This window comes from Gadus chalcogrammus, chromosome 8, assembly GCF_026213295.1.
Source record: "Gadus chalcogrammus isolate NIFS_2021 chromosome 8, NIFS_Gcha_1.0, whole genome shotgun sequence".
Taxonomy (NCBI): domain Eukaryota; kingdom Metazoa; phylum Chordata; class Actinopteri; order Gadiformes; family Gadidae; genus Gadus; species Gadus chalcogrammus.
In genome coordinates this window covers 24,742,236-24,885,637 of record NC_079419.1, presented here as the reverse complement: position 1 = coordinate 24,885,637, position 143,402 = coordinate 24,742,236, and the positions used below count along the sequence as shown (strand labels likewise).

Sequence of the window (143,402 nt, the reverse complement as noted above, 5' to 3'; positions counted from 1 at the left end):
TTGTAGCCTTAAACAATGATTGTGAAATTGTTGTCCAAGATATCTTGTAACAAATATACTGATCCTGCTCCAAATTGTTTTTGAAATGCGTCGAGGGGAGGCCTATCTGAGGTTCTTACAGTGGTTACTTGGAATGAAGTTATGCAAAAAATGCATCTTAATATTTAGCCTACATTGTATAATCGACCTGTATCAACAAGAATCAATCACTGCTCATTTCATTCACAAAGTTGGAAAAATCGTAAGTTTAGTGTGTAATACCTTGATGCCCTGGGTGAAATGGATCTGTCATTAAGTATTCCGGTGTATTTTTATGATTTACATTCAAAATGTATTCCCTGTATATATCTGACACCAAAATTTCATACAGGAAGCAGTCTGGCTCCTCTTCCCCTATCAGAGCTGCCGTCAAGCTGTGGATATACCTTGAAAACGACACAAAGAGATTTGGTCTTGGTTGCACCTTATGATGGATGTTTCGTCTCTCTTGAGGTTTGATTTTCAAGCTTGGTGATGTCAATTTCACCAATTGTAGTTCCATAATTTTTTACTTCAATGGAATTACCATCTACCAACAGGAAGAGGGCTATGTTCTTTCACTACATTGGGGGGGTATACCCGTGAGAATGTCTTGCCCTGTCAGGAGACAGTCTCTGTATAATCCTCCCAGGGTAACCTGCAACACTGCAGGAATGGTTGTGAACACGGACTGGGCTTCTCCAGTCCAAAAAATCCAAGTTAATTGTATGTATTTCTCCATGGAATGTTTGGTTTAAAGGTGCAATGTGTTGGATTAAGTGATATCTAGTAGTAAGGCGGCAGATTGCAATCCCCTCTATCCCTTCTCTCTTTCCCTTGATTAGGATAAGATACATTGACCTGTAAATTGCCCTTTGGTACTTGTAAAGTGATGTCATTTTCTATCTCAGCATTGTGTAGCCAAGTGAGTTGGTTCCTTGATACCTTTTTAATAGGTTGTATTTAGTCTGTACATCTATAGGGCCTAGCTAAGATGGTGATTATGATTGTTAATTGAAAATGTGTCCTATCTAAAACAGTTTGTCCGTTCTGGGCTACTGTAGAAACATGAACTTTAAACATTGCGGGCTGGTTGGAAGTGGACCCGCTCCCCATGTGTATATAAAGGGCTCATTCTAAGCTAAAGAAATTTAACAATTACTGTCCTGGGATTCTAAACTAATTAAAACCTTTATGAATATTCAATTCTGCCATGTCTGTTCAACTAAAGGCCACTCAATCCTACACATTGCAACTTTCAAGTAGACCGACCTTTAGGTGACTTGATTTGTAAAAGCTCTAAGGATTTGGCTTTTTGTTTTCAGTGAATGGTCTGTGGAAACCCCTGATGGAGGTCTTGCCAAGATGTGGCTTTGGATTTGAATTTGCTTCTAATGCTGGAGGTGCAGCTATTTCTATTCGCTATGCCCCCTGTTTGGGAGTGAAGGTATAGTTCCACACCTTGTTCTTTTTATAGTTGGATGCCTCTTATTTCAACATTGGTGAACACGGCAATATTTGTGTTGCAGGATGGGATGTTCACTCTAGGCCTGGCTGGGGACGGTGCAGTTAAAGTTTCGTGTCCAAGCGTACACATTTTTGATGACCCAAGCAAAGGTGTTCTTCCAACTGTGGCTCCCTTGAAATACCCAAACAATACTGTGACTGGTACTCTAGTTGGCCAAGAGCAAAACTCCCTTCATCTACCACCAAAAGCCCAAATAACAGTGACAGTACCACCGAAAAACCCTGCATCCCCAGACAACAAACAACCCCAGGCTTATCCATCTTACTATTTCTGGCCACCACATCCGTCTGGTTCTCAAACTCCAGATCAATTTCCACCCCATCAGACTCCATTCTATCCATCTCTTCCAGTTGGTCCTTCACAGAAGCCTGCATCACCAACTTCAAAGGCTGAAGGACAAGAACCTGTGACTCCTCACAAGCCACCTAAAACCCATGGCAGTAAAGCGCCTGTAGGTCCAGAGGTACAAAACGCATGGCCTTATCCATTTCCGTACTATTTCTGGCCACCACAGCCTTCCCAAGGTCCTGATCTACCAACACCTGGTGTTCCACAGAAACCTGCTGTAACAACTTCAAAGACTGAAGGACAAGAACCGGTGACTCATCCCAAGCCACATAAAACCCAGATAAACAAACAACCTGTCGCTCCAGATAGACAAAACCCTGAATCTTATCAAGTTCCTTACTTTACCTGGCCATCACATCCATCTGCATCTCAAACTCCAGATCCATTTCCACCCCATCAGACTCCATTCTATCCTCCATCTCTTCCAGTTGGTCCTTCACAGAAGCCTGCATCACCAACTTCAAAGGCTGAAGGACAAGAACCTGTGACTCCTCACAAGCCACCTAAAACCCATGACAGTAAAGCGCCTGTAGGTCCAGAGGTACAAAACGCATGGCCTTATCCATTTCCGTACTATTTCTTGCCACCACAGCCTTCCCAAGGTCCTGATCTACCAACACCTGGTGTTCCACAGAAACCTGCATCAACAACCTCAAAGACTGAAGGACAAGAACCGGTGACTCATCCCAAGCCACCTAAAACCCAGATAAACAAACAACCTGTTGCTCCAGATAGACAAAACCCTGAACCTTATCAAGTTCCTTACTTTACCTGGCCATCACATCCATCTGCATCTCAAACTCCAGATCCATTTCCACCCCATCAGACTCCATTCTATTCTCCATCTCTTCCAGTTGGTCCTTCACAGAAGCCTGCATCACCAACTTCAAAGGCTGAAGGACAAGAACCTGTGACTCCTCACAAGCCACCTAAAACCCATGACAGTAAAACACCTGTAGGTCCAGAGGGACAAAACGAATGGCCTTATCCATTTCCGTACTATTTCTGGCCACCACAGCCCTCCCAAGGTCCAGATCTCCCAACACCTGGTGGTCCACAGAAACCTGCATCAACAACCTCAAAGACTGAAGGACAAGAACCGGTGACTCATCCCAAGCCACCAAAAACCCAGATAAACAAACAACCTGTCGCTCCAGATAGACAAAACCCTGAACCTCATCAAGTTCCTTACTTTACCTGGCCATCACATCCATCTGCATCTCAAACTCCAGATCCATTTCCACCCCATCAGACTCCATTCTATCCTCCATCTCTTCCAGTTGGTCCTTCACAGATGCCTGCATCACCAACCTCAAAGACTGAAGGACAAGAACCTGTGACCCATCCCAAGCCACATAAAACCCATGACAGGAAAACACCTGTAGTTCCAGAAGGGCACAACACGTGGCCTTATCAAGTTCCTTACTTTACCAAGCAACCACCATCTACTTCTCAAACTCCAGATCAATTTCCACCTTACTATCATACTCCATTCTATCCATCTCTTCCTGTTGGTCCTTCACAGAAACCTGCATCACCAACTTCAAAGACTGAAGGGCAAGAAACTCTGACTCACCCCAAGCAACCTAAAACCTGGGACACTACAAACCTTCAACCTAGCGATCCTCTAGCTACAGTGACCCAAACAAAACCTAGCGAATCTGAAAAAGGAACCCCATTTAATTCCCTTGTACATTGCCCTGAAAAATGCCTTTCTGGATTAAGTCAATGCTGCGTGTCCTTCAGTTACCACCATCATGATCACTTCATTTACCCTCTTAAAGATGACCGTAGAATTGCCCCATTCTCTACATTGGGACAATCTGTTCCAGAGGTAATGCAGGGCACACTAGACTCTGGGCTACCTAACACTATTGAAACATCCCATGATACAATTGTGAACCCTCCATTCGAAAATCAGGAGGATAAATTGCATAATTTTCTATCACAGGCGGTTAAATATGCAAGCAAAGGAAATCAAGAATTTGAATATTCTCCACCAGAGGGCATCCTTGACCAGGATTTACCAATAAGTTTTGAATCCTCTCAGTCAGAGTTGGGCCACCCTACCTTCATCCAACAATATGAACAATCAAAAATTCAACTGGAATCAACTGACGAGAGGCAAAGCCCATCTCAAACCCTTGTGACTCAAGGTCTGTTTACGATTTTGGAACCTGCAATGGGTCATTATGACATGGTTCAAGATGCTATGGCCTCAAGTGTTGATTCAACTGACTACTTTGAGGCTCTGCACCCTTTGAGTAACTCAAGGAAATTTGTAAAGCTGACCTCGGAACGTCCATTGTCCAATGGGCATCTATTGTTGGAACATGGTCCTCCAGGGAGCGAGCCAAGCTTCCCGAGGCTGGCAGCCAGGGGCCTGGGTCGTAGTCACACACACTTGGCGTTTGAGCCATCAAGACATTATCCACAAAGCAAGGAGACGTCTCATCCACCACAACATGGTAACCAAATGGATGCTATGTATAGAAGTAAAGATCAATCCAATAATATCCTTGGACAGACATTCAACAGACATTCTTCAGTTGATGGCTATCCAAATGGCAAGTAACGGCTCCCAAGGTTAGACTTCTTCTTTGTATTTAATTGTTTCTAATGCCTTAATGTATTTTATTTTTCTCTGCAGGAGACGTTAACCAACCGTTCCCAAGAAGAATGCACTGATCAGTTATGTTGTGAAAAAAAATAAAAGATTATTTCTTTCATTTCAAACTTCCTGAGTTAACGTGGTCGTCTGTGTTCTTTATGACCCTGTTTATATCAAGTGACATGCAGATGAATTCTAATGAGTAAACTTCCATCATCTCCTATCAATAACTTCCTTATGGGTTCCTTTTTAGAAGCACGATTTGTGGTACTGTTTGAACTGTCCAGACAAATTAAGCAAAAAGTACATTGACCTTTTAAAAGCTTTTCAACTTATTTACTTGAACTCCGGAACTGATGTTACTCAAGTATTGACCCGTCTATGCAAATAGTGTTTTGTTCATGTGTCTCTTCATTCAACCTTGTTTTTAGGTTGAATATCAACCAGTGAAAACTTAGTTAGGTCTTGCATACGCCCAACATTTATATGTTGGGAGTACCCTGTCAATTCCAAATCAGTTATCTACTTTTCTTTTAAATAGGCTTTTCATTTGGAAAAATACTGCCCTTCGGCTGACTTAATGACGTACACATTGGCTTAAGTTCAATTACCAAACCAATTTATGTTGTGCAGAGACATGTAGAAGATTCAAGAATTATATTTTATTAGGCCGCATTTGGCAAAAACTATTTGAATCTTATGGGGTCTTGTGGGTATGAAGCAAGTAAGTGTGAAGCTCAACAGCCATGGTCAAATCAAAATTCTAACTTGGGTTCAAATGTTTATTCTAAGAATTTTCTCCCCTGCCATTTAAATGAATAGTTACCAAGCATCATAGGAGAATATACAACCATAAGGATAGCTTTATTGATCGGTCAAGGTTGTCAGTGTTTATATTTGGCTGAATCTTCAGTTGCTTATGTTCTGCAGCTAGTTCCCCGTAGTATAAAGCCAGGTCTCAGCAGGACATGTTGGGGTATATCAGGACAGCCCTCGCTGCGATGCTGTGGAGTCTTTGCGCTGTGACGAGGAACCGCCAAACCCCTAATAGTGTCTGATCCTCCCGGGACATTGTGGAACAGGAAGGGTCAGTTCTGTGACATCAAGCATGACGGGCTTAACTGATTCTGCTGCCCTTTTTACTACCACAGCCTTTGTGCTGTCATCACCGGCTGGCAGACCCGCGGTCGGGATGGAGCCAACCGTTGGCACGACATCAGCTATGTCTTTGTCCTCCACTGTCAGGTTGACGGGTAGAGTTGGCAAGAGCTCCATGACCGGGTCGAGAACAGCGTTAACGGGGACGAGAGTAGACAGGGGAGGGTCAGCCGCCACGGAGGTTGGTGACCCAAGCACCACTTGAACCACCTCACCGGACTCAGTGGATTCGCCGGACTCGCCGGCGGATTCGGCAGACAGGAGTCCGCTGAGCCCGGGGTTATGGATGAGGGTGAGTTTGTGGTGTCTCAGACCTGGCTGGATCACTGGGAGGAGGGAAGGACTGGAGGCTGCAGTGCTGCTGTCGTTTATTGACTGAAAAACGTTAAATGGACCAGAATTAAAACTTGTTTTGAGGTTTATGAATTTACATTAGGGAATGTTGATTATTGAATGGTTTGATTTACCAGAACGCCAAACATAGTGCAGTCGACGGTGTAGTCAGAACCCAAACCTTCTGCCACGCAAAAGCCTTGTTCCTAAAGTAGGAAATAATTTCATGAATGACTCTTGGAGCATGTAGGATTATTGTAGTCACAATAGCTTGTATGTTGATACGATTTATATTTATTGTCCCTAAATAATTCTCAGAGAAGGATTGATTGATTTCTCGCTTTACTTACAGCATTATCCAAGGGCACACATTCACTGCTTGTACAATTGGCTCCTATTATGACATACTCAGCCGCAATGATGTCTCCAGCAGATATCGGCTGAAACCAAGATAGAAAAAACATCTTTGGTCTTACGGACTCAAATGCAGTCTTTATTTATTTCTTGTTGAATATCTGAAGGTGTGATCATGTCAGAATGTACCTTTTTGGACATCCTCCCAACCTCCATTAGGCTGAAGGTCTGATTGGTTCTGACGTTGAAGGTTCCTAGAGACGCCTGGACAAAGTCTAATCCAATGGTGTCATTCAGGGGGAGGAGGGTGGGGCAGTCGAGGCACATGTCTTCTCTTGACTCTGCAACAAGAAGAAAGGTTTAATTTTGGTGTGTGTGTGTGTGTGTGTGTGTGTGTGTGTGTGTGTGTGTGTGTGTGTGTGTGTGTGACATTAAGAACCATAATTACCTTCAGTTTTACATTTGAAGGCGGTGACGCTTAGAGCCCCGCCCACCTGCTTCAACACCACGTCGCAGTCTCCTTCAACTGCCTGAGTCACAAGCACATAATGTATATCATTTTATAATTTATATGTGTGTGTATAGATGTGTTTAAATATGAAAAAACGAACTGCCATCACCATCAACGTTACTCTCATCTGACTTTGTAATAAAGGGACACCTTTCATCTATCTTTGTGACCTACTCTATGAGTCTCACCGTCATCACTTTGGGCCTGACAGAGCAGTTGGTAAGAGGCTTGGGATCCAGCACATGGCAGCTTGTCTCCAATAGGTCCACCTCCATCAGGTATGTAGCTTCTCCACTGAGCTACAGAGAACATGAGGGACATGTTAAAATAAGACCAATTGAAGCCAACCATTTGTTCAAAATATCACATGGAAGTCAATGAATGTCGTATGATAGGCAAGTCGATTAAAGAACCGATCGGATCTTAATAACATTCTCACCTGTGAAACTAGAACAATAAATACATTTGCATATTGTATATAATCACACAAATAGCCTACACTCTTCTGTAGATTCTTTAAGAATTTTTTTCACTTATTTCCCTAGTAAATAAGGTGGTCTTCTTTAAACTGTATTTTGGAGATGTCAAAACCTAAACACTGGGGTGGCTGCAGCTTTAGGTATACGCGGGGTGTAACTTCAGTGTTTTGTGCCCCCGGCCCATCTGGCTTACCGTTGTGATGATCTTTACGTCCTCAATCCTGTTCAGGACGTACTTGTAGCCGTGAGTGTGTTGGCCATTTAGGTAATCCTGAGCCACCATGGCTACAGCTTCTATGTCAGGAGAATCGCATGGAGGCCGACTGAAAATGGGTAGCCCGACGGGGGGCAGTCCGCCGGGGGGCAGCCCTACAGTTGGCAGCCCTTGGGCCCCCAGTGCCACGAGAACCAGAGTCACGGCGATGCTCATGGAGCACATTTTCCGCAAGATGGGCTACAGGGCCAAAAGGTTTAAGATCTGCCGATAGCGATCGAGGCGAGTCAAGAGTACGATAGGGAGACCAGGCGACGTTCATCCTGGTATATGTATCCTAGCGTCTGTTTAACTTTCAAACTGACAAACTCAGCCAAGATAAACACTGCGGCTGCCCCCTTCGTTATTGCGTCACGTGAAATAGTGTGTAGTGCACCTCAGGGGGGTGGTTGGTGCCAAATGTAAACTTTCTAATTCTGGAGAGGGCTATAGATTAACTATAATGAGCGATGACCGTGGTGTTCTTATATAAGTGTCTGGGAAGCTTCACCTTCTCTCTGATTCTCCATTCTTATCACTGCATGCAGCTACACTGGGATTAATAATTGTTCATATAACTTGAGTGACAATTAAGGAGGTTTATGGAACTTCATAGATCATACTCATGCCCTGTAGTATGAGATGATTTAAAAGTCTCTCATCCATATTAAAGGGCACCTATTTTACCACCAGATCTGTTTGTGGTTAGCCATTACAAGCTATTCAAATCTGCCCTGCCCTGTATTGACATCGCACGTTGGAGTGGGGGCCCTTTCATATATTAATCATTATATTTTGTGCCTTAATACTGGATCAACTTTTTTGCGTCAAATAATTAAAATGTATGTAGATTTGCCTACAGTATATATTGTCTTCATATATTTAGAATTCAATTTCCAGTATAATCTAGTAGGGTATGGTTAGACTAAATTAATAAATTGCTAATTTAAGCCTATAACATGGCATTAGGTATTAATTTAGTGATTGGTTAAATTAAGGTTTTAGATTAGAAATGGTTACATCTAGGAATTAGGTTAGAGATTATTAAATGTAAGGCTATGTTAGAGATGGTTAAATTAAGGTAATGGATTAGAGATGGTTATGTTTATGTAAGGTTTTAAGGGGTTGAGTTTAAGAATAAGGTTAAAGAGATGGTTAGGTTGAGCGATAATTTTTAAGGTTTGAGGGTTTGGGTGCATCGGTCAGTTATATGGACCTATTAAAGAAAGTCAGTTAAAGCTCTCTTGGGGGTGATCAGAGTCTGGACAACTCGCAGATAGGCCCTTCTCATTGGATGGGCCAGATAGGCCCTTCTCATTGGTTAGACCAGATAGGCCCTTCTCATTGGTGGGGCCAGACCAATCGTGACGCGTTTCATAAGCGACAGCATGGCACTGCAGTGTTTTTATCGGACAGCTGCTGCGTGATGTTCTGTCAATGGTAAAAGTTTGATTACGTTATTACATTGTGCAAAACCATCTAATCTTTCATTGGATGGACTTATAAGGTTAATTGTGGATTTTGTTATGTCTATTTGTAGTAAACGTGTCAAGCGCATGCCTTATGCCAGTCAACTCTGCTTACTACAGACCTTTAAACAAACCAACATTTATACACGATTATTCAATTTACACGTGTTGGATGACCTGATACGATGGTATAACTTTGTATAATTTCCTTTGTATAATGCATGTTGGTGGCTAAACTGTGTGTTATGTGTTTCCGTGCTGGACGCACATTAAAGTTTGTAGTCTACTTACTTTAATGTCTTTTTATTTGCTGTTAAAAGCAACCCTCCCACTCTGAAATAAATCTATTTATCTATTACAGAATGTATACCCTCGAGGCAAAATATTCTCTATATTAAAACTAGAGGTAAAAGCAAACCTGAAACTGTATTAATAGACATGCTGTTACTTGTATCTTACAGGCAAAAGACGACAATAAAAAGCTGGAACATACCTTTTGAACTATAGGCCTATGTATGTAGGCTTCTACCTTGATCCCAAGGAGTCCCCCTACTCAACGTGATCACACTCTTAGATTGCACCAATGGGTAAACTTCGTCTGGAGATGCATGACCGAACAGGTGAAAGCAAGCGACCGCATGGTTCCACCAAGGGGCTGGCACACAACCTTGAGCTCAGCAAGAAACGCTGGTTCTCCATACGGAGGTTTTGGGTGTGGCGTCGGCGAGTAAGAGCAAAATCTTGTTTCTTTTTCACGCAGAGAAATGGCGTCAAACACAAAAGACGTCCGGTCCATTCCAGCTCCTTCTGCAACCGCCAAGGCGATGTCAAAATCTGTTTGGAAATACAAGGAGAAGTAGGCAGGGACAGAAACATTTCAGAAACCCCGCCAGAGAAAGAGAACGGGGAAACATCAGGTGTTTTGGACGGTGGGGAACTTAAAGGAAGTGGTGGAGAAGTGTGTCAACCTGCTTTAGCATCCACCTCGAACTCCACCGACCGCCCTCAGACCCCGGACAGCGGCGGCTCTACAAAGAGGCAGGGGAGTGGGGTAGGGTGCACTGACAAAAATATGGTTAACGGATTCAAGAGGATTGCTGTCCATCAGGAGCCTTGGAGGGATCCTGTCTGTCCGCAGGAAACCTGTACCCCTCTGGGTGCAGAGCTGGTGACGGAGGGAAAGACTAGCACCAGAACCAGCCCAAGCCCTGTCTGTCAGAGCCTGCCAGGGCTTGGGGTGTCGTCTGACAGCCATCTGCAACCTGTTGTCCCCCACAAGGCTTTGAGCTTGACCATTATGGGTAAGTACTGAGAGTCCAACTCTTCACATGGCTCTTTGTATATAATTTGGATCATCATGAGTATTTTGTCTTAATTTTTCTTTTCTTTTTTAGAGTTTCTCGACGGCTTTTCTAAAGTCTACGGGAGTTTGATCCCACTGCAATCGTGTGACATTGTCCGAAGCTTGAGGGCGCATGATTTGGATGACAGAAAAAGGTATGTGCGCTCACGTGGGTCTGTAAAGTACACACAAGGACCGTCACTGGGGTTCCCATTCCCCTGAGATCTTATCTTGAAGAGCTGGGAGCGCTTCAGGTTGGAGAAGTAGACGTTGAAAAATAGTATTTTGTACGAGAAAGAATAAACCAGAATAGCCTATCATTGCATGATTGGTATGCAGCCGGGATACCTAGGCTATAGCAAGCTACGTGTCATAATTCCCTGTAAATTGCTTTTGATTAAGGCGACTGCTACGTCAATGAAAATAATTGATCAAACTGGAACCAATTGAATGCTTGCGGCCTACAATTCATACACCGCCTTCAAGGATTCATATCAAGAATGGAATCCCCCCCCTTCCCCTCAATGGCGCTATTTATATATATAATCAAACACCTCCACCAACGTCTCCAAATAAGTCAAGTGGTTGAGCAATCTGCCAATTATGTGTCAATAATGTGCAACGTTCTACACCAACCAACCCTTGTTAGTTTTGAGGCTCTTCCAGTGTACTTTACCCAGCCTTTGTTGTGTCACAGCCACAACCAGTGAGGCTGCAGTAACCCTTTGCAACGCCAAACCACAGATGTTTTCCTGTGGACTCGTATTATAATATAACTATACTTTTGTTTAGCAACGTTATTATTGTTTTAAGGTACTCAAGGTTCAAAATTGAGGAAGTTGGAGTCGTTCTTCTATTTCTGGTTTTAATGTCAGCGACTATCAACATAAATATCACACAAATTGTAATTTAAATTGTTTTTTTAAAACAAATCTACCTGGAATCGGCTCACACACTCCTGGTTAGAAAGCACAGCTTCAGATGACACGTGTGTGTGTGTGTGTGTGTGTGTGTGTGTGTGTGTGTGTGTGTGTGTGTGTGTGTGTGTGTGTGTGTGTGTGTGTGTGTGTGTGTGTGTGTGTGTGTGTGTGTGTGTGTGTGTGTGTGTGTGTGTGTGTGTGTGTGTGTGTGTGTGTGTGTGTGTGTAACCATGTTTTATCCTGCTTTTATACCACAGCATTGTAGAATACTTCATCTTGATTAGTCAATATTTGAAGGCTGTGCTTTCATTTTCAATGCGCTACAAATCGAACATTAACAATTATCACATACACCAATTGACCAGATATTTCCTTAAACGCAAAAACAATATGCTCAGAGCAGATTGATAAAGTAGGAGCTGAAAGTAGCTCGTATCTAATCATTGTTGGTAACTAGTGTAAGTGGAACAAACCACTCTGTTGTGTTAAAGGAACGTAAGATGGTGGTAAGCAACATATATTCTCTCTCCAGGAATCTAGTCATCTCCCTGGTGAAAAAGTACAGCGCTACTGTAGTCAGAACAACGTCTCCCTGCTTCAGAGTGGTCTACAGAAAACACAGTCTGATGCTGGAGGACCTGGCGACGCTGGCCCACCAGAACTGGATCAACGACCAGGTAGTCTGCTCCACCTCCATCAAGTAGTCCGCTCCACCTCTACCAGGTATTCCGCTCCACATCCACCAGGTAGTCCGCTCCGCTCTTCACTAAGTAGTCCGCTCCGCTCTTCACCAGGTAGTCCGCTCCGCTCTTCACCAGGTAGTCCGCTCCGCAATTCACCAAGTAGTCCGCGCCGCTCTTCACCAGGTAGTCCGCTCCGCTCTTCACCAGGTAGTCCGCCCCGCTCTTCACCAGGTAGTCCGCCCCGCTCTTCACCAGGTAGTCCGCTCCGCTCTTCACCAGGTAGTCCGCTCCGCTCTTCACCAGGTAGTCCGCGCCGCTCTTCACCAGGTAGTCCGCTCCGCTCTTCACCAGGTAGTCCGCGCCGCTCTTTACCAGGTAGTCCGCTCCGCTATTCACCAGGTAGTCCGCTCCGCTCTTCACCAGGTTGTCCGCTCCGCTCTTCACCAGGTAGTCCGCTCCGCTCTTCACCAGGTAGTCCGCTCCGCCCTCCACCAGCACCACCCAGCCCTAGTCTGACCCGCTGTGGGCCTTAGGTGTAGCTCTCTGTCTGGTTGGAGTTGAACATGACTCATTCGGCATCTCTCCAATTTTTGTTCCTCTCCAGGTCATCAACATGTACGGGGAGCTGATTATGGAGTCTACGGATAACAAGGTTGTTTTATCACTTTCAACAACTTTTACTTGGTTTTCCTCCGACCATAATGGCATTGCATTAAGGCTGTCCCTCCCTCTATTAGGTCCATTTTCTGAACAGCTTCTTTCACCATCAACTAGAGATGAAAGGCTATGAGGGGGTGAGGCGATGGACAAAACAGGTCAGTTTTAAACCAGCACATCAGTTGGCTTCCACTGTATATATACACTCACCAACCAGCCATCTATCGGTCATGAAATGTCTCTATCACTGCTGTTCCCAAACATGTGATGCATTGTCCTGGGATATAAGTCCTCTACCACAACCCAACCACTGTGGGCTTCTCCTCTCTTGGGCCTTTCACACCGCCGCAAAATCTGAGCCGGTTCCGGGCCAGTTCGGAGCAAGGGCCAGTGTTTTGGTTTCACACCGCCAAAGAACCGGCTCCGGCCTCTAAAAACCGGTTCAACTCCAGCCCAACTTTTGAGCTGGGCTAGAACTAGAACCGCTTTTACGCCGGGGGCAGGGGGCGGGGTTATCCGTACCTTCATAAACAGGAAGACCAACAAAGACCAGCATTTTTAAAACACCGAAGTAAACAATGGACGTGAATCCGTGTATGCTTTGTTCTTTGAATATTCCGATTCAAAACAGTAGTTTTTTGTTTTTTTCTGATTTGGTTTTGAATCGGAAAAAGGGCAAAAGGAGTAAACAAATAATCTGCATTTTATTTGTGTTTGTGTGTTGGTTTTTTAAACCAGAAACAGAAAAACTAAAATAGATACATTTATAGTTATAGGCTACACCAGAAGGCAGAACGCAGCGAAGAAAAAAGAGCCAACCACCTAAACCAGCAATAGACTGTCTAATTATATTTAGCCTTAGTTATGGCCGCAATGAACCTTATGGTGATTTTATTCGTGAACTATTTGACACTGGAAAGACACACGACGCGATCAGTACCGCTCTAAAGCAATCTGGTGCCCCGAAGTGCTCCGTTATGACGGTGAGGAGGTTCTGTGTGGAGCACAGCCTTCGAAGAAGAAATCTAGTTTCCGATTTAGTTTCAGATCATTCTCTCGCAGACTAAGTCGCCGGCTCCCACGGAAAACAATAAAGCTGGCCATTGTAGAATGCGAGAGACTCGATGGTACGTTTGAAATGTCTTTATATGTATTTTCTTTAAATCCGCATGCCCTTTTCCCGGCATTCATTGCGGTTTTATCTAAATATCAAGCAAACAAAACAAGCAACTGGATTATTCAGTTTTCCCGTTTTGATTTAAAAAAACAGAAAAATACCGTTTATTTGTATATTCCTTTTGCCCTTTTTCGGCTTCAAAACCAAATCAGAAAAACCAAAAAACGACTCTGTTAATTGTTTTTTCTGATTTTGTTTTAAATCGGAATATTCAAAGAACGAACCATACATGGATTGAATCGAAGACGAAATTGTTGTTGTTGTGTTTGAAACTGGCGCGAGGGTTCTTCTTCTTATTGTACAGTTCCGTTAGGGCGGGAGGGTTGCTGGGAAAGCGGAGACGTTTGCAGTGACGTCATGACATTGCTCACACCGGCTCCATGGCTGGCTCTGGCCGGTGTGAAACCAACTGGTTCTTAACTGGGATAAGGCTGGAACCTGTTTGGAACTGGCCCTAGCACCAGCCCGGAACTGGCTCTTGGTTCTTTTTGGTGTGAAAGCCCCTCTGTGAGTCCCATTGGGTTGTGGAGAAACATGGTGATGTCGTGGTAGAGGTAGAGAGGAGGAAGGGACATACCCTTTTTAATATCCCAAGTGATGGATTGGATTATTATCTTTAGGAATTTATTTATAATCCTTTGATGAATTCAAATAATTTCCCACAAGAGATGGCTGTAGTTTTCAGCTCTAATACACTGTGGACATTTGACATATTGAGTGCAGACCTGCTGAACAACACAGTCTCCCCAACTTGGAGTTCTGCCCAAGGGACAAACTTCACCGGTGGACCCGGTGAATACAACCCGTTAACCTCCAGTTCTGCTCCCATTTCCGCTGTTGATGCCTTTTCTCTCTCCCCCCACCCCTGGCCCGTCACACCCACTCTGGCTCTCCGCAGGTCGACCTGTTCTCCAAGCAGCTGCTGCTGGTGCCGGTTCACCTGGAGGTACACTGGTCTCTGGTGGCGGTCGACCCGGAGCACCGGAGCATCCGGCTCTATGACTCGGAGTTCACCTCTCTCCCAGAGGTCACGCTGGTAAACTGTTCCCCTAACCCCTTACACACATCCTCCCCACTGGACCCAGAGGGGCTGTATGATGGAACGCAAATGTTCCAATCCGCCCCTTCAGAGATTACCCGGCCAGGCCCCTCACGTAAAGCCCAGAGAGCGGGAGAATTCCCAAGGAGCGGGTAGGCGTGTTGGCGACGTGTTAGTAACGTTTCATCGTGGGACTGCAACCAGGAGCGGTGCTTCTTACTTTTCTCTTCTTGTCTGTATTTTGCCTTCCAACTTCTATCTGCTTTCCACTCTTCTGTTGATATTGCGGATACATCTGAATAAATGCAGCATTGATACCGCCGCAAAAAGAGTCAGCATTACGGGGTTGGCAGCCTCACCTGCAACCTTCAACCTGATGTAAACAAAACACTGACTACCGCTGCATACTTACACGTCCTCCTCCTACGCGCTCTGCCCATGCGTCACCCCTTGCCTGAAGTATATTGAGGGTCTCCAGGATGTGTCTGATGCGGTTTATCTCCGGCTGTGTGCTGCATGAGTGAAAGGGCGAATCCGGATCATCATCAAACCAGATTCCCCAGAGATGATTCGGAGTTAATGTCTGAAAGGCCTGTTGGTCTGCACAAAACGCACCAGCAGCAAAACATCAGTGGGTTAACCCAATAAAAACATGATTCATTCATTCATGTGTATATATATATACATTTATTTTTACACCAGGGCATCCTGAAATACTTGATAAGCGAGGCAAAAGAGAAGAGCCAAGAGCTATTCCAAACTGGCTGGGTGGTGTCGGCCAACCAGGTAAAGTTGGCATACCTTGATGTTAACTTCAGAAATGTGTCACTTGATGAAAAATGTTGGCCCTATCTCCAGCGCTGTATTGCCCCCTGCTGGAAGTGAAGGTGTGGAGGGTGTGAGTTAAAGGTCCCATGGCATGCCACCAGGTGTGGTGTGATTAGGTACAAGCCGTTTTGGAAATCCGCCCCTTATGACATCATAGGTGGGCGTGGCCACCTAGATGTGTGCTGGATAGATCAGCCTACCCAGTGGACTTTAGCAAACGTTGCTCATCTATCCATCACACGTCTAGGTGGACGCGCCCACCTTTGACGTCATAAGGGGCATATTTCCAAAACGGCTTGTCAGACCACACCTGGTGGCATGCCATGGGACCTTTAATGGATGAGATGTTCAAATGTCACCCTCTACTTTCCATTTTAGGAGACGCCCCAGCAGAACAATGAGAATGACTGTGGAGTTTTTGTCTTGGAGGTACAATCTGGCCTCACGACTCACAATGTACATGCAAAAAGATAAGAAGTCAAAGGTTTTGTATTATGTGGTGCCTGATGGTTTGTGTATGTGTCTGTGGGTCTTGCTCCCTCCCAGTATTGTAAGCGGCTCGCCCTCAGGAAACCTCTCGACTTCTCCCAGAAGGAGATACCACACATCAGGAAGAGAATCTACAAGGAGCTTTGTGAACGAAAGCTTCATCTGTAACACACACGCAAACAGAGTCAAGGGGGGGTGTGACTGGTCTTTGAATGTCAAACCAGTAGACTGCGCTACAGTAGTGTCTGTCAAACACTGCTTGTGTTGTCATCCTCACATCAAACTCTTAACAAACGAGCAGTTGAAATGCAACGCTTGTCAGTAGCAGAAGGGTTTAAATGGTCTTGAATACAGTGTTTTATTTATCAGCATTTGACTTTCTTCCCCTCAGTCCAAAATGTGCCGCGGATCCCGATCTCTTACTGGTTTCGGTCCTGATTCTACATTCCTGCAATCTTTCTGATTCACAAAGTAGTAAAATACTGGGATCATCGGTTGGACTGGGAGTGGAACTGAATATTTTTTTTGTTGTTCCAAAACATAAGATGCAGAAATTGTATTATGATTGTTAACCTTATGTGTTTATAATAAATGACCACTTTTTCTATGTCGTCCTACATGTCAAGGACTTATGATGTTCATGTCGTACTTTTAAAGTTTAGGCTGAATGATTATTACTATCGGCAGAATACTTCAATGCCTTGGTCCCTTTACACTCGCATCAACAGCAGAATTGCTAGAGCTGAAAGGGTATTTGTAAGGCACATATACTATCCAGTATCTTTCCTACAAACCCAACAGTGATGCATTTTAGAAAGACTGGGGAATGGGAAATATCAATTTTCTCTTTTTGTTGACGCTTCAGTGTACCCCTTTGGGGTATGAGTTTAGAAGCTGTTTTCCTGACCTCCCCAGGGGAAGGTTGGACAGGCCAGGGTTCCAGCTGATCGGGCAGCACCACAACCCTCTTTGACATCCTGCAGAGCTTCAATCGATTACCATCTGGTTAACAATAGGATCGTTTTATTGGGGAACAGAGCGGCTCTCAGCATCCTGACAACAATATAAGATGTCCTGGCTTTAGGTTCAAGGAAACTTTATTTATCCCCAGGGGGTAATTAAGGGCAAATTCATCCAACATCAGCTAGCCGACCTCTTGGAGGGATGCAGGGTGATTTCCCATTTGGGGACTCCTCCTTGCGGCGCTCTTGGAGAGACGCAGGGGGAACTCCCATTTAGGCCTCAGATCATTGTATTGCTGTTTATATGATTTGTTATATGATTGTTGTATGGTTGTTGAATGATTGTTGTTGAATGATTATGTTATTGTAGCGTTATTACCCAAATATATGACCCTAGTTATTATAAGTTCGGATGACTCTTTATTCCACGCAGTTTGACCATTTCACTACAATAGTATAGAAGATTCTTCCATTGTTTCTAAAAAATCATCTTCCCGCTTCGATTGTGTTTGAGACGCGGCTTGTTGCTTCTGTAAGTCCTGTCCAAAGAAATCTGGATTTGGGACTCAAAAGTGTTTATGTGCTACCGAAATAGTGACATTATCTATCAAAAAGGTCCATAGTGGTTTCCAAGTGTGTTAGTAACCTGATGCTGCCACCTGACCATTATTGACCGTTGTCTATACATGATACGTCTGCATGGAAGAGCCACTTTAGGTGATCCTCCGATATAGTGACCTCTGGTGTTCTTTAGAACGTAAAGAAGAAGTGTCCTACATCAGTCTTAAGTATGCCAAACAATTAATTAATACGTGAGCAAGAATTACGAAGGAGGTATATTTGTATAGAAGATACATTTGTGGAAAGTGCAGGTAACCTATGACCTCTGTGGGCTACCCCGGCGCCGTAGGAACCCTCACCCGACCCATGACGGCTGTCAGTCTAGTTGTATGTATCTAAGCTGGTCCATTAGCCCATCCATTATTTAAGTTATTGCTGAACTTATGCTTGGAACCTTGTTTTCGAAAAGTCCTTAATGTATGCAGACTTTGATCATAAATCCGCTTGGATTGTGCACTGTCAAAGGGGGAAGGGGGCACCCTAATCCTCCACTTGGTTGGCCCACTCTATCTCTGGGACTTCATCCAGGTGCCACATTTGGTAAGACAAGAGCTGCAGGAAGTTCTGCCACAGAGCAAGGAAGAGGTAGAGGTGGAAGTCACTGGCATCCATCTGGCAGTGGAGGCCCCAGTAGTTCTGATCGCACACACACTCCCAGCCGGCCTGCTGGTCCAGGCACAGCCCCCCGTGCATGCAGGGGTCCGACGCACACTCGTCCACATCCGTCTCACACCTCGGAGAGCGAGAATGTGAAGAGAGAGAGATGCAATTGAAAACGTTTGCTGTGTCAGTATGTAGAAGTTATGACTACACACGTAGCATGGCATACCAGTGTCCTGTGAAGCCAGCAGCACAGTGACAGATCAGGGCCCCTCCTGAACACGAGCCCCCGTGGAAACAGCTGTAGTTCCACCCGCGCCCCTTGCACTCAACCACCGGCAGCTCAGGACGTCTACAAACACAACACAAGAGTTGTTTCTGCTATCACAATATTCTGTTATTTGTTATTTGTCCCCACTGATATCTTTGAATGAAGCAGACTTAAACAACAAGTAAGAGAGAAACACTTACGGTTTTATCTCCACGTACCACGGGATCACAGGGAGTTTCTCCCTGTGGAGAATGGGTTGTGATACGTTAGTGAACTGGTACCGCGGGCGGGTTCAGCCTGTTTCTTTGTTCGGCTGTGTGTCGCCCTCTCTCTGGACATGGACCAACAGAAGGGGGACTCACGAGCAGTACGGCCCGGTCATGTTGCGGGGGCACAGGCAGCCATAGCCCTCTACCCCCCTGAGGCAGGTGGCCCCGGGGCCGCAGCGGTGGTCCCAGCACGTGTCCGCCTCCACCTTCCACAGAAGGAACTGCTCCTTCTGGGGTCGGGGCAGACTCAGCTCCTCATCTTTGTGGAAGGGCAGGGGGATCCCCCCGATCTCCAGGGGGCCTAGGCACCCGTCCAGCCCTTCCCCAGAGTTTCCAGCGCCCAGCAGGATGTCCACTCCTTCCCGCAGGAAGTCCAAACTGCCCCCCACGGCATCTGACAGCCGCGCCTCCGCCCTCCGTCCATCGTCCTCCACCACCCACCGCGACCTCTCGGCGGCAGGCGTCTCCATGCGGAGCTCCACAGTGTGCCAGCGGCCGTCTGCCACAGGGCCGCCGCTCTGCACGGACACGGCGGCGACCTCCCCGTCTGCCTGCAGCTCCATGGCGAGGTGCGAGCCCCGCAGGGAGACGGTGAGTAGGGGGGTGGAGCCCCGGCGTGCCTGGAGCACGGTGGCGTCCGTCTGTCTTGTGCGCAGGCGGAGGAGCAGGCTTGTCAAGGGCCGCGTGATGTGCCCGTTGCCACGGTAACAGAGAACGTTGCCACCGAAAGCTCCATCTCGTAGCGTCACGTTGGACAGGCCTGCGGAAGGAACATAATCTTTAACTGGGGGGATTTGTCTTCAGTCATGTTAGGAGACATTTGTATCTGAGATGGCAGACAACAGCAACAAAGATTAACTACAAAGACAAAGCAATGGATAATTTAGCACAACTGAGATGCAGAGAGAGGTAGACAGAGCAGGTAACAAACAAATATAAATACTAAAAAGTGGGATGTCTTTGCACATGCACAAACACACACACACACACATACAAACGCACAGACGCACTGCCTTCACTCGAAAACACATCTAAACAGAACCAGCCCGAGGCATTTAGAGGCATTCAGGGTAAACTAAGGTATTCCAATATTTATATTGCTGAATTTCCCTACTGGGATGGATGTTCCTATTCCCCCTGAGACTTCGTTTACCACACCTCATCCCTTCTCACCACCCCTTCATCACCACCCTTGTGCTGTTGTTGCTTTGTCGTTGTTGTTTAGAGACGCTGAGGTAGAAACAGTGAGGAAGGGTTGGGGTCAGAGTGGGATGCAGACTCACACTGGAAGCCGTGTGGGAGCGACGCGCAGACGGCCGAGGAGGGGCAGGGGGACAACTCACACCATCTCACCTCTTCACAGTGCCTCCCTGCCGCGCCGGGCGGGCAGCTGCAGTCCTCCCCCCGGGGGTCACACACCCCCCCGTTCAGACAAGGTGCCCCCTTGGTCACATGGAGAGAATAGGAAACAACCAAGAACAGATGAACGAAGCATTGACCCACTGCTGGTTAGACACACATACACCGAGCTCCGCCGTGAAGGGGGGAGCGGCGCAGGGAGACGCTGGGTAGGTGAGCAGGTGAGCGGGGCCTGGAACACCTTGTCCGCTGTCTGCCTGTTCCGCAGACGCTGGTCAGGTTCTGCATGATTTGCCCGTTGCCACGGTCAGAGAGAACACTTATGGACCACCGCTTGTGATATATAAAAATACCACCAATTATACAGAAATGAATTTATAATATATAAATAAAACCCTGCTCCTTTGTTCTGAAACCTACTGCTACTCTTCGTTTTCCTAAGTTTGTCCCCCTGCTTGTTTCTGATGCTAGCTGGTGGGGAACCTCGTTCAGCTCCAAACCAACTAGCGGTTGGAACCAAGACGGGCGCTTGGTGAACAGGAAGTATCCCCCTCATGGACTCACGGCGCAGTCGCTGCCACAGCCCGGGATCACGTGGACGCTCTGCTCCAGGCGGTGGGACTCAGCAGGCACCGAGCCAGGGAGGGGAAACACCTGGAGCGGCCGGCCGTTGATCCTCAGGTCCTGGACGCAGCCCCTGAAGTAGCCCCCAAACACGGCTGCGGCCCGGGGGTCCGGCAGGCCCCCGATAAACACCTTGTCCCCAGGGCGAGGTTGGACCGGCCGGATGCTGACGGAGGCCTGGGTGTGGCCTGCCTGGGTCAGGACGGCCACGTGGTCCCAGACCTCGACGGTCAGCAGGCGGAAGCGGCCGTCTGCGGAAGCGGCCTCGCCCCTCACACTCTCATGGCCGTTTAGTTGAACTTTGACCCTGCCCTCCTCCAGCCACACCTGGAGGTACTGGCTGCTGCTGTTGGCCAGGACCAGCAGCAGGCCGCTGGGGAGCTCGGTGTGCACAAACATGGACACGACCAGGGTGGGGGGCTGCTGGTCTGATGCCAGGGTGGAGGGGGGGTCCACCAGAGAGAACACACTGTAACTCTCCAGGGAGCCCGCTCCAAACCGGGCCGGGACGTACTCTGTGCACAATCGGTTGATACACATTCACAATCGTTACATCAGTGTGTGTTTTTGCGTGTGTGTTGCGTGCGCATGCACATTGTTACGTTGTGCGCTTAAGACACTGATTAGCAGTAAAGGTATCCGTTAAATCGGTTACTATGACTGGGTAATCCCCCCGTCGGGCGGGGTGGATGAACCCCTCCTGCACACCTCCCTGGCTGAGCTGGCCATTCTATTTCCACCGGATCCTTAAGCCGCTCTGAACTCAGGGATCAATGAAGCTGTTTCTGACGTGTCTGACTGTGGACCTCAGAGTGGCCAAGGAGATCATTATACTGAGTCCAACCTCCAAAGATAGCTAGGATTAAACATGTCATTAAAACGATGACTACGGTATATCTGACGTCTGATGGATACTTTTACACATCGGACAAGCAATACTTTTTCAGCATGAGTGGCCCCTATTGGGAATCGAACCCCCTTTCTGGCAGTGTTATACTGCTGTACCGAGCTGGACAGGATCAGAGCCATTGACCTTCCTCACCTAGTGTCCATCTTCTGCATTTCCCCACCCAGCTAGCGTTAGCTTGAACAAAGATGGTCCATGGTGATTAAGGCCCCATGCTTCATATTTCACAGTCAACCAAATAAAAAGCATCAACTTAATGTATTTATTTACGCCTTACAAATATGTCTACCATGGCCTCGTACTCACCCCTTTGGCAGTCCGCCCCCTGGTAGGGTCTGTGGCACACACACCTGTAGTCCCTCCACCCCTCGGCCACACAGCGGCCCCGGCCCCCGCATGGGGCCCCCCCACACAGGTCCTCATCAGTGCATCCCATGGTGACGTTCACCTGGGTCACTTCAGCCTCCGGCCCCGGACCCCTGGGCAGCACCAGCTCTGAGTCCACCACCACGTCCCGGAAGCAGCCCCGGAACGCTGCCGGGGCCTCCTCCCCAACGCCCGGGGTCAGACCCGGGGCCCCCAGGAAGAGGATCTGGCACGCTGGGCCAAGACCACCAGGCAAACCAGGGCCTTGCCCCCGCAGCCGGTGGTCTGCAGCTCCCCCACCACCACTCCCACCCCCATCCAAACCACCTCCATCACCACCACCTCCAACTACGTCCCCACAATCACCACTTATAATATCACCACCACCACCACCACCATCACAACCTCCAACGACACCACCACCTACAGCATCACCATCCTCACCACCACCACCACCACCACCACCACCTCCACCACCACCACCACCACCACCTCCACCACCACCAGCACCACCACCACCATCCTCACCACCACCACCACCACCAACACCACCAGCACCACCATCTCCACCACCACCAGCACCTCCACCACCACCACTCTCATCAAAACCACCCTCACCATCACAACAACCCCCTGCACAGAGCAGTCGGATCCAGCTGCCCCCTGCGCTCAGAGAGGCCTCCACCGCGTGCCACTCGCCATCTGAAACGTTCCCCTGGAGCTCCTGGACCAGCGTGGTGTTTAACCCTTGACCTCTGCGGCCGCTGATGCGCAGCTGGCCACTGAGCAGCTCCACTGTGAGCAGCAGGTGGTCCACTCTGCGCTGCAGGAGGGTGCCGGCGAGCCCCCGTGTCCTGAAGCTGAAGGCCAGCCGCAGTGGGGCCCCTCGGACCGGGGTCTCTACTCGCAGGAAGCCTCCACTCCCCTGGAAGGAGAAGGCGGTAGGGGTCTGGCAGCGGGTCCCGGAGAAGCCCGCCAGGCAGCCACACCAGTATGTGTGCTGGTCCTGGACCAGCAGGGGCCAGCATATTCCTCCATTCTCGCAGCGGTGGTCGTCGCAGCCGGAGAGCGCGTCTGCGCAGGTCTCGCCGCCGTACAGCCGGCCGTTTTGGCTGCTCTGGGAGCAAAGGCATCTGAAGCCACTGCTTTGTCGCTGGCAGACGCCACCATTTTGGCATGGCTGCTGCTCACACACACCAACATCCTCCTCACAGAGAAGGCCTTACGAGGGGAGCACAAGGGTTTAAAGAAAATTAGTTATTAAAGAAACATTCAGAAATACATTCATTACGAGTTGCAAACATTTCATTATTTTCATTTGTTATGCTCATGGTAATGTGCAACTCAAATATTTTTTCGAAGAAAAAGTTATTCAACATCTAAACACAACCAATTAAATAATCAAAGAAGAGGAGGAAGATATTGATTCTTACTTTGCCTGCCCCTAACTCAAAACATAAATAAACAATATAAATATGTGGGCTATAAATTACAGATACTCAACCAATGTTTAGTGTAACATGAGAAAATAAGAATCAAGAGCCATACACAATAACTTACCATAAACTAATACAACTACAGGATTATAAGCACGGTTTTAATTTGGTTAAACGTCTAGCGTGCAACCAGCTTTCTTTATACTTTTTCTTGAAATGAAATATATTTATTCAACCCTTGAAATCATTGTGAGGAGAATGTCTGTAGATAATTACACAAAAATATTTATGAATTGTAAGATTGATAACTATGTTATCTCCAAATTAAACAGTAGTTATGCAATAGGGGGAATTGTATAATCTGAAAAGAAACGTCAGACTGATTTGCTTGCATTAGTTCATAATATTTTTTTGAGATATTTACCAATTGCAATGTTGTGGATTAATTCAAATACTTTTTGAAATAGCGACCTTGTAACATGTTACCTAGTAAAATTGTATTCATAGCCTACAACACACCAGAAAATTATGAGACTCAATCGACTATAAATAACGATTGGGCTCAATTGTAAGACACGTTAGAAAAAAAACATAAAAAATAACCAATTAGCTAATATATATTTTTGGATTTGTTCAAGGTAAAAGGCCTACCAGCGTAAATCAACCAAAACACGCCGACACCCGCACTGTATCTCATCGTGGTGGTCATGACTGGATCTGTTCAGCTACGCTCCATCTCTAACCCGGGACCGGGCTGCAGGTGGTGACTGCTGCTCGGACTTCACCGGACTGATGCCTCGGATTATGCTAAGACACTTAGCAAAGGAGGTCTTCCCGAGGCTTATTCGAGAAACTTTTCCCACGTTGTCTTACGTAACATCAATTTTCGACATGAGAAAATACAACGCTATGATTAAAGCCTTAAAGAAGAGCGAAGTTACATTTATCTACATGCCACAGTCTGACGTGACAAGGACAAAATAAAACTAGAAATTGCATTTCCTGAAGAAAATGCGGTCAGTGCTGTAGTGCAAAAGTGAGGTTGAAAATATTTTTTTTAATAAAGCCACAAAGATTAAGACATAACGAAACGTTAAATGGCTTAAATCAAGTGAAGGGATTTGAACAAAATTCAAAAGTCTTACGTAATGGAGTAACCAATGTAAACATGCACACCATTTAAGAAAATGTTAATGGTTGAACAAATAAACAAATAAAGTGACAGATGATTGAAAAATGCAAAGCGTTGCTAAAAAAATGCAGAAATGTAAAATTAATTGAACTGAATAATCTGAAAGGTGAAATGTATTGCCCTGCACTGCTGGTGTGTGTGTGTGTGTGTGTGTGTGTGTGTGTGTGTGTGTGTGTGTGTGTGTGTGTGTGTGTGTGTGTGTGTGTGTGTGTGTGTGTGTGTGTGTGTGTGTGTGTGTGTGTGTGTGTGTGCGTGCGTGCGTGCGTGCGTGCGTGTGTGTGTGCGTGTGTGTGTGTCTGTGTTCGCGCGTGTGCGTGTGCTAGAGAGAATAGCGAGCCGGTGCGTGATTAAAAGTAGCCCAATAGAGCGGGAAAAACAGCCCAATCTGGCGGGCAAACCTGCTCAATCTGGCAACAATACTGAACGTCCTCACGCTCCAGCGTCAACGTAAATCAGTGAGACCAACTGAAAACGAAAACTGTGATTCTGAAGAAATTTTAAATAAATCGAAATTCCGTTTAGATATTATTGAAGATACAAGTGTGTAGATTTGTTAAATGTGTGTAGATTTGTTAGATGGTAGGGACTAGGGAGTCAATAGCTGTGTTCGAAATCGTTCCCTATACACTCGTTCCCTATTCCCTAGTGTACATGATTTAGTGCACTATATAGGGAATAGGGAACGAGAATTCGGACACTACGCTGAACATATCTAAACGTCATTTGCGTCAGTAAATGCGCCGGGTATTTGTGTGACGCAGACAGATGCGCCCACATCATGTAAACATACCAGGCACTCACGAGGAAAGCTGGAGGTTGTATTGATGTTGAATGTTACATTTCCTTGTTCAAGTATTTTTTTTATTAATTTTGAATGTTAAATATTCTATGTTAAATCCCAAATAAATTGTTGACATTTCTAAACGAAAGCCGGAGACTCCATCATTAAATGTATTAGTTTTCGCGGTTATTCAGCTTCTTTTTCTCCTCCGGAAAAACACGACCGCATTGCATTGTGGTATACGGGAGTAACATGTAGGGAACATCGTATGTACCCTATTTTAAGTCCACTATATAGTGGACCACTGAGAATTCGAACACCCTACAAAATGGCGTGCACCCTATTTAGTGCACTACATCCATGATAGGGAACGATTTCAAACACAGCTATTGACTCCTATGTGAAAAAAATGATATTAGTTTTAATAGTAGAATATCTTAAAAAGCATAAAATATTTAAAAAATCTGAAAAGAAGCGCGCGATTCCAAGCTGTTGGATATTCAGTAGTCCCCAGGTGAAAATTTGAGGAAGGAGATAGGACCCAAAGTTTGTAGAGAATAAGAAAGAAAGAAAGAAAGAAAGAAAGAAAAATTTGCTTCACTTGTTCCTTAAATCGAAATCGAAATCTTATATCTAAATCTAAAATGTAATTGAATGCTTAATTTGTAGCTAAATCGTATGAATCGAAATCGCTATATATAAATATTAATCCTTAATCTAAATCTAGATCCTTAATCTAAATCCATATTTAATATCTAAATCTAAATGAACGTCCCTTTTTGATTTGTCACTGTTTCCTTTACAGTTTTCTTATCTTTCATTAGAGTTATTTATTGTTTGGGACTACATTACCCATGAAGACTACATTAACCATTGGGACTACATTACCCAGGCCATCAGGACTACATTCCATTGTACCCAGCAGCCACCATAGCGATTTGAATATTGGAGGTAGCACATTCGTCTGGCTCTTCTTAATCACCATTCTGCTATTTACGGATTTGCATTTCTCTGACCACATCTATACTCAAGTAAATAAGTGACTCCACAGTTACATTAAATATAGTATTCCTAGATTGTATTGTTTGAAACGAGTCGACGCTTAAAACAGCAGAAACAGCCAACAAGGAGAACGGCAGATGAAGCGCTGCTCGTCCGACATTTCTCTTGCACTTGAAGAATAGGAACAACAACCACCCAGGAAATACTATCTATATGCAAACTTTATCACCACCCTAAACCTTGAGGACGCGTCACGGATCCGCACGGTAAACAGTGAATAACGTGTCTGGTATTTTACAAAGGGGCGCATCTGTCGTTTGTCAGCATTCGCCTTTAAAGGGGGTGGGGTGGGGGGGGGGGGGGGGGGACGACGGTAAAACAGCCTAGGATAGGATAGGATCGGGGTCCTTAAGGTGATTAGGGGTCTTTAAGGTGGTGGTTAGGGGTCCTTAAGGTGATTAGGGGTCTTTAAGGTGGTGGATAGTGGTACTTAAGGTGGATAGGGCCCCTTAAGGTCCTTAAGGTGGTGGATAGGGGTCCTGAAGTTGCCGGATAGGGGTCCTTAAGGTCATTAAGGTGGTCGATAGGGGTCTTTTTCCGTGATAGTTTATTGTCAGACAACGAAATGAAGAGGAAGTCCAACCAACCCCAGCAGTCAAAATGTGCCGGCACCATCACAGACCGCCCAAAGACCACCGAGGCGGTCTCTGTGGCTGCTACAGAACCACACAGAGTCTCAGAACCAGCTGTGGCAAAACCAAGACACCTGTCTATGTCCCATCACAGCCTCAGCCTCCTCAGGTTCCTGAACGAAGACCGGAACAGGGAGCGGTTCTGTGACGTGTCTGTGGCTGTGGGCGGTAACATCTATAAAGCCCACAAAGTGGTGCTGGCCCAGGGCAGCAGCTACTTCCACGCAGAGCTGTCCAAGAACCCCTCCACGGGGCGGGTCACCCTGGACCACGTGGACGAGTCTGTGTTCAGACACCTCCTGGGCTTCCTCTACACCTCTGAGTGCGTGGTGGCCGAGGCGGAGGTCCCAGCTCTCATGGAGGCGGCTCGCTTCCTGGACATGATGGAGGTGCTAAAGCTGCTGTGTGTGGAGGTAGGGGACGTTTGCCGGTCCCAGACGGAGAGGGACAAGGAGGTGGGGACTACTGGGACCACCGGGCGTCCAGAGGGGATGGTCCGTGAGGATCCACCAACCAGCACTGCATGCTCCATGTGTGGCCGCAGGCTGTGCAGCATGAAGTCCCTGCAGAACCACATGGTCCGGAGTCACGGGCTCCAACGCCGCGGGGAGCCGGCCCAGGAGCGGCCTGGGCCCATCGCAGGGCCGGCTGAGACGGCTACCGGGGCCCGGAGGTCAGCTCGCAGCCGGAAGACCCCCGCCAAGTACAAGAGGGATTTGCTCACGGTGTACCCCCTGGCTAAGCCCAAAGAGAAGCCCACCACCTCGTCAGCAAAAGAGGAGGAGGACGAGGATGAGGAAGACGAGGAGGAGGAGGAGGAGGAGGAAGAAGAAAAAAGGGAAGGAGACACACTCATGAAAAAGCCTAACCCTAAATTGGACTTGAGCGAGACGTCGCAGTTTCAGACGGACAATGAGGAGGAGGGAGTGAGGATGAGGGAGGGGAGCGAGGCAGTGGTCGGAGGTGAAGGCTCGCTGAAGCGTGCAAAATGGCAGCAGAGTTCTTCAGAAGCTGACGCTAAGCTGGGCCTCTCCGGGCCCCCAGGGGCCCCGACCGTGAAGAATGTCCCCCAGGCTCCGGTGTACCCTGAGGGTCTGGCCCCCATCCTCATCCACCAGGCCAACAAGAAGATCCTCAAGTGCCCCAAATGTGACAAGACCTTTGACCGTGCAGGTGAGCTCAGCAGGGGGGTCTCATAGAAGACCGTCCTCTGGTCTCCCTTCATATTGGTGTTTCAGTGGAGGCTCCAAACCAGAGCAGACCCATTACCAGGGTTATGAGTGAGTGTCCTATGTTGGCAGCGCTGTGGAAAGGGTCTATGAAGTGATGGATTATTGATTGATCACTATTACTATTCCTTTCTTTCTTTCTTTCTTTCTTTCTTTCTTTCTTACCCGGGGATTCCACCGGACGCGTTAAGGTACGGCCACACCAACCGCGTTGCTCGCGTTAGGGGCGTTGAAAATTGGCATTTTTGCATAGGGAACCATTGGTCTAGGCGCGGTACACGCGTTGAAGGGTTGCGTTGGGGGCGTTAAGGCTGGTTTATGCTCGGTTACGTAAGCGTAAGCGTAAGCGTAAGCGCAAGCGCAAGAGGCCCTTGCGCCCCCCTTGCGCGACTTCTCACGTCTTGCGTGCGTCGGGCGATTTTTCTAGACTTGCGTCATTTTTTACGTAAGCTTTTACGCGAGCCGCCCAGCCTGCAAGGCTGTGATTGGTTTGCTGGTCTGGTTACTACTTCCTGTCTGGAGTATCACCCGGCAGGCTCATATACAAAAGCATTAACCTGAAGTGAAGTTAACTTTGCTGCCAACACATTATGTCGTTTTAAAATGTAGAGAGATATGCACATTTATACAACCCCAATGATCAACAACTTCATCACCCCTGTTCCTCTGTCTGTTGCCATCATTCACTGTGTATGGGGAGAACACGATCTGGCACATAAACAAACCAACGACTCCCACAGACAAAGACGCAGGCCCGGTTCCAGAACAGAATGCCTTGGGGTGCATCTGAGATTACAGGGGGTGCACCAGTAGGCTACTAGCCTATACTAAAACCAGCTACCCAGCTTCAGTTCAGACTTCGCTTTTTTACACACAGGCTTTTCCTACCATAGACAAGCACTTCTGCGTAGTTCTAATGACATGTTGGGACAACAAACAATTACTGTGCTTAAAAGATGGTATCATGTCTTGTGATGTGGAGAACATTTCAGCTGCAACATTAGCTTATTGATATCTTAGATAGCTTTGAATATGAGATAGGTTTTTGAGGTGTAAAAAAGAACAGAATTCTACACAAAAAACAAACAGGTGACTGCAATTCAAAAATAACGATTCTTTTTTTATAAATTGTGGCAGGATATTTGACATAACAAATAATTGTACATTGCCACTTATAAATAAAACAGATTTTAGCTGAACAAGGAAAGAACACTTTCAGACTTTGAACTTTGAACAAAAAGTAATCAGTATAATACTCTTAAAGTTAACACGATTGTAAATAAATGCAATAAAAAGAAATATGGGTTCTTATGAACATAATACATTTAATACATGTATTGGATATCCAACGGATATATAACTGTTGCTGCCGAAGAAGTTCAACGTCACTACCGTGCGCACCATAGATATACTATATGGGTGCGTGCATTTTGCACACGATGCCGGCAGGCGTTCAATCACAGCAGCGCTGATATAGAGCGACAACATTGCGACCTCGAGTGTGATATTGCTTTATCCAACAGTTATACTAGTAAAATGTACTGTTAATAATAATAATTGACAATAGATTTTGATTTGTTTGTTTATTTAATCATATAAACGAATGAAATTGCTTCCGGGAACAAAAATAGATCCCCACTGAGCGGACTGTTGCCAAGCAACATATAAACAAAACACCATACATAAATGCGGAGTGATTTTGTCAGTTTGGTGAACAGTCAGAGTGATGTTGGATGCTGATATCTCAACGGTATTTAATGGAAATTGTCACAGGTTTCATTACAATTTGTTTTGTGAGGAAGTATTTTATTATTTTTTATCATATTTATAAAAAAAAAAATCTTTTTAATTTTTTTCAATTGAGGGTGCAAACAATTTTTTTGGGGGTGCAATGCATGCTTATGCACCCCCGTAGAACCGGGCCTGCAAAGACGTCATTCTCGAGGTCGTCTTCAACGAAAAACTTTCCTCCACATATTACTCCACCTACTGTTCTGGCGGTAAATTGCTTGGCAACACGCGCAACCTAAAAGGGAGCATGAATTGCTTTGAGTAAATTTTGCGCAACAACGTAACACCAACGCTGAAGCATGCAGCCGCCTTTAGGCGCGGCAGTTGCACGTAATTACGCACGTAAACGCAGTAACGCGCCCAACGCACCAACGCCCGGAGTTCAGAAAATTTAACTTTCAACGCTCCAACGCGTGACGCTTAGCCGCGGTAGCCAATCAGCGGGAATTGACCCGACGTCACTGGCAGAGAGTAGTGAGCTTGCACAGAAGCATACGCCGACATCTTTCTTTATTCTGGGTGGAAATAGTAACATAGTTACGCCATTAAATGCGTTTATGGAAACATTTCTAGCGAGAAATGTGCATTTTAATTTCATAATGTTCGCTCGGTGAATGTGAAGGATGTTTGGTTTGATAGTTATGACGAAGAGGGAACGCTCCGTTCACTTGCATGGACAGAGTCTCTGGTTGCTAAGCAACCTCAACGTCTTGGCGGACTATATATCTGCTGATCAACACTACGAATGCTGGAAACACACCAGACACACCATGTGAAGTTATTTAACCCGATTATTGTTATTTATATCCGAGATTATTTAATCTAACCCGATCTAAACTCAATCATGCACCCAAACACTCGATCTGCTCTGTTGAAATTGACGCGGTTCAGCAACGGCTTGCGGCAAAAATAGAAATGCTACGGAATGATAGCGCTGCGGCACGGCGAGCCGCTCCTGGGACGTTGCTGAGACGTTCCGCAGCCGCGCCCGGTGGAAATGGTCTCATTGATTATAGTGGAACCTATCTGCTGCGGTGACCGCGGCCAAGACGTGCCGCAGCCGTAACGTTGCCGTAACGCGTCCGGTGGAATCGAGCCTTTATTCTCTACAAACTTTGGGACCTATCTCCTTCCTCAATTTTTCACCTAGAGACTCCATTCAAATTTTTAAATATTCAGAATAGCTTGGAATCGCGCGCTTCTTTTCAGATGTTTTAAATATTTTATACTTTTTAAGATATTAAAATATTATCTTTTTTTTAACATGGGAGTCAAGTCAATGGGAGGACGGCAGAGCGTCCTCTGGTACTTCAAACTATTTAAGACGTAACTAATCAATCAAATCAATTTTCAACCGTTTATCTTCGTTCAAACCATTTAACAAATCTACACACTTGTATCTTCAATAATATCCAAACGGAATTTCGATATCATTTAAACTTTCTTCAGAATCACAGTTTTAGTTTCAAACCGTCATATTCTACAGTTGGTCCCATTGAAGCCTTCTGCCCATTCTGACACTTAAATTACTGGAGACATCGTAACTCGGTCAAATTTCAACCGTTTACCATCATTCAAACCATTGAACAAATCAAAACACTTGTATCTTCAATAATATCCAAACGCAATTTCGATATCATTTAAACTCAGAGGCCAGCAAAGTCTTCTCCGCTGGCCTAGACACTTTCAGAACAATACATATTTTATTTTTTCATTCATTCCATCTATTTTAATCAGAATCAGAATCAGAATCTCTTTTTTGTCATTGCACAAAGTGCAACGAAATTGGGGTAGAGGCTCTCAAAATAAGTGCTTTTAAAACAAAAACTAAATGAGAAAATGAGTGTAATAAGTGTGTGTAATAAGTTTGTGCACAAAAGTCTAAATAGGTATTTATTTATTTTTCCTTCAGTTGCGATGCCTCCAGCGCGATAATATATAAGAGCCCTAATCCAAACAGATAATTTCCCTGCGCTGCTCCGGGTAAAAAATAATCTAGCCGAGGCCTTCAGAATCCTGAGAGAATCCCCTCGCTGTTGACGCTAATGGGGACTATGTTGTTGATTGACATGTTCTTTAACCAATCAGATTTCGAGTATGCCGAGTTGGGCGTATCCTTTTACACGTCTAGGCCTTCTAGCTGGCCTTGTTGTTTGGCGCCATCTGGAGGAAAACAAAATAAATTACAACTAGTTAGCAGCGAAATAATATAGATCATTAGGTTAGATATTTTTTAGATTAGATTCACTTTAATATTAATGGATGACAGAGGAGAAGGACTGGTTATAGCGGCCGACTTGTTGAAAAAGTCTTTTTCGAGAAGGAATTTCTCTGAAAAGCTAGAAATTGTGAAACAGGGACGACCAACAGCCACTCTGACCCAGCCGGCCGGGCAAAGGATTTGTGCGCACTTTCAATCCAGCAACTACGAGAGGTATAGTTGGCTGACAGCGTCAAGTTGTGATTGTAATCGGTATTGCTGGGAATGCTTGCTATTTGCAACGGATCGATGTGGTGTTTGGAGCTGTCACGTTAAAATTGTACCGGGGGCGAAAATTGTACCGGTCTACGTCATCAGTTGTTGACAAATTCCAAACCTGCCTGGCAACAGACGACGCGATCGTCCGTTGCCTGGCAACGGGCGATCGCGTCGAATGACGTAGGAAGGTTCTTGAACATTCGCGAACTTTCATGCTCGTTCATTTCACTCCTTTAGCCTGGCTCCGCCCGCCTAAGTACTTCCGGTCAATTTGAATTTCCCTTCAGTACTAGGTCTGGACCTGCTGTATGTAATTTGGTTTTCTGGTGCCGCTGTCATGCCAAATTTGTACCGGCTGCCAAATTTGTACCGGGCGCGTCATCCATACGTAATCCATTCCAAACCTGCATGGCAGCAGATGATCGCGTCGTCCGTTGCCGGGCAGGTTTCAAAAAACATTCGCGCTCATGTTGCCAAAGACTAAATAACATAATACAGTTAACGGATCGCTAGATAATGTAATGTTTTGTTGGGTTCCTTAATAAACACACGATGTATCTTGGAACAGACATCAACATGCAGCGCGCCAATCCAACTGCGCATGCTCCGTGTGTCCAGAGGCGGAGTGGCCGTCGGGACGATCGGGAGATTTCCCGGTCGGCCGGCCGGCCAGCGAGGTCAGGTGGACCGGCCCGCAATTGTGTAGCGGCCTGCGAAGTCAGTTGCACCGGCCCACAGTTGTGAGCGGCCGAGGAGCGTCTGCAAGCCGGCCCTGAGCATAATTTATTCCCCGTCGAGACGCTGTGAAAAACCCCGAAATAAACAATTATGTCTCGGGAACATCCAACCAATACTTATACCACTTGCTTACTCTCTATGTCTCATTCATGGTTTTTTTTTTATCTTATTTTTTTTACTTCATTTAATTCTTCATTATTCAGGCGTTACAGAACTTTCATAGCCATAAATAAATAATACGAACTACAGTTTACTTTGATTTGTTTGTTCTTGAATTGACGTAGAATGGAGCAAAGACTCCTGGGATTGGGAAATGCGTTTATCCAATAAACAGCTTGCAGGGCAAGTCCATTTTCGGAAATGTAGGGGGATATATGAGCGGCCCCACGTCTAATGGCCCTAAAGACACGTCAGACAGAGAAGGCGAGCAAGTTCGTGGTTGCTTGCTTTTGTTTACCGGCGTTGCTATGGTTACCGGTCTTGTAAGGAAGTGCGCCAATTCTCGGAGTGCCAATTCTCTTCCGCACAGAGCAGAACTGTGGCCTATTTTACACATTTTTATTTTCTTAATTATAATTATATCATTAATTTTTACCGAACGTTGTTGGCGGGGGGGAGGGAGGGCCGGACCGGGGAGGATTCTCCCGGTGGCTATTAGTGTCCCACTCCGCCCCTGCGTGTGTCTAATAACTGATGTTGATATCATTACAGATAACACTTGTTTTTACTTTATATTTGTATTGTATTTAATTGTTTAATCAAATTTAGCAAGTAAACTGAGTGTTTAAAGCAGGTCAAGGACGAAATAGCACAATACAGATAACGGATCGCTAGATAGAAGGTTCGCGAATGTTCACGTCATTCGACGCGATCGTCCGTTGCCAGGCAACGGACGAAGCGATCATCTGTTGCCAGGCAGATTTGGAGTGGATTACGTATGGATGACGCGCCCGGTACAAATTTGGCAGCCGGTACAAATTTGGCATGACACCGCCACAGAGGCCCCCAATCAGCGAACAGAGGGCGTGTCTGAGAACAATGACGATAAAGTCGTACGCCAGTTTGAGTTGTTGTTGTAGGTCGGTAGTTGATTTACAATGTGCAATTTTTCCCTGATAAATTAAATTCGACAAACAAAACCTGCTGGTGTTTGGTTTGTGTACAACCTGCGCGTGATTCCCGGCGCATGACATGCGTCACAACCAAACGTTAGCGATTGGTTATGGCAGATCCAGAGTGGCACTGGGCAGATCCAATCATTTTAAACTTCAATTGACAAACGTTAACTCACTTTAAGGCGGGTGTCTGTCCATTTCATTTCATTTGTCCAGACTCTCTGTACAAATGAAATGAAGTGAAGTACGAGAGTCTGGTAGAACCAGGCTAGCACTCATTGAGCGTGACAAGACAGGTTTTTGAAACCTGCTTTAAACACTCAGTTTACTAGATAAATTTGATTAAACAATTCAATACAATACAAATATAAAGTCAAAACAAGTGTTATCTAGCGATCCGTTATCTGTATTATGTTATTTGGTGTTCGGCAACATAAGCGCAAATGGTTTTTGAAACCTGCTTTAAACACTCAGTTTACTAGCTAAATTCGATTAAACAATTCAATACAATACAAATATAAAGTCAAAACAAGTCTTATCTAGCGATCCGTTATCTGTATTATGTTATTTGGTGTTCGGCAACATAAGCGCAAATGGTTTTTGAAACCTGCTTTAAACACTCAGTTTACTAGCTAAATTCGATTAAACAATTCAATACAATACAAATATAAAGTAAAAACAAGTGTTATCTAGCGATCCGTTATCTGTATTATGTTATTTCGTCTTTGGAAACATGAGCCGAATGTTTTTGGAAACCTGCCCGGCTACGGACAACCCAATCAAATCAGTTGTCAAGTTGTCAACAACTGATGACGTAGGCCGGTAAAATGTTCGCCCCCGGTACGGCCCCGGTTAACGTGACAGAGCCACGGTGGATTTCCAACCTGAGTTGTCTTACAAAGTCGGCATTGAGACACCAAAGTACGGCGGCCCACTTGCATGCAACGACAGTCTTGTTGAAGACGTTCGGAGACACCCGAGTGGATTTCAACTCAATGAGCAAGTAAGAAGGGAAACAGCTCCACAACGAAATCGCACTTTGGTTGATTTATAAAGCCTATATTAATATTATTTTGGTTTAAAAAAAAATACCTGTTCGTTAACGTAGCCTAACACGTGATTGTTTTGAATTGGTTCTTGTTTAGTAGCATTGAATGTGTATGAATTTATTGCAAAATACCTCTAAATCAAGCACAGGTTCTAGGCAAGAAGCACGTACTTTACAGCGTTTTAACTAAATCTGATTGGTTAAAGAACATGTCAATCAACAACATAGTCCCATTAGCGTCAAAAAACTAAAGATGTTTGGCTGCATTCACGGTCGGAAATTGTAGAATCTGACGAATATTACGGTATTTTCTGCTTATGACTAGGGTAGGCTACGTGCGTTTTGTTGTGGTTGTTTTGGCTTAAAAAAAACAACATAATTCTTAAAGCCCGTTCAGTTGTCAGGGTTATATTGGGTGGTTACATCAACATGGCAATAACCCTGACGTCATTATTAAGTCATTTGAAAAGCGGTTCACTTCAGGATGTTTCCATTGAAGGCCTCATGGTAAAAGTCACGGCCCGCCACTGTTGAAACTTTATTCAGAATCACAGTTTTAGTTTCATACCGGTGTTGTGTCGAGATCTGTTTCCCCGTCGAGATGTGTTTCCCCTAGTCCCCGCCCCCGTCCGAAATTACCCGAAAAGGCCCTCTGTTCCATAGAAAAGGAGGCTCACACATCTTTCAAATTCATACTGTTGACTTATTTCCCCACAAGAGATAAGTGCTGTGATTTTCAGGCTGATATCGTTCAATTTGACTATTTAGAACAGGGGGAACGCATCCTGACAGCTTGGAATATTACTGTCAGATACTGTTCCCCCTCTGTTCCATAGGAAAGGAGGCTCACACATCTTTCAAATTCATACTGCTGACTTATTTCCCCACAACAGATAAGTGCTGTGATTTTCAGGCTGATATCATTCAATTTGACCATTAAGAACAGGGGGAACGCATCCTGACAGTCATTATCTGGGACTAGGGGACACACATCTCGACGGGGAAACAGATCTCGACACAACACCGGCACGGCAGTATGATCAGTTGGTCTAATTTATTTACGTTGACGCTGGAGAGTGATGACGTTCAGCAGTGTTGCCAGATTGGGCGGTTTTTCTCGCCTGATTGGGCTACTTTTGGAGGACGTTCAGGTAGTCTTGCCAGATTAGCCGTTTTTCCCCCCACTCCATTGAGCTACTTTTAATCACGCACCGGCTCGCTATTCTCTTCAACACACACACACACACACACACACACACACACACACACACACACACACACACACACACACACACACACACACACACACACACACACACACACACACACACACACTCTTAATGGTGTGCATGTTTACATTGTTTACTCCATTTAGACTTTTGAACTTGTTCAAATTCCTTCGCTTGATTTAAGCCATTTAACGTTTCTTTGTCAGAATCTATGTGGCTTTATAAAAAAATATTTTCAACCTCTCTTTGCACTACAGCACTCACCGCATTTTCTGCAGGAAATGCCTTTTCTAGTTATTAATATTATTTATATCCAGTTATTATCATAGTAATTATCAGTATTGTTCATGTTGTGATAATGTATTCATTGTTGTTCATTATGTGTATGCGTCGTTCCAAGGGAAGTACGAGAGTCACACCAGGGTGCACACGGGCGAGAAGCCCTTCCAGTGCGACGTCTGTCTCCAGCGCTACTCCACAAACTCCAACCTGACGGTGCACAAGAAGAAGCACGCGGGAGACTCGCAGCTCCAGAAGAAGAATCACAAGTGTCCTTTCTGCAGCAAGCTGCACGCCAGCCGCAAGACGCTCACCAAGCACGTCAGGAGGTGAGACCTCACACCTCACACCTGCAGTCTGCTGTGGACCAGTTCATCTGTTACAATAGACCCCCTCCTGCAGTCTGCTGTGGACCAGTTGATCTGTTACAATAGACCCCCTCCTGCAGTCTGCTGTGGACCAGTTGATCTGTTACAATAGTCATGGAGTTTGCCGGGACCAGTTTACTTTACTTAAGATGTAGAAAATGAGAAAGAAACAAAGATAAGCATTTCTGATTTTATAGATAATTTTCTTCTATTACTTATGTTTAGACATTTTTGTCATACATTGGGTGTACTCAGAATGGTCTGACTGGTAGTCACCTGGTCCAGACGGACTAGACCAGTAGTTCTCAACCTTTTTTCAGCAAACGCCCCCCTGACCTTACTAGGGCTGTCAACGAATATTCAAAGTTCGAATATTCGTTCGAAATGTATCCAAAAACGCGAATTCGAACGTGAAAATTAATATTTGAATGTGAAAAAACACTCCCGCGGTACAAGCGCCTCTATCTGCTTTGTGAATGAGCCTCTGTCTGTTCGCGATGTCCCTCATAATATTCGAATGTGAAAAAACACTCCCGCGGTACAAGTGTAACAGACTAGTATTGTGAAGAGCGAATGTATTTTATCCCCTCGGGGTTTCCGTACTTGGATATAGGTATTCCAGCTCGGCTATGCCATTCAATAAGCATCCGAAGTAGAGCTCAGGGAGCTAGTAGTCTGGCTGGTGAAAGCTGCTATAACGCAATGTTCTCGGCAAAGTCCGAGACAGCTTTTTTTTCATGAATCCGAACGGTGCGTAGTGCTGGCCCTTTCGCTGGCATGGTGGAAGACGTAGGCGACATGCATTTTTTTCTTTATCGATTTTAATAGGCCTTCTCGATAAATGGTAACTTGGTAAGCAAAGCAAGGAACGTTACCACTAGCATACTTTGTAACATTCAGAAGCAGGCGTCTTCTTCAGATTACTATAGTTTGCGCGCTTGCAGGTGTGGTGGTGAAATACAAGCGATACAAAGTTGTGGCTTTTCATGATTAGGCCTCCACGTTACTGGGCTGTTTATAGGATATATATATATCCCACTAATTTGAACCATGGTTTTGTCGCATTATTGACATATTGACGGCAACTGCGTAAATAGGCAACCAGATATTCGAATAGTTCGAATTCGTGATTTTTTTCCAAACGAACAACCGAATGTCATTTTTGAGCAATTTTGACAGCCCTAGACCTTACCCTGATCCCCTTGTGGCGGGATCAGGGTAACAAGTGGTGCCCCGTGAACGAATGAATGAATGGCCAGGGAACCACGGGCACCGCGGCCTGGGCAACGCGGACACCGCGAAAACAGATTGCGCGCAGAGGCCTAATTAGGCCTATATATTTTGCATTCGAAATGCAACAGTCTTTTCGTGGTGACTATGCTCAGAGCAGCTGGAACTGAACAACAGCAAGAGGAAGGAAGAAAACGGGCTATGAAACAAAATGTGATATTTTTTTCTTGGTATCGGCCATGTTTGATTGTGTTGTGTTGGTTATTGAACTGGTAACCCGCAAACTTGGGTTTTGTTTATCAGCGTTACTATAGAGATCATGACAATAGCTGATGTAACGGGAGTCCGGGCATGTGCAGGACCGAACCGCGCTGTATAATCACTGTTCCACTGCGCATAGATAGTAAAAAGTAGCTGAGACAGTCGAGAAGTTAGAATCCAATAAATGAAAATAGGCTATTTTTTTCAGGTAGCCTATTTTTTCCCCCCCAAAAAAATAAAAACAATGAAAGTTTCAAATCCCCCCCCAAAAAATGAAATCATGTTCCCAGCGCCCCCCTAGGTTGTGCGAACGCCCCCCAGGGGGCGGTACCGCCCCAGTTGAGAAACCATGGCCTAGACCCACTCTGTCCCTCTTGTGTTGCCAGATTTCACCCCGACCAGATGCAGGAGTTTCTTGCCATGCGCACCAAGAAGAGTGACGGCTGGAAATGTGCGGTAGGAGTTAAGCTGTTCAACCGTCCCAGCTTTACTTTAGATCTGTCATCCATATCGGTTTTCAATATCTATATTTTCTATCTATGCATATGCATTAATGCCGTGTCTGTTTCATTTGACTTTTCATATTTGACCAGTTTGAATCCTGAAAAGGGGAAAATCTGTATTGATGATGCACAAAATAATATACACAGAGAAATGTAAACAATGTATTTTATTATGGTATTATATATGAACCACCCATTATTTCACTATAAAATATATTTGTGGATCCTGGGCCAAAGCAGCTCCCGGGTCAGAGTGGGAAACACTGGGGTATCCCTGCTTTAATAACACTGGAAACAGTGGGGTACCCCTGCTTTAATACCACTCACCTCACTTTCTTTCCACCAGGGTCTTTAGTGGGATGCGATTGTGTTTTGGACTGTAGACTGACTGCTTGTTTCCGGACCACCAGGTGTGTCTGAAGACCTTCACACGCAGGCCTCACCTTGAAGAACACATGATCCTACACAGCCAGGACCGGCCCTTCAAATGCACCTTCTGTGACCAACACTTTAAGTCCAGGTTCGCCCGACTGAAGCACCAGGAAAAGTTTCATTTGGGTGAGAAGTGGACATTATTTTTGAAACAATATTGTCGATAAAATCATTCAGAAGTACAGGAATTCTGACCACTAGACTAGAGGACAGAAAATGCCCTGTAAACTGTACGTAATAATAATCCCGTAAAAAGTGAAATCGTTCATCGTAATTGAAGTGAATTCAAAATAGTGGACTGATGCCAATAATCAATATTTCAAGAGCTGTTGATTCTTTCGAGAGCTGCCTTTCATGTGAATATCTCTCAAATAGCCGTACAGAGAGGAGGTGAAACGGTGTTAACAGACTCCGTGATCTGTGTCCGGGGCTAACTCTGCTAGAGAGGAGCCTGCTGTATGCATTCATTCAATAGGTGACTTTTTCTACAACTATTGTTTGCTTTTAGGCCTTAAGAAGTCTCATCTGTCCTAGACGTAATGTCCCGTAAAGACACACAAACGCTCTCTGCCCTATACTCAATCTCCCCTAAAGGCACTGACACTTCTCTGTACAAGAAGCCCATAAAGACACACTGACTAGGACTAGAACAGTCTGTCCCAGATGTCCCGTAAAGACAAACTGACACTTGTCTGCAGGTCCATTTCCCTGTGGGATCTGCGGCCGACAGTTCAACGACACGGGCAACAGAAAGAGGCACATCGAGTGTACCCACGGGGGCAAACGGAAATGGACCTGCCCCGTTTGCGGGAAATCAGTGAGGGAGCGGTAAGTTTCATCATATCCTTGGCCCTAAACACATAACCTCCCCGTCGAATCCCTTGTTTATTTGCAATACTATGATAATGCTTGATTTGGATATGAGGTTATTAGACCTTCTATTCTACTTCTACTTTAAAATGTCACGCACATTCAAAGCCGCAAATTTGGTGCTTTACCACGATAATAACAACTTGTTGTGGGGAAACCATTTCAACCATTCCCCCCGAGCATTTAGAATGAATTCTGATTGAGTTGTCATGGTTTCCTTTCCCCAAAGATTCCAGGAGCTCTCTCCACCCAACTAAAGCCGCATCTACTGCAAAATGACCCCAAACTTTTAGTGCCAAGAACTCCAGTCAAAATAACTAAAGGTTTATCAGCCCCTTGACACCTGCGCATGTCCTTTGACATCAGACACCTTACGCATAAAGGACATGAAGAAGCACAAAATACTGAGAAGGAAATTGGACCCACAAAATCTCGTCCACTGTCAGTAGATGCGAATATGCAAAACCTTTTGATAAGAGTCGAGGGGTTGAAAAGACGCGTTCAACCTAGAACCTGCAAAGCCAGTTAATATCAGCGTATGCCCCGTATGTATGTATTGAGAGGATAAAATTACTATGGAGTTTGATTTGTATCAAATGTTAAATAGTGTATCGAATGGTTGTTCGTAATTATCTATTAGTGTGTAATATTGTCCAATGTCAGGTTTTTACACCAAGAGTACTCTGAAAGAAATCTATCCTATTTCACAAAGCATCTTATTTTGCAAAGAATATCATCAGACTCGCTTCACCACGGTGCGCTTATATTTATACCATAGTCTGGGGGAATACTCGATTCTGATTGGCTGCAGGGCGTGCATTAACCCCTGATATACGGACACAAGTACGGTAGTTCCATTCAAATTGTCTGTTCAGCCCTCAAAACGAGAGCTGGTAAATTGTGAAAAATGCATTAAACTGTAATCAGAAAACGCGGTTATATGCTAGACCCTATAGTATCTTTGGTATGAAGGCTGGGACCAATTTCAAATTATAAATATGTACACTTCATGTTGAAAGTATATAGACCTTGGCGATTCCCATTGAAATGAATGGCGTAGTGATTTGGTCTTCAAAACGAGAGCTGGTAAATTGTGAAAATTGAATTAAACTGTAATCAGACAATGCGGTTATATGCTATAGAACCCTAGAGTATCTCTGGTATAAAGGCTGGGACGAATTTCTAATTATAAATATGTACAATGCATAACGTTAGTTCTCTGGCGCATAGCTGAGCGGACTAGAATACCTCCCGTTGCCAAGTCGTAGCTAAGGTCCGTCGTATTTACTGGAGGAGTGAACAGCGTACCGTTGCATAAGAACCTTACGGGAGGGTAATGATTGTTCCAGGTATTAGTCAAACCCTCAGGTGTTACCAGGGAAACGAAGTTAACCACCCAGTCTGTCTACAGACCAAAACACTTAACCTTTATTACCCTTTTAATCAGTCCTATATAATTAAGGAAATGAACGAATAATAAAGAATCAAGCTTTTGAGATCTCTAGCCGTACTCTCCGTTCATAGCGTTGCGTCTCATACACATAAAAAAACAGATTATTGTTCTTTATAAGTCTTTATTCCTACGATTTGATGGACAATTTTTGGCTCGGAACAGTGACCAGGCTGACGTCACCACAGCCCGCTTGGAGGCGAGGGCTCACTTTGGCCCGACCTCTGAGATGCTCCATCTCGGGCGCAATACAGCAAAGCATGGAGCGCTTAAACTGGTAGAGTCTTGACGCGAGGTAGGGAACGGTTTAACGCCATTAGAGGACGGTGTGACTTACTGCATGTCGAAGTGAACGATAAACAGACCAATTGCTGCTGAAGATGTTAGACTGATTTAAATAAAATGCTTTGGTAATCAACCAATCAGAGGTGTTCAGTGCTGCAAGCCACACCCCCAAGGTTCCTGAATCTTTTAAAAAGTCCTACCCCCCCAAGAGCAGGGATGCTATTGGGGATCAAATGTCGTCCTCCTGGTTCCTGCGGTAGAACGCACCATGTCCCTCCGAAGGGGCAGTGTAAACACTGCTTAACAACAAAGCCGCTCGTTGACTGTGGTCTACTGGTTGTAATGGACTGGTCTACTGGTTGTAATGGACTGGTCTACTGGTTGTAATGGACTGGTCTACTGGTTGTAATGGACTGGTCTACTGGTTGTATGGACAGTGGTCTACTGGTTGTAATTGACTGGTCTACTGGTTGTAATGGACTGGTCTACTGGTTGTAATGGACTGGTCTACTGGTTGTAATGGACTGGTCTACTGGTTGTATGGACAGTGCTTGTAATGGACTGGTCTACTGGTTGCAATGGACTGTGTTCTACTGGTTGTATTGAGCTGTGGTCTACTGGTTGTATAAACTGGTCTACTGGTTGTAATGGACTGGTCCATTGGTTGTAATTAGCTGGGTTCTACTGGTTGTAATGCGCTTGAATTGGTCTGTTAGGACCACCCTGAAGGAGCACCTGAGGATCCACAGCGGGGAGAGACCACACCTCTGCAGCATCTGTGGCCAGAGCTTCCGCCATGGCAGCTCGTACAGGTACACATACACCGACAGACTGACAGTCAGACACTGGGGCAGGAATTTATTTGCGGTTCACCCTCTCAGGCACTCTAAAGTGTGTGTATTTTCGGCCAGGGATCTGTCTTCATAGACAGGTTAGTTTGTAGTGTGGGAGAGGGAGGGAGCTCCCCAGACGCCATGCTCCAAAGTCTAACGATCTCCCTTCTCAGGCTCCACCTCAGAATGCACCACGATGACAAGCGCTACGAGTGTGAGGAATGCGGGAAGACATTCATTCGCCACGACCACCTGACCAAACACCAGAAAACTCACTCTGGTAACGTTGCCGTCCAATGTGTCACTCTGAGCACTGATCCCGTTTTCTGTTTACCAAAACTGAGCACTGATAGGACTATATCTTATGAGTAAATTGACAATAATTCGGTGTGTAACTTGTTCCATCCCAGGGGAGAAAGCGCACCAGTGTGAGCAATGTGGGAAGTGTTTCAGAAGGCCCGACCATCTGACGGTCCACTACAAAACCGTGCATCTGGGAGAGAAAGTGTGGCAGAAGTTTGTTAACCCTTCATTTCTTCATATTTATTTCAGAGAAAAAGATTTCTTGCTGTGTGAGTTGGTCAGATATTCTTATGCTTTCTTTCAGGTATAAAACTGCGATGCACGAGTGTGAGGTTTGCAAGAAAGAATTCAAAGGGAAGTCCAGCCTTGAAATGCACTTCAGGACACACTCTGGTGAGAGTGCTTGTGCTTTCTATTCTTGTTATGTTTATATGTATACATGTATATTTATATCTATCTATCTTTATCTCCATATAAATATATCTCCCTCTTTATGGTAAACCCACACCAAAATTAAAGATTCAGAGATGATCTGAAATATACATGCATACTTTACAGAGATCTATCTATCGATCTTTATCTATATCTATAGATCGATCTTTGTTTCTTCATCATTCACATGCATTTCTAAGTTGTACAGGTGGTTAAAGATTTTTATATTTCATGTCCTCCAACCTTTTTACTTCATATTTATATTTGATTGTGTATTAGCAGATAACAAAGTCTGTATTTCACAAGCCACTCTGTTTCTTGGCAAGTGTTTTTTAACAGAAGGTGTCTGTGCAGTAAGTGTTGAGTTCATGTCCTCCTGTCTTTTCCGTCTGTCCTTAAGGTGAGAAGCCTTACTGGTGCTCCGAGTGCCACCAGAGCTTCCGCATCAAGAAGACGCTGACCAAGCACATGGTGACCCACTCCGACGCACGCCCCTTTAACTGCCCCCACTGCAGCGCCACCTTTAAGAGGAAGGACAAGCTCAAGTACCATGTGGACCACGTGCACGTCATCAACACGGTGGTCCTCGATGCCGACAAGTTGGCCGCCGCCACCGCCGCCACTCTCCCCCCGTACAGGGATGCGCAGAAGGGGTACCAGGCCGAGTCCGGCGAACCGCCACGGCACGCGGCCACGGTCAATGGCAGTCCTCCGATGACGCTGGCGCCCATCCCCATGTCTGCCGACTCTGCCATGCAGCAGAGAGGGGGCTTGGAGGGCAGCGGCGGACATCAGAGCCCCCTGTCCCCCCAGCCACCCCCCGGCGTCCTCCCCATGCACCCCCAGGGCCCGCTGCCTCCCGGCGTCCTCCCCATGCACCCCCAGGGCTCGCCCCCGGCCGCTGCCTACCAGGCGGCCGCCGAGGCCTTCCTGGAGAAGTACGCCCTTACCCCGCAGCCCACGGCCGTGCTCCACACCGTGCGCTCCCACCACATGCTGGACCCCCGGGAGCAGTCCTACCTCGGGACGCTGCTGGGGCTGGACCCGGCGGCGCCCGGCTTGGACCACGCTCACTGACCGGCCTCGGGGGGGGGCCCCGGCTCGGACCACGCTCACTGACCGGCCTCGGGGGGGGCCCCGGCTCGGACCACGCTCACTGACCGGCCTCAGGGGGGGGCCCCGGCTCGGACCACGCTCACTGACCGGCCTCGGGGGGGGCCCCGGCTCGGACCACGCTCACTGACCGGCCTCGGGGGGGGCCCCGGCTCGGACCACACTCACTGACCAGCCTCTTGGACCCCGGCTCGGACCACGCTCACTGAATGGCCTCGGGGGGGGCCCCGGCTCGGACCACGCTCACTGACCGGCCTCAGGGGGGGGCCCCGGCTCGGACCACACTCACTGACCAGCCTCTTGGACCCCGGCTCGGACCACGCTCACTGAATGGCCTCGGGGGGGGCCCCGGCTCGGACCACGCTCACTGACCGGCCTCGGGGGGGGGCCCCGGCTCGGACCACGCTCACTGACCGGCCTCGGGGGGGGGCCCCGGCTCGGACCACACTCACTGACCAGCCTCTTGGACCCCGGCTCGGACCACGCTCACTGAATGGCCTCGGGGGGGGCCCCGGCTCGGACCACGCTCACTGACCGGCCTCGGGGGGGGCCCCGGCTCGGACCACGCTCACTGACCGGCCTCGGGGGGGGCCCCGGCTCGGACCACGCTCACTGTCTGGCCTTGGGGGGGGCCCCGGCTCGGACCACGCTCACTGACTGGCCTCTTGGGAGGGAGGAACACTTTGACCGTCATATGAGCTAACATCGCCTTACATCATTGTTGAGTAGTCAATTTTGATTGGTCAATAACGTTTCAAGGGTATGCATTTTTTTTTTTTAAGTGATTGGAAACCATCACTTAAGGGGAGGAAAAGGGAAGCCTTTTAACCGTGTCAAATCAATGCACTACAAAACATTAACAACAATGGTTAAACTTTAAAGTATTGTTGACCGGATGTCTGCTCGACGACAACACAATCACATTCGCTGCAGAAGAATATTTAAATTTCGGCAATGTTCAATGTTCCTTTTCTCCTTCGTGCAGCATTCAAATAAGAGGTCCCTACTGGTCCGGGTACTAAAGTATAATCCGTATTCCCAGCAAAATCCTTAAGTGGATGAATGATAATACATTGTCCATGTTTTTTCCAATGTCCATGAACTTCAAGAATATCAAGTAGATCAAACTAGAAAAACAGCCTTTATTTATTTATTTTTTTGTCAGGCACTAACCCTAACCAAAAACGAGAAATCGATTTGAATTATCCTTACAAATTGAAGACCACAAGTGAGTGGAATCAGAGAGGGTAAACCGGAAGTAAACTTAAACCATGAAAATGATCAGATTAAGCTAGATACCTCATTAGTGTGATCTATAGTGATAATATTGTAATTAAGTGGCATTAGTTATTGTGGAAAGTGTTACCTCTATCCGCTACCTAAATAAAGAACATCTATAAATCACCAGCAGATGTAGATTTATTGGAAATGTAATTTATCATTAATAACCGTATTATTACTATAATTTAAAACCCTTTCAATGTATAGCCTTACAAAGGTGGAGACATGGGCAGACTTTTCCCTGAAGTCGGTGATTAAAGGGCCTATTTGTCCTAACCCAATGTAGCCAAACGCTACCCTGAAGACATATTTATCTAGGTTTGGACATTGCTGGAAACAATTGGGACAAATTACCGAACTAAACTAAATGTTAGTATTAAACTACATGGGACAAGAAGTTAAGTCAAGTATATGTGTCTATAATTTAATGAATGGATTTAATTTTCTATTACTATATAGACCCGTGTATAGAGTTATATTGAAGCAAAATAAAGCATTTGACATCTTCATGTCATACATCTAAATCTACAAGCACTTCTATCCTGATGGTGGTTTCTACTAAACCTTCGCCCAATAAGCATAATCCATACAGGGATACGCAGGATAAAGAATAACACAAAAACATGTTTGTAGTTTTATCGATTCTATTTCTGCAGAGACTGCGCATGGCGGTGTTCACTCTACTAATGTTAACCTTACTGCTTCCAGAGACGCCATTACTGTCTCCAGCAGCGGCCTATGTTTTGCCTCAAGTAGGTTGTTGATAGTCAGACCCTTTTGTCCCAGACAGATGACCCATGCAACCAATCTTGCACTCAAAGAGGCTCTATACTTATAGAGGTATGACAAAAGGTGTTCTGCAGAAGCATGTGTCCTGTGCAAATTTGACTGAGGGAAGGTGGCTGCTCCAAGAGGTAGTGGAGACCAGGCCCCTCATTTATCAAGAGTCCGTAGAAGAAATTATAAATCCTATCGTACAAATGACATTTTTAATGTTCGTATGCATGAAAATGTCGAAATTAATGAAGCATTATTATGATTGTCATAGCCGCAATATCCCTTGATAAATACTGGTCCTGCTAAATCCTCACGCTCGTTGCATATGGAGCATTATACACTGATGAGTAATTCAAGCTGACATTTCTTGGTACACTCTCTGCCGAGCCCTGTTTCAGGTAGCTGGTTTTGAGGCAACCCCGAGTTTGTTCGCTCTGAGTTAGTGGAAACTCTGGGTTTTCCGTTTCAGGTAGCAGGTTCAGCGCAACCGAGAGTTAGTTGCTGCGGCAACATACGCCGTGGACCTAACCTGCTCGGGAGGTGGTTAGACCTACTCTGAGTTTGTTGTCTATAAGGCTGAAGGCAGCTCTCCGACAGAAGGAAGTGTTAGAAATGGCATGTCCTTTTCTACGAGAGCCTGTGGACGTAGAGGCTGCGATCCTCAGAAGGAATCTCCGTGAGGAACGATTATTAAGACCCCGGTTTTTTCCTGATAATTTTCTTCACGAGCGCTATCGTTTTTCAGCGCAATATATCATTTATTTAGAGCACCTTCTCAGCCCCCATGTTAACTGTCAAACGCACCGGGGGCATGCTTTAAGTTTATTTATTTATTTTTTATCGCAATTAACGCATGTGCAGAATGATCCGCCCCGTGCATCCCACCCGCTCTGTACTACAGTCACTTCAACGTTGTGGCTTTCCCATGATCAGAGTAGCTGACTAACCACGGACCTATAACTGCTGCAAGTCAAGAAACTCATTTTAAGAATGCAAGGCAGAAAAGACCCTGGTACTGCTTTTAACCAGATGCTGTTCTTCTCTACATGCACATGCTCAGCATAATCGTCTGCATTGTTCACTGAAGTAAAACCCTTTGAGTAAACTGTTCAACAAAATAACTTGTCCCACCACAGCCCGTGTTCTAATAAAGACAATCTACTAATTATGAGGATTTTTTTATTTCCTGAAAGCACAAAAAAAAAAGTCATTTATATTGGGTATGTTTTTATAGCAGGGAACAGTAGCCTATCCCAGTTTGCACCTCACCCACCTATAACTTATGTTCCAAAATTTGGATCTTTTGAATTGTTACAATTGCATGGAGGTTGGTGAGGGCATCTGGTTCAAGTAGGGCGATGACGCCATCAGTAACTGGAAGAAGATGATTAGACAGTGCAATTATTACTTGAGCCAGAATATTGCCCCATCTAATATGCAACGCGCTGGGTTGCGTGTACATATTTAATTATTTTGAATAACCAACCTCTTATACTGTAAAGGCACTTCTATCCTGGGGGGTGGGGGGGATCAGAGGAGCTCCCCCCAGGGATGCCCTCAGCCACAGGACGCATACTCTGTTGGCTGAGGGCCATCTCCTCAGCCTATGTGAGGGCTGCAGGTGGTGGACTCCCTCCAGTCTGCCGGGCCTCTGCATTTTTTCGATTTGCTAACATGGAGGAAAATGTTACCCTAATATTCAGTAAGCGCTATTTTGAAGACACATATATGTTTATAAATTTATTTTGCCTAGGTGTAGCCTTCTAATATATCTAAATCCTATTAAATATTGGCAGTGTTGGGGTGGCTAGGAAATGTAGGCCTACTACTTACATTTACTGCTTAAATATAGTATACACATATAATACATGTTGAACATAGCTGTTAAATTAGGTAGAGCAGGCAAAACAGCACAATTGATTTGATTTCAATTAAACATTAGTTTACCTGTTTAAACTATATTTTTGTACTTCATTTGCTGCCAAGTCCTTGGGGGCAACTCGGGGTTGCGTAAATTGACACACACACACACACACACACACACACACACACACACACACACACACACACACACACACACACACACACACACACACACACACACACAATTTACATATTGAATAAGTGGAAGATATTAAACTTTCCTCTTATTTTATTTTATTTTACTAATTTATTTGACTCACGCATTGACTTGTTCAACTATTTCCTGCCAAGCTCTCTCTCGCGCTCTCGCTGCCGCGGCGGTATTGCTTTTTTTTGTTAAAATGGGTAACTGCTCGGCATACACGTTCATTAGAATTTCCAATTCCGTGGGGGAAAAGTAAGTGGATCTACGCTTTTGGTCCATGTTTGATCATGTTATCAGAGATCCATTGATGATGGCTCTTGATAGTCAACAGGCACGCCCTCAACCCAGAGTGAACATACTCAGAGTTGATTAACCCAACGCTGATCACCTGTTCTGAAACCGAAAACCCAGAGTTGCTTTTCAACCCTGAACTCTGAGTCAACCAACTCAGAGCGCAGGATTAAACTCAGAGTATGTTAAACCAGCTACCTGAAACAGGCCTCCGGTCTCCCTTCTACACTAAAGGATTCAGAGTTTGCATAGTGTCCCTCTGCCCCGCATAGTAGTCTATCAGAGGATAAAAGTACGCGTTTGCTAAATACTTTAGCGAACACAGACCATTGTGAGGTTGACCAAGGTCTCTAGAGATTTGCCTGGACAGTATCATTGGCCAGTCAATTCTCTTTGTTTACTGATTTAAATTCATTGTCGGATGATGATTGTCTGTCGCTCCTATGTTGTTGGGAAATTTTGCCATGGAGGTTCCTCTTTATATCGGTCTATTGGGCAGCGATTCAAGGAAACAGATTGAATGTACTGTGTGCATGAAGTCATGATATTATCATTAGGGGTGGGAAAAATAATCGATTTTCCGATGCATCGCGATTCTCTCTAGAACGATTCCGTCTCGATGCAGATAAATTAATAATCTGAATTAATTTGTTTGCCTGCTGCAACATTCAGTTCGCCAGAGGGATTATTTTAGTAATTTTAAAACTATTTAATTTATCTTCAGTGTGTATTGGCCAATCTGATTTGTCTTTACACGATTGCGATTCAGCCTACACATAGCATGCACGCGAACTCAAAGCCAGGATGTATGTTTTTAAAGATCACGCATGGAAATGTACATAAGAAAAATGTGTTTTGATCGAATCGTTGACCTCATAATCGGAATCGAATCGTGAGTTGCCAAGAGATTCCCACCCCTAATTATCATGGAGTGCAGGCCAAAATTAGCTGGTCGAGGGCTGGGAAAACTCTTAATTTTCACTGAAACGTGCCATTAGCCAAAAACCTGAGGTGGGAGAGGACCTGGAAACCACCATAAAGTTGGTGCGTTGGCTGATATCATACTCCCTTCTTCTGCAGCCTGCAGCCCCCACCAAATCCTCTAATGCTAGATTTCCCTTTTGATGCGCACACCTCCTTAACATAGACTTGTACAAGCAACTCAAGTTATGCCTGCACAGACACCCTGGCTGCCCTCAACCGGCCGTATGGCCAACCCCACCAACTGGTGCTTCAAATACAGCAGAGGTTATGGATGGGCCAAGGACATTCCAGACATTCACCCTAAAGGTCTACACGCCTTGATTTGTAGTCTACACTCTTTTGCAAATGATTTGAGCGACCACTGCATTATTGCTGGTGTGAGAGATACAAGGTTATAAATGTAATCTGCGTATTATAAGCAGAAATCTTCCGCGTGTAAGCAGAAATCTTACACAGCACAGTCACTGCCACTATGAAAGTGTTAAATGATTTCATAAGTGCTATTGATTCTAAAGAATATTGTGCAGTGCCATTCTTGCCATCTGTCAAGGGAATTTGAAACGGTTGACCACTCTGTCCTGTCTGAGGTTGGTGGATATTGGATTGACTTTAAAAGCTGTAAAATGGTTTGCCAACTACTTGAGGGGCCGAACACAAAGTGTTCAGGTTGATTGTGTGTTCTCAAACTCCTTACTTATGCAAAAGTAAGTCCCATTTAATTTACTATTTATGTGAATGGCTTGTGTCAAAATATCAGAAAAGCAAAGTGTCATTTTTATGCAGATGACACCGTTTTGTATTGCTCTGCCTCATCCTTAGCAAGTGCCATAGAATAACTGCAATCTCCTTTTGATACTATTCAGGATAATCTCCTCAAATTGAGACTTCGGTTACCCTTGGTAACCGAATTACTAAGGGTTCAGCAAATCTCCCTCCCTCAATGCTACTGCTGCCCAGAGCTTAATGCTTTCAGTAGTCACCCGGATATCCGCTTGTTCTGCGACCCCAGAACCGAAGATGACAGTGTCAGGTTGAGGTCGCCTTCCTAAGAACCAGATCCTGGGAAGCACCAAAGAAGCAACAGACAATCCCTCACCTGGAAACTATAGCAACTGATTCATGGGGCTACACATCACATCCTAGGATCAACATCGATGGCTACCCCTTATCAAGAGGCTGAGACGCAACTCCTTCAGCAGGGACAGAAGGACGGTCTCGCCTCGAGATCGCCCGCCTTAAGGCCACTAAGCCTCTTCCGTTTAGCCTCCTGTCAGCTTCGTTTAAGAGGAGGTCTCGGACCCATTTCCCTATTGCCAGATGTCATAAACCGGCAAAGAAGACTAAATACTTCCCCGGGACTGTACAGAATTCCAGCGGAATCCGGGAGTAGCTGTAGGAAAGGGAGCAGGGACAATGGTCAACACAGTTTCCCTCTATTGCTCACACACGAGCCGGTACTGGTAACGGGGATATTAATATAGTTTAGTTGGTCCTGGTTCATGGTTCTTGCCACCCTACAACATACCATCTACTGAACCATTCCATCCTAGATGAGGTTTCACACAATTTCATGTGCAGGTAACATCAATTGGCAATCATCAATCAATTGCATTAACTGGTTATGTTTGCCACTACTATATTATTTAATTCCATTGCTCTCCCGCTTATTTGCATACGCATGGTCAGAGCCTCTGTGTCACTGTCAACATACTCCTGATCTACGCACATTAAGCCAAGAGCAAATTGATAAATACCAGGTTTGGTGGAAAACTGCATATGCATGGTTTATAGACAGATAAACCATGCATATGCAACATTGATCAATGAGAACTCTGGTACCTCATAATTTGCCTCAACCCATCTTCCCCTGTGCGAGCCTTACCGAAGCCCCAATGTGTCGGCCAAATACTTTACAGGAGTGTGGGCTGCAATGTGGACCTCAACCTCAGACAATGTCCTGTGGGAATCCATGTAATGGGAAATATATTTGGCATGGGCAAATGGTAGGCTTTATGACGCATTATCATTAGCACAAGAAGACCAGTACCAAATAGCATCTTCAGGAAGTGCGGCAGAAGGCAATGTTTTTCACTACGTCTAAGCCAATACAAGCCAATCTGGAAAATCGTGGTCACTACAGCTCAGGGCGGTTTCCCGATAACGCACTCTTAGCGCGCTACAAAGACTCATACGTTTAGACTTATTCAAGTTGTTTATCTCTAAAGGCCTGAGGGCGGATTCAAAAACATTTTCTTAAATAAAACTTAAAAAAAATCCTAAGAAAAAATATAAGACGTTCCTAAGAATCTTCCTAAACGCTATTCACCATTTTTTTTCTTCAGAATTGGCAATTATCTTATGAACTTCTTTGTTTTCTGACTTAAGAAGTTCTTAGATTGTTAACCTACTTTGAAAATAAAGATTGCGCGACTATAACGGTTGGATTACAGAAAATTGAGGACAATAGTGCTATCTATATCTATAAATCTGTCTGTCTGTCTGTCTGTCTGTGGAGGCTTCTTCATTGAGGAGAGGGAGGAAGATCCTCCTTAACATTGTTGAGAATAAAAAAAATTAGATTGCCCAGACTACTGTAATGTATTAATGCTGTTAAATATGACTACTTTAATGCCTTTGAATATATAATGTTCGTTTCCCTGGGTAAAGGGACATTAGCACCCCCTATCGCCTTTTGACAATTACTTCAGGGAGGAAGGTCCTCCCTCAGCCTCCGTTGACTCCCATTCATTTCCCCAAAAGTACTGGCGGCTGGGGAATAACATGGGTTTCATTGGGAGAGAGGAGGAAAGTCCTCCTCTGAGTGGGTGTGACCTTACAGCGTCTGATTCGCGCAGAAATCTAGTCACGCTGCGCTATGAACCAATAAGCAGGATCCCTGGCTGGTGAGCAGTATTGCCAGATTGGGCAGATTTCCCACCCAATTGGGCTACTTTTAACCACGTTACACCGGGATTCCACCGGACGCGTACGCGCCGCGGAACGGCTGCGTCCTCTGCCCTGTGTCCATTCCTACCGGGCGCGTAACGGCAGCGTAGCGCTGCCTTGCGAGCCAGCCGTATTCACGCGAGATCACGCGATAATCCTAAACCTAATGTACTCACCTTCCACTCCCAAAACTATTGCAATTAAATGCCACGCTTTGTCCTTTCTGACATTTTCCTTATAAAAAGGATGATTTGGTACATAAATGACTTCATGTTGCTGAACTTCGACAATGAGTCTCTCGTGGTCCATGTTGCCGACCCTCTGAGACCTTTTGATTGATTGACTGCTGACCTGGTGCCACCGGTCATGACGTAATGTTGATGTGAAGTTACATGAGCTGAGTATAGTGTTTTATTTTGAAAATTGACCGGATGCTCTCTGGCTTTTACTTTTTCGCTTCCTGCCCTGCTCGATCTGCTCTGTTGAAATTGACGCGGTTTAGCAGCGGCTCGCGGCAAAAATAGAAGTGTGACGGAAAGATAGGGCCACGGCGCGGCACGCCGCTCCTGGGACGCTGCTGAAACGTTCTGCGGCGCGCCCGGTGGTAATGGTCTCATTGATTAGAGTGGAAGCGATCAGCAGCGGTGACCGCGGCGCAGCCGTGCCGCGGCGCGTAAGCCTCCGGTGGAATCGAGCCTTTAGGCTGGGAAAATTATCATTGGGCGGGATATTTGCCCAATCTGGCAACGCTTTGGATAACAAACCCGCTCTGCCTGCATTGCCGCTCATGAGACGCAAAGCAGGTGAAATCATCTGAAGGATAACGAAATTCTAACATTTGCGAATAAAGTGTACAATGAAAAATTGGAAACAGAGGGCATTGTTCATGTTTAATTACACAAAGCATTCCATTCTTTGAGTTAAAGTGCTAAGTTAGCGACCAAAGAAAAAGGTATACCACTTCGCAAAATCGAGATCACCAATAGTAATGGCGACGTCAGTGTTGTGGGTGCTACATGGTTTGCTAGGTACTCATGGCTAACTGGCAATCGACTGTATTGCTGGCCCTGTTTGCTAATGAATAATGGCAAATCTCCAGCGTGGGCTGTTCATGGTTTCCCTTGATGTGAAAAATCTTGATAGGGCAACCAAACGCCACGACTAGTGTCAAGTTCACGTTGGTGCTGCTATGCGACTTTCCTTGCTAGGCACCATGCCTATAGATCAGGTTGAATCTAGAATAATGTTCTCGTTCTTTTACTAGTTTGTTACTCTGACCGTTCTGTTTAATATGGTGGAAATTGTGTGGAAAGGGTGACAGATTCAGAGCATGATGCATTTTAAATGGCATCAGTCTTTTCTTAAAACAATTGTTACTGATGTTGGGAAAAATAACCTGCTGAGTACATCACATGTACATTACAAATATAGCTAACTCCTACCCTAGCCTGATGAGCACATCACATGGCAGTCACATTACAATATAGTCAACTCTTGCTCTAAACTTTTAACACATAACACAAACATGATAATATAGTCAGGTCAAGGCCAGAGCCAAGGCCCCATTTCCCAAGCAGGCAAATGGTAGACACTCAGACAATGCACCAGTCATCCTCAAGAACGGGAGAGCCACATTAAATTATCACACAGGAGACATTACGTGGGGGCACTCCCCCGTTTTAATTTATCACACAGGAGACATTTCGAAGCTCTCCCAGGGCCTGGGAGCCAAGGCCAAGCAAAAACACACAGAACCACACACACCTCAAACGCACACACCTCATCGAGAGGAGGATACAGCATAAAACTGTATCACACAGGGACTCTGGACCTTCTTCTGAAGCAGACCTTCCACGGAGGCGAAGCTCTGGACGAACCATCAGCGCTGATTAGGGACTTAAACATATTCGATTTCTCACGCTTTATGACTCTGTATAACCGTTGCCACTTTACTTAATAAATCCAAGGTCCTCGTGCCAACAGACTTTATTACCTCTCCGTCTAATTTTATCTGGTCCAGTAACTAGACGGACCGTTTTTCCCCTCAAATTGGCGACCCCGACGTGATTTTTTCTGAATTGAACCGCAACTGGGAAACGAGAGACGGAGAGCGGCACGACCTCGGGACCCCGGAGCACCGGACCGATTCCTGCAGTCTCACCTCGCGTGCGCCCAACAAAAGGTAGGCAGAACCTGTTGATAAAATCCAAACTCTGCATAGTTATATAGGAACCACATTAGGAGGTGAGACTTTGAGAGCGGTTCGCCACGGGATATCTCGTGGGCAGGGGCGGATCTAGCCATTTTGGGGCCCTAGGCAAAATATAGACATGGGGCCCTCATTTTTGAAACACGTAAACAAAACAAATAACCATCCCAATACTCTTAGAATCGCAATAAACCCATAGTGCACTGCCACTCAACTCTCCACAGTAAAATCAGTTTCAGATTTCTCCAGCCTTTGCCAAAATTACATGTTTATTACTCAAACGAGAGAGAGAGAGAGAGAGAGAGAGAGAGAGAGAGAGAGAGATTAGAATTTCCATTCTCTGCCAGAGATACAAAATGATCTTGCACTTAACAGAACTAAAATACAAAATGGATATGAGTCTATGAAAACCACCATTTACATTTAAACAGGACCAATGAAAAGATTTTGTGTGTGGACAGGAATAACAGTGGCTGTGTGTGTGAGTGAGAGACAGGCAAAGCAGTGGTTCAGTGTGAGTGAGTGATTGACAGGAGAGAGAGAGAGAGAGAGACAGAGAGAGAGAGAGAGAGAGAGAGAGAGAGAGAGAGAGAGAGAGAGAGAGAGAGAGAGAGAGAGAGAGGGGGGGGGGGGGGTGTTTAGGTGTGCAAGTGGTTAAGTTCTCCATCTTCAAATGTCCATTTTCCCTGTTGCCTTCACCATTTCATGTGAGTAAAACAGTGTGTGTGTGTGTGTGTGTGTGTGTGTGTGTGTGTGTGTGTGTCTGTGTGTGAGTGAGAGAGAGAGTATGTGAGTGAGTGACTGAGTGAGTGGCAAAGCTCTGTGTGTGTGTGTGTGTGTGTGTGTGTGTGTGTGTGTGTGTGTGTGTGTGTGTGTGTGTGTGTGTGTGTGTGTGTGTGTGTGTGTGTGTGTGTGTGAGACAGAAAGCATTTGTAAACACAAAGTCCTACTGTTGTCGTCTTCTCAAAAGTCTTCATATCAGAGAAAAGTGGTGAGCAGCAGTATAGAACCCCAACAGCAGAGCCTGTCGCAAGTTCAGCAGCGGCTGCTGTGGCAGCAGCAGGTGTAAAAAATGAAGTCAATTTCGGCAGTGTATCTGCAATTCTTTTCTTCTCAGCTTTTTGTTTTCGTTTAGCACAACCACTATCATAATTCCGCCGCTTCAATTCACCGAGTCGCATCCCTCTGCTTTGGTTTGAAGTACGTTATTTCGCGCTGCGCGCGTTACTACGTAATCATATTCTGGACTAGTCCAATTCACAATGGAGGGGGGCATGTGTGCTGGAAAATTATCATTTAGGCATTAGTTCGGCGTTATGTTGATATTTTTGTTATTTTTTTCTACTAGAAATGTTTTGGTTTTTTTTACTTTACATAAGTAATGGCTGGGGGGGTCAGATTTGGGGGCCCCTAATAAAGACAGATTTGGTTGGGGCCCTAGGCACTTGCCTAGGTTTGCCTAATGGAAGATCCGCTTCTGCTCGTGGGGACGAATAGGACTGCATCCCAGCATTTCCCCTAAACCCGATTGACCCTGAACGCGTGACACATCGAATATCGGCTCGTTGCATGGTGAAAGAATACCCTCGAGACCATAGGGCCTATAAGAATCGGGCATAGTGATACAAGACTACCGATGGCCAAGTAATGGATGTGTAATAAACCCACCGGCGTTTTAAAGAGGGTTAGGGTCCCCACCGGCGTTTTAAAGAGGGTTAGGGTCCCCACCTGCGTTTTAAAGAGGGTTAGGGTCCCCACCGGCGTTTTAAAGAGGGTTAGGGTCCCCACCTGCGTTTTAAAGAGCGTTAGGGTCCCCACCTGCGTTTTAAAGAGGGTTAGGGTCCCCACCGGCGTTTGTGTATTAAATAGTTCTATGTGGTAAGAAGGTTAGAGTCCTTTATCAGGGTTAGAGTCCCTTTGCAGAGGAAACGGTATGCCTGGGGCATGAGTGACACACAGAGAGAATAAGATAAACTAGGCTCGTTGCGTGGTGAAAGAACACCCTCGAGGCCTAAGGCTCGCCGCCCTTGATAAGTGAATCTGAGGTGCCCGAAGAAGCTCAACGATTTCTTGGCCATATATTCATTGCATATGCAGGGACTGACGGACAGACACCTGAACTGACGCAGACTAGGGATAGCAGAGACCTCTCACCCCCACCTTCATGACCAGAGAGACAGTGTGTGTATGCGCGAGAGAGAGAGAGACAGAGTGGCTGTGTGTGTGTGTAAGAGGCCCAGAGAGAGAGAAAGAAAGAGAGCGAGCGTATTTGTGGGCCGGCTAAATATAGAAAGAAATAAATCAATGATAACCCGGCTATGTGTGCAACGCTTGCTTGCTTTGTTATGCTCAACGCTATTTTGCCGTGTCTGATGATTGTGAGTGCGGTAGCAGACGGATAATTGCATTGACCACAGCGGACGGGAATAGTAGACACCTGTTGCCCCTCACTAGTAAGGTGTGAGCGGCTGGGCATCTATCTCTGTCCAGACTCCCTGTGCATGTGTGTCAGAAAGAGAGAGAGAAAGGCTGTGAGCGATTCTGTGTGTGCGCGTGTACGCAAGAGGTCTGTTGATATGTCTCTGTGTGTGCGTTTAGAGGAGACAGAGTGAGAAAGGCTGTGTGCGTCTCTGTGCGCGTGTACGCAAGAGGTGATGTTTCTGTGTGTGCGTTTGGAGGAGACAGAATGAGAAAGGTCTGTTTAGGTGTGTGTGTGAGAGAGAGCGTCCACCAAATTTGAAGTCCTCTACTCCACCTCATGTTGTAGTTCCCCTCCCTAGAATTGTATGGAAGTTGGAACCTGTGAGGGTGTTTTGGTTCGGCCTGACGAGGCCTGTACCAATTTCGGTGGTCAGCTTCGTAGTTTTGTGTATATAGAAATTTGGAAAGGGAGAGCAGTATTAAAGTTATTTATAATAAAGTGAAAAGTTATTTGGGAATGGATGCGGCAAGATGGGATTGTGAATGAAGGGACAGAAGGATCTTTTTGTGTGTGATAGATAGTTATTAGGTCTTGTTCCATGATGGATAGTTCAGGATGTTGCATTCCAGGCTTATCTGTTAACGGTCCTAGGTGCTGCTTGACCCTAAGGGGAGTGAGGAAGAATAAGAGAGAGAACACATTTCACCCCCATTTGTCGACCTACACCATTAAGGCAGTACAGAGAGACACACTAACACACAGTACAGAGAAAGGAAATAGAGAGTGTGTCAACTGAAAGCGTGTGGTGGCCATACGCCATAAAATACCTCATATCCAAGGAATACAGGTAGAGCTCTGTTGAGTTTTCAGGCTTTGATAAATTTGTAGTTCCCCGTCTGCCATGTTTGAAGTTCTCTGTAGTCACTGTCCATAGGTTTCACCTGAACAACCCCTCTGCTGGCCGAGAAAAGGAACTACCACTGGTTTCTCCCACACCCAGCCCCCGGAGCACGCGCGCTCTCAAGGCGTTATGGCCGCACCCAACGTGGGAGGGAGACACGCAGAGAGAGAGAGAAGCCACATTCCACCCTTATCTGTTGTCTTGCACCAAACAGCACCCCGTACTGAGGAGGGAGAGAGAGCGTGTTCTCCTGAAGGAGGGAGAGAGTCACAGGGAGACACAAAGTGGATATTCACATTATGGCTAATTTGTTTTAGTTTTAGTTTTGTTTTTTGTCTTCCTAGGACAACAGTTATCATTCATGATGATGAACATCGAAGTTCATGAGGAGGTTAGAAGGACAATAACGTTGATACTTTAATAGGACAAGAGTGATGCTAATCTAATGCAATTGGACTAAAGAAGGTGTTGCTATTAACTAAGTGATTAATATTATTTTCACACAGGAAAGAATAATTGAATAAATATGGATATGATAAAGATGAGAATAATAATAAAAAAAAGAAAACGTAATATTGATAAACTGTACAAGTAGGACAACACCTATTAAAATATGGGGCATATCTCTTTGGTCAAGGATGACAGGTGGATTAGCGCTACATCTGCTGGGAAGGGATCCTACATGCCAAGTTGTCAATTTGGATTCGGAAGTAGTGGGTTTACCTTTCAAATGCCACTACTGCTGCTGCAACACTTTAATAATTTTAACTCTGATAAATGACTTTTTGTTTTATAGTTTCCCTGAGGTGTATTCATTACGCACACACACTTGGCTGCATAGGGCAGTTGGGGCTGAAGACTCTGTCTCCATCCCTCCACTTTGCGATCTATACCACCATATGGGTGGGGATTGATTGTATCTTCCAGGTACGGCATCCTGCAGCGAGCCAGTATGGAAGGCTGATTAGCCAACGACGGGTAAGATCCCACCTTGACACCCGGGACGACCTAAGGCAGGCACAGTCACGATTACTTGGCAGAGTCGCTGTGGGCACTGGCTCACTTGATCATGAAGTGACGAGCTGCAACAATCATGGGAAGTGCTAGGTGGGGTGTAGGGTGGAGGAGGAACAGGAGTCAGATATGTCAGCTCTTGCAGCAGAGGTGGTCTTGGAACGGGGCTGTCGTGACAATTTCTCTATTAGATATTGCGTCTGAGACAGATGAGATCTTTAGATGCAAAAAAGCACACAATACTTGTTGACAATTAGTGGTCATATATTTGTAATAAAAGTACGAACAAAGATACATCACAACATGCATCAACAAACAACATAACAGGCATACATTACAATAATCTGAGGCCCCAGATGGGAGCTTCTCTTTGCGTGTTACTTCATACTCAAGGTACGCTGGGGAGAAGTCCACCGAGTGTCTGAATCAATGAGATCTTATTCACTTCGGTTGGCTTTCAGGAGGGGGTGTGTCCCCCAATAAAGAAAAGCCTTTGTGTAGCAGATGGTTATCTTTACAACTGTAGCTGCCCTGGATGCCATTGGAGGGGGTAGCGGCCGTGCCACCTAACCCATACATCAAAGCATTGCTTGAAAGCTGATTTAAAGATAACAGAAAGAGCAGGCAATCAAAATGCATCACTCAACCCTTGATGGCTTTACACTTTAGATGACCCACAAGGAGTAGAACCTAGGCCCTATTTAAAATTACACAGAATAGCAACAAAACTTAAATTCATACATAGATTAAAACAATACAACATGTGGATTTTCCATCACAGGGCATGTCGCGTTTTATTTTATTTTACCTTTGTGGTATAGAAGGCCACTAACGCATGTACGTTTTTTCGGTTTAGTGCATGACTTTGGAACAGCGTGGTTTCAGGCGGCTGATGGTAAACCCACCCATATTGGGCTTTGGATTTGGACATACTGGTTTCGATTTCCCTTCCCAAAAGATTGGTTTCAGTTTGCTGATGCTTAAGGTTAGACGTTTCGACGTTGGTTGCACCAACGGCGTTCTTAGATTTGCTTATCATTTAATGCGCATGGATTTGACCATTGCGCAAGGGGGGAGGTATTGAGGAGAATTAGGAAAAAATTTGAAAACAAGGTTTTTCTTCACCATACTTGCAAACAATGATTGACATCCAGCTAAATGAGTGTGAAATATTTGAAAAAACAGTGTTCAACAGATGGGTAGAAGCAGTCCCATCAAAAGACCAAAGTGCGGCTACAGTAATCAAGTTTCTGACTAGAGAAGTCATGCCAAGGTTTGGAATTCCGTCACAAATTAGCTCGGGCGATAGGGCAGCGTTTATTCAGAAAACACTCAAACAAGTGATTTAACATCTGCATGTCAAATAAAGACTAGTCTGTGTCTACAATCCTCAAACCACAAGGTATGGTGGAGAGAGGAATGGGACGCTTAAGACAAAGATTAACAAAATTAAATTAGAGTACTAAATTAAAGGACTAATGCACTACGACTGACACTAATGAGTTATCGCATGAAAACTAACAGAACGACACATCTAACCCCGCATGAAATGCTTTAGGGTCGACCCATGCCTTCACTTAACATTCGAGGGTCCCAAAAGGGACTTCCATTAGAGTAATTAGAAATAGAATTAAGGAAAATATGTTTGAACATCTAACTGTTGTACATAAGTTTGTAATTCCAGCAAGAGAAACACAAAGTTCTAGGGCCAGAGGAGGAGCCAGATGCAGACACGCCCGGAGCCGACCAACTACCCAAGGATGATGCAATCAGATTTCGGCAGGGATGGATGGAGAGCCCAGTGAGCGATGGGCACTACAGGTGCAGCGGGTGCCGTCCAGGCTTACCTGGGGATCGAGTATACACCGGGGAGTTTGGACGAGGGACCACCAGAGGGGCCCGACCTGATCTGGCTGGAGAACATAGAATAGACCCCCTGCACCATTGTCCAAGAGCCCCCACGCAATGCAGCGCACCAATAGATCATCCGGCCCCGGCGTCCTGTTTCCACCACCGTATGCTGAAACCCCACCACCACACCCCCCTCCCCCCCCGCCTGTGACGTGCTAGTAACCTCTCCAGGTGGGCTGCCCCATTCCCGTCCCCGCCAACGGCACCACCCCCCTCCCACCTGATGCACCCACGTCGCCCGGACCAGGGATCTGCGTTCCGGTACCAGGGGCAGAAGCATGGGTAGCGTTTCTCCCACGTGGTTCCCCATACACCCGGTCCAGCGAGTTGTTTTAGTCCCATGCTCATGGTTGTTTGTTTTTATGATCATTTTGCCTTCTTTCTGTTATTTCTAATGGTGTTATGATGGTAGTCCCGCGCTGGAGTCCTATCCCTCGTACCCCTAATGAGTAAAAGTCATCTTGCGACGACTTGAGGGGGATATGTTGGGAAAAATAACCTGCTGAGTACATCACATGTACATTACAAATATAGCTAACTCCTACCCTAGCCTGATGAGCACATCACATGGCAGTCACATTACAATATAGTCAACTCTTGCTCTAAACTTTTAACACATAACACAAACATGATAATATAGTCAGGTCAAGGCCAGAGCCAAGGCCCCATTTCCCAAGCAGGCAAATGGTAGACACTCAGACAATGCACCAGTCATCCTCAAGAACGGGAGAGCCACATTAAATTATCACACAGGAGACATTTCGGGGGGGCACTCCCCCGTTTTAATTTATCACACAGGAGACATTTCGAAGCTCTCCCAGGGCCTGGGAGCCAAGGCCAAGCAAAAACACACAGAACCACACACACCTCAAACACCTCATCGAGAGGACGATACAGCATAAAACTGTATCACACAGGGACTCTAGACCTTCTTCTGAAGCAGACCTTCCACGGAGGCGAAGCTCTGGACGAACCATCAGCGCTGATTAGGGACTTAGACATATTCGATTTCTCACGCTTTATGACTCTGTATAACCGTTGCCACTTTACTTAATAAATCCAAGGTCCTCGTGCCGACAGACTTTATTACCTCTCCGTCTCATTTTATCTGGTCCAGTAACTAGACAGATCGTTTTTCCCCTCACTGAAAATAAACATAGCTAAATTACAACCAATAACTTCAGTCATTGAGGGTGTAACGATGGTCAAGCATCAGGAAGACGGAGGCGAAACTGTTGAATTTTCTTTCTTTTATTTTCCTTTGGAAAATAAATCAAATCATTGCCATCAGAAATCGGTGTACATATACAGCATCTGCACAAGCAAGAAAGAGAGTAATATTACTGTCAATGTATGAACGGGGCTAGTGGAGTTTACGGCTAGCCATGTTAGCCTTAGCATGTAGAAACCCAAGGTCATAAGAAAAGCATTAATAATCTTTCTCTAAGACATGCAAACTACAGTACGATCGTAACAGTGAATGGAAAATAACATAACACATGGGATACATCGAAGTTATCAATTTAAACTTGAATTCACTTTAAGAAAACTGATATTGGGTACAGTGCTTTATATAGCGAACCTACCAGATCAAAAGCAAGGGCTTCTCTGATCGAGTAGGAACGCAGCACAGAACTAAACGCGGCAGATCTGCAGTACACCATATGGCCACGGGTGGCTCCCATTCACACTTATTAACCACGGCAGTTTTATTTTGGCGAGAATCATATATAACAATACACTACATTTTTAACTCTGTTACAAGGGCAAAAATAGGCCCAGATTTTTTTATATACTTTTACAAATCAAGAGTAGGCTTTGCATCCTTTCCTTCTGCCCCTGTAGTCCATTTCAAAGACATGCTGCCCACCAGCTTTCAAATTACAGTGATGCCACTGGTGGCTTTGTATCAAATTTATTCACCTAACTATCCCTCCATACTATTTTGTAGTTCACGGGCGGCAGTAGCTCAGGAGGTAGAGCGGGTTGGCTGGTAACCTGAAGGTTGTTCGTTCGATCCCCGGCTCCTCCTAGCTGAGTGTCGAGGTTTCCTTGAGCAACGCACCTAACCCTGACTGTTAGCTCCCGACGAGCTGGCTGTCGCCTTGCATGGTTGACTCCGCCGACGGTGTGTGAATGTGTGCGTGAATGGTGAATGTGAGGCAATATTGTAAAGCGCTTTGAGTGGCCAATGGTTAGAAAAGCGCTATATAAATGCAGTCCATTTACATTTACATTCACCAAAACGCCCTGAAACAACTTGAGTCTCACATTCTTATGCCACCATACACCAACGGTGCAAGCAGGCCAATGGCAACCAAGCGCGCAGTCCTTCCTCCCTCACTTTAAAAACTACCAGCCGCCACTGATATATATTATATATATATATATTGTGGCAACCCGGCCCCAAACCCTCAGGCCAGGCGGCCCAAGGGAGAGGTGGTGGAGGGCGTATACCGCCGAAATCCACCAGCCGGAGCCAAAGAGCATCCATTGCGTACAACAATCAACAGAATGGAGAACACCTGTGACGGAGGGTGAGGCATCCTTTAAAAAGCTGTTTGTTTTCCCAGAGAGGGGAACTGGGAGACAGAGTGGACGAGAGTAACCCCAGGACCCGATACGGCCAAGCAGACTGCTGGATCGAAAGGATTTCCCCGGCGGCGCACCCCAGGACGACGTGCGCCGACAAGGCACGCACCAGACAATTCCCTGGACGCCAGCGTGGCTCACGGAGTCACTTGTATGATTTTTGTTTTTCCTGCGTTGGGTACCGACCCCGCAGTTTACTTTTCTTATTAATGAATAAACGCCCCAACGGGCTTTGAACGCATCTTGGAGTGTGGTATTTCTGACGTGAGAGACATTCCTGGGGCCGGGTCGCCACATATGGTTGAGAATGCAGGCAACTTGATCACGCTACGGATTACTCACACTTACCAACCCGCCCGCCCATGCAGAGTCCGGATGGGGCCGCCACCGCGGCCGCCGCCCAGCGTCAACAGCGGGACCAAGCCCTGGCCGCCGCCACGCAGAGGGACACCGCCGAGAGCCTCGTCCTCCTCCGGGAGGCGGTACTACGCCTCACCCAGCAGGCGGTTCGTGAGGCCCCGACTTCCGCCCCGACCAGCCGCCTCACCAAGCTCGGCCCGGACGACGACGTGGAGGCCTACCTGGAGGTCTTTGAGAGGACAGCCCGTCGGGAGAGCTGGCCGGAGGACCAGTGGGCCCACATCCTGTCCCCCTTTCTCACCGGACCAGCCCAGCAGGCCAGCCAAGATCTGCCGCCGGAGCGCGCCAGCCAGTACCCAGCCCTGAAACACTACCGGCCACATTCCAGAGGATGATGGACCAGCTCCTTCGGCCACACCAGGCGTATGCAGCAGCATACATCGATGATATCATCATCCACAGCGCCAGCTGGGATCCGGAAGCCCTACCACTCCGCGCCGCCACTGCCAAGGCGGTCGCTAAGGAGCTGATGCTCCTGTTCAGTCGGGTAGGGATAGCCAGGGAGGTGCTCACAGACCAGGGGACTTGCTTTGTGTCACGGGTAATGAAAGAACTGCTCAGCCTCCTCCAGGTCAAACAGCTCCGGACATCGGTGTACCACCCCCAGACCGACGGGCTCGTGGAGCGCTTTAATAAAACCCTGAAGCAGATGCTTAAGAAAGCCATGGACACCGACGGGAAAAACTGGGACCAGCTCCGGGTTTCTCCCCCTTTGAGCTGTTGTACGGGAGAAGACCAAGGGGACTCCTCGACCTCGCCAAGGAGGCGTGGGAGAGTCGGCCATCCCCCCATCGCACCCTGGTGGACCACGTGGAGCAGGTGAGGGACCGCATGGCGCAGGTCTGGCCCATCGTCCGGAACCATCTAAAACAGGCCCAGTTAGCCCAAGCCCGGGTCTACAACCGGGGAGCCCAGCTGCGCATATTTCAGCCCGGCGACCTGGTTCTGGTGCTCATACCGACAGCAGAGTGCAAGTTCTTAGCCAAGTGGCAGGGGCCCTACGAGGTGGTCGACCGGGTCGGGGAGGTGAATTACAGGGTACGGCAACCCGGGAGGCGTAAACCCACCCAGCTCTACCACGTCAACCTCCTGAAGCAGTGGCGAACGGGAGCTGATCCACCGGCACCAGCACCCCTGGTCCTGGCCGCCCAACGCGACACACCGGTAGTGCCCATGGGAGAGGACCTCAGCCCCGCCCAGAAGCAAGACCTCGAGGAAGTCGTCCTGCAACACCAGGACGTCTTCTCAGAAGTTCCAGGGAGGACCACAGTGGCCCAGCATGACAAGACGGCGCCAGGCGTCACGGTGAGCGTACCCCCCTACCGGGTACCGGAGGCCCGTAGGAATGCGATCCGTCCGGGAGAAAACGGCGTTTGCCACCCCGGGGGGATTATACCAGTTCACGGTCCTCCCGTTCGGCATCCACGGCGCGCCCGCCACATTCCAGAGGATGATGGACCAGCTCCTTCGGCCGCACCAGGCGTATGTGACAGCATACATCGATGATATCATCGATGATATCATCATCCACAGCGCCAGCTGGGATGTCCATCTCCGACAGTTGCGGGCGGTCCTTGGAGAGCCGGACTCACCGCCAACCCCGCCAAGTGCCGCCTGGGGCTGGAGGAGACATCCTACCTGGGGTACCAAGTCGGACGGGGGAACGTCCGACCCCAAGAGAGCAAGGTCGCCGCCATCAGGGACTGGCCCCGCCCCACCTCGAAAAAACAGGTGAAGTCGTTTCTTGGTCTGGTAGGGTACTGTCGAGTCAAACTGTGGTTTTAATTTTACTTTGGGGTTTAAGAAAATACACTGGAAAAAAGAAGAAATGAACAGACAAAAAATAGTGATTTAATTTTAAATTGGGAGCGGAAGGACTCACCAGCTCAACTAATGGTTGACGCAAAAATAAGCTACGTCATACACGCGACGCAGACACGAGCAGCAGGTGTTTTAATTGAGCTTCAAGGAGGCACGAGAGAGAACAAGAGGACTGTTAGAAAACCACAGCAAACGCGTGTAATAAAAACTCTTGTATTGTACATACTGAACATCTTTGAAATCTGGAGAGGCAGCCGGTAAGAGAATGTAGCCTACTTCCGGTCTTTTCCATCAAAGTCTGCCGCTGCTCCGGTAACGTTGTTTGTGCTATTAATAGCTTCTAACCGCAGCATTCGTTGCAAGTGGGGATGCTAATGTTGTCTGCCTATACCGTGAACTGTAAACTAAGTTGTCACTTGTTAGAAATAAGGTGATGGTGAGGCTGCAGTAGCCGTTTTGTATAAGTGATGGTTTATGCATTTAATACTTTATTATTGAATGTTCCACAATTGGAAAATGTAATTTCTGCATTGTTTGTGTACTTTTTAAGTTTAAAATTCCAGTATATTTTGTACAAGAATTTATATCTGAGAAAGTCAATTATTTTGCACATGTTGGTGTCGGTTTATTGTTGTGTGGATTGCTGATATTCATGTGTGTTTTCTATGTTTCTGTTTATCTTTAAAGGTTTTTTACCTAAAGGTTAATGGCAAGAGAAAATAGCGAGCTACTGTTTAACTGAAAATAAAAAGGAAAGAAAAGTGAAAACGTAGCTACTGCCTGGGACTAAAGTCATTACATTTTGGGTAGAATCCAGTTTTCCCAAAACCTCCAATAGATGTCAGTTCCTCTTTCAAGTTGGGGAGAAAGTACAAAACAGCAAAAACCACGGACAACTTCTCAGGTACTATCAGAGGTTTATCCCCGGCTTTGCGACCCTCGCCATCCCCCTAAATGATCTGACCCGGAAGGCCCTACCAGACCGGGTAACGTGGTCAGACGCGGCCGAGAGAGCCTTCGGAGACCTCAGACGAGCCCTCTGCTCGGAGCCAGTCCTACTAACCCCTAACTTCTCTCTGCCCCTGTTAGTCCACACCGACGCATCGGAAGTGGGATTGGGAGCGGTACTCTCCCAGGTCCAGGGGGGAGAGGAACACCCAGTGATGTACGTCAGCAGAAAGCTCCTCCCCAACGAGAAGAACTACTCAACTGTGGAGAAAGAGGCCCTGGCCATCAAGTGGGCGCTGGACAAGCTGAGGTACTATCTCCTGGGCCGGGAGTTCACGCTCGTCACCGACCATGCGCCACTCAAATGGATGGCCACCGCGAAGGACTCCAACGCCCGGGTAACGAGGTGGTTCCTGGCCTTCCAGGACTTCAGATTCCAGGTGGACCACAGACCGGGCAGAGAACACACCAACGCTGACGCTCTATCCCGCCGAGATGCCTGTCTCTGGGCACTCAGAGACGACCGAGGCTTCAACCGGCGGTGGAGGAGTGTGGCAACCCGGCGCCAAACCCTCAGGCCAGGCGGCCCAAGGGAGAGGTGGTGGAGGGCGTATATCGCCGATATCCACCAGCCGGAGCCAAAGAGCATCCATTGCGTAACGCCAATCAACAGAATGGAGAACACCTGCGACGGAGGGTGAGGCACCCTTTAAAAAGCTGTTTGTTTTCCCAGAGAGGGGAACCAGGAGACAGAGTGGACGAGAGTAACCCCAGCACCCGATACGGCCAAGCAGACTGCTGGATCTAACGGATTTCCCCGGCGGCGCACCCCAGGACGACGTGCGCCGAGAAGGCACGCACCAGACAATTCCCTGGACGCCAGCGTGGCTCACAGAGTCACTTGTATGATTTTTGTTTTTCCTGCATTGGGTACCGACCACGCAGTTTACTTTTCTTATTAATGAATAAACGTCCCACCGGGCTTTGAACGCATCTTGGAGTGTGGTATTTCTGATGTGAGAGACATTCCTGGGGCCGGGTCGCCACAATATAGATTCAAGTCAATATTTTTAGAAACAATAACAATAATAATAATAATGGATCCAAAATAACAAGAATACAAAAATAGGATTTTTGTACATTTATCATACTTTGATTGCAATATGTGTCCCGTTAACTGCGCCCTATACGTTAGGGAACCCTGTTATTTCAAAAAAAAAGTTTGGTTCTGATGCATTCTGCGTCTGTTGCTGGAAACCTGATGAACTGCTGTGCTCTTCTACAGAGTGCATTTGCAACATCTCTGACCACTCGGCTAACGGAGGATTGGCTCACACCCAGGGTAGCCCCTACCATCATTTGAAAAGACCCAGAGGCAAAAAAATCTCAGGGCGGCCATAATTTGTGTTACCACTGGAAGTGATGCCGATCACCTTGTTTTCCTTTTCAGGTCTTCTGACAGCATATCGCTAAATAAATAATTGCAGGCCTAGGGAGCCTATACTGTCTAACATGTGATCAGGGAGTATAAGCTGATCCATTCTGTCTCTCAATGGCCTTGGTGGATTTTCCTCCCTAGCTGCCACCCAAAGAACTTCAATCTAATATGTTTTCAGTGACTTGGCCTATTGAAATAATCAAATAGTCTCCAGTTGGAGACTATTTGTTGGAATCAAATAATTGGATGTAGTGCAGCTCCCATACCGCACAGTGATCCAGCTGGTCAGGATGCTCTCGATGGTGACTCTGTGGAAGGAGCACATGATGAATTGGGGGGCTCTTTCTCTCTACAGCTTGCGGAGGAAGTAGAGGCGCCGATGGGACTTTTTGGCCAATGATGACTTGGGGCTGCTCACTCTCTCCACAGCAGCACCATCGATGGTCAGTTGGGGTTCAGCAGCGGGGACCCTCCCCCTGGAAATGGATTACAACCTCTTTGGTCTTCTCGACGTTCAGGTAGAGGTTGTTATCTCTACACTACGTGGCCAGTTGGCTAACTTCCTTCCTGTACTTTGTCTCATCGTTGTTGGAGATGAGACTAACCACAGTTGTGTCGTTCGCAAAGTTCCCAATGTGGTTTTCCGCTGAAGGACGGAGCGCAGTCGTGGGTCAGCAGCGTGAAGAGCAGGGGGCTGAGCACACAGCCTTGGGGGGCCCCCGTGCCCAGAACGGTGGTTCTGGATGTGTTGCTGCCGACCCGCACTGCCTGAAGCCTCTCGCTGAGGAGGACAGCAGCCAGTTCCACAGGGAATTGCTGAGCCCCAGCTGGTCCAGTTTACTAACCAGCTGCTGAGGGATGATGGTGTTGAATGCTGAACTAAAGTCTACGGATGAGTTTTTGGTGTCCAGGTTGGTGAGGGCTTGATGAAGAGAAGAAGACATAGCATCCTCGTGGATCTGTTACCTCGGTATGCAAACTGCTAGGGGTCCAAATTGGCGGGGATGGTAGATGTTTGAGGCGGTCTCCTACTATCTTCTACGGTCCTGCTTAGGTCAGGTTTGGTGATGTGTGCCTTTAACGCAGTAGCCATCAAAGGCAGAGGATAGGGGTTATTTGCTGTGATCTTGTACCTCTCTGTGAGTTCAGGGCCAGGCGGAGACCGCCTTACTTCCGTAGGGTTCATTTTCATTTGAATGTCATATACCATTTACGATTCAGTCCTTTAGACGCTTCTGTCTGAGCGATCTCGAGGGAAGGAGGCCAGTAGTGAGGAGGTGGAGGTTAGGGAGGGATCCTGCTGTATAGGAGACATTTCAGACATTGGAAATCAAACCAAGAAAGGTTTGGTTGGCAGTTAAACCCCAAAAGGCAAATATTTATTCATGTCCAGGCTGCCTCTCCCAACTCATTTGTTTTGCAGGCACTGTTTACTTGCTTGGTTAAACAGTTTGGTTAAACCTTTGCACACTGGTTTCACAACAGTTGTCGTAAACTCATGTTTAGTTGGCAAATGTCTTGTCGCGTGTGTATATGTGTTTTTAATAACATTAATATTGCTTCTCTTCCTGTCACCAACTGCTCTTCCCATGTGGCTTCCCAAGCTCACATTTGTTCTCCCCTTGATGTTTTATGAAGGGAAGCTACCTCAGCCCCACACCTGCAAGCAGCAGTTAGACAGGTATCTCTGAAGCCAGGGCCTGGCTTCTCCTCTGGGCTGCTATGTCAGGGTTTACGGCCATCTTTCTGTTTACCAGTTTAGCAATGATTAACTGCTATGCTTCTATAATAATCCCTGGGCTAAACCAAATCTGCATTTTGAGCACTGAATGGAAACCAAAATGAGCTTCAGAGATTTTGCTGTTGTTTTTCTGATTTGGGTTCCTATGGGCGTAAATGGTAGGACTGTTTGATTTCATAAGTCATTGTAGAGTTACTGTTTTCCTTTTTAATATTACAAAATAAATGTAACAAGTAATGTTATGTCTCTGTGTTTGTCTAATTTGTTTTAGCCTTAAGGTGCCCAGCTCCCACATTGGATCATGGCTATTTTCTCCCTGACACAAAAGCATATGCAGAGAATGAGGTTCTGTTTTATGCTTGTGATACTGAATTTAAACCTGATCAGGAGGAGTGGTGGGTGGCAACTACATGTACGGCTGGCACATGGAGCACTGTGCCTAAGTGTATAGGTATGGCAATTTTTGGAAGCTTCCAAAAATTCCACCTCCTATCAGATATGTCTGGAATGGACCCGTAGCCATTGAGATGTTTAGGACCCTCTGGATTCTAAACATTGATGGTCCCAAATATTTTGTGCACCAGTGGAATGTGAGAATAAATTTCCTGCTTCATTTTCAGCAAAAGATCATTGCATTTCTCTGATAATCACCCACGGTGAAATCCAGGACAAGAGAGCAGACTATGTGGCTGGGGACATAATCTCGATAAATTGCCAAGAAGGATATCACTCTGAACATCCTCAACAAGTTTGTTCCGATGGAATGTGGACCCCACACCCCATCTGTAAAGGTAAATCGAGGATCATCAACAGGAATCACCATTTTGTAATATAAGTAGAAACAAGAAAATGACATGAGTTGGTTTAAATTAGACCAGCTATGCAAATAAGAGATATAGATATACAGAGGAATATCATTTATAGATATAACAAATTGGCCTACGACAGCTAATTTAAATATACAAAACCATTTTAAGCTAGGCCTAGGACAGTATCGCTTCAGCTATATTGCATTAATAAGGGCCCACAATGTAGCCCAATGAAACATTTACCATTCAAATGAAATAACCACCCAACATATTCATAACACAGTCATATCTCTGTTCCCTTAAAGAAAATCAATGTGGAGTTACACCGCAAATACTGAATGGTAAAGCTCAAGAGAGGGGGAAGGTGGTAACGTACTCATGCAGCACCGGCTACGTGCTGGTGGGTGTTGCGACTGTGGACTGCCTCAGCGATGGACGATGGTCCGATCCTCCAGCTTGTGAAGGTTAGGACAAAACCATTTCTTCTTGTAGGGATGCTGAGAAGAATTTTTGAAAAGATTTTGACCGCTTGAGCAATCTATTTAGTTTTTCCTACCATAAACTGGTAAAACTAAATTCACCTCATCTATGTTTTACCGCCGTTTATGATGGCTCAGAGGGACTTGCATCGGGACCAAGACAAGTCGGTCCTCACAGCATGTACCAGCCTACCTAGCAACCTAATCATACACTCATGTGGTGGCTTTCAGCCAGGTTTAGATAATTCATTCCCCCATATCCCACCACTTGAACTGTATGCTCTGCACGTCAAGCAAAGTGTTGCATATAAGGTAAGTAAGTACAATTTATTTTTAAGGCACATTTAAATACAGTTTTCACTGTCCAAATTGGGTACATAGTGATAAAAAAAAGCATATAAAAGAACACCGACACCTTTATATACCTAAAGTTTATTTAAAAAAGGATAGTACATGAAAACATAAAAATAACATGTCATAAAAGGGGAGGAAAGGGCAGGGAGAAGAGGTGTGTTTTGAGCATAGATTTAAAACTAGTGACGGAAAGAGCGTCTCTGATGGAAGGCGGCAGTTCGTTCCAAAGGCGGGGCGCAGCCACAGCAAAAGCACTGTCACCTCTGTTTTAATGTAGTGCGTTGACCATGCAGGAGACCAGTGCTACATGATCTAAGGGACCTGGGAGCTGAATAGTGGTTGATGAGCTCTGTAGTGTAGGGTTGGGCCAGGCCATGGTGAATGGGCAATCAGTGGAGGGATGCTAGGATGGGGGTAATATGATCCCACTTTCTAATATGATCCCACTCAGCAGCCTTGCTGCTGAGTTCTGGACCAGCTGAAGGCGAGAGAGGAGTGATTGAGGGAGTAACCCTAAGTAAACAAAAAAGTATGACAAATTATACTTGAATAGCAAAGGTAATGGTAGACCTCCATGTTTAATGAGAAGGAACATTCAAACCTTCCCTAACAAACCAGTTGGTGAAGTGTTAAGGATGTAGTTCGCTTAAAGGAGGGACGTTGACTCAGTTAATTGTTTAGTAATGTAATAATTAGCAATTAATTAATACAAATTGGTGCATTAACGCACATTTTTTTTAAACTTGATTTTGAAACTTGATTTTTGTTTTTAGTTCCACTTACTTAACATTAAATTACACTTGCAGTAAGTGACTGCTTGCTACGATTGCAGTAAGTGAAAGCCTGTTTACAATTCCCAAATCTGCGGTTCTAATTATTTGAATTTAACTACACTTGTAATAACAGTTGGTTTACAATTGTACTAATTAACTGCCTGTTTACCATTCCCAAATCTTTGGTGTTCCGTAAATTTCCTATTCAACCCACACTGAGGCCCCGTCCACACTAACCCACACTAATGATGTACAGATAGTATTACTAGAGCTGTCAGTTAAACGCGTTATTAACGGCGTTAACGCAAACCAAATTTAACGCCGTTAATTTTTATTCATTTTTTTTGGCTCAAAACAAAGAAGCAGTAGCCTGACTGCTATGTTCAAATGAAATTTGTTCAAAGCAGTCGTTTAATTGCACTATAGGCTCTTTTTTTGTATCGTCCTGTTTTGATCAGTATATGCCAATGTTGTTATCAATAAAAAATCATTTGCACAAGGCAAGCCGATGCAATTCACCATGTTGATAAGAAAATTAAAATGAGAAGAATTATGGGACAAAAAAATCAAGGGATATTTAGCATAGAAAAATAATTTGCGATTAATCGCGAGTTAACTATGACATTAATGCGATTAATCACGATTAAATATTTTAATCGCTTGACAGCTCTTAGTATTACTGAACAGAGAAGGATCTGTAATTATGTTCTATTTCATGTAGGCTACGCCGTCTAGGCTTCGCCTTATGGGCTTGTCCCGTGCGCGCGCTCGCACGCGCTGAAAATTCAAACTATGCACCTATCAGCGTGGGCACGATATGCAGGGCGAGTGCTTTCGCACCCCATCGTCTTCCCGACGGGTTACCCAGTGCCCCTTGTTCCCACCTGTGCAGCACTTTTTTAGTGCTGCCGGTGGGGACCCTTCTACCCTGAAGGCCCCGGTGAAGTCCAACACGGATTTCACCAACGTGGAAGGGTGGGCCGATACTCAGGCGAAGGGGATCCCTCGCCTGGAGCCTCCCCTGGCAGCGCTTCTCTGTCCGGGCGCGGGATGGCGCCCTAACGAAAAGACGCTGCCCCCCGACCGCCTCCAGAAGCAGATTGTCGGCCTAACGGACAGGGTGTTCGTTTGTACCTCAATCTGCGGCGGCGGTCAACAACATCGCCCTGCTCTCCTCCGCCATGGTCTCCTTGTCGGCTGACCGGGAGGCCTACGGCCCGTAGGCAGCCGCAAGATGGCTGGCGGTTTCCGGCTTTTCCAGCGCCATCCTCCAGCTATGCCAGCCGATAGCCGTTTCGGCCGGCCATATGGCGTGGGCGACTATGATTCAGCGAATCATATGGCTCTCCCACACTGCGGGGCCGGAACGGGAGCGGGCCAGCCTGGTCCAGGGTCCACTATTTGGTCCCCGGTTCTCTGAGGTTCTCGCGCACCAGCAGTCTGTCCGTGAGAATCGTTCCCGGTTCGGGGCGATTCTCACAGGCTCCTCCCACCAGCAGGCCGGGGGGAAGCGGGGTCCAGGCGGGTCCCAACGTTCCAGGGGACCGCCTCCGACTCCAGCCCCGGTGCCGCAGCAGCAGCAGCAGCTGGCCATCACTGTCGTTCCCCCCCACGAGTCTCACCTAGGGTTTTATTCCCGCTACTTCCTGGTTTCCAAGAAGTCAGGGGAAAAGAGACCTATTCTGGATCTTCGCGTGTTCAACAGATTCGTTGCCACGAGGAAGTTCAGAATGCTCACTGTCGGAGCGTTGTTCCGGTGTGTGAGAGAGGGCGATTGGTTCACATCCCTGGATCTCAAGGATGCTTACTTCCACGTCCCTGTTCGGCAGGCGCACAGGAAGTTTCTCCGCTTTGCCTTTATGGGGATGGCATACGAGTACCAGTGTCTGCCGTTTGGCTATTCCCTGGCTCCGCGCACCTTCTCGAAGTGTGTGGAGACGGCGTTGGAACCACTCAGGCGTCAGGGAAAGAGGATTCTCTTCTACCTAGACGACCTGCTTATTCTGAGCAACTCAGAAGAGACTGCGAGAAGGGACACCATGTTGGTGATAAACCATCTCTCCTTCCTGGGTTTTGCCATCAACTGGGAGAAGAGCTCCCCGCTCCCCAGCCGGCAGACAGTCTACTTGGGGCTTTGCCTAGACTCAGCCACCATGACTGCAATGCTTTCGCCTCCTCGGCGAGACGCCATCCTGTCGACGCTCTCCCGTTTTCGCGTTCGCAGAAACGTGACCGCATCATGCGCCTGTTAGGGCTGATGGCAGCTGCCCACCCCGTGGTCCCCCTGGGTCTGCTTTTTATGCGCAGACTCCAGCGGTGGTTTGCTCGCCAACGGTTAGACACCAGGCGACACAAGCTCAGGGTGCTCCTCGTTCCCCGTTCGGTGTCGCCAGACCTGGAATATTGGAAAAGACCCTCCACCCTTCTCAGGGGTGTTCCCCTGGGCAGGGTGGCGTCCTACGTAGTGGTCTTCACGGACGCCTCATTGAAGGGTTGGGGAGGAACATGCTTCTCTCACTCGGTCGGGGACGAGTGGCGCACGCCCCCTACAGCACACATAAATGTGTTGGAGCTAGACGCTGTGAGGAAAGTGCTGTTGCATTTCTTTCACCTGGTGCGCGGCCGCCACGTTCTGATCAGGACAGACAGCGTGTCGGCGGCGGCATACATCAACAGACAGGTGGGAGTCCGCTCCCCTGCTCTCCACCGAAAGGCGGTCGAGCTCTGGCTTTGGGCTCATCAGTATCTCCTCAGTCTGAGAGCCCTGCATATCGCGGGCTCTCTTGTATGCGTTTCCCCCACTCCAGCTGATCCTTCCTCTTCTGGAACGGGTCAGACAGGAGAGTCTGTCCCTGATATTAGTGGCCCCGGAGAACTGTTTCGGTTTCCAGCGCTGGCCGCGCTCTCGCGGTCAGCGCCGTGGCCAGTACCGTTCAGGCCGGATGCGTTTTCACAGGCCCACGGGACGGTGCACCACCCGCCCGATGTCTCGGGACGGCTGTTGGTTTGGCTCCTGAGAGGTTGATTCTGCAGGGCAAAGGTTTGCCTGAGACGGTTATCAACACTATTCAGAGCGCTCGTGCGCCTTCTACTTCTTCCCTCTATGCGGCGAAGTGGTGCGCCTTCTCTAATTGGTGTGAGAGGAACCACGCTGTCCCATCTCAATGTGAGGTGGGAAGCGTGCTTTTGTTTCTGCAAAACTTATTGGTTTGGCCTTCTCCACTATCAAGGTCTATGCGGCAGCCGTTTCGGCTGGCCATGCAGGCTGTGATGGTGGACCGATCTTCAGCCATCCACTGGTCAAGAGATTCTTGCGTGGGGCTAGACGGGTTAGGCCTGTTTCACGCGTGCTTACACCACGCTGGGATCTCCCCACCGTGTTGCGCGGATTGTCCAGGGATCCTTTCGATCCTCTTTCTCAGGCCCCCTTGGATGCCTTGTCATTTAAGACGGCACTCTTGTTGGCCTTGGTTTCTGCCAAGCGGGCCGGTGAGCTAACCGCTCTGTCTGTCAGCCCGAGTTGCTTGTTGCTAAAACGAGGACAGCTCCTTCGCGTTGCTCAGACCTAATCCTGCGTTCCTCCCGAAGAACATTAATAGTTATTTTCGGTCGAGGGATATTGTGCTTAAGGCTTTTCACCCCCCGCCTCATTCTGATGAGGCGGAGGCGGAGTTGCATCTCCTGTGCCCGGTTCGGGCGTTGGCTATGTACGTGAATCGCTCGGCCGCGGTCCGCTCCACACAACAGTTGTTTGTGTGTTATAGCGACGCAAGCAGGGGCCGCGCTCTCTCCAAGCAGCGGTTTTCTCGCTGGGTATGTGAGGGTGTTTGCTTAGCCTACACTCGGCAGGGCTTGGCGCCACCGTTGGGTGTTAAAGCTCACTCCACACGGAGCGTGGCCGCTTCAACGGCCCTACTCAAGGGCGTTTCGGTGGAAGACATCTGCGCGGCTGCGTCTTGGTCTTCCCCCGGCCCCTTTGTCCATTTTTACATGTTAGACATGTCCAGGGGCTCACTCGGCAACTCTGTGCTAGAGTCCGGGACCCCTTTTACGGCTTAAGAATATAGACATGTTCTTTAAAGCGGCGTGGTTGGATTTCCTCTCGCCTGCTGGCGGGTTGGACTTGATTACCAGTCTCACTCTCCCACCTTTTTTCAAATGAAAAACAGGCTAGAGAGGTTTTTCTATTTGCTCGCCAATTTTCAGGTGGCTTTGTTGCCAGTGTGGCACTCCCGCCGTTTTTTCTTCTAAAAACGGCCGAGAGTCCCCTAATCGGAGAGCCGGATTCTGTGGCTCCGCCCCCGGTAGTAGCGGACCTAATGGAAACCGTGTTGCTCTGGTTTTTCTTTTCCTTTTCATGGGTTCCATGAAGCACGGATTAGAGCCGGAGTCTTTACACTCACTTTTTTTCTCCCTTGATCATTGCCTTGCTTGATCTAGGAGGAATTCGTTTTTTATTAAGCTGTTGTGTTTTACACTTCCTTGGCTTTTTGAGTCTTAATGTGTTCTGGTGACTTAGGTCGTTTTGACTGGGGTCCAGCAGGAGTACATTGATCGGGCTCCGCTCGCAGCTTCACCTTAGCCCATAAGGCGAAGCCTAGACGGCGTAGCCAACATGAAATAGAACGATAGTTATGTTATTATAACTCTAGTTCTATGATTGTAGGCGTAGCCGTCTAGTTTCCCACCTGCTGTACCCTCCAAATGCTGAAAGAAAAGCGTGGAGGATGAGCGACGGTATACACCGCGCTATATACACGATACAGTGGGAATTGTGGGCGGTGCCCAAGCTGATAAGTGCATAGTTTGAATTTTCACGGGACAAGCCCATAAGACGAAGCCTAGACGGCAGACGCCTACGATTTCCTCCCGAAAAAACGCTTGCCTAAACGCGGAATAAAAAGTGAAGACGCAACGCCACTTTTGCGTCATCTCTTCAGACCGTCATGTAAACGGAGAATTCCGACACTGAAAACAATGCTTTTCAAAAACGATCGCTGAGGTGGATAAATCTGAAAACACTGGGTTTGCGTTGTAGTGTGGAGAGGTACGGAGGACGGAGGCTTTCAGAAACGATGATGTTCGGTTGCCATGACAATGCCATGACGCTGCAACAAGCTTGCGCTCGAGACGCTCATCAAAAAATGGCAGGTGAATTGCAAATGATCATTTCTCTGTACAATGTGCTTATTTATCTCGAAATACAACTCGACATATTCTCTCAAACATATTCGTTAGTCCAACACCGAGCGCTGTACTTGCTATGCTTAAGCAATGGGAAAAAACGCAAACGCCAGTTCAAACCGTACTTGGAGCGGCGTTAAAAAAAAAAAAAAAAAAAAACTTGCCTTTGTACTTTTGGTTTGAGTCATATTTTTTGCTTGTGAGTGAAAATTATTGGCCAGCTGATCAACTGCAACTATCAGATGATCGCGCGCCTGTAATCTAAACAGATAGGCGTGGCGGGAGTCACGTAACCATGAAAACAACTGTTTATCAAAATAATTTCAGTGTGGAACGTGGATGAAAAACATTCCGAAAACGATAGTGTGGACGTAGATCATTTTCATTGCGGATGTGCGTTTTTGCATTTACCCGGGTTAGTGTGGACAGGGCCTGAGTGAGACATTTAGAATTATAGAATTTTATTTTAAATCCATTCTTAATGGATTTAAAATATAATTTTAAAAGTGTGATTAATCGCGAGTTAACTCACAAATACAATGTGATTAATCACAATTAAAAAAGGTAATCGTTGCCCAGCCCTAGTAATAATGTCTAAAAATGGAATTGAAATACAATTATTTAAAGTATAATGTATTTGCTACAGTTGGAATAACGACTAATTTAATCTTTGCATTCCAGCCAGGGGAGGAGGACGAGTTGAGACGACTACTTTGCCTAGGAAAGAGGAAGCCCCAAGTAAGCTGGGATTTACTATCTTGAATTTCTATTTTGTTTCATTTCATGACTTATTTGACAATACAAATTTTAAAAGGGGGCATGGAATCAAGGACTGGAACCAGGCACGGTACTGTCAGCTTGTACCGTCCAAAACATCCCAACAACCACTCAAAGCCAACCTTAAAGCCCTTACTTCATCCACTAGTTCACATAACAGAAGATATGCTCCTTTTCAGCCAGCGGTAGATGACAAACTTCACCCAGATCCTATATGCTCTAGTCTATAGTATTAGATATACAGTATGAATTATAACAGTAACTCATATACATTATACTTGGGTACGAAAGGTAAAAAGGGGACCTTGTTGGTCCCATTTTGGTAATTGATGGGTTGATATTTATTATTTTTAATGTTACTGTGAAGTTTATTCATGAGTTGTATTTTTATCTGCTGATTGTTTTAAAGTTGAACGATGTGGCGCCATACCAGTAGTGCAGAATGCAGAGCAGGAGATATTTGCCTGGAATGTGCTCTACAGGTGTAATCGGAGCTACAGAATGAGAACTTCCCATTCTCGGATCTACTGTTACACGGACGGACTTTGGACCACTCCACTTCCAGAGTGCACATGGTGGTGGTAAAAAGCTTTTCTCCACAGTGAGGAATACTAGGATCTACTAATAGAGCTGTTCCTTACTGTGGAGGAGAAACATGAAACTGTCAAATTATAAAGTTGTAAATGACCTTGAATATTAAATGGTCCCGTCTATAAAGACCTTTTTAGAAATCAAGACCATCCATAAAATAATCTACATATGAACTTGTTCTTGTCCTCATTAGGTTGTAGCAATTACGAATGAGAAGTTTGAACCTTCTCAACTTAGCAACATGTTTAGTTTGAATTCATTCTGCATTGCATCTAGTCCAAAACTGGCTTACTAAAGGACCCCAATTTGTAAATGGCTTTCAAAAGCTATGCTTTAGTAAAAATACATCTTATTCAACATACATTTTTTGGAAAATTAAGAGCTTGATAAAACCATTGAGGCTTGTTGCAGGTGAATGTATGGAGATATTTTGGCTGTGGCCTTCACTTTGCTGTGTGACCTTGACTTGGCAGTATGATCTTCACTTGCCTAAAGTAAAAGTGGAATGTGTTTTGTTTAAGGCTTGCTGTAGGTGAGGATATGAAGAAAATTTTGGCTGTGACCTCCACTTAAGTCTTTTGAAAGCCGTTTATTATCAAACATATTAAAATACAATGGTTACTATGCAGTTTTAGTATATGCTACACCTGAACCTCCTAAGATGGAGCAATTTGATTGGTTCGCTATCTCGGGAATATTTGGCAATATCCCATGATTGAGATCTGAAACTCGGGATATTGTGACGTTCGTCTCGTCGCGCAAACAAAACAAAAACTCTAATAAAGTAAAATAATCCCGGCAAAAAGTGTTATCTTGTTTATTTTTGGAGTGTTCACGTGTAGTTTATACAAAAACAATTATTCACCTCAGGCTCTGTGAATAGTGGGGAATAGCCCCACTTTTCACTTCGCCTTCAGCAAATAATTGTTAAATGTTTGCCATTTGCTAAACCCATCATAGAAAATTATGGGCGTGATGATGAAACGTATGATTACATCTTTTTTAAATTATTAAAATCCAGCCCAAAAATACAATTACTGTGAGAGACACTGAATTCCGCTTTAAGTGACAACTGGGATAAATAATTGAGCAGAACAAAGATGTGATGACTTCCCTACAGGAGCCCGGTCTCCCGGCCGTCAAGTTCAACGTCACCATCCAGAACTTAATTTGACCTTTTAACAACACACAAACACACATCCTTTTATCAGCCTTTATTGTCCATTTTATGTGGTAATTTAAAGCATTACTGTCCAGCTTCAAAGAACAATTGGGTGAAAACACATCGAACAACTTGCAGCGGCCATTGCATGACCAATTGCTGATCTTAAACCTTGAACAGACTGCAGTTATGAGGCTTGATAAATGCGGTCGGACCAACGTCTTCTTTCAGTGTCAAAAGAACGACAAAAAAAATATTTTACTCAGACCTTTGGCTCTGAGAATGATCATATTTACATTCTAGCAACAACTATCCCCCCCATGGTATAAATCCTTAATGTGTATAAAGAGAATCCCTTCAATTAAATCTGACCCCCTCCCCAAACAAATAAAAGAAACTGAAGAGCAATGCTTTTCATGTGGCGATTCAAAATACAGACCAAGCACGGCGACATGGGCTTTAAGTTCCTCTGTCTGTCCGTCTCTCTGCATTTCAGAAAAAAACTAAATGCAATCATAAAAGACAATCTAGGTTTTTCTCCTGCCTCTCAAACCACTGCTGGCTGTAAAACATCTGCTGGTCTGAGCGGAAGGACTCCTCCATATAAAACAGTTCAAGTGGATGTACCAAAAGAAAAGGAGGGCTGGGAGGGTGGTCCAAGCATCCTTCAACCCTGGAGCCTCCACCAGCCCAGCCGTGTGTGGAGGGAGGGGGGGCGTCAGCACACTGGGAGGGGCGGAGCAGAGAGGCGGGAGGAGAGGAGGTCCTCCGTGGACGTTCACGCGTGACTCTGGCCTCAGAAGCGGAGGTGGGCTTTGTGTTTAACCAGGTATCTATTCAAAAGAGGACAGTAGAAAAGTACAAGCCCTTAAAACAAGTGTGCAAATAAACCCCTCACAAACAAATGGCAAACGCAAAGCACACACTCACCTGTCAAGCGTTTCCCAGAAACGCAGGAAGACGGGCCTGTCCAGGTGGCGTCTGTGATGGCTCAGCTCCAGGACCGTGACGTCCCACTTCTGCACATTAGGGTCCGTCTTCGCCTCGTCATACTTAAGATGAAAGGCACGTACTGCAGACACATGAGGAACTCATGCAGCAATGGCATTTATCCATGGGCAGTAGGGCTTTGACTTTTGCCCAAAAATCATATTCGAAGTTCGTTTGTTTATTAATATTAATATTTGAATATATTCGAATATTTATTAATAATATTTGACCATTAAATGCCTTCAGTAAGACCTGGGCTGAATCCGAATACGTAGTACATACTATTTCTGTTCAGTGTCTACTACTTGACCGTACTACACTTCACAGTGTAGTACGGTCTACAGCTATGCGTAGAACGCCTCTGAACGCTTCCGAACACCGCCGAAACTCCACCGGATGTTTGGAGATGACGTATCTCGTCTCAGATGCCGGCAAAATTACCTTGATAAGTTACCTGTTTTCCGTCTTGTCATCGTTGCTATTAAATAAAAAATGTCTATTTTTACTTAATTACTTACTTTACTTTTTTACTCTTTTTAATGTCTCTTTTTCGCCGCTTTCTACGAAATCTTGCTAAGCCGCTGTTGGTTGTGTCGGGTCAGCCATCTCTTCTTCGTTCGTTACCAGACTCCGGTTGCATTGTGGGATACCGTAGTGACCTACCGTTGTATACTGTGGCGGTAGTACGCATTCGGAAACATTTTCCGTACTACACAATGCGTACTGAGTAGTGGTGCAACGGTTCACGGGTTTCCCGTGATCCCTACGGATCAACCATCACGGTTCGGGACGCAAGTGATCCGCGGATTGGCTGATAAAAAGTTGTGCGTAGACGTGATCAGCGCATGTTTAGAGGACAATTCCGGTATTAACAACATCATCAAGTATCGTAGCGAAATACAGTTTCTGTTGTGTTTTATTTGGCGTTCCGTAAATCCCATTCAAACCTAAACCGGAACCGGACGTGTTTAGGTTTGGTTGTAGTCTTTTCGCTCGGTTCCCCGTATCAACAGTAGGGTTAGAACCGAGCGAAAAGACTACAACCAACCCCCTAGCAATGAGCAATGAGTCTCCCAACCGAAATCAATGGATTTACAAAATGCCAAATAAAACGCCACAGAAACTATTTCGCTACCAAACAAAAAAAAAGAAGATAAGGATGTCTGCATAGCCTTGGGAGAGTGTAGACCCTAAACTCTCCCCAGGCAATGCAGACATCCTGAATTGTAAATCCATGGTTAGGGATTATTTACTATCCTATCCATGTTAAAAAGAAGAAGGAATAATGGCTCAGATTGCAAATTTTTTAGATATTGACCATGCTTAAAGGAAGCAGGATTATTACCTAATTTTTCACTTTATTTTGTTTTTACAGTTGAAGATTTTATCTAAAGTCACATTTGTCTTGTTATCATCATTGTTGTTGATCCGAAAATCGGAAGCGCTATATTTCTGGCGCACTACAAAATGCATACTATAAGTATGAGTATTCGGATTCAGCCCTGGATGGGCTTTGCGAGGTTTGTTTACCGGCGTTGCTATGGTTACCGTTCTTGCGTGTTCCAACGGTTTATTAGGTTTCTAATAAATCGCTGTCTAATCAATACTTCATTCACTGCCTCTTCCGTGGTCATCACAATATTATGAATAGACTGCGTCGGGTTCTCCGACGTCTCTCTCTCTTGGCCTGCCCATAACAGGTTTGAATATTAAGGGCTGCCTAATATTCGTTCGAATTTTGATTTATTTTTTGATATTCGAATCACGAAGTTCGGAGTCAAAGCCCTGATGGACAGCATCATTGGTCTTTTAGAAGATGCTTTAAAAAGCACTCGTGTTTAACCACGTGGTAGAATATGCACTATTTCATACAAAATCAGTTTGAGCCCTATGCCATCCATTTAACCAATAAGCGGGGCAAATAAAGTAGATGGTGGGTCCACTCTACGAGAAGGTGGTAATATGAAGGTTAATCAAGGCCAAGCATATTTTCCAACCAAGTACAATATGTTTAAGAACGAAACTACTTACTTTTGGCAAAGATGTCCACTGGAGATCCGTCAGGTAGCAGCCAGGGCCAGCCCTTGAACTGCCAGGCTGGCCCCTGCACAAACACAGCCACCACGCGATCCCTGCACACAGAGAGTCCTCATTTAACCAACGGTCACTCAACACTTCACCCAAGGTGATAACAAAGCGTCTAGTTAGCCAAAACCCCTCGGCCACTCCAGCCGAAACCCCCCACTCAGACCAGAGGGGGGGGTGAGCCCCCACTCAGACCGGAGGCCTCCCCGGTGACCCAGAGGGGGGGGGGACTGAGCCCCCACTCAGACCAGAGGCCTGGTTCTGACCGATGTGCAGACCGCACATGTTTGTGAGAAGGGAACACGAAGTCAAAGGGTAATAGAGGAGCGAAGTGGGGTGACGGACCAGTCGTGCGGGGCCAGCTTAAGGGGCTGGTCGATGACGCGGTAGGGCACGGTGACGCTGAGCGTGGCTCCGCCCGGCTGAACCTGGTCCTTGCGTCTCTGGAGCAGCATCTCGTTGTCCCGCTGCAGGCCCTGCTTCTTCTTCTCCTCCGGTGTCACAAACCTGGAGACACGTGGTTGTTAGGGCCTGCTCAGGGGACCGCAGCATGTACACTTACATTAGCATTTACATTTCGGGCAGACACTTTTTTTCCAAAGCGACTGACGAGTACATTTGTCAAAAGAAAGTGAAACAAGACTATATTGTTCATAGAACCAAGTGCCAAGCACTACCAATCGCTCGGTTAACACATTGCCCGTGTACAAAGAGGATAAGATGCTACACAACTAAGTATGACATAGAATAAGTGCATACATTGAGTCCCAGGATTTACAGCATACTAAGTAATAACCACAACCAGCCCCCACTCCCGTCCCCTTGCAGCACAGCTGTGTAGCATACGTTAAAGGATCAGTAGCAGCGCTAAATCGTCTGCATATTTCACTGACCCTGATTGGCGGATTGACTGTCTGCAGGCTACAGCTAGCCTAGCTTATGATTAATCTTAATACAGTCAGTGCGTTGAAATGCACAGCTTACTCCAATTAAAGCCATAGTTTGACTATACTCCTAAGTACATGGTTCTTGTACCATTTTTAAAGTCAAATTCAAGACTTTTTAAGACCAACACATACATAAATTAAGACCCAAAAAATGTCTGAAAGATTATTTGATAGAAAAGGGAATTTATTGAGTCACTTATACACATCAACCGTAGCCGTAGTACTAGCAGTAGTAGTACTCTTGCAAAGTTATCTCGGAAGCGCGCGGACACGACGATACGCGAACACATGAACCCACCCGTGTCACCCATAATCACCCATGTCCCGTCGCTTAGCAACCGGACACGCTGGGGTTGATAAGTTACCGGACTACTGTAACTACTACGCAGTGATAACAAAGACATGAATCAGGCAATAAATCCACCGTCCTTGACAGCGGTCAAGTTTGGTGTGCGGAGTGGACCAAATGCGAACTACTGCAGCTGCTCTAAGTTAAACCCCAAACTAATCGGAATAAGTGTATTCATTTCGATTATGGCGGACTACACCACCTCTTCTGTAGCCGAATAAAATTATATTCCGAACAGATAATTGGATTCCGATTGAGGCGTATATATGATCCTTTTCTATTCCGATTGAGCTGTTCTTCCACATGTATGCGGATCAGACAGGGTATCTGCAGGTTTCAGCAAGTCAAATTTAAGACTTTCTAAGACCTTTTTAATACCACCTTGAATGAAATTTAAGACCTTAAACCCGCGATGGTGGGGGGGATCCCGCTGTATTACAACCAAAGCATAGCATGTGTGTCACTCAATGGGACTCTTTTCTTTCTGTTTATTAAACATAAAGTGTTCATTTTTAATATGGGTGTGTCACGTATTTATGGTGCACCCAAGTTGTGAGTTGTTGAGAGGGGGGGGGGGGGGGGGGGGGTGACAGCGTCTGGGCCCCTGGGCAGCTGCACCGGTTGCACCTTCGATATCTACGGCACTGATTAATAATATTTTCACCATTAAATAAATGCCTTCAGTAAGACCTGGGGGGTATACCACAAACCTCGTTGAACATACCCAGGCTTTCTTGGGAAAACCTGGCTCGACAGAGCCGCAACTCGCAATCACAGTTAAATGGTACCACGACGCTCACTTTAGATTCAATTAGTTGAACCAGGTTTTCCGCTTTACGTTCAATGCGCGTTCACATAAAAGGTGTGTATCACGTCATTTGACTCACCCTTATGCAAAATAAATCGCGCAAGAGCGGTGTATTTCATCCAAGGCGAGCAATGTATTATTATGAACTCCTACGAGGAATTCAAAGTTCAAATCACAGCCAAGGGGAACACGGTTGCCCATAATATGGCTAGGGTGGCGTGCTGGCAAAAATAGCCGACCGTGTTAATTCGTAAGTGAAAAGATTCTGCATATCGTCTAAAAAATATTATGTATCATCATCCCTTTTACCCCCATATATGTGGGGCCCCATGAATTGCGAGCCCAAGTACCGGGACCGACTTGATCTCCGACCCAATATTGGACGTGCACGTCAAGTTGCTTGCTTTTAGTGGCGTGGTTCAACGTCTCATCAAACATCAAAACAAAATCAGCCTTGTTGACGCTGCAGATTAGCTCGTTTCGGAGGAAAGGCGCTAGTCCGAAGCGAGTTATATACGCCGTTTTGTCCTTTCCAGCAGTAAAGGTGCTCGCGATTTGAGAGTCAGGGAACATCAAACCGAAGAGATCTCCTATCCCCTCATCCGAATTGTAGGACTGGTGCTTGACAACTGTGTTTAGAATCCACAACACCTCCGCTTTCAGTGTTGGTGTCGCACCAAATGCTACCCTCAGGTCAGTGCTAGCAGCGCGGACCGTCTGCGGCGGTGGCGCCGGGGCAGAGATGCAAAACGTAGAAATGGCTGGGATCTGTGTGTGGCTCCTGGCAGAGGTTTTATGCTTTTGGCTATGCATATGGCTGACGACAGCCTTAATCCCCATGGTGCCGAGCTTGAATGTACTTTTGCACGGAATGCATCTGGCCTGTTCTGGGTTGGCAACGGATGCTAGCCAACCTCGGAAACGGACGTATTCCAGCCAACTGACGTTGAACTTGCATTTACCCATTGTTGCAGACTAGCTAGCGCTCGCGCAGACATCCGTTTATATATCCAGCTAGCAATAAAGTAGCCTCTCGTACATCTCCTTCCCGAAAAGTCCCGCGAGAAAAAGAAAAAAGAAAATAGCCCTGCCACGACAAATTTAAGACCTCCGAGTTATTTATTAAAGACCAGCATATGACATTTTGACGAATTTAAGACTTTTTAAAGGCCTTAAATTTAGAAAAACGAATTTAAGACTTTTTAAGACTTTTAAGACCTCCGCGGACACCCTGTCAGATGTGTCCATGTAAACACGGCTGACAGTGTACACACACACACACACTTCGAATATCAAAAAATAAATCAAAATTCAAACGAATATTAGGCAGCCCTTAATATTCAAACTTGTTATGGGCAGGCCAAGAGGGAGAGACGTCGGAGAACCCGACGCAGTCTACTCATAATATTGTAATGACCACGGAAGAGGCAGTGAATAAAGTATTGATTAGACAGCGATTTATTAGATACCTAATAAACCGTCGGAACACGCAGGACCGGTAACCATAGCAACGCCGGTAAACAAACCCGCGATGCCCAATCCAGGTATTACTGAAGGCATTTAATGGCCCAAATATTATTAATAAATATTCGAATATATAAATATTAATAAACAAACAAACTTCGAATATGATTTTTGGGCAAAAGTCAAAGCCCTACACACACAATTTAATTAATTTACTGTTTGGAATACTTACATTAAAACTATCCAGCATGAACTGTGATCCATAGTACCGCGATATGACATGGCTGTCGCGGTGTCGTCCGTGGGCCAGTACCTCACATGGATATCCATCTGTTTGCTTTTAGTGGTTTTGGTCACTCTCATCGAACATGAGGACGTACTGTTTATCGTTTACGCAGCGTGACAGCTCTCTTTTTATGAAAGATGCGATGCCGTATTTGGCAAGATAGGCCGTTTTGTTTTCACCACAGGTGAACGACTTCGCAAACTCAGAATCTGGGAACATAGCAGCCAAGACGCTACTAATGTCCTCGTTCGATTTGAAGGAATTATGTCTGCTCACTGTGTGGAGAACCCACAATATCTCCGCCTTCTGGGTTTCTGGTGGCAACACAAAGCCGGTTAACGCCGTCTGATGTGAAGTACTAGCCACGGATGCTGAACTTTTCAGTCCACTTCTTTCAAATAATACAGGCACCGCTAGCTGCCACGGAGTATCGGACATATTTCTGCGACCTCATGTGGGACTCAAGAGCTTTTGCTCCCATGGTCCCTAGTATGAATGCCTTTCGGGATACACGACACCTTGCCTCCTAGTCACCTGCCTTCTCCAACCACCCCCGAAACGTATCCTCCTCAAACCATTTCTCATTGAATTTGCACCGTCCCATCCTGAAAGTAGCGCAAGTTGGCCTAATGATGTCAACCGTCACTAGCTAAAAGTAGCCCGAGCAAGTTAGCCTACTGATGATTGATGTCAACGTTAACGTAACGTACAACTCCTGAAAAAGCCGTGATTATGTGATTTGTTGTGTGCGACAATTTCCCCTAGTCTTAAAAAAACCTCTGCAAAATGTAATACCTAGAGCAAATTTAAGACAATTTATGGCCTTAATTTCACACAAAAAAAATTAAGACTTTTTAAGACTTAAATTGGACACGCGGGAACCATGAAGTATACACGGCGGTGAGAAAATGGTGTCATGCCCCGGTACGATAGGTGGCGCTGTCTCTATTTCAACTAGTGGTAGAAGAGCCACTGGCTGACCTCTTTACGTCACCAGCAACAACAAACTCAGGCGACATTCGAGAAAGATGTCATCAGTAGACAGCTTGATGTTAAACTATGATTATTATTAGGCCTACATATCATATAGATACTTTAATAGTGGAAAATAGCTGATCACCTATCCCCCTGATGTTAGGTGTCATGTGGCGCCAGTGAGTGGGTTCACTCTATTTCTATCTGATGTACTCTCTGAAGACAATGCTGACATTCACACATGTGCATCATCTCTGTTTGTGTAGATAATAGTATATGTTCAAAAGGCACAGTTGTGACCTAGAAAACATGAGAATACTATAGTAGTATAGAGAATACTATACTACTACTATTTCAACTAGTGGTAGAAGAGCCACTGGCTGACCTCTTTACGTCACCAGCAACAACAAACTCAGGCGACATTCGAGAAAGATGTCATCAGTAGACAGCTTGATGTTAAACTATGATTATTATTAGGCCTACATATCATATAGATACTTTAATAGTGGAAAATAGCTGATCACCTATCCCCCTGATGTTAGGTGTCATGTGGCGCCAGTGAGTGGGTTCACTCTATTTCTATCTGATGTACTCTCTGAAGACAATGCTGACATTCACACATGTGCATCATCTCTGTTTGTGTAGATAATAGTATATGTTCAAAAGGCACAGTTGTGACCTAGAAAACATGAGAATATGCTGACATCCACACAGTATGACCCAAAAAAACAAGCTATGCACATCAATAATTGATGAAAGTCCAACTTTGTATTGTGTAATGATTGGGGATATAGGGAGCAGGACGAGAGTCATTCTGCAGTGTCTTTGCAAACTCACTCGGGTTCGTTGTCTCTCGTATGCGGGTTACAATAAACTCTCCATCTATGCTTGGCCCGGACTCTCTGATTCCTCTTGCGTATAGCTAGTTGAAGTGAATTAGATAAGTCGCTAATAGAAATCTACGACAATTTCTCTGACGCTCCAGAGTTACAAGGCGGAGCAGCGGGAGGAGTCAAGCCGGAGGAGTTCGCATACGACCAAGAGGTCATAACACTGGAGCGTCAGAGAAATGACATGGACCCTGACAGCTGTCCCCAATACGGCAACAATCCCTTTCTCCTCCATGTCACGTTTCAATCTGGATTTCATAGTCAAAAACTAAGTCCCCCCCAATTCTTCTCAACCATGGCCGAGATACCCCCACTACGAGTCTTTAATTGTTGTGGAAGTACCAGAGAGTCTGAGAACCTGACGCAGTCTTTAAGATTCATAATATCAGAGAATATCCCCGTCAGTTCGGCCGCGGCACAATGAATGAATAAAGATCGTAAACAAAAAATGGAAAAAAAAACATTTTTTTTTAGATGTGCCCGAAATTAGTACTTTACAACCTTGTTGATGAGCAACGTTAAGGAAAACATATGCTTTTTATTCAGGCTTGGGTGATATCAAAGCATAGTGTGTACTGAATGCATATTGTAGATGATGAAACACTAGATTGGCACAACACCGGCTTCCTCCATCTTCTGCGCCACCTCTTTAAATAAATCGTTTCTCGTTTTCCGATGGCGACAACAATAATCATTTAAAGAAATAATTAAAGATTTATATTTATAAAGAAATAAGAATTATTTATATGACTATGCGACAAAAACACGACTACCATCTCCTACTTAGTGGTCCGGCAGTAGCTCAGGAGGTAGAGCGGGTTGGCTGGTAACCTGAAGGTTGCTGGTTCGATCCCCGGCTTCTCCTAGCTGAGTGTCGAGGTGTCCTTGACAAGGTACCTAACCCTGACATTTGACTGATGTCAGGGTTGACTGATGTCGTGATGTCGAAGACAGACATCCAGCTGTCTTCTACAGCTGCTGGATCGACAATTGGGCCGGTCCAGCAACTCCCAACGGCTAGCCGTTATAAGGAGCATATAACTAACTAACTTCCAGCCCAGGAAAAGATCGAGCATTCGCATAACGCAAACTCTGATATGATATACGATGCTGGTATACATGCAGGTAGAATACCGACTATTAACGACTTATCTAGGTGTTCTTATCCGATTTTGGGTGTCCATTCATGTACAGATTTTTGTGCAAAGTAGATCAGATAAAAGGTGTTTACATGCATTTTACAAGTCCTGTGAGGTCTTATTCATTTATTTACCCGATTATGACTCTCCATGTATACGTGCTGAGTGTAATTATCAGGGCCCGGTTTCCGGATAACGTCCGCTCGTAGCGCTACGAAGACTCCTACGTTTAGACTTATCAAACTTGTTTACCTCTATAGGCGTGGTTCCCGAACGGTCTCTTAGGAGTCTTCTTAGGAAATTCTCTTTACGTCGTTCACACACAGCGCTGTCCAGAAAGAAATTGCTGAAATCGAGTGCTCAGAGTTTGATTTTCCATTTCATGCACAGGTGCATGCACAGCGTTCTAAAGAATATTGCAGTCTTTGCAAATAATACATTGCTTGAAATCCTTCTAGTAGGCCTAAACATTTATTTAACCATGGGCAAACATACTAGCATAGCCTACACTGATTAAAAACGAAAATATAAAACAGCGGAGGAGATTGAGGAAATTACACCCCTAATTACATCTGTCGCAGCCGTTCAAATTAGGCTATTGATTTTCTTTTTAAAAAGGTGTGACTTGACTACCTATAGGGGTCGTGCAGGCTTTGCGCACTGCCCGGCCAGTGTGTGTTATCAGGTGAAAACTAAACGTCAAGGGAAAGAGGCGGTGGTTGAAGTATTTCGACCACTTATTGCGTTCACTCATTGCTTACAATGGTTTATTCGTTTCCCAGTATCAATACCTTAATTAAGGAGACATTTTTTGTTCATTTTTGATTTGTAAAATAATAATATTCTTTTGAAGTTGCAAGTCTTTGAAATTATTGAATTTATTTCGTGCTTGTGGGTTTCAAGCCATTATTTTCTTCATGAATGACATAAACACTGTCAATGTGGCAGTTCCATGCGCAACAGGGATTTCTAAATGTTACCGTGGTTGGCGACTAGCATCAGGAGCTGAACCATCACTACGGTAGAGCTAAGAAAGTTCTACGAGAGCTTCAGACCAACCTTACCAACGAACGACTTACGAAAGAGATTCGTAGCAAAGAACGTTTTGGGAAACACACGAAATGTTAAGGTAGAACTTAAAATAGAGCTTACGAATGAGAGTTAAGAAGCCTTTAAGAAGGTTTCGGGAAACCGAGCCCAGCTCTACTTTTGAAGAGCTTGTAACACTTCATAGTACACAGTATATATTGGTATTCTCTATTTCGCATCACAGACATATTGGATATTGATTGGCTGATCACTTATCTCCTGGTGTACATGTGTTGTGGAGACGTATACATTGAAAACTGTTCCAATCACACAGACATGTGGAGACCAGGGATGTACAAACAGCTCCTACATAAGAAGCTGGTAAGTGGGGTTTGGAGACAGCAGAAGGTCCATTTCACTTATTGTCAATGTTGTCGTAAAGACAACATTGGGAAAGACACCCACTCCATTCCAGGCCCAACCGGGCAGTGAAAATTATTCTGTTTTGTATTTTTCAATATATAACCGACTCAAAGAAGCAGAATCTGAGCGGCAAACAGAGCAGAGCTCACCCAACTGGGGGCCATAGCAGCCCACCCTGTAGGGCTGGGGGCCGTAGCAGCCCACCCAGTAGGGCTGGGGGCCGTAGCAGCCCAGCCAGGTGGGCTGGGGGCCATAGCAGCAGCGGCCTGCTTTAGCACTGGAACTTTGAGCCCTGCTAGTTTTGGCCTACAAGTGGGCTTAACAACATGGGCCACGTCGAAGGCCTTTATTCCTTCACAAAAATTGCTGGAGCTAGCCTGAAGTTATCGACCCATAGTCAAACGGCGACCCAACCACCTCAGTGTGGGACAGAGCCTCTAGGAAGCCAAAGCCCCCCAACTACTGGAAGTAGTCAACCATTAAATGCTTCCAGCAGTTCTCCAAGATCAGACTGATCGAAGAAGCCTCTAATTACTTCAGATTATATTTACCTTTTTATCTAATTCTGAGACAGGTACTTACTGTTCATTGTTCATATTTTTTTTTTATTAAATTGGAGACATCCACCATCAATGGTAGAAAAACACACACACACGTTATTAGTGACAGAATACATCTACCGTACAGCGTCATTATGCAAACGATATAGCTTGTGCCCTATAAATAACAGTGGATGACCAGGATCAATTGCTCTAATGCTACAGTGCAAATTCATTTCGGACCAAGAGCGGATCAGAAAGACATGGCCTTCCTCCTCACGGAGCCTACGTGATATTGCACTTTGGTTTTTAGTAGGGATGCACTGAAATGAAAATTCTTGGCCGAAACCGAAACCTGAGGAAACCAAGGCGGTTGACCTAGTTTCAAAGTTTATACCATTTATAGTCGGTGATACCGGTGTTGACACGAGTGTATTAGGCTACTCGTTGTGAAAATGTCCACACCGCGGCAACCCTAGTACCATTGCATTTATGGCTATGACTAGGGGTGAAACGGATCACAAAACTCACGGTTCGGATCGTGTCACGGTTTTTGAGTCACGGGTCGTATCATTTTCGGATCAACAACAACAACAATAAAGATAACAAGACAAATGTGACTTTAAATAAAGTCTTCAAACGTGTAAAAACAAAATAAAGTGAAAAATTTGGTAATAATCCTGCTTCCTTTAAGCATAGTCAATATTTATAAAAATTGCATTCTGAGGCATTATTCCTTCTTCTTAACATGGATAGTAAATAATCCCTAAGTTAGTATGGTAGCGAAATACAGTTTCTGTTATGTTTTATTTGGCATTTTGTAAATCCATTGATTTCGGTTGGAAGACTCATTGCTCATTGCAAGGGAGGTTGGTTGTAGTCTTTTCGCTCGGCTCTAGCCCTGCTGTTGATGTGGAGAACCGAGCGAAAAGTCTACAACCAAACATAAACATGTCCGCTTCCGCTTCCCATTTCAATGGGATTTACGGAACGCCAAATAAAACACAACAGAAACTGTATTTCGCTACGATACTTGATGTTGTTAATACCGTAATTGTCCTTTAAACATGCGCTGATCACGTGAACGCACAACTTTTTTTTTTTATCAGCCGATACACGGATCACTTGCGTCCCGAACCGTGTCAGTGTTTCCCGCAGGATTTTTTTCAGCAGCGGTGGTGTGGTCCCCGATCCCTCTAGGGGGGTCCGGGGGCATGAATTTTTTTGTACCCTTTACATTGGAATGCATGAATCTGGTGCACTTTGAGAGGAGAATATGCACTTAAATCCTATCCAAACAGTCCTGTGTATTACTGTAGATGGGATTATTGGTGTTGTAACTTTGCCTTTTGTGTCTTCATTTACAGATTTTTTTATTTTTGTATAGTAATATTTAAACAAAAAATGCCACAACGCAAATATAATTTGCACAATTTATTTACAGATTTTTGCCTAATGCTTAAACACTAAACATGGTTGCTATGCCCAAAGCATAACTGTTTTTTACATATGACACTTTGTTCAAAAATGAAATCTCCTGCAACAATGGGCAAAACACATCTTTTTAAATTATAAACCTAACTAAAATTTGAAAAGAACACAGACACACATGAAAAATAAAAAATAAAGCTAATTGAATACCAATCAGTGTGAGCTTTAGCACTACAAATAGACCTCAGGTGAGCTCAGCTCCTTTGTGAGACAGTGAGAGTCAGGGGAAGAGGACAAGAGAGCGATGATAAGCTTGTTATTGCTTAAAACACTTCTTCTTAGTCTTGGGAGTCAAAAAGTGATGAGAAAATTATAAAATAAATATAAGTTATACATAATAGAAACTATTCATGATCTATTAAGAAGTCCTTAGGTTTTTTCCCTGCATTTATGCTAATGACCACATGCTTACAGGCGATTAGCATAAATCCCTAACTAAAATACGCGATTAAAACGGATTTTATATGGCAATAAAGAACAACATCGGATCTAACAGTATGGATTCATTTTTCAAAGTTCCCGAAAATACCTAGGCTATAAATTCCTGACTGGATATAAGCTCCTGTAAAGGCTGAGTGATCCCAAAAAGAGCGACAACACGCACACACACACATAGGCCTACACACAAACACACAATACTAGAGGAAAAGCGGCACGGAGGTTGCGGTTTATAGATACAATAAAATGATTGGGCTCAGAGGGTTTTTAACACTGGTGGTCATGTAGCGACACATTTTAGCAACTTACTTTCTCTCTCTCTCTCTGTCTGTCTCTCTCTCTCTCTCTCACTCTCTCTCACTCTCTGTCCGTCTCTCTCTTTACTTCTTTCTTCCGCTTCACTCGCTACTGCTAGAATCAATGTAACTTTGCAACCGTGTAGGGTAGCCTACTGCAAACAACTGCCACACTCGCTGTGTATTTTTCTTCTTTGATGTTGCTTACGTGACGATGTGCCGCGTGCTGCGCAATTGACGTTACGCGCTGTACATTTTCTAAAAGGAGCTACGTATAAAAAAAATTAAAAAAAATTAGAAGGATTTTTATTGCAGCGGCGGAGAAAATTCAGCAGCGGCGGCGCGCCGCTGCTGTGTGAACGTGGGGGAAACACTGCGTGTGGGTTGATCCGTACGGATCACGGGAAACCCGTGAACCGTTGCACCACTAGCTATGACTGTGTGTACTAACTTCATTAAAATCAAGGCATTGCAATTTTTGCTAATCGCTATACGTGGGTCTTTCTCAGAAACATTGAAAAACGTCCACACCGCAGACATATTGGCACTTATCCAGACAAGCATATGCTGGCCATGCTTTTTGTTTGCGTCATCACAAATTTCTGTTTCGGCCATGTTGTTTTGGTGATAAAAGTATTTCGGCCGAAAACCGAAATTGCGCTCTTGGGTCATTTTCGGCCAAAAATATTTTGGTGGCCGGAAATTCGGTGCATCCCTAGTTTTTAGAGTGTGATGCAGATAAAACTGTCCAAAACCAAATTCACCGTTTCACTAGTTCAGCAGTCGTATTGGAATGGGACATGGAGGCTCGTCACCACGATTAGGCCATGTTGTTTAGGGTGAACTTGGTCACCTACTACCGCTGCGATGTTGTAAAGGATGACCTCGTCTCACACGCCTCGTGCCCACTACCTCCGTCAGTTGACTGATCTCCATTGACTTTGAATGGGGACGGACGCGCAATGCATTGTGGATCCGTCCGTTCCGTTGGAGCCTTCGGCTCAGTCAAAAAGTTGAAAAATGTTCAGATCGCGTATGGAAATGTAAGCACTGTGACGCGACTCGGGCTCTGACGATACTGGAAAGCGGGAAAGCGGGTCAACAAGCAGGAAGAAGCGGGAAGAACCCGGCGAACCGATTTGATTGGCTGACGGATGCATCTGCAAAGACTACTCCCCCATCAGTCAGCAACGCCTTCCCACGTCCGTTGACTGACGGAGGTAGTGGGCATGTAGGGTAAATGGTCGTAGGTGTGACCATTTTGGCCGCAGTCTTGAGATCTGCATGTACTCCTGTGACCAGTGTTTCCCGAACATTGTCGAGACAATGGCGCACCGCCATAGTCTAATTTCGGCCGCCATAAAAAAAGACAAACTCCAAATATCTGTGTTACTTTGTTTGGGTTAAACCCAGCAGTCTAGGGCAGCTTTCTTTATGGCAGGTTCAGACTACACAATTTCAGCCTGATTTTGGCCCATTCGTTCGTCGCAGACAAATTTGCGAGTCGTACACAATTTTTTAAAGTCAGCGTCGAGACGAGGTCTTGTAAAGTGACATGCTTGCGATCTGCGATATTTCGTCTGTGACGTTCGAAAACCCCACGACGATAAGTTTGGCATGCCAGAAATTTGGGGGAATCGCAATGACATATCCATTGATGACAGGGAGGGAACCCCACCACCAGTTGTGGGTGGATTGCGTGAAAAAAATGAATACTTGTAGGAATTGCGGGCGGGTAGCGGTTGAAATAAATAAACAACATGTAGGTTAACATATTGACAAGACAAATGGCAAACTGACAAATTTGATATTTTTCTATAATCTCCCTGCTTCTGAAATGCGAACATCGTCGCTCAGCGCTCGTCCGCTGGCTTTCCATAAGCATTCCACTGTACGATCATCCCTGCTGCGTGTGCCCTCACACACATTGTTGAAATCCTATGCTGGATGCTTAATGCTTTCTATGTGGCTTTCAGTTAATGGGCTATAATAAGACCACGTTGGCTATGTAATCGCTGACAACAGGGGACATTTCATAGTGGTTGGACATTTCAGCGTGCCGACAGGCTTTTGTCGTGACGCGGAACACGCAACTCAAAATCGGGTGCTGTCCCTGCAAAACCGGGACGTCTGGTCACCCCAATGATGATCGGGCGGTTGCGGGAATCAATTGCTAAAAAAATAAAAAAGACTTAACAGCTCATCCGCGCATCTCTACTAACTAGACTTCAATGCACTACGCAGAGGACCGCCATCATAATGCCTAGTATAGGAACTCGGGATCCATTGTTATTTACACTTTGCTGCTGCGTTGTTGCTGCGTGTATTCGTTAATGATACAAGTAAAGATTCTAGAGCAGGGGTGCCCAACCAGTCGATTGCGTTCTACCAGTCAATCGCGGGCTGAGTTGGAGTTGATCGCGAGAAATGTTGTGATGAGGAAGCCGGTGTTGTGCCAATGCAGTTACCCCATATAGGAAGTGTATCATCATCAACATGTATTCAGTACACACTACGCTTCTGTTACAAGAGTAGCATATGTGTGTGAGCGAGAATGGCAATGTGTGTGTGAGTGACTTCAGCGAGTGAGTGGACGGTGCGCGAGGAGAGCGACAATTTCGCATGTCAGTTTAGTGAATGAACGAGTCCGGTTGTGTCTTCAAACCAGGGCTCCGAACCGGTTCAAAGAACGAAAACGAAAACCAAAAACTAACAGAATTTTACGGGGAACGGAAATGGAAACGAAAACCAAATGGTCTTCAACTGTTCCGGAACAGAAACGTTATTCTGAAATCCCCAAAACCGGTTAATAACGGGTATTTTTCCGTTCTCTAAATAGCCTATAAAATTTCACAAAAGCATAGCCTATATTCATGAAAAACCACCCTGGCGAGAGGCCGTATGCCATTTCAGTTGCGATCTTAAATAGGCCTTACTCACACAGTGAAATTGATTTGGAAATTATGTTTGTAATGTAGGGCTGTGAAGATAATATATTTTGCCTTCCAAGGCCTTATGTCGTTTCAAAGTCGGGATTTTAAATATTTGCACAATGAAATGTAGAGTTAAATTGGAAGTGGTTGGAGAGACTTGGGTATTTGTCAGCAACATACAAAATACAACACATTCGCTTATGGCGGGGTTAGAAATGATTGAGGGAGCCTCTATATCTGAAGATCTCCATGGAATATGGATACAACTTACAAACAGGTAAGGAGTTTCTAGCCCACTTATCCAGAAATGATTGATACAAAATTATGTTTATCATAGAATATAGGCTACAGTCAGCAGCAGTCTGCCTGGTATGTGAGATGGATATCACGAATATTATTGGATGCTGCCTGTGATTTATGATTTTTACGTATTTAGAAAACTGTAAATTAAGGGCCAATACCAATAACTAGGTCTATTATATTGTAAGGTATCGACCACAAAAATAGACTAGGCCCAATAACACTGCCGGAACGTTAAGAACAAACGTTATTTTACATTCCGAACCGGTTCAGGAATGATACGTTGGTGGCGGAGCGCAAGAACGAAAACGTTAAATATACCGGTCACCCTCAAATCTTGTAGTCTGGCCAGTTGTCCGATGAGACAAAGCCCGATTTCCTGGCTCTGTGATCGCATAGTGGGAAATGTTAAAATCGTGGAGGAATATCTGAGAATCATGTAGTCTGAACCAGCCATGAGTGTGTGCGTGTGTGTCGATGTAATGTATGCGTGTAGGGGAGTTAGAGAGTATTTGGTATGCACAGAATCTATGAATTGAATAGTATTCATTATAATAATTATAATTGTAACCGCAAGCGGTGATTAACGGGGTCCGAGCAAAATTAAAAGTCAAGAACACACTAATGTAAGATATATAAATATGACATAATTATGAAGGAAAGATGTTCCACTTAATGCAATACTGAATGTCATGTTCAGCTTGTTCATTATGCTCTAATCGGGATTCAAACTCTCATCCTAAGGATCACCTGTACAAGGCATTATCCCAATGAGACACTTATAAACCTGAACTGCAGCCTCATTCACATGGTCAAAATGTCTATTGATAAGCACACAACATCCAGAAAACTCCAAGCACACATTTCTCAAGTGAATTAAGGGCTTTCTTAAAAGCATATACCTGAAACATCTTTGAAATTCTGGGGAAATTAAACATTTGTAGTCCAGAACACTAACGGAAGAAAAATGGTTAACCAAGAAGTTCCCCTTAATGCCATACTGTTTCTTGGCAGTCAGACTCTTGGAAACGAATGAGCCTGAATGTTGATTGCCTGATGAATTTCAGCTGCTGTTCAATGTTGTGTTTCTTGAATGAGTGGCAATGACCGAATGTCATGTTCAGCTTGTTCATAATTCTCTAATCAGGTTTCAAACTCTCAAACTAGGGCCCCGTTTACACGAGGACGCTTGCGGGTAAAAACGACAAAATGTTTTATCGGAAGTGCCTTTCGTTTAGACGGTGACAGCGTTTTTGGGGCATGAAAACGCATAAATCTGAAACCACCCTCCAGAGTGGAAAAGTTGAATACGCTCCGCCGTAACGTTTCCGTCTACACTGCCAAGACGCAAAACACTGCTCAGATCTGCTCACGTCGCGTACGCGTTTACGTCACATACATGACCCTTTACATTTTGTCATCAACATTCATATCAGTAATCAGCAGTTTGTAAGTCATTTGTCAGTAATTGATATGTCATATTTGGTTCTCAAAATTTACCAGATTGATTCATTTAAATGAAATCTATTCCAATTTTTCTCCCAGGAGAGCATGCCCCCCAGACCCCGGATTGCGAGCCACCCACCATAGTCTCCAAAAATCCTGTGGGAAACACTGCCTGTGACACTGTCAGGATAGTGTAAATCCTGACAGTAAATCTGTCTCATCGGATTTTGAAAATAAAAAGCCTCTGAAATGTAAGCACTGAATATTTATGCATTGAAATAAATTATCTGGATTTTTTGCCACTGAATTTGAATAGCATGTTGAGGGGGGGTTGGGTGGATCTTATGTTTTTTTTGTTATAATGCACACCTGATTTTTTAACACTTTTACGTGAGGATTTTTCATCCTCACATCTGCATCATGCAAATCGTGCGCAATACTGTCAGCTCTGCGCACTCGTTGCGTGCTCATTATGCCACCACAGAAGAATATCAAACGTTTTGCTCCAATCACTTAACGCGAGCCCAGTGTCCCAAAACGAATGCACCAATTCCGAGTGATCAATGACGATACAAACATTACGTTTTAGGGTCGTGCATGTTTCCGAATGACTTCCTGCCTGTTTATGTGTCAAACTTGTGCATGTTGCCGAAAAGGTGCAACAGCGCCCCATGGGGTCACACTTTTCGGTGGGTCGCAGAATTCGGTGTAACACCCGCTCGCTATCCTTGCTTGAACATCGTCCAGCATCTACGATCGATTGCTCTTCCTTGGGTCCCCCGATATTAACTCTGAATTTCGTACATTGAATTATGAAGCTGAATTTGGGGACATTGAATAGTTAAATTCAGAAGAAAACAAATCCGATAAGTTCTTTCAATTCATAAATATTCAGTGCTATAAATTCAATGGCTTTAATTCAGTGGCAAAAAATCCAGATATAATTTCCGTTATTTAACTGCATTAAAGGTTGGGTACGCGATTTGCGAAACGCCAGCAGATTTTGAAAATACACAACTCAAATGGTCCTACCCCCTCTCCTTCAACGCTGACTCTGACTCCACCCATTCCAAGTACCTGGACGCGCAATCATGCACGAGCGCGAACATGCCCCTTTCACACTGCCGCAAAATCGGGGCCGGTTCCCGGCCAGTTCGGAGCTAGGGCCAGGGCTTTGGTTTCACACCGCCAAAGAACCGGCTCCGGCCCCTAAAAACCGGTTCAACTCTGGCCCCACTTTAGAGCTGGGCTAGAACTAGAACCGCTTTTACGCCGGTGGCAGGGGGCGGAGTTATCCGTACCTTCATAAACAGGAAGACCAACGAAGACCGGCATTTTTTAAAACACCGAAGTAAACAATGGACGTGAATCCGTGTATGGTTCTTTTTTGTTTTTTCTGATTTTGTTTTAAATCGGAATATTCAAAGAACGAACCATACACGGATTGAATCGAAGACGAAATTGTTGTTGTTGTGTTTGAAACTGGCGCGAGGGTTCTTCTGCGCGCCTAACCTGACGCTTGATCATTGTGTGGTGGTTCAACGCGTCAACGCGCCAACGCAGCTAGATGAGTCCGTGTCCATGCAAGTGAACGGAGCGTTCCCTCTTCGTCATAACTATCAAACCAAACATCCTTCACATTCACCGAGCGAACATTATGAAAGTAAAATGCACATTTCTCGCTAAAAATGTTTCCATAAACGCATTTAATGGCGTAACTATGTTACTATTTCCACCCAGAATAAAGAAAGATGTCGGCCGTATGCTTCTGTCCAAGCTCTAGCGGAGACGTTTGTAGTGACGTCATGACGTTGCTCACGCCGGCTCTATGGCTGGCTCTGGCCGGTGTGAAACCAACCGGTTCTTAACTGGGGTAAGGCTGGAACCAGTTTGGAACTGGCCCTAGCACCAGCCCGGAACTGGCTCTCGGTTCTTTTTGGTGTGAAAGCGGCAACAAGATGCGCGAGAGCGAGCCAGGCTAGCGTAGGTTTTCGTTTAACAACATGGCACTACATTCAGCTGTAAATTGCACCCAGTACCGCGGGAAGTAGGGGTTTTGGGGGTGCTGCAACACCCCCTGTCCGAGGCCCTGTCTTATCACAGAAAACGATCATTTCTAAAAACTCCGGCCAAATTGGAGATTTCTGAAAACGCCGGTTATGTGTTGTCGTATCAACGGGGAGAAACGGGATTTTAGGTTCTGAAGCGTCACATTATGCACCAGGAAATGCTTAACGTCATGTGAGCGTCCGCTGTACCGTATTGGTCCGAATATAAACACAAACCCCATTGTAATACGACCTATATATTTGGAAAAAAGATTTGAAGACCAGATCTTGATTTCATGAATAAATAAATTGTATTAATTGAAATAATATACGAAAATAAAAAGGCATAGAATAAAACACTGCATTGCCACTAAACAGTAGTGCAAATAGGCCGTACTGATGTGTACACCAAAGACTATTCCTGACACTCCTCTGCCCCGCTGTGTTCGCTCTGGCTGTGGTAGCTCCGAACTGTTTCGGCCCGTGGCAAAGCGAGTCATCCTCGCTGCTGTCCAAGGCATGTTGAGACGCAGCATTTATTTAATGCTCATATGTCCTAGTGCTGAAAAAAGGTTATATGAAAAAGTGTGAGGGTAGCGGTGGTGCGCTAAACTTGTTCTGTGAGCAGCTGGATGTGAACCATGGTGTGAAGGAAGTGAACACAACGATCGATTTTCAACTGTTCGCGCATGCACTGGTGTAATTGAGCTGCGCTGCTATATATCTTTTTTTATCAATGTGACGAGTTGCGAGTCTAGTGCAGGCCGGGTTTTTTTTTCCCAGCACCCCCTGCTGAGAATACGTTCTCGCGGCTATGGTTGCACCAGATGTTATAAACATTAAACGGTCACATAAATCATTACTATTTTTAGAAAATGTATGTTTGTTTCATATAATTGTATTGGAAGTCCTGGTTTTCACTAGGGTTGCCGCGGTGTGGACATTTTCACACCGAGTAATACACTCGTCTCAACACCGGTATTACCGAGTATAAACGGTATAAACTTTGAAACTAGGTCAACCGCCACACAAGCATCGGTTTTTAGACCCTTCTCGTCCTTCAGTTGCCGCAAACGTTCAAAAGCAGCGCCTAGGATTATTCTTGATTTCAGTTTTTCTCTTTCAGCATTTTTATTATCAATTACTCTCTGAAAAAGAGTTTTCCTTCTCTTTGCTGGTGGTGGTGGTGGTGGTGGTGGGGATGGTGGCGTCTTGTCTGCCATGGAAATTGTCTTCTACTGCTAGGTCCAAATGTGGATTAACTAGTTCCAGTAGATACCGCAGGATAACAACAAACAGGAGCTTGCTCTGGGTCACGAGCTCTGGGTCACGAGTACTGCACGAAGGGGTCGCGCGCGGGGCGCGGGGGAGGGGGAGTGCAGTACTACCGTTTGATTGACGTACTTACTGTCCAATGAAACTCGGTGGCAATGGAAATGATTGGCTGGAGTTTTTCGAGCCCTGCCCGTTCCACAGATGATTGACAAGTTTAATTTTCATGTCAGTACTTCTAACTCAGTGGCTGTAAGCGGGTTATGATAAGGATTTCAAGTAATTTTGCAAAAATGGCCAAAAAAGCGAATCACCTACGCAACCTTTAATATTTTTAAATACATTTTATTTTCTAAATCCGATGACAGATTTACTCCCATAACTATCCTTCAAAGCGCACAGAAATCCTTCGATATAAACAAAGAATTTGAAAGTATTTTCATGGACTCATGCATTTGTTATGCTGCAACTTTTCGATGAAAAACACTTGAAATTAGTACACATCATAAGAGTGTCTTGACTTTCAGCACGTGGGGGGAGGGGGGGGGGGGGGGCGTAGTTTCCTCAAGCCTTAGTTGTTTGCAAGTACGGCTTATGTACGATGCGGCCTGTATTCCTGTAGTTACGGTATCGTACAATACATCCATGATTCAGTGTTGCCAGATTGGGCCAAATAATCTCGGATATAAATAACAATAATCGGGTTAAATAACTTCACATGGTGTGTCTGGTGTGTTTCCAGCATTCGTAGTGTTGATCAGCAGAGATATAGTCCGCCAAGACGTTTAGGTTGCTTAGCAACCAGAGACTCTGTCCATGCAAATGAACGGAGCGTTCCCTCTTCGTCATAACTATCAAACCAAAAATCCTTCACATTCACCGAGCGAACATTATGAAAGTAAAATGCACATTTCTCGCTAAAAATGTTTCCATAAACGCATTTAATGGCGTAACTATGTTACTATTTCCACCCAGAATAAAGAAAGATGTCGGCCGTATGCTTCTGTGCAAGCGTCACTACTCACTACTGCCAGTGACGTCAGGTCAAGCTCCACGCTGATTGGCTATCGCGGCTAAGCATCACGCGTTGGAGCGCAGAAAGTTAAATTTTTTGAACTCCGGGCGTTGGTGCGTTGGGCGCGTTAACGTACGTAATTACGTGCGTCTGCCGCGTCTAACGCCCCTCACGCAACACTTCAACGCGTGTAACGCGTCTACGCGCCTAGACCAATGGTTCCCTATGCAAAAATGCAGATTTTCAAGGCCCCTAACGCGAGTAACGCGGTTGGTGTGGCCGTACCTTAAGACCGATAGATCAAATAAATACTAGGTAACAGTCATTTGTTACTATTTCACATCTTAATTGCAGCTGGGATGAATGAGTTTTTATATTTTTTGAACCTGGAGTTAGGCATTCTAATTCGTCTACCTGATGGTTGCAACCCCATTTCCTGATTCAGTATGTGGGTTGGATCATTCAGAATCGTATGTGCCTCACTGAGCCCTGACTTTTCATACAGCAACTGTAGGTAGCCCTGTTCTTGGTGGCCGACAATTTTAAAGCTGAACAGACGCCAGAGCATTCAATAAAAACACCCAAATACTTATATGACGTAACCTGACTTATTGGTATGTTGTGAATAAGTAAACGATTAGGTTCACAGATTGATCTTGGGTCAAAGTTGCTAGATTGGGTGGGAAAAATGGCACAATCTGGCAGCACTGCCACCATCCCTAAATTATGGAGCGGATGGACCCATGGACCTTCTGCCTCCGTGCTCAGGCTTTCAGACCCATTGGTGCTTTACACTTATAGCACTAGTACTTATGCCGACATGGTCGTCATGAAGAAAAAAAAAGACTACAAACACTACCGCACAAGCAACAAATGTGCGAACACATGACTAATGTGCACACTTTTACTGCACAGGCCCAAAGAGAAGGAGACTCACTTGAGGTCCTGCAGAAGCTCTTTGGCGTTGAGCATGGTGATGAGGGAGGTGGTGGCGGCTGGGATGATGATGATTGGTGTCCGAGATCCTGAAAACACACAGAGCACAAGAGACTACAGTCAGGTATATTCATATCAGATGGGCCCTAATCATTCAAAATGCCATTTGATTGAAGAGGCTGTTGGTGTATTGTCCCAAAATCATTCTCAAATAAAAACAAATTCTTTGCTTCCATGAAGCTTCTTACACTCGCACATTTATAAAAAACAATCAGTAAATGTGATTCAAGTGGATAGATACCTTTCTTCTGATTTGGTGGAGGTCTGGCTTGAGACACTGAAAAGAGAAGAGGAAAATCTTGTAAGAGCAGTGTAGAGCTTTCCCTAAAAGCTTCTCACCCAGACCTTTCACACAAAGACAATACCACATCAGTTGAACAACAAACACTAGAGTGAACAGCAGTATCGGTCAGACACAACGATACCACTTATAGGAAAACATTGTTTGAGGGTCGATATTTTTTTGATTTGATGGTCCAGAAATATAGTTATTCTGTACTTAGCTTGATACGATAAATTGGTTGTTGACACAGAACAAAGCTGTTGTAGACAGATTGTGGAACAAACTATAGCTGCCTCTATTAAAGGCCCACTATGCAACTTCGGGCATTTCTTCGCTGTTTTCTTGGTTTTGGCACGCACATTTCTCTACACAGCGCCCCCTACAGCTTCGTAGCAGATATTTCACAACACTGTCGTAACAACTCGTTGACGACCCTTCCCCATGCACTTCTACGCGAGCCATGTGCATTTGTTTTCAAAGAAGCCGGCGAATGCGTGGAGCCATGACCGAAGTAGATGTTCATAAAGTGTAGGCAAGGTTATACATTTTTAAAATGGTGTATTTGTATTGCAATAAACATAAATCCATCCTTTATTTTATAGTTGACGGGGAGAATTTATATCCTAGATTATAATTGTTTTATCTTAGGTTGAACAGAACAATCAGTGTAAGAGTTTTGGCCAACATAATAATCTAAATAAACAAGAACCTGGATTCGGGGATTCAGTCTGTATCTGGGGGACGAGACGGACGAACAGCAAAACACCCATGGAAACAAAGGTGTTTATATGGTTGCAACCAAGCAAGCTAGAAACATACAGGGCTCACAACAAAACGGTCGAGAAAACAATTTTTACAGGGCTCACAACAAAATGGTTGAGCAAACACATTTGTACAGAGACTATCAACATCAAGAATACCACGAAGACAAAGTTCACCAAAGGGTACTTTCAATTTCAAAAGCAACACGGCCGAGTCGCCGTCTGATTTGCAGTCTTCTTTTTCTTTCAGTTCACGCTATTCCTGAAAACGTTTACTCGTGTCTGGCCTCTCTGTTGCTCTGTTTCTCTGTCTCTTTTTAGTCGGCTGATCTATGATGAATATAACAATCCCTTATTTACTTGGGTTTATATCGAGCCGGTTCCGTGTTTGGGGGTCTGTGCCGTAAAGCACCAACGCCCGGAGTTCAGAAAATTGAACTTTCAACGCTCAAGTGAAGGAGTTCAAGTACCTCGGGGTCTTGTTCGCGAGTGAGGGTACTATGGAGCGTGAGATTGGCCGGAGAATCGGAGCAGCGGGGGCGGTATTGCGTTCGCTTTAACGCACCGTTGTTACAAAAAGAGAGCTGAGCCGCAAGGCAAAGCTCTCGATCTACCGGTCGATCTTCGTTCCTATGGTCATGAGGGTTGGGTGATGGCCGAAAGGACGAGATCGCGGGTACAAGCGGCCAAGATGAGTTTTCGCAGAAGGGTGGCTGGCGTCTCGGGATAGGGTGAGAAGCTCAGCCATCCGTGAGGAACTCGGATTAGAGCCGCTGCTCCTTTACTTAGAAAGGAGTCAGCTGAGGTGGTTCGGGCATCTGGCAAGGATGCCCACTGGGCGCCTCCATTGGGAGGTGTTTCAGGCACGTCCAGTGGGGAGGAGACCTCGGGGAAGACCCAGGACTAGGTGGAGAGATTATATCTCAACACTGGCCTGGGAATGCCTCGGGATCCCCCCGTCAGAGCTGGTCAATGTGGCCCGGGAAAGGGAAGTCTGGAGCCCCCTGCTTGAGCTGCTCCCCCCGCGACCCGACCCCGGATAAACTGATGACGATGAGATGAGATTGTTATTTATATCCGAGATCATTTAATCTAACCCGATCTAAACTCTATCATGTACCCAAACACGGCGGCGTTTGGGTTTCCTACCTCGGACTCTAGCGCAGCCACAGGCGCGTTGGGCGCGTTGAACCATTTTTGTGACACACAATGATCAAGCGTCAGGTTAGGCGCGTTACTCGCGTTATCCAACACGAGTAACGCGGTTGGTGTGGCCGTACCATTAGTCGATTGATCCATGATGAATGCAACAATTGCCTCGCAACTGGCTGTTTATATCTAGCCGGTGCCAAGTTTGGGTGCGTGTCTGTGCCGTAAAGCATTTTCGAAACTACAATCTGATTACATTTTTGAGGATACTTCCGTTGCGTCACATCCGGATTGTCCCGGTCCGAACAGATCAAGTTGCATATGCGCTTTTTCACTGGCGACATGGGTAAATGACACACCCACCAATCGACCCAGAAATGGATGCAGAACCATCAGCATAACTCTCAACCTGCATACTTAATGTAATTTTGGCTAAAAAAGTTGCATAGTGGGCCTTTAAGACCATATTGAATTTGTGAAATTATTTTTTAAACAAACCAATTTTTTTGTCAACCAGAAGATTATTGGGGAAGCAAAAAGTCCTGATTCTCCCATAAAACGACCCCCCACCCCCATCCCTAGTAGGGCTAGTGTAGAGAATGATGTAATCTAACAAGTATGTACCGCTATTCCCGCCTGACAAAATTGGCAAACACATACTTGGTTGTGCCCGCTACGTCAGTGCCATCAGAGCGCGTGTTCTCCGAAGATGGACTAATTGTCAACAGATTACGCACCCGTCTTCATCCCGAACATTTTTCTTTTAGATAGTGCAAGACTATGACCACTTACTTTCATTATTAAAATTACAACTCTATTCCGCTAACCTATGCCTAAAATCATTATGGCATAGCACATTTTCATATGAACAGTTAATTGAATTTTCACTGTCAAAATAAATAGCGATCTGTTTTGCCTAAGCCCACGTTTAACTTCTTAAACTCGAGGTTCCCCAGATTTGGTAAGACCATGATCACTCTCGCAGCAAAAGGCATACAACACTGCCCTTATTATGTAGAAATAGTCATATAGAATTAAACATGAGAAATATCAAATCAAACATGAGAAACTCCATTACAAGCACATATAAGTCATTTTCGCACACCAAACACAACTCAAACACCAAGCATATTAGACAATTTAGAAAATTAAAAATGGGCTGGAGCTTAAGAGTTTAAATAATTTGGATGTTGAATGTTGATGGCGCAGTTGTTTGAATAAACAGATTGATTTAATACAAATCATAAAAGCCTCTCCCTGTGTCATTGTTTCGCGTGTATCCGAGTTGCGTGCGTGCGTCGGGGGGTTCTTGATTGACCGATTTTCGAATATTATTCGAATACTTCTCGGCGAATATCGAATAGTATTTTTGCCAGAAATGCACATCCCTAGTCAAGACCCCCTAGAATACCCTGGGCCAGGACCTTGTGGACCGTCGGTGCCCGGGTAGAAGGCACAACAGTTCAAGAACAACATGAGAGACGAAGAAGTGGACGGAGCTGGTCCAGGTTTGGGTTGGTGCTCACCTGGCCGAGGGACGGGCTGCAGCACTGGGGCCTGGGCCTTCCTGGCAGATGCCCCTTCCTGAGGACACATCAAGCAGACCAATCAGACCCCTCTGCATCGGTATGAGGCCTGAATACATCAAGAATCCGATATTCCTTAGGATTCCAAACGAATATCTAAATATTGAAAAAATAGTCCATTCAGTGTGCATCTTTCACTGTAACAGGCAGCAGGCAGGAACCACTGCTGCTGAAACACCTTTTTATCAACTCATCGTTTTATAAAGTGGTACAATTAGTAAATCAAATTTTATTTGAATAACGCAAAACAGCAATACGAGTCGACGCCAGTGGCTTTGGGATACTCAGTCTGAGTTCTACCTGGTTACATCAGAGCTTCATGCATACTAAAAGGTGTCCAAACTTTGCTACCTGTTCTGTTCATCTTTACTAAATAACAGGGTTTCCCGAAGCAAATTTGTGAGTTAAGGTGGAGGGGTTTTCCGGCCGGGATGGGGGGTTGCTGTCTGACCGCTGTCTGTTTGCGCGATAAGACCACAGACTCTGTACTACATTCAACAATTATTTGCACTAATATGAACACTAAATATTAAATAATAGTAATATAGAATTAATAAATCAGCACCTTTTCAAAATAGCAAGAACAAGAACAGTGAATTAATTTGTGCAATTTTAACGATACAAATATTTAGAAATAAATAAATTGCTAAACATTGTAAATTAACAACTGAACAACAGCCAAGTAGGTATGGCTTTTTGTGTCTTTTGGACTCACTAAAACATCGAAATGGCTGCTAAATAAGTTATAAATTTAATAAATGAATAGAAGAAAGAAAATTAAAAGCGATGATGGCTGGGGGTAAATGGCTTAAGTATCCTAACAGTACCGAACTATCAGAAACTAAGAAATAATAATTCAGTCATACAGTCTTATGCATGCTCAAATATGCTTAGACTTTAATAAAAACATTCATATTTTGGTATTTAAAATTTGTAAGAAAAAACACGAAAATCCGAATACTGAAAAAAGATTGGCATACTTACCATACAAATGAATATCTACACATAAAATACTATTGGCATTATAAGAAAAATATGTCAACCCATTGAACATTTTGCAATGGTTGTAATGAAACAAAGGGCCCGATAAGCTGCAATGGCAGCTCTACCATTCAAGCCATTCAAAATAGGTAACTTTTGCTACATTTGGTTTCTGTTTAATGTTTCATTACATGAAGCACATCTGTAGCAAGGCTTTCGAAGTGTATAAAAGTTCGCTCCACTTCCCCCATAACCCAATCATTTGTAATCCACCAAACGACTATGAAGTCTGGTCTCCCAATCAGTCATCAGCGACGCTACAAGCTTTGGCATGTGGTAATGCACCCTCCCCTCTGATACACACAAATGGCCAGACTAGAAAGTCTTTTCATACTACAAGGTTGGAAATCCCTGGTGTATAATGTCTGCTCAATCACTCTATTGGAAAGAGTTCAGACATTTAATCAAAAGCAATAACTGAACTATGATATCCTTCAGGGGGAGAGAGTTTAACATGTACAGAGGGCCCTGGCAGCCAGTGCCACACTGGAAACACATGCTGCTGGCACCCCACATCCTGAGTTAGCTCTATATATACACATACTACCCCCACCTAGACTGGGTAGCCCCGCCCATTCTGCCAGGGATTTGAGTTCGCCCTGCAGAAGGGTCTGGAGAAGAGCAATCCATTTCTTTCTACTTCTGAGACGTTTTTGCAGGAGCCAATCACCAAGCTGACTTTTCCCCCTGGCGCGCTATTGGCTGGTTTAACTCAATGATGAAAGTGAAGCGACGGCAAGCAGCCAATTGCGTAGAGTCATTTGAACTGGCCCATTAATAACGCCTCTTGTGCTGAAGAAAATGACAGCAGCTTCCCCAGACCAACGTTCATTCTACGATTGAGCTTGGTCTGGCAATAGCAATGCTAAACCCCACCCACAGTTTGGTTGTCTGACCAAAATCAGAACCTTTCATTTCAACTTGAGGCTTGGTTTCGCAAGGAAGTGAAACCATGAAATAAATTGTAGGGACTTGACAACAGTGATGGGGAAAAGATTGTCCCATAGAAAATAAGTTAAATCAAGATTGATAATATCTTCGAGGCTGAAAGATATCCATCTAATTTTATCTATAGATCAATAGAGATACGCATCAAGATCTATTTATATGCAAGAATAAATAATGGTGCAAAGCTATTGTTAGGTAACAAAGAAAGTCCTTTGGAACGCCGTTAACCTCATATTACTGCGGCTGCACACATGCTTATGACTACTGCAGGATGGGCGTCAGTCAGGAGCGCCCCGCACCCCACAACCAACATCATCACACCACGCCCTGACGACTGAACAGGGTGCCACGGCAACAGCGACAGGAAAAGGAAGAAAAGATTAAAAAGCAGCAACGGTGGGGGGATGGAGCAACGAAGAGGGGGAGAGAGAGAGAACGAGGGAGAGCGAGGGGAGAGAGCACAAGAGGAGGAGGGGATTATTCACACGCAGCCTGGAGCAGCTCATCAGACCAAGCACACATAGCCCAGCCTCCTACTACTCCTTCTCCCTCGCTCGCTCACTCACTATCGTCAAACCCCTCTGTGTGTTTTTCCAGAACAGAAGCGCCATGGCACACGGCACTGGGGAGGTCGACGACGATGGAGATATAGAGGGAAGAGGGCATCACTCGGGGTGATGCAGCAGTAGAACTGGTAAGCTGAGACAGCGCTACAACTAGAATTACACAATCTGAGAGGAGGGCTAGAACAGAGCGGACGCCAAGCTGAAATCTAGAGTGGCCACGGACCCTCATCTCCATCCGTCTGCCTCGACAACACTTGAACAGGGACCGGGGGTGCCGTTTTTGCAGTAACCCCTCCCCCTCCTCAATCATGCAAGCGACCATCACAGGGCTTGCCAGGGTGACAACAGCAGCAGAACCACAGTTCTCGTAGCCACCTCCCCTTCACCACAGCCAAGGGGACAGCGCCACAGGCAGACGACCAGCGATGGAGGACTCCCAGGGCCCTGCCCGCAGACTTCCTCATGTGCGGAGCCGTTACGTGGACTGAATGGTGGCAGGGCTCCACCTACACCAGGACCCCCTTGCGGAATCAGAACATAACCCTCCATCTGAATGGCAGTTCAGTGACTGATGTGGTTAAAGAGCATGGACTACTTGAAACTCAATGACAGAAAAGAAGGCCAAATTAGCCGACCCTGAGCAGCCGTGTGACACAAGACGCCTTAAGGTCCGACGGGGACCAGCGTTTGGGACTGGGAATGGAATCCTTCAATGACAGGATTCTGCCATGACACGGTGAGGTTTCAGCTCATTACTTGAGTTGATTACTTGAATACAACGGAATGGTTTAAGCCCACCTACCAGTAAACAGTAACCCTAATGATGACACACACACATATATATATATATATATACATATATATACATATATACATATATATACATATATATACATATATACATACATACATACATACATACATACATACATACATACATACATACATACATACATACATACATACATACATACATACATACATACATACATACATACATACATACATACATACATACATACATACATACATACATACATACATACATACATACATACATACATACATACATACATACATACATACATACATACATACATACATACATACATACATACATACATACATACATACATACATACATACATACATACATACATACATACATACATACATACATACATACATACATACATACATACATACATACATACATACATACATACATATATATATATATATACATATACATATATATATATATATATATATATATATATACATATACATATATATATATATATATATATATATATATATATATATATATATATATATATATATATATATATATATATATATATATATATATATATACATACATACATATATATACACATACATATATACATGTATATACACATACATATATACATGTATATACACATACATATATACACACATACATATATACATGTATATATACACATACATATATATACACATACATATATACATGTATATACACATACATATATACATGTATATACACATACATATATACATGTATATACACATACATATATACATGTATATACACATACATATATACATGTATATACACATACATATATACATGTATATACACATACATATATACACATACATATATACATGTATATACACATACATATATACATGTATATACACATACATATATACATGTATATACACATACATATATACATGTATATACACATACATATATACATGTATATACACATACATATATACATGTATATACACATACATATATACATGTATATACACATACACACACACACACATTTTTTTTTTTTATAAATCGAGCGAGAAACTTGTGCCAGATGAGATACAAATAAAAAACTTCCCCTAATTCGTTCCACTACCGGTAACTCATCCATGAGAGCTGGGCTTCAGGTTTTGTGAGCTCTTACAAACAGCTCTTTGTCTCGTGGGGCTCCTTTAAGAGGCTAGTGTGCGTCATTCTGTACAATGTGACAACACTCCTCACTCCGAGGGGTGAGTGGCCAACTAACGACAAAGCAAACGGATAGGCTGTCTTGATTACACACCAGCCGCCTCAGCATCTTGCAATAGTCAACAACATTTTTGCAAATGTTGTACTTTACAATATTTAAATCCTCTTTGCATTGAAAGGCAATCTTTCTGGTTGAATCAGGTCAGTGCAGATGAAGACAGTTAGACTAGATAATGTGAATATGACTGTTGCACAAGGGTGTGGCCATCTGTATTTACATCCTTCCTGAAGAAACCCACACACCATCTATTTGACTTTCTATTTTTAGGCTCAGATTACATTCAGAACCCAAGCACTTGTTGAATGAATGAGCAACTAAAAATACAAAGCAACACAGAGAAAGTCCCAACAAACATAATCCCTAAACTATAATGTGACAAGAGCAACTCCAGTATTATTATTTTTAAGACACTCAATATACGTTCGGATTTACATACCCTATCCCTCTCCTAGATAACAACACTGCAACATGGCGGCGGGCCCAAACCTCGGAGCGGGATAGACTTCCATGGAAGCTGGACATAAACATTGGACCTAGAGATCCATGCCAAACCCATCATCTCCAGGCCTCAGGAGCAAACGACCACTGACTGGAGGAGTGTGGCCCCCACTGGATCCAACGGTCTCACCCCACCCAAGACAACATGCAGTGGAGGCGGCGTCACTGCTGCACCTACATGGCAGGTCTCTTGTATCTACTCTCCCTGCTAGGAGTGCTGGTCTTTCTGGTCCACCAGGACTGGCTGCCGGGGCTGACAGGCACCCCGTGGAGGACAGGCCATCCCATGGACTATGACAGTGGCGGGCTACACTCCACCAAGGCCAAAGGGAACCTCAGCTCCCGAAGCAGCCTGTGGAGATTCGTCATCGATCCACTGCCCAACTTCAACAACGTCAGCTCCCTCCAGGAGGATTCCAACGCCTCACCACAGGACAACCTGGTGCTCAACAGGACACTGAACGCTGAAAATGCCAGCCAGAGCGCAGAGGGAGGCGTGAGCGGCAGGCTCACCTCCGGGCCATACCCCTACATCATCAACGAGCCAGACAAATGCCCAGAGGGGGAAGCTCCACCTTTCCTGGTGTTGCTGATAGCCACAGAGGCTCGCCAGGTGGAGGCCAGGGATGCCATTCGACAGACGTGGGGTAACGAGAGTGTGACCCCCGGAATTGGAATCGCCCGCTTGTTCTTGCTGGGAGCCAACGAAGGGCAGCTGGGACACCTGCAGCAGAAGATGCTGGAAGCGGAAAGCCTTCGGCACCACGACATCATCCAGCAGGACTTCCTGGATGCATACAACAACCTGACGGTGAAGACCCTGATGGGGATGAACTGGGTGGCGCTGCACTGCCGGCGGGCCAGCTACGTCATGAAGACAGACAGTGACATGTTCGTCAACACAGAGTACCTCATCCACAAGCTGCTCAGGCCACTGCTCAAGAAGAGAGACTTCTTTACAGGCAACAACATGAGAGGCTTCGCGCCAAACAGAAACGAGAACAGCAAGTGGTACATGTCGCAGGAGTTGTACCCCAGCGACAAGTACCCCACCTTCTGCTCTGGGACGGGGTACGTGTTCTCTGGAGACTTGGCGGGCAAAGTGTACAGAGCCTCACTGAGCATCCAGCACCTGCACCTGGAGGACGTGTATGTGGGGATCTGCTTGGCCAGGTTAGGGTTAGAGCCGGTGCCTCCGCCCAACGAGTTCCTGTTCAACCACTGGAGGGTGTCCTACTCTAGCTGCAAGTACAGCCACCTCATCACCTCCCATGGGTTCCATCCTAGCGAACTGATCAAGTACTGGAATCACCTGCAGATCAACAAGCACCATGCCTGCATCAACTCTTTAAAGGAGAAAATGGGAAGGCTGCACCAAGGCAGAACCCAGTAACAACACACTCTGGTGGGGAGGGGACTTCACGTTGGTCCATACAGATGAAACACTTATTCGGATAAGGATTCCCATATATCCCAGTAAGCAAATGGAAACCTCAAAACCGATGGGGTTTTAAAGAAAGAAAGTCGAAGATATTATGCTTTCAATGAATAAAATACAAAAATGTTTAAACCCTGATGTCCAACAAAAAAAAAAAGCAGTTCAAGAAGAAATAAATGTGCTGTTTTGTTACAATGCAAGCTTTACGTCCATCATACCCCTGTGCTCTCATGGGCATGCTCAAGTAAATCAATAAATTCAAACATCCATATTATCAAGAATTAGTCGCTTCAGTCTTGAATGTCAGCTGGAAGAAATAACCACTAGTTAACCACTTACTCTTAAAGAATCAATGGCATGCTACTTTATTGATGCTTTTATATAGATATTAGTGGGCCCCAAACACAGCATTTGAAAACGTTCCCCAAATTCAGCCGTGGTGCAGATTTACAGCCACTACGAGCCATTCGCACATTGAGCTTTCCCCAAATGCGCCGTTTCGTTGTCTGTAGCTTTAATGCAAATGAAGAGGAGAGGCGGGTCAAGGAGGAGGGTGGGGGTGTGGCCCTGAGCAGCTTACAGCCACAGTACCATGCACTCTGTATACAGTGGATGTATCGCAATGGCGAGGCACACACAGCCTTAGCCATGTTCTGTAAATATTCCAGAACACACGCTCTATATCTAAATAATATCATATTATACATAGCTATCTATATGATATAATATATATTATCACGGCCAAAAGCTGTGAGCCTCCAGACGATATTATGAATCTCAAACGGCCGCGTCGGGTTCTCCGATGTCTCTGGTTCTTCCACATCAATCCGGAGTAGAATGAACCACGACATGGAGGAGAAAGGGATTTCACCCGCTATTGTTGACCGCGGTTGTCTCACGCCGGAGCCTCGCTGCCGAGGGACCAACGCCTCGGCAGCGCTCAGCGCTTAGGCACCACCGCCTCCTGCAGCGCAGAGGCGGTGGTCCCTCGGCAGCGGCAAGCGGGGCTCAAGCGGGAGACATTCGCGGCCAAAAATCCTTTTCTCCTCCATGTCGTGGTTCATGTACTTCAGGGAGTCAAAGCCTAAGTGAGAACCAAGTGCCAAGCACTAACAATCGCAAGGTTAAACCATTCCCTGAATACAACAAAAAAACATAGGATAAGATGCTACACAACCAAGAACTATAACTAAGTACAACATACAATAAGTGCGCACAATAAGGTAGGCGATTCCATTTTAAGCATTGTTTCAACTAGTCAGCTTACCTTCCACATATTCAATGACGAAACACAGAAGGCATTAACAGCATTAAACCACAATTCTTGGGTCTTACCGTCACAGACTTCAAAGTCATGCCGTGGTAGGTTCCCATGGTGTCGATTTTGAAGCCCTCCGTTTCTAGAGAAATGAAAACGGGTAAACCAAAAGCCTTAGGCATCTTCAACGCAACCGGAACAAGTGATAAAGCAACATTGGACCGTTGTATTGATCCTACAGCACTTGAAGTTAGCATCAACAACGTGTGTGTTGGCACGGAGAACCAGCAGACTGACCTTCCTTCCCCTTGAAGCGCTCCTGGTCGTATCTGTTGTAGGCAGCAGGCACCGGCTGTTTGCTTCTGGCAGACGGGTCCTGAGAAGGAAAAGGAATGTACAACTATTCAAAACAAAACTCATTCAATACTCTCAATACTGTTGTACAGATCACATAGAGGCACACTCCTGTTGTTTTATTGACATAAACTAGCATCATGAATATTTATGCAACACTAGCGATACTGTACTTTAAGAAATGTTTCAGAAAGGGGCCAAAACCCACAATAACCCCAACATTACGATGTAGAACGCATGAAACAGTTGAGAATCCACATGTCACTGTTACAGAATCAGAAAACTTTATTGATCCCTTGGGGGGGAGATTGTTTCGTTCCAGATGCTCCGTACAAATATAAATTACAAGCATAGAAGATAAGATTATAAATAAAATAAAAGTAAGAATAAAGTAAGTAGTGGACATCTCTATGTGGGTTATATTCACAAATTTACAATACAATATTTACATTTTGTTTTATGTGCAAATAGTAGCGAAAATGAAGAGTTATGAATAAATAAATGATAGCTTATTTTAAAGTCAAGTCTGACTGGACAGACACAAAATACATCACATTAAAACGACACACGCGTTGATAGATAGTTAGACAGATAGGCCTAGATAGATAGATAAATATGTTCCATTATTTGCCTTGCGGAGCCAGCCAGTCCTGTGCACCTATGCAAATTAGCCATGTGCGCCAATGTCAATTTGTTTGACGAATGAGTGCAGATCATGATTTTTTTACTATAGCACGCAACGTTTTCTTGTTCTCGGTTGTAATTACATTTTAGGATTTTTTTTTTATATATAATAATTAATTTAACACACACACACACACACACACACACACACACACACACACACACACACACACACACACACACACACACACACACACACACACACACACACACACACACACACACACACACACACACACACACACACCTGTCCTGCTTGCTGTCAAAGCACTTTATCCAACAGGCAAAACCGTCTCTGCAATATGGCCAAAGTGTATGGGAGTTCAGTCTTTGATATGGCTGTCTGTACTAAAAGCATACGGCTCCTTTAAATGCGGCAAAATTGAATTGTACGTCATGAGCGACAAAAGCGACAAAAGCGAAAAGAAATATTCCCAGCGATTTTTCATGAGCGACCACAGTGTCTTTGAAGCGCAATTCGCTTTTGGTGTGAACGCACAGTAAGGGGCCACTCACACTAGGGCCGCGGCCCCGTGCCCGAGCTCATTTGCATACTAAAGTCTATAACGTTTGGCTAGTGTGACCACGCCATCCATATTCCAGCACGGAACAGCCCCTTGGCCACGGGACACTTGGGAGAGGTGTGCCGTGGCCAAAGTACAGAGGCTAATGAGATGACACGCGGATACGCAACGTAAGCTGGATGACGTAGTCCTTGCGCGACCCTTCTTTCTTTATAGGTCCATGCCCTTCTTCCCCGCAACAATCATTTTAAACAATGGCGGCAAGCGGTTCACGAGTGGGTTTACGTTGGTGCGATAGTGAAGTCGAGTGTTTACTTGAAATTTGGGCCAACGACAGCCTTCACGTTGTTGTTCTCCATTGTTGTTATGGCGGCGAGGACGCTTGGTGATGACGTATTTATCGTATTACGACGTGATGACGTGTGATGCAGGTACGCGTCCTGCGTCCCTGACGCATTAAAATCTGAAAGGACGCACTAAACTCACTATCCATGCGTCCCGGGGACGCATCTCATTTTCCCCATGAAAAACGATACATTGTGAACATTAAACAACTCGTGTTTAATCACAGTAACTGGCCAAAGAAACCTTCTTGTGAGCAGACCGGACAAGCGCTGTTTCAACCCTCTGCGCATCTACTCGGCGCAGACGTGATCCCCTGTACAAAGTATCGCGACATGCTAATTTAGCCGCTACCAAAACAACTAGCTCGTCACCGCTGATTTCATTTCAACAATTAAAAATACGAACTTCATAGTAAATAAACCCACGTTTCCACTGCTCGATGCTGTGCTCATTCGTGTCGATTATGTTGTAACGTTTAGGGGACGTGCTGCAATGAAATAAATGAAACATAATCCGGTGGTGGTGATGAAAACTACATTGAACGGCAGCCGTATTATACATTAATATATCCGTTTATTATAACCATATCATACCACCATCAAGGAGTTTAACACTATTAATTTAATTTAAGAAATAGAATAATAATAAAAAAGAAACACATTTTTTAAACTGGGGAGTCGGGACCCATTGAATTTCTCAGGGACCCACCCAACTCGCCACCTGTGGGTCCCGGGGACTCACTACATTGAAAACCTATCAACATCACTGGAGCAATCGTGCCCAGGCCACGGCCTTTGGGAGCAGTGTGACCATGGGCCAGCAGGGGGAGTGGGGAGGGGGGGAATCGTGCCGAATCTTCCTGCAGCACGGAACAGGCAAACGGCCCTAGTGTGAGTGGCCCCTAATATTATCCATTTAACGCCATCAACTGATAGCAGGGGTGTAACGGTACACTGAATTCACGGTTCGGTTCATACCTCGGTTCAGACATCAAGGTTCGGTACGAGTTTGGTTCAATGAAGGGTAAAGAAAAAACAAAATGCAGAACGCAATTTTTATTTTTTATTTTTATCTCAGGTTGTACCACCTAGTGTCATACAGTCTCTCCCCCGAGCTAGCTGCAACAGCCTGAACTGTGTAATCTAAGTTGCAAACAGTAAACAATAAGAACCCCACATCATCTCCAGACTGCATCCGTAACTTGTAAACAAAATAAGACAATCAGTTATAAAACTGAAATTTGAGCACGTGTTATTTATGATAGTGCAAAGTGCACGGAATTTGCACCGGAGGGCGCGGGTCGATTCGGGGCAGCTTGGTGGAGTAGTGAAGGTGCGGCGCAGCTCAGTTAGGGCTCGCATTTCCACCACCGACAGTACCCTTATGGCGCATTTCCACTTATGGGTGCGGATCGGTTCTCTACTCCACCACTACTTGGTGGAGTAGTGAAGGTGCGTTTCGGCGCAGCTCAGTTACGGCTTGCATTCCCACCACCGACAGTACCTTCCCGTCTTGTTCACACAACATGCGTCCGTCGACGGATGAACGAGTGAGTTTCGGACGCATAGGGGACTAGTCTTTGTAGACGCATACTGCAGCCAATCAAATCGGTTCCCGCTACAAAGCTGATGTGTGGATATAAATACAAAAGATGACACAAACAGGTGACTAAAAACCATCCTATTATTCAACATTTCTAAAAAAAAAAATAATTGGCGAGATTTCTTCTGCTTCTTCCTGCTTGTTATTGCAAAATGGATTCAGGAAATGCGTGTATTTGCATGACCGCAATCTGATTGGCGAACGGATCCTCCGCTGCCTGAAAAGTTTAACATTTCTCAGCTGTTTGAAGCAGGCCACGGAGCCGAATGGACGGACCCTCAATTAATTTCGCGAGCGCCCCATGCAAAGTCAATGAGATCCGTCGACGGACGGAGGTAGTGCGAACAAGCTGGTAGGGGGGGTTAAACCGGATCGCGATAGCCGCGGCAGCTACATTAGCATTGTGACCTCATAGCAGCCCGACACAGTGTAGCCTGCTAATAAATCCAAGGAAAAAGAAGAACACGCACACAATGAACAAAGATTAAAAAATGTAGGACGACCAAGAAGGACGCAAACTTTTGTGCGTAATTTTTCTTCAATAAACAAACCTTTCGCCTTTGTCCAGAAATACCTTGCGGATAATGTGTTTGGTTATTTTCCCCCTGTCACACGGAAGTGCGATTCTCTTGACCAATCAACGAACGGATCGCGTAACTAACATTAGTTCGGCATTGCATCAATTAATTCGCACGCCAGTTTAATTTAATACCGTTTATTCTTAATTTACTAGCTCTCGTGTAAAGAATAATCACTGCGCCATTCGTTTCAATGGGAATCGCAACGATCTATACTATCAACATAAAGTGTACATATTTATAATTTGAAATTGGTCCGAGTCTTTATACCACAGATATTATAGGGACTATAGCATATAACCACGTTTTCTGATTACAGTTTAATGAAACAGTAAGCAGACAACATCCTAATTAACACTGCAACTGCAAATTAACCACACGGAGATAACCATGGCAACCGGTCAAACAAATTATCTTTTTGCGATCATTCTGCTCGCGCATCCGCCGTGTTGATAAACAAATAATCGCCCTATAGAACGAAGTTAAACCAAGGGAGCGCGACTTCGGTTCACTTAAAAAAAACAAAAAACATTCATTATTAATAAAAAAACGATTAACGTGTTCACAGAAAAAAAAAGGGGTTGTTTAACCGTTTACAATTTTTTGGAACCGTTCAGCCCCCTAATACCTATCATTTACGTTAATCAAACCCATGATGCCAACCATGGGTTTGTGAAGGTTTAAGGACCAAATGCTACGTAGTACATACCACTTGAGTTGCGTTTGGTGCAGGCCTCTGCTCTGGTGCACGGCCTTCCTCTCTGGCCTTTACCGACTGGAGGATGGCAAAGATGTTCTTTGAGAAGTTCTGCAAGTGAATCAGACAATCAGCTTTAGATACGCTTCCCGTTGGCAGAGGGTAGGTGATGAGGGAAGCTCCGGCTGACCTTTCCAGTGCTCTGGAGAATGGTGGTCCTGGTGCGCCAGACCCTCTCCCTGCTCACGATGTCCCTAGTGACGGCCCCCTCAGCGTCCACGAAGCTCCTCTGCTTCACGGTGACGTCGTCGTGGAGGTCCGTCTTGATGGTGGACCGCTTCTTGGCCATAATCTTTGCCTTGATGGCGGCAATCTTTTCAACTGACATGGCTTCCGACAAAGACCTGTCGCGCACGGAAAAGGGGGTCACGTCAACCCTCAACACTGAGGCCCATAGATGAACTAACGTCACTTAAGTGGTTTGATGGCTTCCAAAATAAATATGGTTTAAAGCAGCGACAGCAGTGAAATTTATCGGAAATGCAGTTTCCCCTAAATCAATCATTTGTTATGGCCCAACACAACTCTTGCCCTCGTCTATACTCTCGCAACAAACAACTTGATTGATTTTATAATCCGAACGAGTCCTGCAGCCTTAGAAGTGACAGCCCATGCGGAGTACGGTTATAGGTTTACGCATAGGAGGCAAAAGGTTAAAGTTTCGGTATCATCCAAAGTTTACCATTTATGCAACTTAATGTTCCTAGAATGTCAATCAGAAAAAATAAGTATATTGAGTAACTGAACAGTACAAACATACAGACTAGGGATGGGCGTGAGGAATCGATTACTCGAGTACTCCTCGTTACAAATGAACTCGGTTGGTGGACAGGCAAACTCGAGTTTGCATATACACACACAAACAAAGTTTTCTGAAGCAAATGTATCAATTTTCTGTGCGGCGCCACTAAGGCATGCCGTGGGAACAAAGACAATTAAATGCACGGCGCGTGCCGTCCCATGTGCAGGCACACCAGAATTCAAAAAGTTAAGAGATGGCGGTTAAAGAAAAGCACAGCGAAGAATTGAAATACTTTAAAGAAATAGGAGATCATAAGGTGAAATGTAAAATATGCCAAGCGAAATCGAGCTATCAGCGTAAGTACTATGCGGCAACATATGCTCCTGAAACACAACGGTGAGTTCGGGAAAGCAGATCCGCAGCAAGACGCAGCTGTAGTCCCGGCCGTGTAGAGAAGATCACAACGCTGAGTATTTCCATGGTCCATTTGCTGCCGTTTTATTTGCAGCTTTAAATTATTTGCAATGGTTAGGCTACTTGTTTCGTTTTAGTTTTTTTTAAACCGTTACAGGCCTTGGTTCAACGTGATTTAAATTGTGAGACGCATATTTATTTTTGTAAGGAAAATGTGTTTTGAACGTTTGCAAAAATAAATAATGAATACTCTGATAACTCTGACTGTTTTGATGGAGAATAAGCATTACATGTTTGGTTGGTAATATTGCCGTTCATCATTAGGCCTATTCCTGCTGCAGATGCGTTGCATTCTAAAAATAGATTTGATTAAACGAGTACTCGATTGATCCTCAAGGAATTCCTTCGATCACTCGAGTTTGGAATTTACTACTCGTGCCCATCCCTAATACAGACTGTTTTATATTGTCAAGATAAAGAGTAACAAATAGCTCAAATAAAGTGAGAGGTTGAACCTAGGCATATTGGTGTGACGAGGTATACCAATGTAAGTACAGTAGCCCTGTGCACTGCCTAGCAGCACTCTCCCAACCCTATGCTATGAGCATAGGGTTGGATAGAGCATAGAGCCCAGCGTAGATAATTATACCATTATGGAAAATGACGCATTATTAAAAAAAAGATCTTTCTTGATTTATCTTCCATAATATAGTAGTGTCTAGTACAGCGGCGTTGCAAAAATAAATAAATGTTTCTGCCAAGTTCAAGGCACATTTGCACCATGATCTAGTCTCAGCAGATACCTTGACTCAGTTGGTTGTCATGTCATGCTTGGAAGCTCAATCCGTACATTGATCCCCAAAAAATCTCACCAGAAATAACCATTTAAAGGTTTATTATTTAAAATGACCTAGCGTTGCTAGGTTTCCAACACACAGCACCGCTGCTACCAAAATCTAGGGGAAACACTATTTGGTCGAGTTGTGTACTTCCATTGTGTGTAACACAATGGACATCCATCCCAATTGGTCGATGGTCAATGCTGTATGCCCTTTATTGACCTAGCTTACTGTGATTTGATACTTTTATTTAGATTTTTGTATTTATCGGAGCGGCAACATCCTCGATCGATACTGTTTCTATTTCATTTGTTTTTAAAATAGGTAAGGACACACCTACTTATTAAGACTCGTAACTCAATCATTTTTAAACCGTTTACATTTGTTCAAACTATTTAACAAATCTAAACTTTATTCAGAATCACAGCTTTAGTTTCATACTGGCTTCGTTTTCAGTCTGCCTCATTGATTTACGTTGACGCTGGAGCGTGGGGACGTTCAGCAGTGTTGCCAGATTTGGCTACTTTTGGAGGACGTTCAGGCAGTGTTGCCAGAATGGGCTGATTTTCCCGCTCTATTGGGCTACTTTTAATGACGCACCGGCTCGCTATTCTCTTAAACACACACACACACACACACACACACTTTACCTTTCAGATCATTCTTCAGTTCAATTCATTTTACATTTCTGCCTTTTTAGCAATGCTTTGTGCATTTCATTCAGCTGTCACTTTATTCCAACCAACCATTTACATTTTCTTAAATGGTGTGCATGTATACATTGTTTACTCCATTTAGACTTTTGAACTTTTGCTCAAATCCCTTCACTTGATTTAAGCCATTTAACGTTTCTTTACGTCTTAATCTATGTGGCTTTATTAAAAAAAAAATTCACTTTTTCACTTTTCACTACAGCACTCACCACATTTTCTGCAGGAAATGCATTTTCTAGTTATTATTATTATTAATCTTCTTCTTCTTCTTCTTCAGGCATGAAAACGGGTCAGGGGTGAAAAAGGTGAGAAGGATATTATCCCTCTAGGGGTCTGGGGTATCCTCCCCCGGTATAACATTTTGAATATTCCATAATTTTTCACACAATACATAACACAAACATTAAACACTTGTCAATACTCTCACTCTCGCTGTTGCCCAGAAGAGTCCTTTTAAAACGGGGGTTTGGGGGTTTCTCCCCCGAGGAAATTTGAAAATCGGGCTGATGAACATGCAATTGTCACGTAGTTTGAGAAGTAAAGGAAAGACAAATCGTCATGTCTGAATCACGTCGAATAGGTTAATGTTTACGTTATGGATAGGAAAGTGCACCACATACAGCAGCCAAAATGAGACATTAGAAAAGCCTGTAGCCAAATAAACACTCATGCGCCTAGATGTCAAGTGGACTGGGTTGAATTCACTGCGGGTCTCCTGAATCTGTGCAAACTAGAGCAGCACTAAACAGCAATATCGACATGATGGGCTTTGCATAGAGAATCAAATTTGCAACATATTGCGATTAATGATTCTAAATTTGCCCTTTAATGTACAAGTCAGAATTTTGCGATTTTCACTGGCTACAATATTGCATCTGTCAGTTGTCAAATGTGCTGAACAAAATGTTAAACTTCAATAATTGTTCATAGTCAACTTATATAGTGCATTTATTTAAGCTCTCAACAGCATAACCATACAGCTTCGCCACATCGGCGGGAAAACACGGCACACGCAAAGTACATCCATGGAATCAGCCGTTCAAAACCAGTCTGCATGAATCGTATGATGACAACTGGATGGCAGGGGATGCGGAATAGGAATACACAGCAGGGGAGAACATGAGAGCCCCAGCTCGCCACATAGTAGCCTGGGTGCTTTAAGCGTGGAACAAGCTGGATACCGAGTGGGTGAAAAACTATGTGTGTGTGTGTCACTCTGTTCGAGCCTGCATGAGAGTTTAATGTTGTCATTAGCTGTTACGTCTTTCTGACCAATCGCAGTTCAAGGCCGACCTGGCCTGTACCACTTCGGGAGGGGGCGCTCAGTTACTCCCCTCTAGACCAGTGGTTTTCAAACTGTGGGGGGCGCCAGGGTTCTTCAGGGGGGGCGCGACGTGAGAAAAAAATAAACCCGAAAAAACCTGAAAGTCGATGATTCAATTCATCAATCGCACTTCAACTGTAGAAGTAACCTAACTAAATCAATTTAACCGTTTATCTTCGTGCAAACCATTTAACAAATCTACACACTTGTATCTTCAATAATATCTAAACAGAATTTCGATATCATTTAAAATGTCTTCAGAATCACAGTTTTAGTTTCATTACGCTTTGTTTTCAGCTGTTTTCATTGAAGACGTCAGCCCATTCTGATACACCTACTTCTAGACATCGTAACTCGTTCATTTTTCAACCGTTTACCATCGTTCAAACCATTGAACAAATCTACACACTTGTATTTTCAATACTATCCAAACGGAATTTTGATAGCATTTATACTTTTTTCAGAATCACAGTTTTAGTTTCAAACCGGCATCGTTTTCAGTTGCTTATAATAATTTAGGTCACCATAGCAACGCCGGTAAACAAACCCCGCCGAATAGTCGAATCTCTGGACTGAAAAAGCAGATCTGATTCGACTCTGAAAATTCAGAGTCGGGGACCCTGAATGAATCTGTGTAAACTGGCAGTTTACACAGATTAAGATGTTCAAATGTATTTAAAAATGGTTAAGCTAAAACATGCTTAGATAAAGTTGTTAAATTGTGCTAAGAAATGTGTTTAAAAACGCACAAAGATGTTATAATGTTTCAGAAATATGTTTAAAATGTTTAAAAAATATGTTTAAAAAATATGTTTCAAATGTTTAAAAAATATGTTTCAAATGTTTTAAAATTATGATCAGAGATGTTTAAAATGTGTAAAATAATTAAGATAGCTTTCAAAACACAGGTCTTTAGGTCTCCGCCCATCACTGACCCAATCCAGCACTGAAATCCTAGTTCACTCTTTTTGTCACATCACGCATAGACTACTGCAACGCCCTCCTCACCGGACTCCCCACCAAACTCATCAACAGACTGCAGATCATTCAGAACTCAGCCGCCCGGATCATCACCCGCACCAAATCATCTGACCACATCACCCCTGTCCTCATTCAACTTCACTGGCTCCCAGTACACTACCGCATCCAATACAAAACCCTACTCCTCACCTACAAAGCTCTCCACAACCTAGCCCCCAGTTATCTCTGCGACCTCCTCCAAGAATACACTCCCTCCCGCTCCCTCCGCTGGACTACTATGTATCCCCACATCACGACTCACTTCAATGGGTGCCCGGTCATTCAGCTGTTCAGCACCCAGGCTCTGGAACTCCCTCCCCCCACACATAAAACAGTCAGACACCATTACAACCTTCAAGTCACAACTCAAAACTCACCTGTTCAAACTCGCACACAACGTCTAACTGATCACTGTTTTGATTGTTTTTTGTTTTTGTTTTGTCTTGTTTTTTTGTTTTATTTATTTCTTATTGCTTATGTTTATTTATTTATTTATTTATTTTTTGTTTTTTTAAAAATGTATGATGACTATATGCTCTGTAAGGTGACCTTGGGTGTTTTGAAAGGCGCCTCTAAATTAAATGTATTATTATTATTATTATTATTATTTAGAACATTTATTTTTGGGGGGGGGGGCTCAGCTGAATTTTGTTCTCTGAGGGGGGGCTCACTCTCTCACACTTTGAAAACCCCTGCTCTAGACAAAATCGAATTGGTTGCGACGTGGACCCGGCGCCCCCCGAAACGTTAACGGGCCACAGGGAATTCTCCCAACTCTCCCGATTACCACTCTGCGTGTGCGTGCGTGCCAGTAGCCGCGTTTACATGGCAGATCTATGCCGCATAGATTTCTATGCGGCATAGATCTGTTCCTAAAATGTGTTCCGAATGTACTGTATACATGGCAGCAACAAAAGTGTCCGTTATGTCTCTCGCGCACACCTGACATGTCTCTGGACCGGCGGCGACATAATGGATGTCTTATCACTATCGGGGATTTTAAATTTGATTTTAATGAAAAGCACAGCAGGAGAGAGCTTTTCTCTGCCTGCTCCTTCAATTAAGAAGGAGGAGGACAGCGCAGCAACGTCAATTTCTCGTCAGAACTTTATATTTACCCTATGCTCCGCCGCAAACAAGAGGAATTTGGATGCGAGTCCGCAGCCAAGACTGGTGGGAGAGAGTGGTCTTACGGGAATTTAGTGACCAGGAATCCTCGAAGGGCCAATTGCGCACTACTGCAGCTGCCATCTCTCTAAGTTAAGAAGTATTTTAACGTTCAGCCTGCAAAAGTAATAGTAGTAGCCTACTAATTTACAGTTATCTCGGACGCGCGCGGACACCTCATGAATAAACACCCATGTCCCGTCGCTTAGCAACCGGACACGCTTACCGGACTACTTTTACGGAGTGATAACAAAGACGTGAATCAGGCAATAAATCCACTTTCCTTGACAGCGGTGAAGTTCGGTGTGCTTAAAAGTACCGACGGAGCTCAGTGAACTACTGCGGCTGCTCTAAGTTAAACCCCAATCTATGCGGAATAAGCGTATACATGGCGATTTAAAACGGACTACACCACCTATTCTATTCGGCATAGAATCTATGCCGAACAGATAATTCTATTCCGAATGAGGCGTATACATGACCATTTTCTATGCCGCATAGAAATCTATGCGGCATAGATGTGTCCATGTAAACGCGGCTTGTGTGTGTGTGTGTGCTGGCGTTATTCAACTGCCTGGTAAACATGTAGGCCTACGGTAATATTCATACTGGTTGCTGAGCAAGAGTTTTGTTCAAAAGTTCAGTGATAGAAAACAAATAATAGCCCGGGCTATTGACGTTTTACGGTACCACTGTCATGCACGTACCCGATGTCAATTGGACCGGGTTGAATTCACTGCGGGTCTCTCTTATATCCATCTTACCAAACATATTTTGGTACTGTCCTTCTCAACACTCTCTGATCTCACTAAAAGGCTGGCAGCACGAAACAACAATATCGACGAGATCCGCTGTGCATAGAGAGGAAAGAATACCGACGTTGAATTTACAACATTTTGCAACAAATTATTCTAAATCTGCCCATACATGGACACGGCAGAATTTTGCGGTTTTCACTCGCTACAATGTTGCATCTGTGGCTGCTGGTAATTCAATCACAAAGAAGTAAACTCTACGGGGCTATTTTCAGCATTATGATGTTTTTATTACGGCACAGCGATCCGGGGCTATTCCCAAAAGATCCGGGGTTATAGCCTCGAATGCCCAGGTCTAACGACGCGCCTGCGCATTCAAAGTTCTCCGTCGGGATGTCGGATACGCATTGCAATTCTCCGCCCGATCGATCTTATATGTTGACAACAAAATATTTTTAAATAGTTTTGTAAATAAACTTCCAAAGCTTTAAAAATCCTATTTGGTATTTTATTGGTCCTGTGCAAAGTAAACAACGTACAAAATAAATAAGGTCCAAACCGAGTATCGTTTCCGGAAATGATTTTGTTAGAGGACCAATCACAGCCCTTTTCATCGAATCTACACGATTCACGGAGGTCACCTATTTTGGTTTCAAAACGGCGAATTTCCCGAAAGGCGAGTGATATTCATGCCTGTATTATTACATAGAACGACAACAATCCCCTCTCCTCCATGCTGCGGTTTGATCTGACAGCTCATTTGTATTTATAGCAACAGACACCAGAAACAGCACAATCTGAAGGGACTGAAACAGAGGGGAATAGCAGTAGGCAAGTCTTTTTTTTTCCCAAAAGCTTTTTCCAGCGAACAGCTTCAAAAACATGTTTTCTGGAACTCGTATATTATGTTTACTTGTTTGAAAAAAAAAAAAAATCACAATATGTCACCTTTAAAACCCTGATAGTGCATTTCCTACCTGATCTGGTCAGTTTGTACGATTCCTTCTTTGTGGCCTTCCAGACGCGCAGCGAGGCGCTCCTTGTCCAGACGCACCCGCTCTTCATCCTATTGAAGGAGACATCTCTCTCATCAACCAAATTATGCTACTCTAATAAAGATAAATTAACAAATACAACATGCTTGTCGATAAAGGCCATAACAGCCCACCCACCCTCACCCACAAACGTATTTTTGATGTAATTTACATTTCTGGAATGACTAATTGCAAGCAAAAAATTTACTAGAAATATTTAATTCAACCATATTCCCTATTTTATTAGCTTTAATCCCAAACTCATCCCTCATATATATATATATATATACACACACACACTTCTAAAATTAATAGTAGTGTGATCGACCGATATATCAGCCGGCCGATATATCACGCTGTTATTTGTTTTTTCGCGTTTTTTATTTTTTTGGGATGATTTACAGACAGGCAGTTCATGTTCCTCCCTTAAATTGAGACTTGTAACATTTGTTATAATCATTGTGTCATTTTTATGATGTAAATTGAGGGAGCAAAAGCAGTATCGCTCCAAATATCTGCTCAAGAAAATCTGCAGTCGGAATCTGTATCGCCCTAGGCCCTAAAACATCCATATCGGTTGATCCCTACTGAATAGTATATTTCTGAATTTAATATGGAATTAATACATATTGTAAAGGAAACTCAATCATGAGTAATGACAACAGATATTTCATAAATGATGTGAATTACCTCAATCCTGGGTTTCTTGGCCTCAGTGGCGGCCTCTTCTGCAGCTCTTTTTACTGAAGACAACAGAGCACTAAGGTTACGTCTGTGGAAGTCCCTTATGACATGTCATTTAGCAATGGAGTCAGTGGAGAGGGACAAAACTATTTTGATAGCCTTTAACATTCCCATAATCAAACAATCCAAAGACAAATCATTTCCTTTAATATACATTACCTGTGGATATGTTCAAATATAACAGCAAATTAAACTCAACCTTGTGTACAACCTTCATTCATGACTAGTGCAAGCTATATAGACAATTATTACAAACGTATCATGAATTAATTTCCCTCCCATAATCCAACATATGAAAACTCACCTTGCGTTGGCCTTTGTAAACCAATTTCTATTGGGGCACTTCTGTCTATACTTGTTGAAGTAGCTGTGAATGAAAAGGAAAACAAATTGGTTTTCATTTACTCCTAGTGTCAATAGCGGTTTGTTCTTACTAGTAGCCTAACACTTACAACTTTCGCCATTGAGATAAGAAAGTAAGCCTTTTCTGTCAGGCCTCCTGACAACTGGAATGTTCTCGGTCTGTGGAGGAAACCCAAGTTAGACTTCGGACCAGTTGGTAAAGATAATTTGCACTGAAAATACAACAACACTGAAGGACTTATGATTCAATATAACTTACTGCAGCTCTTCGCACATACGACGAATGAGGAAGGTGGACATTGTTGAGCAGGAACAGGATAGAGTCCAGTGTGTAGTACTCCTTGGGCTGCCCCTCTTTCCCAGTTCTGAGGGATACAGATAGTCATTAACAAATAGATTACATAAACATATACATTACAATAACAACGGAAATATGATCTACAAACCAAGAGTGCATTAATTCTGACAGATCACTAGTAGTGCAACAGAGAGAATGCCGTACGCGGGCCAGGAGCCCAGCTGGCAGAATGACTCTGATTCTGGTACACACCATCAACAGTTAACAGAGACACATATCTGTATCGATGGGTCCAATTATCACAATATATAAACACAGTTATTGGAAAGTCGAAACTTCTGTCAGGAGGTGAACTACCAACATGATGGCTAGCTTCACAACGGCTTATACAAGATCAGTAAAAGAAAACAATAAATAACAGGACGTGCGAGTCTGCCTTTAATCTTTATTTATAAAATAGAACTGTGTTGGACTGGCGTAGGACCTCGTAGTGGTTAGCATGTAGCACTGCTAGCCGAAGAGCACCACAAGGCTCTTTAGTGGCAGGCCAAACATAACAAACATGGAAGGAAACACGGTGACATACCCCCAGATGATATAGTTGGTCTTGACATTTTTCGGCCAGGAAAACTCTCCAAATATAACTTCATCTCCTTTTGCAACAATTTCTTTTTTCTGGATATTGTACTGACGGAGAACACTCAATACGTCCGCCATCTTCCCTGGTCTTCATAGAGAGGAGTGAGGAAGGACCCCGATTATCAAAACGGTGGCCTTTCTATATGCCTGATTCAGAACAGTTAGGTGCCAGCCTCAGTCTGTTGTTATATAAAAAAAAATACGTCTCTTAATAGCGGTACATTTTCCTTCTGTAGAGATGTGTAGAGTTTTGTCTGTAAAATAGAATTTTATAATAATTTCATTCAAAATGTTAAATTCTCCCGATGAATGATTAGGCTCATTATACATTTTGTCAACATGTTATCAACCCTAAGTCCTTTGGATATCATAATAATAACTAGAAAATGCATTTCCTGCAGAAAATGCAGTGAGTGCTGTAGTACAAAGTGAGGTTGAAAATATTTTTTAATAAAGCCACATAGATTAAGACATAAAGAAACGTTAAATGGCATAATTCAAGTGAAGGAATTTGAACAAAAGTTCATAAGTCTAAATGGAGTAAACAATGTTAACATGCACACCATATAAGAAAAAGTAAGTGGTTGGAAACAAATAAAGTGACAGCTGAATGAAAAGCGCAGAGCATTGCTAAAAATGCAGAAATGTCAAAGGTCAGGCGTGGCCTGGCGGCAATTGCCGCTGAGCGCAGTGTGTGGCTCCTACCACTAGGGAAGGTAAAGAATCCTAAAGATTTTATTTATTTTTTTATTCCCATGGGCCCCCCCACAACCGTCCACCTTACACCCCCAGTCCGACGGCCCTGTGTGTGTGTGTGTGTGTGTGTGTGTGTGTGTGTGTGTGTGTGTGTGTGTGTGTGTGTGTGTGTGTGTGTGTGTGTGTGTGTGTGTGTGTGTGTGTGTGTGTGTGTGTGTGTGTGTGTTAGTGTGTTTGTGTTTGGGTGTGTGTGTGTGTGTGTGTGTGTGTCTCTAAGAGAATAACGCTCACCTAATTAGATGAGTGCTGCATGCAGCGCTCAACTATTGTTCTTCACAGGTTTTATTAGTTTGAATGCTGTAGCATTCACACTCTAAATATTGAAATCTTCTTCCTCCCGTTTTTTGTTCTTCAACTCCTCTGCCATACTTTCAGCCACAGAAACCATTCAAATATTAAAACGTTCAGCTCTTTAACAACATGATGGCTATTATTCAGCGTTTTTAAACTATTTCAACTTTTTAATCTATTCAGCTTTTTCCAAAAAAAATTAACATGGGAGTCAATGGCCGTCCTCCAATTTCCTCTGGTACTACAACTGTTTAAAGGCCGATTCATACCTCCGGATCCGGAAGAAATTCGTCCGTCCGTACCATACATTGTCTCCGGGACTACCCTTCATACCTCTGTCCGGTTTCAGAGTTGTTATGGATGTTACGCAATACAAGAGGGCAGTGACTGTCGTGTCACAAATTAACGGCATCGACAATCGCAAACATGGCATCTTTAGAGGAGATGCTTTTGCATTGTGTCATCCGAAATCGGCAAAAAAAAGGTGCAAAAAGTGAAGGCCTAGGCGGCGGTGGAATGTGACATCCCTCACCAACCCGCAGATTATCAGAGGCAACGGACCCATTGACGGACAAAACACCTCCGGGACGGAACAAAACGGTCCATATCCGTATTTACCGGGTGTGCCTCGTGCCCACTACCTCCGTCCGTTGACTGATCCCCATTGACTTTGAATGGGGACGGACGCGCAATGCATTGTGGATCCGTGCGCTCTGTTGGAGCCTTCGGCTACGTCAAAAGATGAACAATTTTCAACTTTTTCGGCAGCGACGGATCCATCATCCAATCAGATCGAGTATGCAAATTTTAAGCACTGTGACACTACTCAGGCTCTGACGACCCCGGAAAGCTCCCCCATCCGTCAGCCAAGCCTTCCGACGTCCTTTGACGGTGCAGTGGGCCCCGTCGTGACAGGGCCCAGGTACGGGCCCAGGTCTCGACAGAAAAACATGGTTGCTATGATGGTTGCTATGGACGCTGAAACCAGCAGCTCGCATGCCGTTTAAATCATGGCTATAAAACCACCGTCTTTGCTGATTATGTTATTTTATGTAACCGTGTAATGGTGATATTTCATTTAACAACTTTAAAATAACTTTAAGCCCGGAAGGAAAAGATAATTCACCGCCGGAAGTCGGAAAGGCCCATGCAAGTGAACGGAGCATTCCACAACATTGAGAAGGGCTGTGTAATAAATAAATGAATGGATTTATTTATTTATTTATTACGGAGACCACCAGACTTCCTCGAAGCAATGAAAATGGTATTAAATTCAAAATGGGAGTATGGGGATATAGTACCATACGTTCCATGGCCATATGTCAATATGAATTTCCAAGTTGATGGTCAATGGTCAGATACAGATCTTGTTAGAACGATAATTGAATAAAAGCTATGGTCTACTTATAATATTATAACTAAATAATTGTATATTTATATATATTATATATATTTTAATATTTAATTAGTTAAATACAATAACGGCTTTAAACATGTGACATGCCTATGTTTTTTGGCCTTTTCTTTTCAATGGGCCTGCGTCCACGTTAACTCGACCTTGCAAGCTGTAAGGTATCTCCAGGGATAAATTGATTAAATAGCTACCTCTTTTGAATTGTCAACTCTCTATATAATATCAGAGGGCCTTTATGATGCATTTACTGATCTTTATTTGTATGTGCACAGCGTAATAATATATATTTTTATCTTGGTAGACGACCGATTTTCAGTCATTGCCTGCTTGCTAGCCAACTCGATTTTGCCAGCTGTGAAGGTATTACTACACCAGAAGTTCAGTAGTGAATCTCTGACAACTTTTATTTAGTTAGTTATTGATGTAGGATTACTAGGATCATTGAGGTTGATTAACGACGGGTTTTATTTAGGTTTAATCTGCTGAACCTGACGGTGTTATCTAGTCAGCTGAGTACTGAGTGTCTGATGCCATAGATTAATTAAACCCTTGGAAAGGCTGTTGGATTACATATATAAATATAAGTTCCACACAAAAAGTATAAGCCATTATGAGCTTTCAAATGTTATTACACAGACAGTAGTGACAATCATTTTTTTATGAGGTTAGCTTCTGTCCACCCCTTCCCCAACTTGGCAGCAATTTGGCCATGTGTGGGGAAACTCATTAACTTACAGGCTATTCAAGGCCTTGTCTGATTATTTTCATTTTACTGCAGGTGGCGGCGGCTGGTGTTGGTGCTGGTGGAAGCTGCTGATGGTGGATGCTGACGGCGGTGGCTGCTGCTGATGGTGGATGCTGATAGCGATGGATGCTGCTAGCGGTTGCTGGTGGCTTGGGCTGGCATGTGCCGGCAACCACTGCTGCTGCTTGAGGCGATGGCTGCTTGAGCTAGCGAAGGATGGTGGTGTCGACTTCTGCTGCTAGTGGTGGTGGCCGGCTTGTACTGGCGACGGCTGTTGGTGGTGGCAACTGCTGGAGGTTGGTGGTGGTGGCAACGGCTGCTGGCTGCGATTGATATCCTTCCTTTCGACCTGATGCACTTTGCTATCCTTGACCTCAGCCTGATTTTTGTGGAGTCTTTTGTTTGTTTATTAATAACTTATAATATTCCTCCCTGTTCCTTCACTTTGTTTTTGTTTTTTCAAGTTAGATTTGTTGATCTTGTTCCACACATGACTAACTTTGTTTTATTTATTGCTGTTCTTGTTCACACTTACTGTATGTTTGCTTCGTTGTTCTTAGCCCTTGTTCCCACTTGTTTTGGTTCGACAAACCTCAGCATGATATATGTGGAGAGGATTTTATTTCTAAACCCTCAGCATCCCAAACACTTTTAACTTCTGGCTCCAGCTTTACATGCTGCATCCTCCTTTGTAGCGTGCAGAGGATAGGCAGTGGAATCTGCATTTGCTGGAGGGTTTTTTAACCAGTTGTCTCTTGTTAACACTTCCTTCACTTTGTTCTTGTTTTTCCAGTTGGACACAAACACACACACACACACACACTGGCAAGTGTATTTCTAACACCATGGCTTCCCACACTTGAAACGGGAAGGACTTGACCAGACACAGGATTTCACTCAATCTTCATTTTATTTGACCAGTATTGACCAGCACGATGAATATGATGAGGTGAAAAACCTTCAAACATACACAGATAGGACAATGCAAATTAAATCAATGTTTCCCATCAAACACAAAGGTACATTAAATCAGGCAAAAGGTAAGTAGATTAAATTAGGCAAAAAGTAAAAATAGGCAAAAACAGAAAATAATGCATTGAACGCCAGAAAGCCATTTCTACTTTTAAATTAAACCTGTCAAGCATTTAAATTAGCACAACTCAGTCCAGTAAAGAGACCTGAGCTTACCGGTAGCCTCTTTGATCTTTTTCCCTTTTCCCATGGGTTTTAACTCTGTGCTTGTCCGAGAGCTCTTCCTTCTGCTGCCGCGTTGCAAACAAATGAACAAGCACACGTCTCTTCTCTTGTCTCTGGCACGCGCTGCTCATTTAGACTAATTGCATCCACCTGTTTGCTCGCTGATGTGCGCATGCGCGGTAAGGCCATGACGTGCACCCACTCGCGGGCAGACTTCCGCGGTAGATCGCCGCTGTTGCACGCATGCGCAGTAAGGCCATCACATGCACCCACTCGCAGGCAGACTTCCCGGTAGATCGCCGCAACACCTCCCACTCGATCTTTGCGTCGTGCGACCCGGAAAGATCGCACTTCTCAGGCGAGCTGGTGCCCGCCGACTTGATCCTCTGCTCGGATGAGGATGATGAGGCGCCGCACGTCCCTGTGCAGTATGGTACCCTGGAGATCCTTTGTCGAAGATTAATCGAGATTTAAAACACTTAGACTAATTTAAGAGAGAGAGTGTAAAATAAATCGAGGGGTCCGGAGCAAGAATTGAAAAAATACTTTATCGTTAAGAAAAACAACAACGACAACAGCCTGAGTAGGTCTATAGAGTCACTGCTCGAACATCGACTCCAGCTTCACTTTATACACATACAGGAATTTCTTTGTTACAATGGAGTCCCAATGGGGTTTCCGCCCAGTCAATCTTCGTCTCAGCATGCTATCAACCGCACCCTGGTCTGAGTTATAACCAACCGCACCCGGTTGGTTATCCGACATAACAGCAAACACAAATTCATTAACTTGGTTCTGCGGTGGTATCTGAGCATATAGGACTATTTTCCCTTTCTTGTTGACTATTCCTGAGTGAGTTGGGGCCGGATTGTCCTGTCTTTCTCTTAGGCTTCCTTCAGTAACAGCCCCTGATTCCTGGCTCTTCCAGGTCTGTGTTGTCTCCATGGTTTCATTCCTCCTCGGGGTCTGTCCTTGTGCCAGCGGAATCTAGCACAACCCGTAAAGGATCAGGAACAGGCTCCCCGTTTTCAGCATCATCATGTTGCTGTATCTCTTGGCTCGACTGGATCTGGTCCTGGGGCAGCTGGTCAGCCCCAGGTGTGTCTGCGTCTGGCTCCTCCTCCTCACGCTCATCCCTGGCTTTAGGTTGAGCGGCTTTTGTGCAGTGGTTGAGATGATACCACATGGCCCTTCCTTCCACTTGGATGGCTGTTGGTGTTGCGTTGGTGACTTTGTATGGTCCTTCTCTCCTGGGCTAGTTCCACTTTCTCCTGAACATCCTGAGGTACACTTGGTCACCTGGCTCCACCCCCCTTGGTGGCTCCTTCTCCTACTCTGGAACTCTGTCTTTCTCCTGTTGAAAAATAAGCCTGTGTATGCCAGTTAGTTGTCCCATATAGCGTCTTAATTCAGTTTCCAATTGTTCCAATGGAGGTCCTTTGTGAGGCCCTCGAATGACAGGTGAAGGCATGGGTCGACCCGTAAACATTTCATGCGGGGTTAGATGCGTCGTTCTGTTAGTTTTCATGCGATAACTCATTAGTGTCAGTCGTAGTGCATTAGTCCTTTAATTTAGTACTCTAATTTCATTTTGTTAATCTTTGTCTTAAGCGTCCGATTCCTCTCTCCACCATACCTTGTGGTTTGAGGAATGTAGACACAGCCTAATCTTTGTTTGACATGCAGATGTTAAATCAATTGTTTGAGTGTTTTCTGAATAAACGCTGCCCTATTGCCTGAGCTAATTTGTGACGGAATTCCAAACCTTGGCATGACTTCTCTAGTCAGAACCTTGATTACCGTAACCGCACTTTGGTCTTCTGATGGGACTGCTTCTACCCATCTGTTGAACACTGTTTTTTCAAATATTTCACACTCATTTAGCTGGATGTCAATCATTGTTTGCAAGTATGGTGAAGAAAAACCTTGTTTTCAAAAAATGTCCTAATTCTCCTCAATACCTCCCCCCTTGCACAATGGTCAAAACCATGCGCATTATATGATAAGCAAATCTAAGAACGCCGTTGGTGCAACCAACGTCGAAACGTCTAACCTTAAGCATCAGCAAACTGAAACCAATCTTTTGGGAAGGGAAATCGAAACCAGTATGTCCAAATCCAAAGCCCAATATGGGTGGGTTTACCATCAGCCGCCTGAAACCACGCTGTTCCAAAGTCATGCACTAAACCGAAAAAACGTACATGCGTTAGTGGGCTTCTATACCACAAAGGTAAAATAAAATAAAACGCGACATGCCCCGTTCCAAGACCACCTCTACTGCCATAGCTGACATATCTGACTCCTGTTCCCCCTCCACCTTTCATCAGCCGGCTTTTCCTATGATGGTTGCAGTCTGTCACTCCATGATCAAGTGAGCCAGTGCTCACAGTGACTCTGCCAAGTAATCGTGACTGTCCCTGTTTTAGGTTGTCCCGGGCTTCAAGGTGGGATCTTACCCGTCGTTGGCTAACCAGCCTTCCATACTGGCTTATTGCAGGATGCCGTACCTGGGATACGATCAATCCCCACCTATATGGTGGTATAAATCGCAAAGTGGAGGGATGGAGACAGAGGCTGCATCCGAATACTTAGTACATACTATTTCTGTCCAGTGTCTACTACTTGACCATACTACACTTGACTGTGTAGTACGGTCTACAGCTATGCGTAGAATGCCTCCGAACGCTTCCGAACACCGCCGAAACTCCACCGGATGTTTGGAGATGACGTATCTCCCCCCAGATGGCGGCAAAATTTACCTGTTTTCCGTCTGGTTATCGTTGCTATTAAATAAAAAAATTCTCTTTCTACGCGAATGGCTCTTGAAATGGATATCGCTGCTAGAAGGCGTCGTCGTCGGTCATCTCGTAGAGCGACTTACCGGCAGGTTATGATGTAAATATGTGGACATTTGGTAAGTCATTCTTTTGGAATAATAATACATTTACAGTTATTTGTTACTCCGTGAAAAAAAAGACGATTGAAGTTAATTTTTCCTTTTTTATTGAACACACACACAAACACACACACACACACACACACACACACACACACACACACACACACACACACACACACACACACACACACACACACACACACACACACACACACACACACACACACACACACACACAAATAAAAAGCCGCTGTTGGTGGTGTCGGGTCAGCCATCTCTTCTTCGTTTGTTACCAGACTCCGGTTGCATTGTGGGATAGCGTAGTGAGGTCCGTGGTTTACTTTGGCGGTAGTACGCATTCGGAAACGTCTTCCGTACTACAGAATGCGTACTGAGTATTCGGACGCGCTATATTTTTCGCATACTACAAAATGCATACTATATAGTATGCAAGTATGAGTATTCGGATGCAGCCAGAGTCTTCAGCCGCATCTGCCCTTTGCAGGCATGTGTGTGCGTAAAGGATACACATCAGGGCAACTATAAAACAAAAGGTAATTTATCAGAGTTAAAATTATTAAAGTGTTGCAGCAGCAGTAGTGGCATTTGAAAGGTAAACCCACTACTTCCGAATCCAATTTGACAACATAGCATGTATGACTCCTTCCCAGCAGATGTGGCGTCAATCCACCTATTGTCTTTAACTAGGGAGATGTGAAAGAAAACAATTCTCACAATTCTCACAATTCTCTTCATAATCCTACCCGATTGCCTTTCACTATCTATTTAAATTGGACGACCTAATTAAACCTTTTATTCTACCTATTGATTGCATTTAGTGTTTTCCACATTTTGATTCACTACTATACCAAACCCAAACCCTCTACGTTGTCCTTATCTAGTTTATTCAACACTGAATAGATACATTGTTTCCATTTACTAATTAACCATGTTGTTTTATCTGAAGTATGCTTGTGTATCCCCTCGTGTATTCCATCACTCTGAGTAGGAGAGGATTCTCCCCTACCTCGGCGGTCCTGACACACACAAACACGAGAACAGGCTCACACACACATCCTTTCTTATTTTATTTTGCTTATTTATTTTAAATGACATTTTGTCATTGTGGATAACCTAAATTAGAAATTTGGATAACGTTTTATCGTACTTATTTGGTCTAATTTTTAAGTATTGCCGATTGTTTTTTCTAAATTATAAGATCACTTTTGATAAATTGTCTATTACTTATCATAATCTCTAAGGAAATATTTTATTTGTGTTGTTATCTTGGCACCTAGACCTTGTCAGGTCCAAGCACCAAAACAACATCCACCTATCCACCGCGGATTCCAAGGGTTGGGTCAGCTCCTCTTTTTTATGAGTGCAACTGTGTATACCCTGGCGCCATTAAACCCCTTGACTCCTGTGGAGTGTGGTGTGCAGACAATTTTTAACGCTAATTGCACATGTTTTGGAGTCTAAATAATTATTCCTAAATTCTGTGATCACCATGTAACTTGCTCAGGGACACATCAACACTCAGCTAGGAGGAGATGGGGATCGAACTAGCAACCTTTCGGTTACAAGACACCCTCTACTTCCTGAGCTAAACCGACCCCCAGCCACCTCTCCGCTGATTTATTACCTCCGGGTCGGTCCGCGTCCGCCCTTTTTGCTTTCTATTACATTCCTCTCCCTTCTACAAATACCTTCTCCCTCTGATCCAACCCGTTGTCTCACCAGTGCTCTGTGTACCAAGATGTAATGATATATACCACATGGTGTTCCGACGCGTTGGAACACCACCAAGAACCACAGAATCACCAATCCCAGTGGTGGTTCTACGTTTCTTCTAAAACAGTGGACATGGGTTACATTCAGGAACCAATTACAGAGTACATCCAAGCACACAAATAATCTATTCAGCACAATGCAAATTCAATCTCTTTCTCTCTGTTGTCTTTCTGTCCAGCCCCCACCGGCGGGTTTTCCTCACTTACGTTCCTTCTCTCTAACTCTCTTTACCTCTCTTTACCTACTTCCTTTGCTTTCACAAATCTCCATAACCATTTTCACTTTCAGTAATCCTTTCCTTTCCTTTCTGGTTTATTCGTTTTTGGACACACTCCAAAACTAGATTATTAATCTTAAAAGGCCATCGAAAGATATGAATCTCCCCAAAGAAAATTCTAACCGGAAAGCCTTCTCCAATCTCATCGCCACTTCTCGTTGCCATTCCACACACTCTTCCTCTTCTCTGTCTCACTCCTCACAAATCACTTCATCTGACCCCTCTAACTCAACTCAATGCTAACTCTTTCTCACTCACTCACTCACTCACTCACGCACTCACTCCTCACTCACATATACAACTTAAAATAAGAATTCTCAGATTGTCATCCTTGGAGCTGTCATAGGTATTTACTGTGTGTGTCCCGAGAATTCTAAAGTTTTGGTGAATTTTCCTGCCATGGGGAGGTGAGAGGCATAATTTGAAACTACGCAAGTGTTAGTGGCTCCAGTGTGGGCCATCATTGGCATGCCTCTATAATTTATCAGAACCTGCAGTATTGGTTCCTCATCAGCTTGTTTTGTGATTGCTACAAGCTGACCCTCCCCCTGTGGATTCTCTGGGCCCCCCTAGTATCCCTAACCTATAAAGGGACCCGCCTGTCCCTGGTCGCTGTTACCCTGTGATTGCTGTGGTGGAAAAGGGTTAGTTAAACAATTCCTACTAATATGTCCTTCCGGGTTGCACCCATAACAAATGAAAGGACCTCTGCGTTGTCCTTGGGATCCTTGTTGTTAATTGTTTCTAAACTGTCCTTGGGGCCCTTTGTACAGATTCTGTCTATTTTTATTTGTGGGGTTCCCATAATTATGGATGTGTACATGTGTAACAGTTGGAGTAGGTGACAGTTGGCTCTGAGGCTGTTGTACTGGGAGGGAGAGAAAATGCCAATCGTGGATATTGGTTTTGAAGTGCGCCCTGCTGGACGGCTTGCGATATTATAGCAGCTGATTCTAAAACACCTGCCTGTCTCTTCTTTTCTCTTTCCTTCCTTGTGAGATCTTCCAGCTGAAGCTGATATAGCTTCCTCTGGACCCCTTTGCTTTGTTCCTGTATTCTTTGTTTATTCTGACAATATTCATCCACTGCATGAACTAAATGGTCATTAAAATCTCTATGAGATCCTGATGTAAACAGTCCAACCACATCCTCTAGCTTGGCTTTGATTTGGCTGGGTAGTGTCTCTATCACAGAGTTTCTAAACAAAACAGAGAACACCGGATGGATCTCAGGATCCTCATCCGTCTCCATGCGCCATCTGTCTACTTGGGCCTGCAGGTAGGATGCAGGGTTCTCTGTGTCACCAATAGGGAGACCTCTCATGTTTTTAGGATCCATGCGGACCGGGAACTCCCTCCTGAGTGTGGCCCACATCGCCCCTCTGTAATGATCAAGTGTAGTCTCATCATACTTTCCATCCAGTATATTCAACCCTCCATTCCTCAGTACAAACTCCATCTTGGATAACCCCAACACTCTTGCCAACAGAGCTTTCAGGTCCCCCACTTCAATTAGCTTTCCCACTGTGAGCTCCTCAAATGTTCTAATCCATTTGGACGCCCCGTTAATTATGTTAGGGAGTTTAGAAATGACTCCCTCTAAGTCCTGTGAACCCCACGGTTGAAAATGGACCTGTTGTCCTTTGACCAGAATAGGATAATGTCCCGGGGAAGTTTCGGGTGCCCTTTTCCCCCTTTGTGATTTCCTTAGTTTCTCATCTAACTCGAGTGGTGTGGGGCTTAGTACTGATGTACTGCAGCCAGGCTCCTCTACCCCTTGTAGCACACTAGACCTCTCCTTCTGTCTTTCGTTCCTCTTCTTTAATTTCCTCTTAGCATTCTTAGCAATGTGTTTTACATATGGTTGTGATGACCCTTCGCCTACATGCTCAATGTCACCCTTCTCCTGTGTTTCATTCCCGTTTTCACTCTCACTAGTATTAATGTCAGTATTGTTACACTCTTCCCTTGCTTTCCTGATCTCCTCATAACAATCCATGTGTATGGGTGCGCCCCTCCTCCCCTGTGTGTTACATTTTTTATCTCCTTCATCTAGTGTGACTTCCCCTTTCGATTCTACTTTGCCTTTTAGCAATGGGTGCAATGATACTAGTTTGTGCAGCGGTGGCTCAACCTTCAGAGGCAATGGTTGAGCCTTGTTGTTATTAGCTATTATTTCTCCCGCCACTCTCTGTAATGTTCGTCA

The 143,402-nt window shown here is 44.9% G+C and overlaps 8 protein-coding genes across 13 annotated transcripts in view; 5 read left to right on the top strand and 3 right to left on the bottom strand.

Moving 5' to 3' along the window:
* The window catches only part of LOC130388062 (uncharacterized), a 5,291-nt gene extending 637 nt beyond the window's left edge, over window positions 1–4,654 (top strand). The window contains exons 3-7 of the mRNA XM_056597386.1: window positions 371–492; window positions 579–744; window positions 1,344–1,465; window positions 1,548–1,635; window positions 4,545–4,654. Of these exons, the coding sequence (XP_056453361.1) occupies window positions 371–492; window positions 579–744; window positions 1,344–1,465; window positions 1,548–1,635; window positions 4,545–4,582 (536 nt within the window). The 3' untranslated portion in view covers window positions 4,583–4,654. The remainder of the gene's footprint in view (window positions 1–370; window positions 493–578; window positions 745–1,343; window positions 1,466–1,547; window positions 1,636–4,544) is intronic.
* A 486-nt stretch (window positions 4,655–5,140) lies between these two features.
* LOC130388061 (alpha-2-HS-glycoprotein-like) lies at window positions 5,141–7,981 on the bottom strand. The gene is made up of 7 exons (XM_056597384.1): window positions 7,534–7,981; window positions 7,050–7,160; window positions 6,799–6,880; window positions 6,540–6,691; window positions 6,347–6,436; window positions 6,131–6,202; window positions 5,141–6,038 (listed from the first exon to the last, which is right to left on the bottom strand). The coding sequence occupies exons 1-7, from the start codon at window positions 7,777–7,779 to the stop codon at window positions 5,550–5,552; spliced, it is 1,242 nt and encodes a 413-aa protein (XP_056453359.1). The 5' UTR covers window positions 7,780–7,981; the 3' UTR covers window positions 5,141–5,549.
* Window positions 7,982–8,926: 945 nt separating this feature from the next.
* Window positions 8,927–18,197, top strand: LOC130388120 (sentrin-specific protease 5-like). 3 transcript variants are annotated; one of them, XM_056597465.1, is made up of 11 exons: window positions 8,927–9,033; window positions 9,524–9,682; window positions 9,823–10,363; window positions 10,457–10,559; window positions 11,857–12,001; window positions 12,612–12,659; window positions 12,745–12,822; window positions 14,740–14,877; window positions 15,583–15,666; window positions 16,087–16,137; window positions 16,255–18,197. In XM_056597465.1, exons 2-11 carry the CDS (start codon window positions 9,671–9,673, stop codon window positions 16,363–16,365), a joined length of 1,311 nt encoding a protein of 436 aa, XP_056453440.1. In that variant the 5' UTR covers window positions 8,927–9,033; window positions 9,524–9,670; the 3' UTR covers window positions 16,366–18,197. The 3 variants fall into 3 exon arrangements, with proteins under 3 accessions (XP_056453440.1, XP_056453438.1, XP_056453439.1); XM_056597463.1 differs by having other exon boundaries at window positions 9,524–10,363; XM_056597464.1 differs by having other exon boundaries at window positions 9,024–9,100; window positions 9,524–10,363.
* Window positions 18,160–24,309, bottom strand: LOC130387957 (protein crumbs homolog 1-like). Its single transcript, XM_056597248.1, has 9 exons — window positions 24,264–24,309; window positions 22,795–23,397; window positions 22,078–22,410; window positions 20,844–21,418; window positions 20,204–20,363; window positions 19,014–19,680; window positions 18,852–18,893; window positions 18,610–18,732; window positions 18,160–18,513 (listed from the first exon to the last, which is right to left on the bottom strand). The coding sequence occupies exons 1-9, from the start codon at window positions 24,307–24,309 to the stop codon at window positions 18,261–18,263; spliced, it is 2,802 nt and encodes a 933-aa protein (XP_056453223.1). The 3' UTR covers window positions 18,160–18,260.
* Window positions 24,310–26,959: 2,650 nt separating this feature from the next.
* zbtb41 (zinc finger and BTB domain containing 41) lies at window positions 26,960–52,721 on the top strand. Its single transcript, XM_056596365.1, has 10 exons — window positions 26,960–28,452; window positions 37,309–37,516; window positions 39,433–39,502; window positions 39,960–40,107; window positions 40,680–40,809; window positions 43,303–43,398; window positions 43,593–43,699; window positions 43,830–43,935; window positions 44,027–44,115; window positions 44,555–52,721. Exons 1-10 carry the CDS (start codon window positions 27,213–27,215, stop codon window positions 45,229–45,231), a joined length of 2,871 nt encoding a protein of 956 aa, XP_056452340.1. The 5' UTR covers window positions 26,960–27,212; the 3' UTR covers window positions 45,232–52,721.
* An 18,387-nt stretch (window positions 52,722–71,108) lies between these two features.
* Window positions 71,109–79,993, top strand: LOC130387431 (complement factor H-like). The gene is made up of 6 exons (XM_056596501.1): window positions 71,109–71,189; window positions 71,303–71,482; window positions 71,652–71,822; window positions 72,146–72,304; window positions 79,312–79,368; window positions 79,817–79,993. Exons 1-6 carry the CDS (start codon window positions 71,120–71,122, stop codon window positions 79,990–79,992), a joined length of 813 nt encoding a protein of 270 aa, XP_056452476.1. The 5' UTR covers window positions 71,109–71,119; the 3' UTR covers window position 79,993.
* Window positions 79,994–81,024: 1,031 nt separating this feature from the next.
* On the bottom strand, window positions 81,025–131,946 carry cdc73 (cell division cycle 73, Paf1/RNA polymerase II complex component, homolog (S. cerevisiae)). Its single transcript, XM_056596496.1, has 17 exons — window positions 131,772–131,946; window positions 131,147–131,252; window positions 130,977–131,046; window positions 130,829–130,891; window positions 130,471–130,523; window positions 129,724–129,812; window positions 121,903–122,116; window positions 121,725–121,823; window positions 117,226–117,304; window positions 117,006–117,070; window positions 109,039–109,096; window positions 105,561–105,596; window positions 105,261–105,348; window positions 84,581–84,742; window positions 84,182–84,282; window positions 82,091–82,232; window positions 81,025–81,993 (listed from the first exon to the last, which is right to left on the bottom strand). The coding sequence occupies exons 1-17, from the start codon at window positions 131,900–131,902 to the stop codon at window positions 81,957–81,959; spliced, it is 1,593 nt and encodes a 530-aa protein (XP_056452471.1). The 5' UTR covers window positions 131,903–131,946; the 3' UTR covers window positions 81,025–81,956.
* LOC130387429 (beta-1,3-galactosyltransferase 2-like) lies at window positions 103,870–118,146 on the top strand. 4 transcript variants are annotated; one of them, XM_056596498.1, is made up of 3 exons: window positions 103,870–105,383; window positions 111,685–112,389; window positions 114,187–118,146. In XM_056596498.1, exon 3 carries the CDS (start codon window positions 114,378–114,380, stop codon window positions 115,623–115,625), a length of 1,248 nt encoding a protein of 415 aa, XP_056452473.1. In that variant the 5' UTR covers window positions 103,870–105,383; window positions 111,685–112,389; window positions 114,187–114,377; the 3' UTR covers window positions 115,626–118,146. The 4 variants fall into 4 exon arrangements, with proteins under 4 accessions (XP_056452473.1, XP_056452475.1, XP_056452474.1 ...); XM_056596500.1 differs by lacking the exon at window positions 111,685–112,389; XM_056596499.1 differs by lacking the exon at window positions 103,870–105,383 and having other exon boundaries at window positions 111,524–111,781.
* Window positions 131,947–143,402: the final 11,456 nt, after the last annotated feature.

What these genes read in the sequence shown, in the direction of transcription:
- LOC130388061 (XM_056597384.1), bottom strand. Translation starts at nt 7,779, where the DNA reads ATGTGCTCCATGAGCATCGCCGTGACTCTGGTTCTCGTGGCACTGGGG. An exon ending in TCAGGCCCAAAGTGATGACG is followed by an intron (nt 6,881 to 7,049) that starts GTGAGACTCATA and finishes CTTGTGACTCAG; the next exon opens with GCAGTTGAAGGAGACTGCGA. An exon ending in GCACTATGTTTGGCGTTCTG is followed by an intron (nt 6,039 to 6,130) that starts GTAAATCAAACC and finishes AACGTTTTTCAG; the next exon opens with TCAATAAACGACAGCAGCAC.
- LOC130388120 (XM_056597463.1), top strand. Translation starts at nt 9,646, where the DNA reads ATGGGTAAACTTCGTCTGGAGATGCATGACCGAACAGGTGAAAGCAAG. An exon ending in AGAACTGGATCAACGACCAG is followed by an intron (nt 12,002 to 12,611) that starts GTAGTCTGCTCC and finishes GTTCCTCTCCAG; the next exon opens with GTCATCAACATGTACGGGGA. An exon ending in GGGTGGTGTCGGCCAACCAG is followed by an intron (nt 15,667 to 16,086) that starts GTAAAGTTGGCA and finishes TTTCCATTTTAG; the next exon opens with GAGACGCCCCAGCAGAACAA.
- LOC130387957 (XM_056597248.1), bottom strand. Translation starts at nt 24,309, where the DNA reads ATGAGATACAGTGCGGGTGTCGGCGTGTTTTGGTTGATTTACGCTG. An exon ending in GTTTTGGTTGATTTACGCTG is followed by an intron (nt 23,398 to 24,263) that starts GTAGGCCTTTTA and finishes TCCCCTCGTAAG; the next exon opens with GCCTTCTCTGTGAGGAGGAT. An exon ending in TGGTACGTGGAGATAAAACC is followed by an intron (nt 18,733 to 18,851) that starts GTAAGTGTTTCT and finishes TTGTGTTTGTAG; the next exon opens with ACGTCCTGAGCTGCCGGTGG.
- zbtb41 (XM_056596365.1), top strand. Translation starts at nt 27,213, where the DNA reads ATGAAGAGGAAGTCCAACCAACCCCAGCAGTCAAAATGTGCCGGCACC. An exon ending in GGGAAATCAGTGAGGGAGCG is followed by an intron (nt 40,810 to 43,302) that starts GTAAGTTTCATC and finishes TTGGTCTGTTAG; the next exon opens with GACCACCCTGAAGGAGCACC. An exon ending in GCACTTCAGGACACACTCTG is followed by an intron (nt 44,116 to 44,554) that starts GTGAGAGTGCTT and finishes TCTGTCCTTAAG; the next exon opens with GTGAGAAGCCTTACTGGTGC.
- LOC130387431 (XM_056596501.1), top strand. Translation starts at nt 71,120, where the DNA reads ATGGAAACCAAAATGAGCTTCAGAGATTTTGCTGTTGTTTTTCTGATT. An exon ending in GGTTCCTATGGGCGTAAATG is followed by an intron (nt 71,190 to 71,302) that starts GTAGGACTGTTT and finishes AATTTGTTTTAG; the next exon opens with CCTTAAGGTGCCCAGCTCCC. An exon ending in CCCACACCCCATCTGTAAAG is followed by an intron (nt 71,823 to 72,145) that starts GTAAATCGAGGA and finishes GTTCCCTTAAAG; the next exon opens with AAAATCAATGTGGAGTTACA.
- LOC130387429 (XM_056596500.1), top strand. Translation starts at nt 114,378, where the DNA reads ATGCAGTGGAGGCGGCGTCACTGCTGCACCTACATGGCAGGTCTCTTG.
- cdc73 (XM_056596496.1), bottom strand. Translation starts at nt 131,902, where the DNA reads ATGGCGGACGTATTGAGTGTTCTCCGTCAGTACAATATCCAGAAAAAA. An exon ending in ACCAACTATATCATCTGGGG is followed by an intron (nt 131,253 to 131,771) that starts GTATGTCACCGT and finishes TGTATCCCTCAG; the next exon opens with AACTGGGAAAGAGGGGCAGC. An exon ending in TTTACAAAGGCCAACGCAAG is followed by an intron (nt 130,524 to 130,828) that starts GTGAGTTTTCAT and finishes TGTTGTCTTCAG; the next exon opens with TAAAAAGAGCTGCAGAAGAG.